The sequence below is a fragment of the Stegostoma tigrinum genome, chromosome 2, assembly GCF_030684315.1.
Source record: "Stegostoma tigrinum isolate sSteTig4 chromosome 2, sSteTig4.hap1, whole genome shotgun sequence".
Lineage (NCBI taxonomy): Eukaryota > Metazoa > Chordata > Chondrichthyes > Orectolobiformes > Stegostomatidae > Stegostoma > Stegostoma tigrinum.
In genome coordinates, this window is record NC_081355.1 from 54,817,058 (window position 1) to 54,935,511 (window position 118,454).

At 43.5% G+C, this 118,454-nt stretch overlaps 1 protein-coding gene and 1 long non-coding RNA gene across 7 annotated transcripts; one reads left to right on the forward strand and one right to left on the reverse strand.

Annotated features, from left to right (window-relative positions):
* Positions 1-1,741: 1,741 nt before the first annotated feature.
* LOC125463127 (antizyme inhibitor 2-like) lies at positions 1,742-94,091 on the reverse strand. Of its 6 annotated transcripts, XR_009447134.1 has the most exons (14): positions 86,611-86,728; positions 78,124-78,254; positions 74,640-74,761; positions 69,157-69,330; positions 53,620-53,792; positions 48,758-48,892; positions 46,856-46,937; positions 46,290-46,373; positions 39,143-39,305; positions 35,546-35,658; positions 32,567-32,781; positions 5,731-5,861; positions 1,946-2,064; positions 1,742-1,849 (listed from the first exon to the last, which is right to left on the reverse strand). XR_009447134.1 is itself a non-coding variant. In XM_048553903.2 (12 exons), the coding sequence occupies exons 3-12, from the start codon at positions 74,730-74,732 to the stop codon at positions 32,295-32,297; spliced, it is 1,320 nt and encodes a 439-aa protein (XP_048409860.1). In that variant the 5' UTR covers positions 74,733-74,761; positions 78,124-78,254; positions 93,975-94,091; the 3' UTR covers positions 29,415-32,294. The 6 variants fall into 6 exon arrangements, 5 of the variants coding, with proteins under 5 accessions (XP_048409860.1, XP_059509965.1, XP_059509974.1 ...); XM_048553903.2 differs by lacking the exons at positions 1,742-1,849; positions 1,946-2,064; positions 5,731-5,861; positions 86,611-86,728 and adding exons at positions 29,415-32,382; positions 93,975-94,091; XM_059653982.1 differs by lacking the exons at positions 1,742-1,849; positions 1,946-2,064; positions 5,731-5,861; positions 86,611-86,728 and adding exons at positions 29,415-32,382; positions 86,755-86,864.
* LOC132210903 (uncharacterized) lies at positions 77,903-80,339 on the forward strand. Its single transcript, XR_009447136.1, has 3 exons — positions 77,903-78,014; positions 78,185-78,330; positions 79,676-80,339. It is a non-coding gene; the product is annotated as an uncharacterized LOC132210903 (long non-coding RNA).
* Positions 94,092-118,454: the final 24,363 nt, after the last annotated feature.

The window sequence follows — 118,454 nt, forward strand, 5'->3', positions numbered from 1 at the left end:
CAAATGTAATATTGACTGCTATGGGTCTGTTATTGATGGTATAAGCATTATAGCAAAACAGACGGTCAAATAGCATTTATTAGAATATAGATAGAAAGAGTGTAGCGAAAATAAATGTTAGTCACCTAGGACTCAGGAGTTAACAGTAGGGAACAAAGAAAGGGCAGCGAATTATGAAAAATATTTTGTCTGATTTTACAAAGCAAGATACTGAAAGCATTCCAACAATTGTAGAAAATGATGAGGTAAAAGGAAGGAAGGACTGAAAATAATAATTATCACCAGAGAAAAAAATGTGAGATAAGCTGAGAGAGCAAAGGCAGGTATTTCTCCTGGACCTGATGGCTTGCTTCCTTGGATCTTCATGTGGTTAGAGCGAAAGTGGATGGTTTGGTTATAATTTTCCAAAATTCCCTTGATTCTGAAAAGGTACCTGTGGACTGGTAAGTTATAAATGTAACACATCCATTCAGGAAAGAAGGGAAATAGAGGCAGGAAACAACAAGCCAGTTTCCGTATTGAGTTATTATCCTACGAGAACAGTAACTGCTGCCATTCGCTGTTATACAGTATGCAGTGAGAGCAGGAGAAGAACAGGAGTCACGGTTGTACAGGGTGGGAGCCCCTACCCGGTCACCGTAACACTGCCCTTCATTTCTGTGCCAGGAGCCTGTTTTGGGAGTTGCAGGGGACCCCTATTGTGCTTGGCAGGTCCCAACTTTTCCAGAGCTCACTGATTCTCTCTTCACAAGAGCTGACGAATTAATTTATTTTAACCAAAACCAGAAATTGCTGGAGAGACTCAGCAGGTCTGGCAACATCTGTAGGAAGAAAGGTTCTGATGAAGAGTCACTGGGCTCAAAAAGTCAACTTTGCTTTCTTCCAGGATATTCAGGCCAGGATTTCATTTATAGCTTGGAATTATTAACATTGATTATTCTTAATAAATATCATCACGTTCAGGGTTTAGTTTGATTATAAAAAGTTAGTTCTTAATTTTTTTGATTAGTCCAGGCTCAGTCCTCTTTTCAAATGCTATATGGGCCATCACAATTCATGAATAGTCACTTCCATGTCAACCGTCATTTTTGGATTTAGAGGTTTGTTTTTAAGCTGGATGACCTTCTTGCTGCCACCCATCCCCATTTATATGTGGACCAGTACTGATACACAGTGGTTTGCCTGCACTTAAGTTGGGCTCTGTCTCAGCCAACCAGCCCTGGAATCAGACTTCAGTCTGAAGACTTGTGGCTCAGAGGCAGGGAAGTGACCCAGGTAACCACTACAGTTCTAGTTCCTTTAATTTAAATATAAAGCTCAATACTGTAATTTATTGAATGCAGTCGTTATACTGATATGTGTAGGCACTACATTTTTAACAGGAAAAGGGATGATATAAAAAGAGTCAGGAACTATGCTGTTATATAGATATAAAGATATAATCTCCAGAGTGCCAAATCAAGACCAGCAGTCAGTGTACCAAACTGCACTGTTCCAAATACATGGGGAGTTCTGGAGAAATACACTTGATATCAGCTTCAATATTTGTGTCCAGCAGTGTGACTATTTCAACCTTCTCCCATAAGACATAATACACGTTGTCAGGTTGATTGGACCACTGTTCAGAAAGGTCCAGAATTTTTTTGAACAGTTTTTTGGTTGTATTGAACTAATGAAATGAATTACTTTGAAAAAGTGCTGATACTGTGTGTAGAAAAACATTTACTTTCTCTATATTTACCTTCTCATCAACTTGGTGTCAATCTCTGTAATTTCAAACTTGAAGAATCTGATTCAATTTACAGATATTGTTAACACGAAGTCTATATCACCAGAATTTCAGATGTCTCTACACAGTTAAAAGAATACAATCAACTTTCTGATTATGTCCGACAATGAAATCCAGTACTTGACTACCGGGAATTACCATGGTATCAACACTCACCTCAAGCATTTGCTCTTTGATCTGATCAATGACATCCATTACAGTGACACCTTTCTCCAAAATGACAAATTTGTCATCGTTGCTTTCCATTTCTCAACTTGTGAAGGCTTGAGTTCAAACTGTAAAAGAAATATAAGTTTTGAAAAATGCAAAATCATCAGAAATACAAAAAAGGGGAACAGAAATAGATTTATACTAAGCATCCAGCTTTACATTCCCGATAAATCTCCTCACCTCCCACTGTTCAATGCTTTATATGGAATAGAATGCGCCTTTACTTTAAAATATTTTAAGAAACATGTTGCTGTCTTCTCTACCGGAATATACAATTTTACACGATAGTATTTCAGACATTAAATAGTTACATGGGGGCCTAATATCTCCTCTCTACATCCATGGAGTCTGTAGCAAACAATTTGTGCCGTCCTATTATGTGGATTAAAGGGACACTGGGAGTGTTGGACGCCAGAGGACGCAGATAAAAAGAGTGAGGCAGGGTATCCTGAGCACGAAAGGCATGTGAGAAATAAAGACCAATAAGAGGTTGAAAATCCTCTATGTTCTCTAATCTGTGAAAGCTGATAAACGAATTACAAAGGCAAACTTAACAGAGGAGCTGTTATTTTCCTTAAAGAGTAACATTTATTTTCTTGCAGGAGTGGGAGGAACGGATGATGTAATTACATGTAAGTTTATACCCCCCTCCCCCTTTTTGAATCCAGAGTAATCAATACTGATTAACCCATTCTGCTTCACAAGGAATGAATGGATACTTTCTCAGAAATTTTGAGTCAATGTATGATGTTATTTTACGCTATTGGGTGAAGTAACCTGTGGATAGAGAACTGAAGGATGAAAAAAATCAAACACAAATTAAGAAAATTCTAAATAGGGCTGTGAAGAAAAAATAACTAAGCAAATATTAAGAAATTAGCAGCAGTTGTTACAGGGAACACAAACAGACAGGGAGCCTGTCCAAAACAACTAAAGGAGAGAGTGTGTTTCATGTGCAGTAGGGAGGACATTTTTCCAAAAGTGTTGTCCCAAAAAGAGTGTTAAATATGGGAACTCTGGAAAAATGACTGCTGGTCCATGGGGAAAACAGTCACAGATAGGGGCGAAGACAGAATCAAGGAAATCCGAAGCTGGTTGCCAGTGGCAGCAGGTGGTAATGCAAGGCAGAGGGGAGGTGATAACTTCGTGGTATTATCGCTGGACTGTTAATCTGGGGATCTGGATAATGTTCTGGGAACCCATGTTTGAATTCCACCATGGCAGATGGTGGAATCTGAATTCAATAAAATTTCTAGAATTAAGAATCTACAGATGACCATGAATCCATGATCAATTGACGGAAAAACCCATCTGGTTCACTAATGTCCTTTAGGGAAGGAAATCTGCCATCCTTCCCTGATCTGGCCTACATGTGCGTCCTCACCCACAGCAAAGTGGTTGACTCTTACTGCCCTCTGGGCAATTAGGGATGGGCAATAAATGCTGCCTAGCAGCAACACCCTCATCCCATGAATGAATAAAGAAAAAATAAATTCAAAAAACAGTTACAGTTAAAGGGGCAAGACAGGTCTTTGGACTATTTAACTATTACAGGAGCTTTGTAGAAAGGTACAGTGAACAAGCCAGACGCCTGCAAGACCTTACCAAAATGGGGGTGGGCTGGCACAGAGAACATTGATTGGGGACCTGAGCAGGACACGGCCTTTGTCAGGATCAAACAGACACTGGCCTCTGCACCAACACAAGGGTTCCCTGACCTGAAAAAGCCCTTTCACCTCCTTTGCAGTGAAAGCAATGGCAATCAAGCTGTAACAGCGTTACAGAGACATGGAAACAAGCTCCAGTCTGTGGGATTCTACTCAGGAAAAATGTATCCAGTCATGATGGAAAAGTACACATGTGCTCAAGTCATCCTGTGTGCTACCTGGGCACTAAACCATCCTCCCCTTGGCACAACCTGGGAACATGATATCACACTCTGCACATGGTATAGTCCAGCTATTCGAAGCTTGCTAACTAAGACGTGTTACAGACAGTTGGCAGGTCAGATGGGAAGTCTCACTATTGCCAGGAGCCAATCATGTGGAAATGGTTAAAGATAACAGAGAGAGCCCAGCAAACTACGTGAATCAGGAAGGAGATATACATGATTCTATTCCCCCTCATGGAACAGGAAGAAAAGAGACAGGGGCAAGTTAAGGAAGAGCCATTAGAAGGGCTTTCTGTGAAATACATGTTTGGAGATGGGGCGTGTAAGTATTATGATGGTGAGTCTCGGAGAGGGTGGGCTGTGGTTAATTTGCAGGGGGAGTTTTTAGCAGAAAGAGAATAGAAGGATGTCACTCCGCCTAGGTAGCTGAACTGAAAGTGCCTACTGCAACCCTGAAGTTAGGGAAAGAACAAAGTGTTAGCATCCCACAGACAGGAAGTGCCTTTGATCTGATCCATGATGGCATAGGCAAAGCAAGGTCACGTTACTTCAAGTGTTAGTATAATTCAGCATGATACCTTAGTCAAGGCCCTCATGGCCACAGTGACTAAACCAAAGAAAGCGGCAGTGATTAAAGTAAAAGCACACAGAAATATTCAGATACGTGAGTAGAGAGGGAACGACTGCGCAGATAGCGCAGCAAAAAGCAGTGGTAGAACCGCAAGTGATAACATAGCAACTATGAGAGAACAAGAAGTCAAAGATGATGAACAGAACATGTTAAATTTGCAAGTAACAGCTAGTTCAGAGGAAGAAGCAGCACGGATTAAAGACAGGGCAGCATTAGGAGCAGATAAGTGCAGAAAGGAAGGCAAAGTGGTGGCTCCCACATTCTGCCAACCGACCGTACAGAATGTTTACCATAGATTAGCACACATAGACAGGGATAAAATGATACTAATTGCTGGTGGTGGAAAGGAATGTGGAGAGAGATAGCTAAATGTTGCCAGAGATGCACTGCAGGGAATTAAAATTAAAATGAGCCATCAGCTCCGCCCACGGGGACCGTGGGAACACATTACAGGATCACTCCCACAAAGTTAGAGTTAGAAGTTCCATCTGGCTGCGGTCCGACAGGTACAAAGGATTGGACTGCAACCTCAGTGGCAAAGAAATTGGCAGCTGAAATAATACCTGTATCAGGAGGGTTATCTTACAACTGTACTCAGACCAAGAAACCTACTCCACTAGCAAGTGCCTGAAGGAAGCATGTAAACTCTCGGGAATAACTCCAAGATATCATATCCCCTACCACCCATAGAGTTTGGGTATGGTAGAGAGAATTAACAGAATGCTGAAAAATGGTATGACCAAGGCAGTGATGGGAGAAGAGGTTAAATGGACCCTTTCCCTATCAGCCATAACACCTTCGAGGGCCACAGGACCAAGAACCTTTGAGCTCGTGACAGAACAAGCAATGATATTCCCCAAGACCTAATAATGGGGGAGGCAGAGCTGACAAACAGCAAGGGACAGGTCTGGGATTACATGAAATCCCCATCAGCATCTGCACATACTTTACCAACAGCACGAGACCAGCAGCTTGTCAAGGACTGGAAGTCAGAAGGGCACGCAGGACGAACAGAAATGCCAGCCCCAGGATCAAGGGTCCTGGTGAAAATAATCGCTAGCAAGGGACCATTGTCCCCTCGATGGGATGGACCTCATGAGGTAATATTAACAGGTAACAGATGCGCGCTTCTTAATGACAATGGAATCGGTAATTGGAAACATCCTGCACAGCTAAGGGTTTATAAGGGTTAATAGTTAACAGTCCAACCTGCTAGTCTGGTATTCGTTCTCTCATGCTCTGTCTCTCTTGATCTCTCTCCCACTTGCAGGTTTTAAAGGGCTGTCTTCTGTAATCACCAACAAACAGCAGGAACAGGATCCTTCACCCCCGGAAGGGAACTGGAATAGATTAAATTTGCATATATGTGACGTATGCATGGTGGAAACTGTAATTAAGAATATTGCTGAAATTATAGTGAGTATGAAAGCGCTAATCCTCTGTGGGCTTCGTTTAACTCTGATCCCATCATAGGCTGAGGGGCGAGTGGAAAAGAGAGAGTTGATTGTGAACACCTTTTTACACCTATCTGACGCATATGCAAGAAAGCATAACATGTCCAGTTGCAGGGTCTGTACACATATCCCCATACATTCTAAGGGGGGGATATATACCTGCGGGCCATTCGTGTTTAACACTTCGTACCTAGCTGAATGGGTAATGAGGAAGAATAGTTCCTTACAGGGTGTTAGAGATGGGCAACATACCAATGGTGGGAGGTACCTCGTAAATACTGATCGAGATACAGCACAATGGAAATCATTGCAGGACAGAACCAACTCAACTACAAAACTTCATGACCACCCCTGCCCCACTTCCTCACATTGACTTATATGTCAGGATTAGGGAGACCTGATAGCTTGAACTGCCTGACAAGTGTTGAAAATCAGAGAAAAGGAATGCCCAGGAGATTTAGCAACTGTACCCCGAAATATGACATCTTCACCTCTCCCAGGACCCATCAGTATGTCCTTCTTGATCAAGGGAACCCAAATGCGTCTTTCCTCATACAGGGTGGCCCTAGCATGTTGACCTTCAAGAACCACATGAGTAAAGAAATGTTCCAACAATGCTGGTACCCTGAGATGATCACCTGATTCACCTCGTCCAACGGAACCTACATCGTGTGTGAACACAGACCCTTTGCCCGGCTGCTAACATCCTGGACATGGTCATGTTACCTGGGCTATATGGTACCATTTATGCACCACACAGTATCCCTCTTGTAGGAGGTGCAAAGACAGAATGAATGTGTAATCTCAGAAACATTCTTCACCGTGTTGATACCTGGGTACAATATAGCCAAGTTCACCAGAGAATCTATCAATATGGCTACAGTCTGAGAACAAGTGGCCAATGATGCCTCACAAGCTGTGAGCAAGAGAAATGCATCAACGGTTACCATACGAACTATGGCATTGCAGAACTAAATTGCCCTTGACATGGCACTAGCCAAGAAAGGGGGTACATGTACACTCATTGGAAAGGAGTGCTGTACGTATATCCCCAATAATGTAAGGCAAAGCAGCAGGTTACCAGGTGATGAGGACCCAAAAAGAAGGTGCAAAAACTGGCATAAGGGCACTTTATCTGAATAATCTGAGCATTTGAAACAAGGTGGATGAATTGACACTGCAAATCATGGCAAATTACAGGGACATGGTTGCAGGATGGTCATGACTGGGAGTTAAATATCCAGGGCTGTCAAACTGTTCAGAAGGACAGATGGTAAGGTAAGGGAGGTGGTGTCGCTCTGATTTTTAAGTATGATGTCAGGGTGGTAGTGTGGGATGATATGGGTTCTTCTGAACCAAAGGTTGAATCCATTTGGGTGGAAATTAGGAATAGCAGGGAGAAGTCACTGATAGGTATCGTGGTAGGGCGGGAAATAAACATAGAACTAGCTAATGCCTGTAAAAATGGTACAGCAATTATCATGGGGGGTTTTAATCTACATATCAATTGGTCAAACCAGATCAGTCATGGCAGCCTTGAAGAGGGGTTCATAGAATGCATCCACGATAATTTCCTTGAACAATATATAATGGAACCTACGAGAGAGCAAGCTATCCTAGATCTAGTCCTCTGTAATGAGACAGGAATAATTAATGATCTCACATTTAGGGATCCTCTCAGAAGAGCAATCACAGTATGGTCAAATTTAAAATACAAATGGAGCGTGAGAAGGTTAAATCCAGTACCAATGTCCTGTGCTGAAACAAAGGAGACTATGATGGGATGAGGGAGGAGTTAGGTAAGGTAAAATGGGAGCAAACACTTTCATGGTGGGTCTATTGAGGAACAGTGGAGGACTTTCAAAACAATTTTTCACAGTGCTCATCAGAAGTATATTCCAGTGATAAGCAAGAACTGTAGGAAAAGAAATAGTCAGCCATGGATGTCTAAGGAAATAAGGGAAAGTATCAGATTTTTAAAAAAATACACACAAAAAAGCAAAGATTAGTGGGAAACCAGTGGACTGGGAAATCTTTAAAGGCCAACTGAAAGCCACAAAAAATTATAAAGAAATGTAAGATCAATTATGAGAGTAAACTAGCTCAAAATATAAAAACAGGCAGCAAAAGTTTCTATAAGTATGTAAATCGTAAAAGTTTGGTGAAGGTAAACATTGGTCCTCTCGAGGATGATTCGGCCAATTTAATAACTGGGAATAAGGAAATAGCCGAGGCATTAAGCAGTTATTTTGTGTCGGTCTTCTCAGCGGAAGACACAAATAACATGCCTAAAACTGATGGCAAGAAGGTTATAGCAGGTGAGGACCGAGGAACTATCATTCCCACTAACGAGGCAGTGCTGGGCAAGCCGCCTGGCCCTGATGAAATGCATCCCAAGGTACTAATAGAGGTAATGGGGGAAATACAAATGCACTAGTAATTACGTATCAAAATTCACTGGATTCTGGGGTCGTTCCCACAGATTGGAAAATAGCCAATGTGACACCACTGTTTAAAAATGGAAGAAGACAAAAAGCAGGTAACTATAGGCCAGTTAGCTTAACTTCAGTAGTGGGAAAATTCTTGAATCTATCATTTAAGGAAGAAATAGCAAGACATCTGGATATAAATTCTCCCGTTGGGAACACTCAGCATGGGTTTATGAAGGGTAGGTCATGTTTAACCAATTTGGTGGAATTCTTTGAGGACATTACTTGCATGGTGGATAATGGGGAACCTGTGGATGTAGTGCATCTCGATTTCCAGAAGATATTTGACAAGGTGCACACCAAAGGCTGCTACATAAGATAAAGATGCACGGTATTACAGGTAATGTATTGGCATGGATAGAGAAAGCAAGTAGTTGACTTGTAGAAAGCAAAGAGTAGGGGCAAATAGGATGCTTGTTCTGGTTGGCGGTCAGTGGCTAGTGGTGTGCCTCAGGGATCAGTGATGGGACCACAATTGTTTACAATTTACATAGATAATTTGGCGTTGGGGACTAAGTGTGGTGTGTCAAAATTTTCAGATGACACTAAGATCAGTGGTAGAGCAAAGCGTGCAGAAGACGATGAAAGTCTGCAGAGGGATACAGATGCTCGAAATGAGTTGGCCAAGGTCTGGCAGATGGAGTACAATGTTGATAAGTGTGAGGTCATCCATTTTGGTAGGAATAACAACAAAGTGAATTATGTTTTAAATGGAAAAACATTGCAGCATGCTGCTGTGCAGAGGAACTTGGGTGTCCTTGTGCATGAATCGCTAAAAGTAGGATTGCAGGTGCAGCAGGTAATTAAAAAGGCAAATGGAATTTTGTCTGTCATTCCTAGAGGGATGGAGTTGAAAAACAGGGAGGCTATGCTGCAGCTGTATAGGGTCCTGGTGAGGCCACATCTAGAGTACTATGTGCAGTTTTGGTCTCCTTCCTTGAGAAGGGATAGACTAGCACTGAACGGGGTGCAAAGGAGATTCACTCAGTTGATTCGAGAGTTGAGAGGGTTGGATTATGAGGAGAAACTAAGTAGGCTGGGATTATATTCATTGGAATTGGAAAGAATGAGGGAAGATCTTATAGAAACATATCAGATTATGAAGGGAATAGATAAGGTGAATCTGTGGAATTCCCTGCCCACTGAAGTGGTTGAAGCTACCTCGCTGAATGTGTTTAAGGCAAGGCTAGATACATTTTTGAACAGTAAAGGAATTAAGGGTTGTGGTGTGTGGGTGACTAAGTGGAGCTGAGTTTCAAAAAGATCAGCCATGATCTTATTGAATGGCGAGGCAGGCTCAAGGGGCCTGCTCCTGCTCCTAGTTCTTATGTTCTTATGTTCCTATAATGCAGAGAAAATTACTGATCTGGCCAACCATATCCAATAAGAAATGAACAAACTTGTGCTCCTGAGATGCTGCTAGGCCTGCTGTGTTCATCCAGCCTCACATTTTATTATCTTGGATTCTCCAGCATCTGCAGTTCCCATTATCACTCAAACTCAAACAACCCCCATTTTCGACCCTATGGAGTTGGGCAGCAGAGTGACTGGGAACCCTGGGGAATCTCCATTGCCCAGGGAGCAATCATGTTTGTTGTTATACTATGCCTGTGTTAAGTCATCTTTTATCTCATTAAATGTGTTGTGGCCTCAATAATGAAAAGATGACTAAGGAAGGGCCATGGACCAAGGCAGGTGGCTCTACTATGCACCACCAAGCCAACAGATTACTCGTGGAATAACGAGAAGAGGATCATGAATGTGGCGTCGCTGAAGGACGAATACTTTTGAACTTTGATTCAGACTTTTGTACCCTGGTTTGGACTCTTCATTCATTATGGCCGTATGTCCTTAATTTGGCACTGTGGAGATGACCCAAACCTGCCCATACAAAGTGAACTTACCTGCCAGTCACTATGTGGCCCATGCTTGCTTACAAAATCACAGACAGAAACTAAGCAAAACTAAAGAGCCTGCTCACACAGTGAAACATAATGGGACCTTTGAACAAGACTACTCCAAGTTAGTAAAGGGGCTGTGCAAGCTCTGATAAGAAGATGCCTAAGGATAGACAAACAATGGATTCCAGCTTCATTAGTGAAAGGATGATAGTTCCAGTAAATGAATGACACCAGCTGGGAGTCTCAACCCATGCACCAGCCAGATTAACTGTCTAATCAGCTGCAAAGACAATGGCTAAAGTTATTTTGGAGTAAATAGTTGTTTCTTTGAAGTTACTCACAATATTAAGAAACTTCAGATAATCATACAAATAGTCTTCAAGATAAAGGATAGATACACATAAAACCAAAGTATAAGGCAAGCATTAGGGGGAAAAAAACGCTTAAACCTCACTCAAACCCGGTACTTAACCCTGGATGTGAAAGTTAATTTGCTTTAAGAAACACCTTCTCTTATACCCTGAACAAAACAGATTGTTCACAACCCTGTAATTACGAAGTACTAGCAATTGAAGTAGATATATAATTTTACACTTCATAACCAACTTTATAACATAGTTTTAACTGTATGCTGTAAGGTTAATTTAACTGTCTTTTGCACTTTTACATATATAATGCGAACAGAGATAAATATTAAAGGAATAACTGAATTTGATGCAGACATGTACATGAAATGCAACTTAAGCTGTCCTTAGAAATAAGCAAGCCTGAGACAGATCAAAAGGAGTACAGCTAGTAACTTTGTAATGCAAATGATTAGGATGCATAGAAAGATCCCAAAGCCAAGGGACTACAGTGTCTGGTAAACGCCACAAATCGTGGGAACCTGGGGCTGTCAATAGAAATGCCCATTATTGATTGGCATCCCGTTGGGTTGGGTATGTGGATTAAGGGGGATTTTTGTAATAGAAAATATATAAAGTTGCTGCATTTCACTGTAAAGGCCAGAGAGTGCCATTGATCTCTCTTCTGATCTGAGTCAAAAATTAAGGGAAAAATTGTTTTCTCACATTGAGGTCAGATTTGGGGAAGGTCCTTTAGCCCTCTCCCTACATCAATCGGTTTTTGCTTAAAGTTTTCCGCTTGCCTGAATCCTGCTTGCCTCCTGAGTCTTTGTGTCGTGCCGGGGGATACGTGATATCAGGCTGGTAAATCTATAGCTCCCTGTTTACTCCCTACTTCCTTTCTTAAACAGGGAGGTGCATTGCCAGACTTTTAATCCATAAGCACCGTTGCAGAATGAATAGAATTTTGAGGGATGGTCACAGATGCATTCATTAGCTCTGTAGCCATCACTTTCAGCAGAGTAGGGTGAAGGTCATTTGGTCTCAGCAATTTTCAATTTTACTTTCCATTCAGTTCTCCAACGTGACTCTCTTAGAAATATTAATTATTGAGTTCTACACTTTCATTAGGCCCTCCAATGTTAACTTTTTCAGAGAGACTTTTTCAGCTGCATCCTTCATTTTGTTGGCTAAGTGGATGATTTCTCATGATGAGGCCTTGTGAGACTGCAGTACCTTATCAAACTCATTAAACGCTTACCCTACCCTTATGTTTCCAATTCGTATTGTCCAGGTTGCAGTTCAGAACTGTCATCAGGAAACAAATCGAACCAGTTTGACTTTACCAGATGGCACCAGTCACTGTGCTGATGTATTTGTGGTGCATGACAGAGAGATCCCACACAAGTTGCCTATCACTCCCTGGAAGGAGCCAACAGCACGGAGGTTCACAGCAGCTTCACTGAAACCTTGAAAAGAAGTCTCCCCACTCTTGCTGCCCTGAAGTCCCATTCCAGCATCTGACACAGTTCCGTCATAGTATTGCACATCCAGAACCTGCATCAATACAACACCTCACTTAAACCCAGAAATTGGCACCTGAGCCAAAAAGCTCTAGCTCTCTGAAGATCCTGTGAGGCAGTGACCTGTCCCTGAGTTGGTCTCGTGGCACCCTCCAGCTGCTCCTGAAATTGCCATTGACCCTGGTCCTCACCTTCCCATTAAGTCAGCGACAACGACCAACATCTCACCAGTGGTTGAGCACAGGCCCCTGGCTGGAAATGACTACTTTAGCGACAGACAAATCAAACAAGGTTCAGAAATCATTCTATCGGCTTCTCCCTCATTCACAACATCTTCCCCAACTTGGTCAAGGTGCCGCACTGATTGAGTGAGGAACACAGTACACGGAAATGGAAGTTCCTACTGTGCTCTGACTCCTTATCATTAATCCACTAACACACATCACTCATCCAACTCTTCATTGTATTCAGTACAGATCATCTTTAAGCTTGCATGACATGTAATGAAGCCAGGGTCTCCATCTCCCAAAGCACCGTTGAAAGTCACACAACAGCTTTAGCCTCATTTTTTGTCATTGCTGTTAATCTCAGCATCATTAAGATGCCATGGTACAATTTGCAAGGACCTGTGGCACAGTGCAAATTGCCTTTGATCAGCATTGTACCCTTAATTATGTTCCCTCCACATATATTGCAAATGACAGACAAAATTATTACAAATGAAGTGTAGCTATTGTTTGCAAACAGCTGCTTTGTATGTATTTGCTGTCATATGCTAGTATCCTGCAGGGATGAACCATGTGCTTTTGCATATCAAACTGATCCTGACTCTGTCTACCCTTCGCATTGTCCCAGCTAGTTTCCAGTTGTAATTCGTTTCTAGAGAATGACAGTTGAAAGTGTAACCACAACTCTGGGTGGACACTGTTAATGTTGACTATGTTGGGTCACCAGGTACTTTCCTCTCCCCTGCCCACCTTTAGAGTCACCATTGTCTCCAATCACCTTGGACTTGAACAGCCCATTTTGACCCATTCCCCTCCATATGGAGGTAAACCACATTGAGTTTTGCCCCCAACCCTGACATTACACCTTAAAGAGGTCCGCTTGAAGCCTCCATACTCCCTGTGTGGATGTGATGGTCACTGCCAATAAGTTGCGATCCTGTAGCCAACTGTGGCCCTAAGGCTGGTTTGCCCACCCCCATACATGTTGAGTATTCCCCATCGCTGCCCTTGAACCCCACCTCAAAACATGCCTCTGTTTCTTATTCCCCAGCTAGCCTTGACACCTTCATCCCTTTATCAGTGATTCCCCCTGCTTTTCCTACTGGAGCCTCCTTGCAGTCTGCTCAACAATTAACTCACCAAGTCCCAGGTTGCTTTTATCACAGAACTCTGACCAACTTTGACAAACAGCCTTTAGACTTGAAAACCAGACTCCTGATTACTTGGTTTACAACTGCCAGACTGACAATCGTGAATCCCCTGACAACTGCTGCTGGCCAGATACTGTTGCCAAGTCACTAAACTGTAGTCAAACAGATTCCCTGATAGTATGTGGCCCAAGTGGATAACTGACCGTTGAAGGCTGTTGTGTGTAGATGATACACCTGACTGACAGTACTGGGTTGCCCCTAATGAACAGCAGTCTCCATGTGACTGGAGTGAAGTGAACCCCGACCCAGTTTGTGACATGGCCATTGAGTGAATAAATGTGTAATTTCTTTGTCAAGTGGGCAGCTGGCACATGTTGTAGGTGTTTGATTGTGTTGCATAGCAAGACGGTCATGCTCTCAGAAAACATGTACTGTGTGCCTGCATAAAGGAACACATCAGTACAGCAGTAATGATAGATTTTGTTTTTTGTTGAAGTGCCACTGTACCAGAGGCGTGGCACATCATGGCAAATACATGCGGGTAGGCATTAAGTGAAGGAGGGCTAGGTGAACGAGCAAGCAACCCTGAGGTACAGCCTGAAAATCTGAGCTAGATTCCCATGGCCTGTGCACAGAGTCTTTGCGGCATGTTTTTAACGCTAGGCCCGAGTCTCCGCTTTAATGCAATACAATTCTTCTGAAGAGACTTGCAATGAGATGGGATGTGAATGTCATGATGGTTGTGAGGGTTCAGCAAATGTCAGAATCCAATAGCCCTTAGTTGAGGGATGGTGTGTGGTTGGTGCCCATGGATCATGTTCTGAGTTGTAGCTTGGTGCTGAGCATGAAGGCTTCCCACAGCCAGTAGTGAGCTGGTTAACAAAGTGTGAAGCTGGATGAACACAGCAGCATCTCAGGAGCACAAAAGCTGATGTTTCGGGCCTAGACCCTTCCTCCATGTGGAAAATTCTCACCGTTTAGTACGTTCAGTGTGTTGGTCAGTGAAGAAACTGAGTATTAATGAGACAAATTGTGGCATTACCAAGGCAATAAACGAGATAATTCCCATAATTGGCATTTTGCTGCTATCCAGCGACAAACTTGCCTTGCCGCTTGGCAAATGGATAAAAGATGCCACAGGTGTCTGTTGAGTGGAATATCATAAACAACAATGTTTACACTTTCTGATTCCCTATACTGCTTACATATTCATAATATACTGTAAAATTGATGAAACAAAGAACTGCAGATGCTGGAAATCAAAAATTTGCTCCCCATGTCAAGGCAGATCATACCTGATTCTCCATGGAATTCTGCCATAAATCTCACCACAGCCTACATCACTCAGGCCCTTACACAATTCTGATCCTCTTGTCTTCCTCTGTGAAGACTGACGCACAGAAAGTGTTTAGCTTCTCCACCACTTTAGTACTTCCTGTCTCTGCCTGTAATGGGCCCACGAATGTGTTTGGTCATCTTCCTTTTTTACATGCATGTAAAATGTTATATAATCCATGTTTGTGTCTTTCTATTTTACATTAATATCCTATCTTCTCTTCCTTTATCAACATCTTTAATGCTGAATTCTAATATTCTTCCAATCTTGAAACTTATAACTTTTTGGCAACTTTATAAGCTTCTTCCTTTAAGCTAAACGTATCTTTAACCTCCCTTGTTAGCCGCTGATGTCTTATTTATCCTGTCAGATATTTTTGTCTTATAACAATTTATTTAACGTTCTTTGCAGATATGGTGCTGTTCTTCCAGCTTACTTTGGGGTTCACCGCAACTGCAAATGCTGGCCAGCCTGCGACACCCACATCCTATTCATGAATAGGAGGAGAAAAAAACCTTGCTGCAGACCAAGGACAGAAAATGAGTAAGAGAGCAACATGATAAATTAGAATTGCAAGCAACAGGAAGCTTGGGAAGACTAAACCGAGGTGTTTCTCAGCATGGTCACCCAATCTGCTTCAGGTATCTCTAACGCCAAGGAGGTGCATTGTGAGCTGTCAGTGGATTGTATGAAATGAAGGACAGGCAGACCATTGCTTCCCTTGGAAGGTGTGCTCTGGGCCTTGTGAATAAGGAGACTGGAAGTAAAATGACAAATGTTATATTCCCAGCAATTACTGGTGCAAATTTCAAAGGAGGGGACAAGTTGTTATGGGGGTTAATTGGGGAAATGATATGTTGCAAAGGGAACAGTCCGTCTGGAATGTTGACGGTGAGGGGAGAGGAAGTTCTATTTGGTGGTGTTATTGTTGGAGTAGTAGAAATGACAGAGGATGACCCTTTGAATGTGGATGCGGGTGGGCTGGAAGATGAGCATTTTTGTAGTTCTAGCATGGAGCGGAATGAGTGAGAGAAGTACAGTAAATGGGTTAAGCTCATTTGAAAGCCATAATAAACACAATAGTAGAAGGGGTGTGAGGAACTGCAGCCATAGAGTCCTAGTCTTAGAGTTGTATAGCACAGAAATAGACCTTTCAGTCCAACTTGTCCAAGCCAACCAGATATCCTACATTAATCTAGTCCCATTTGTCAGTATTTGGTCCATATCCTTCTAAATCCTTTCTATTCATACACTAAATCAGACACCTTTTAAATGTTGTAATTGTAGCAGCCTCCAGCACCCCCTTTGGCAGCCCATTCCGTACATGCACCACCCTCTGCGTGAAAAAGCTGCCTGTTCAGGCCCTTGAATATCGTTTCCCTCTCACCTTAAACCTATGCCGTCTAGTTTTAGACTCCCCCTACCCTGGGGAAAAGACCTTGACTATTCATCCTATCCATGCCCATCATGATTTTATTGCCCTCTATAAGGTAAGCCCTCAGCCTCCAATGCTCCAGAGAAAATAGCCCCAGCCTATTCAGCCTCTCCCGAAAGCTCAAATCCTCCACCCCGGCAACATCCTTGTAAATCTTTTCCAAACCTTTTCAAGTTTCACAACAACTTTCCAATAGCAGGGAAACCAGAATTGAATACAGTATTCAAAAAGCAGCCTCACCAATGCCCTCTATAGCCACAACATGACCTCCCAACTCCTGTACACAATGCACTGACCAATAAAGGCAAGCATACCAAACAACTTCTTCACTATCCTGTCTACCTGTGATTCCACCTTCAAGGAACTATGTACCCGCACCTGAAGGTGTCATTTTTCATCAGCTCTCCCTAGGACCCTACCATTAATTGTTTAAGTTCTGCGTTGATTTGCCTTACCAATATGCAACACCTCACATTTATCACATTCCAAAGTTGCAAATACCTCCATGAATCAGTCAAGGCAGAAGTCTGTGAGCTTCTAGTCAATGTACGTGAACTGGCTATTCCTAGAAATGAAGGCATATGTTGTGGAATGAAGGAAGTATTGAAGCTGGGCCATGGGAAAGTGAGAGAAGAATCTGTAATAAAAACAAAATTGCTGAAAAAGATCATCAGGTCTGGTAGCATCTGTGAAGGAAAAAACAGAGTTAACATTTCGGGTCTGGTGATCCAAAACATTAACTCTGTTTTTTCCTTCACAGATGCTACCAGACCTGCTGAGCTTTTCCAGCAATTTTGCATTTGTTCCTGATTTACAGCATCCACAGTTCTTTTGAAAAATCTATAATGCCTGCCTGCTAAGTACATCATTCTACAATGCTAAAGGTTGATTTACAAAGCAGAAACTGAAACATAGATTGAATTGATTGAGGAAAATTCCTGGGATCCACTGGCAGTATAGACAGTGTAACTTTCTAAAGTTTTCTAAATCAGAACATATGATAACAGTGTTGAGTGACACTGACTATAATAGCTAGACCACATTTTTAGAATGGATGCAAAGGATGCACCATATGGGAAGCTTGTTGGTGCCTGTAAATCCATTGGACAGCCAAAACTAGGACTCATGCCATCAAAACTACTCCCAGATATTGAAAGCATTTCATTGTGAACAGTGTGCACATGACCAAAGCACTTGGTGTTGATATCTTCATAGTGGACCACTGATACATTTCTGTTATCCCAATACAAATGGAGCAGCAAAGTGCACAGTACATGTTATTAAGCATATTCTTGTTAAACAAATGCTGGATACAAACTGGAAGAAACGTCAGATCGTAGCGAATCACAAACTGTATTTATTTTATTTATTTATTGTGACGTACCTGAGACTACCATCAATAGAATGCCAGCTGAATAGTTTCTTAGAAGACAGCCTAGAATGAGGTTTTCAGCACTGAAGCCACATTTAGCACAATTGGTAGAAGAAAAACTAACCATACAGAGAAACAGTGAAGAAAGAAGTAAAATGACAGAAAAATGTCTGATGCAAGTTTAAAATGAATGAATATTATCAAGTAATTGTATTGGCTACCTGGAGGAGTAGTGAAAATATGTGGCTTTTCCATTTACTGAGTCAAGATATTTGGCAATGGAAAGATCAGATTTGTACATGTACATCATGTTTTGCCTTCAGAGGCCCAGCAAGAAGAGGAATTGCTGGAATGTTTTGTGCATGCTATGATTCCATGAGTATGACTGTGCCAGGCTGTTGGTTGACTAGTCTACAAGGCCACACTGCCAATTTAAAGATTCGCGTTCCTGTCACAGTTGTTAAGAGAATGGGTGGGGGGTTTATTTTAATGTTAAATATTGTTCGTTGGGATTTAGAAAGAAACACTTCAGGAAACTAGCTCCTGAACATCAGTAATGAGGGCTTTCAAGAGTTGATGGCCCATTGTCATTTCTGTGACATTTGATCATTCTGGTTTTATATTTTTCCCTTCCTCAGTGGTTGATACAACTGAGTGGCTTCCTCAGCCATTTCAGAGGGTAATGAAGAGAATAGATTATTGTGGGTCTGGAGTCATAATTAGACAGTTTATCAGGACGAGGTCATGAGTTTGTTTAAAGTCTACATAGTGTGGCCACGTAGGCCATTTTATATCAGCAGCTTGTGGGTCCTTGTACTCCCTGAAATATTACATTCCTGGGAGTCAGCTACATTTGAATTGCTGCTTCTTCAATTTTACTATTAAGTGTTACACAATTAAAAATGATCAGAGCTTCTTCCACAGTTGTGGCAATGTATTTTAGCTTTAAAATCACACTCTCCTTGCGATGCAATAACTTGAATTGTTAAATCTCGGGAATTTCCCTCAAGCCTGGATCTAAATTTCTGGGTTTTAGATTTATCATGTCTTTCCAACATTTCCAATGACTTGTTTTTTCTTTGGAATCCAGAATTTCCTGAAGTGTTTCTTTCTAAATCCCAATGAACAATATTTAACATTAAAATAAACCCCCCACCATTCTCTTAACAACTGTGACAGGAACGCGAATCTTTAAACCCTTAAACTTCACAACACATTTTTAACCCCAAGGTCGGTCCAACGCAGTGCAGAATTTGTTATAATTTGTCTAACAACTTGTTTAAAAAATCCATTTGTTTCACACAGAGATGGAAAGGCTGAGCACATGCTCTGAAAACAGATGAAAGCTGAGAAATGAACAGTGACAGCAAACTGCTTTAAAACCGCATCCACAATATCCCCGAGAGGATTGAAACACTTGGAAACAACAGACGGTGACGCTCAAACCGCAAAACTATGGGATCTGCTTCCCGTCTCACACTCCAAAACAGAGCAAAGAAATGGGTTTAGCCGTGTGTTACAGATTCAGCAGCAGCCTGTCACAGTCAGCCTGGTGAGTATTCATTGAAAGCAATTGATTTCTCTCTGCTGCTGTACCTTGTCTTCACAACTACCTGTGAGAATTCAGTCACATAGAACATTACAGCACAGTACAGGCCCTTCGGCCCTCGATGTTGTGCCGACCTGTCATACCGATCTCAAGCCCATCTAACCTACACTATTCCATGTACGTCCAAATGCTTATCCAATGACGACTTAAATGTACCTAAAGTTGGCAAATCTACTACCATTGCAGGCAAAGCGTTCCATTCCCTTACTACTCTCTGAGTAAAGAAACTACCTCTGACATCTGTCCTATATCTTTCACCTCTCAATTTAAAGCTATGCCCCCTCATGCTCGCCATCACCATCCTAGGAAAAAGGATCTCCCTATCCACCCTATCTAACCCTCTGATTATTTTATATGTTTCAATTAAGTCACCTCTCAACCTTCTTCTGTCTAATGAAAACAGCCTCAAGTCCCTCAGCCTTTCCTCGTAAGACCTTCCCTCCATACCAGGCAACATCCTAGTAAATCTCCTCTGCACCCTTTCCAAAGCTTCCACATCCTTCTTATAATGCAGTGACCAGAACTGTACACAATACTCCAAGTGCGGCCGCACCAGAGTTTTGTACAGCTTCACCATAACCTCTTGGTTCCGGAACTCGATCCCTCTATTAATAAAAGCTAAAACGCTGTATGCCTTCTTAACAGCCCTGTCAACCTGGGTGGCAACTTTCAAGGATCTGTGTACATGGACACCGAGATCGCTCTGCTCATCTACACTACTAAGAATCTTACCATTAGCCCTGTACTTTGCCTTCTGGTTACTCCTACCAAAGTGCATCACCTCACACTTGTCTGCATTAAACTCCATTTGCCACCTCTCAGCCCAGCTCTGCAGCTTATCTATGTCTCTCTGCAACCCACAGCATCCTTCGCCACTATCCACAACTCTACCAACCTTAGTGTCATCTGCAAATTTACTCACCCATCCTTCTACGCCCTCATCTACGTCATTTATAAAAACGACAAACAGCAGTGGACCCAACACTGACCCTTGTGGTACACCACTAGTAACTGGTCTCCAGGATGAATATTTCCCATCAACTACCACCCTCTGTCTTCTTTCAGCAAGCCAATTTCCGATCCAAACTGCTATATCTCCCACAATTCCATTCCTCCGCATTTTGTATAATAGCCTATTGTGGGGAACCTTATCGAAAGCCTTGCTGAAATCCATATACACCACATCAACCAGTTTACTCTCATCTACCTGTTTGGTCACCTTCTCAAAGAACTCAATAAGGTTTGTGAGGCACGACCTTCCCTTCACAAAACCGTGCTGACTATCCCTAATCAATTTATTCTTTTCTAGATGATTATAAATCCTATCCCTTATAACCTTTTCCAACACTTTACCAACAACTGAGGTAAGGCTCACTGGTCTATAATTACCAGGGTTGTCTCTACTCCCCTTCTTGAACAGGGGAACCACATTTGCTATCCTCCAGTCATCTGGACTATTCCTGTAGACAATGAAGAGTTAAAGATCAATGCCAAAGGCTCGGCAATCTCCTCCCTGGCTTCCCAGAGGATAAATCCCATCTGGCCCAGGGGACTTATCTATCTTCACCCTCTGAAGGATTTCTAATACCACTTCCTTGTGAACCTCAATTCCACCTAGTCTAGTAGGCTGTATCTCAGTATTCTCCTCGACAACATTGTCGTTTTCTAGAGTGAATACTGTTGAAAAATATTCATTTAGCGCTTCCCCTATCTCATCTGACTCCACACACAACTTACCACTACTATCCTTGATTGGGCCTAATCTTACTTTCGTCATTCTTTTATTCCTTAAATACCTATAGAAAGCCTTAGGGTTTACCCTGATCCTATCCGCCAACAAATTCTCATGTCTCCTCCTGGCTCTTCTGAGCTCTCTCTTTAGGTCTTTCCTGGCTACTTCGTAGCCCTCAAGTGCCCTAACTGAGCCTTCACATCTCATCCTAACACAAGCCTTCTTCTTCCACTTGACCAGAGATTCCACCTCCTTCGTAAACCACGGCTCCCGCACTCTACAGCTTCCTCACTGCCTGACAGGTACATACTTATCTAGGACACACAGGAGCTTTTCCTTGAATAAGCTCCACATTTCTCATGTGCCCATCCCCTGCAGTTTCCTTCCCCATCCTATGCTCCCTAAATCTTGCCTGATCTCATCATAATTGCCTTTCCCCCAGCTATAACTCTTGCCCAGTGGTCCCTTTCCATCACTAAAGTAAACGTAACAGAATTGTGATCGCTATCACCAAAGTGCTCACCTACTTCCAAATCTAACATCTGGCCAGGCTCATTACCCAGTACCAAATCTAACGTGGCTTCGCCCCTTGTTGGCCTATCTACATACTGTGTCAGGAAGCCCTCCTGCACACACTGGACAAAAACTGACCCATCTATAGTACTCAAACTATAGTGTTCCCAGTCAATATTTGGAAAGTTGAAGTCCCCCATGACAACTACCCTGTCTCTCTCACTCCTATCGAGAATCATCTTTGCTATCCTTTCCTCTACATCTCTGGAACTATTCGGAGGCCTATAGAAAACTACCAACAGGGTGACCTCTCCTTTCCTGTTTCTAACCTCAGCCCATACTACCTCAGTTGACGAGTCCCCAAACATCCTTTCTGCAACGTAATACTGTCCTTGACCAACAATGCCACACCTCCGCCCCTTTTACCATCTTCTCTGTTCTTATTGAAACATCTAAATCCCGGAACCTGCAACAACTATTCCTGTCCCTGCTCTATCCATGTCTCCGAAATGGCCACAACATCGAAGTCCCAGGTACTAACCCATGCTGCAAGTTCACCCACCTTATTCCGGACGCTCCTGGCATTGAAGTAGACACAATTCAAACCAACTTCTTGCTTGCTGGTGCCATCTTGCTTCCCTGAAACTTTATTTCGGACCACCCTACTCTCAACCTTTTCTATACTCAAACTACAATTTTGGTGCCCAACCCCCTGCTGAATTAGTTTAAACTCACCCGAATAGCCTTAGCAAATTTCCCCCCCAGGATATCGGTACTCCTTTGGTTCAGGTGAAGACCATCTTGCTTGTAGAGGTCCCACCTACCCAAGAAAGAGCCCCAATTATCCAAGAATCCAAAACCCTCCCTCTTACACCATCCCTGTAGCCACGTGTTCAACTCCTCTCTCTCCCTATTCCTCGCCTCACTAGCACGTGGCACGGGCAACAAACCAGAGACAACAACTCTGTTCGTCCTAGCTCTCAGCTTCCATCCCAGCTCCCTGAATTTCTGCCTTAAATCCTCATCTCTCTTCCTACCTAAGTCATCGGTGCTAATATGGACCACGACTTGGGGCTGCTCCCCCTTAAGGATCCCAAAGACACGATCAGAGACATCACGCACCCTGGCACCTGGGAGGCAACACACCAACCGTGAGTCTCTCTCGTCCCCATAGAACCTCCTATCTGTCCCCTAACTATGGAGTTCCCAATGACTACAGCTCTGCTCCTCTTCCCCCTTCCCTTCTGAGCAGCAGGGACAGACTCTGTGCCAGAGACCTGTGCTCCACTGCATTCCCCTGGTAAGTGCCCCCACCAACAGTATCCAAAACGATATACTTATTGTTGAGGGGAATGGCCACAGGGGATCCCTGCACTCCCTGCCAGTTCCCTCTCCGTCCCCTGACCGTAACCCATCTGCCTTTTTCGTGTACTTGAGGAGTGACTGTAACTCCTCTCAATAACCCCCTCTGCCTCCTGAATGATCCGAAGTTCATCCAGCTCCAGCTCCAGTTCCCTAATACGGTTTTCAAGGAGCTGGAGTTGGGTGCACTTCCCGCAGATGTAGTCAGCAGGGACACCAGTGGTGACCCTTACCTCCCACATTCTGCAGGAGGAACATTGAACTGCCCTGACCTCCGTTCCCATTATTCTAAATTCCCAAGTCTTAAAAAATAAAGAATAAAAAATAAACTTGTTACCTTACCAATCAGGTACACAGAACCTTTTTTTTTTGGTTAGAGGAGGAGGATGGGTGGGAGACACTACCCGGGTAGTGTTTCGGGTAACGCAACCACACAAATATATTACCTCACTCACTCACCAGTCCCGTGTCGGCTCCTGCTCAGTGTACCTCTGCCTATTTACGAGGTAAGCTTTTGAAAGATTCAAAAACAGTGACTCACTGGCTTCCTGACAGGCTCCCGCTCGCGCTGCTGCTGCAACCAGAAATGGAAGACACTGACACTCATGAATGTGTAGTCTCGATCTCATACTCTTGACTGCAAACCCTGTTGGTGGCCTATCTTTCTCTCCTGTTCAATTTGAGCCATGTCTCATCCACTTCAACCCTTTCCATGAAACTGCAGCAAGTAAAGAACTCCACTTTGCCCACTCACTGATATATTCATCATTTGTTTATCAGTCTGTCTTCATTCATTCCTTCCTTTCCGGAATAGATCTTCCACAAAAGTTGAAATATCAGCATAGACTGACACACAAACTAGTTGTCCTGTTTTGACTTTGTCAAAGTATCAAAACAACTGAGGTGCTTGAAGGTAATTTCTCCCAGCCTTTGCCTGAGTCCTGTCTGACTTTGTTTTGGTCTCCCCCCACTGCTCCGGCTCTGTTGTTTCTTAGGCAGGACCCTGAGATTCCAACTCATTTTCTTTGTTTTATTGATTAAAGTTGTTGTCTTATCCACCTAAAATATAGTTACTGAGACCTTGGTCCATAACTCAAGCTGTCATCTTAGCTGTGGCTGTCATTTTGTGCCATCTGAAAAATGTCTTTCACCTGTGCTCCTGCCCCGCGATGTTTCTCAATCCTATGCCACAAAGGTTTCTTGATCTAGCTGCTGCTGAATCTGGATCTGGGTTAAGTACCTGGGCTCATTGAGCTGGCAAATCTGGATACTATCAGTTTGTCTTCTTACATCCCGCTGCCTCTAGTTTCATTGCCTGTGGTTCTCTTATCCTGCTGCTAGACAAGTTTCAGCCTTCCTTGTTGTAGGAAATGAAGGTACTCACTTGCTTTACGTGTGCACTCACTTCAAAGTCCAGTTCCCTGCAACTTCTGCTGACTCTGACATTTGATGGATTCTAACGTGATATTGCAGCCAGAGGCAGTTTGTTGGAACAAACCGGTCAACAAGTTTATTGTCCAAGTACACAATGGGGTCAACAGTCCAACAGACTGCCTCTTGAACTTCATTTGTGTTGCATATTGCCACATCTCATAGTCTGATTAGTTAGATAGGTTTTTTTTAGTCCAGTCATGGGATGAGGGCACCACTGGCTAGGCCAGCGTTTATTTCCCATCTTATCCAGTTGAGTCAACCACATTGCTATGGGCCTGCAGTCACACATTGGCCAGATCACCTAAAGATGGCAGTTTCCTTCCCTAAACGGCATTAGTGAACCTCGAACAGCATAATGTGGCAGGAGAACGTGGGCTGAGTACAGAGTTTGAAAATTTCCGTACACGTCTGTGCACAATGTGTTGTACACTCCTATCCCGATGCATTTTCCTCACACCCAGCATCTGTCTCTGTCCTGTTAATGGAGTGTCACCGAAATGTTAACTTTTGTTTTTTTCCTTCACAAATGCTGCCAGACCTGCTCAGCATTTCCAGCAACTTCGTTTTTGTTCATGATCCCTGAGGAAATAGACATGCCAATTCCAGCACCAGATATTCCAGACTGCATCATCATTTCTATCCATGACCAGATTGTTTTGATTCTGCTGAGAATATGAAAAGGTGATTGACGTATTATTATATCTGAAAGGTGATACCCACCTCAGCATTGACCATCTCCACAATTCACAATCATATTCAGGATAAGAGCCAACTGGAAGTGGATTTCCTCAATTCACCAAAATAAAATTCAGCAAAAATATTTGTATGGAATATGTAGCCAGTGGCCAGCACAGCCTTTGTTTTCTGTCTGGGTGTGCCCTTTTAGACCTTTGAAGTGGTACAAACATTGTCAGGATATGGAATCACATGTAGACTATGCAGGTAAGGACAGCATATTTCCAACACTGCGTTGTGTTTTTAACAACAAAAAAATTAATAGTCACCATTATTGAGACCAGTTTTTAATTCCAGACTTCTTATTACTTGTTTTCTAAGCTGACCCGTGGCCATGTTGAATTTGTAGCAGTGCTCCACGATGATTAGCTCAGTGACACCCCCAATTTCTGTGCGTACATCATGTGATGTGCCAAAACAATAGTATGGAGATATTAGTAAATTGAAACGTTACCAGAAGGTTGAATGGCTTGACTTTTGAATATGGTTTGTTCTGCAAGGAGAGATAAACAATGTTAACAGGGCTTTATCCGAGATAATAAGGTGTAGAGCTGGATGAACACAGCAGGCCAAGCAGCATCTTAGGAGCAGGAAAGCCGACATTTCGGGCCTAGACCGTTCATCAGAAATGGGGGAGGGGAAGAGTGTTCTAAAATCAATAGGCACAGAGGGGGAGGCGGATCGAAGATGGATAGAGGAGAAGATAGGTGGAGAAGAGACAGACAAGACATGGGGATGGAGCCAGTAAAGGTGAGTGTAGGTGGGGAGGTAGGGAGGAGCTAGGTTAGTCGAGGATAGATAGACAGGTCAAGGGGGCAGGATGAGATTAGTAGGTAGGAAATGGGGTTGGGGCTTAAGGTGAGAGGAGGGGATAGGCGAGAAGAACAGGCTAGGGAAGCGGGGAGGAGCTGGGCTGGTTTTGGGATGCGTTAGGGGGAGGGGAGATTTTGAAGCTTGTGAAATCCTAATTGATACCATTGGGCTGCAGGGTTCCCAAGCCGAATATGTGTTGCTGTTCCTGCAACCTTCGGGTGGCATCGTTCCCCGTTTCCCAACACGTAATTTTTACTATGGATGTCCAATTCCTATACACCTGCATTCCCCATGCAGATGGTCTAAAGGCCCTCCGCCTCTTCCTGTCCCATAGGCCAGCCCAGGCCCCCTCCACTGATGCCCTCATCCACTCAGCCAAACTCATCCTCATGTTCAAAAACTTCTCTTTCAATTCCTCCCACTTCTTACAGACAAAGGGTGGGGCAATGGGTACCGGCATGGGGCCCAGCTATGCCTGCCTCTTTGTAGGTTATGTGGAACAGTCCCTCTTCCATACCTTACACTGGCCCTAAAGCCCACCTCTTCCTCCATTACACTGATGACTGTATCAGCACCACCTCGTGCTACCACAAGGAGCTCGAACAGTTCATCCACTTCACCAACACCTTCCACTCCAATCTTAAGTTCACCTGGACTATTTTCTTACACCTCCCTCACCTTCCTGGACCTCTCTGTCTCAATCTCAGGCAACCAGCTAGAAACCAGTATCCATTTCAAGTCCACCGACTCCCACAGCTACCTAGAATACACCTCCTCCCACCCACCTTCCTGCAAAAATGACATCCCCTATTCCCAATTCCTTCGCCTCTGCTGCATCTGCTCCCAGGATGAGGAATTCCACTCCCATACATCTCAGATGTCCTCGTTTTTCAAGGACGGCAACATACCCCCGGCAGTGGTCAAGAACACCCTTGACCGTGTCTCCCACATTTCCCACAACTCATCCCTCTCGCGCCGTCCCCGCAATAACCAAAAAAGAATCCCCCTCATCCTCACGTACCACCCCACCAACCTCCGGATCCAACATGTCATCCTCTGACACTTCCGCCATCTGCAATCCGACCCCACCACCTAAGACATTTTTCCATCTCAACCCTTGTCTGTCTTCCAGAGGGACCACTCTCTCTGTGACTCCCTTGTCTGCTCCACACCACACCCAGCACTTTTCCCTGCAACCGCAGGAAGTGCAACACCTGTCCCCACACCTCCTCCCTCACCTCCATCCCAGGCCCTGAGGAGACTTTCCACATCAAGCAGAGGTTCACTTGCACATCTGCTAATGTGGTATACTACATTCGCTGTACCCATTGTGGCCTCATCTACATCAGGGAAACCAAGCGGAGGCTTGGGGACCACTTTTCAGAACACCTCCACTCGGTTCGCAATAAACAACTGCACCTCCCAGTCACAAACCATTTCAACTCCCCCTCCCATTCCTTAGACGACATGTCCATCCTGGGCCTCCTGCAGTGGCACAACAATGCCACCCGAAGGTTGCAGGAACAGCAACTCATTCCGCTTGGGAACCTTGCAGCCCAACGGTATCAATGTGGATTTCACAAGCTTCAAAATCTCCCCTCCCTCTACCGTCTCCCAAAACTAGCTCAGCTCATCTCCGCCTCCCTAACCTGTTCTTCCTTTCACCTATCCCCTCCTCCCTCCTCAAGCCCCACCCCCATTTCCTACCTACTAACCTCATCCTGCCCCCTTGACCTGTCCGTCCTCCCTGGACTGACCTATCTCCTCCCTACTTGCCCACCTACACTCACCTTTACTGGGTCCATCCCCACGTCTTGTCTGTCTCCTCTCCACCTATCTTCTCCTCTATCCATCTTCGATCCGCCTCCCCCTCTGTCCCTATTGATTTCAGAACCCTCTTCCCCTCCCCCATTTCTGATGAATGGTTGAGGTCTGAAACATCAGCTTTCCTGCTCCTAAGATGCTGCTTGGCCTGCAGTGTTTATCCAGTTCTATGTCTTGTTATCTCAGATATATCTCCAGCATCTGCAGTTCCTATTATTCCTTAACAGGACTTTAGCCTGCAGTCTGATATGGCAAACTGTAAACATGATCAGCTTGATGGACATGATCCATTCTGCCTGTTGCTACCTGCTCCTGCCTGGAGCCCCCTTAACAGCTGCCAGCATTGTCAGAGGTGCTGTGATCGACACTTTGAGAGTTTTGCCTTCCTACACTGCACTGGAACTCCACAGAGCTGAGCTTTGCGGCCCTAACCTCCATAGTTTTGTGTATTGTTTATAAACGAAGTTACGAACTATTACAAAATAAGTGTGCAGAGAATAATAGTGGTGACTAAGTTGTGTCTGAATTCACCAATCTAATTACCTCGTCCCTCCTAAATTCCTTGGTCTTGATGTGAATAATATGTGCACTTTTACCCCATTGTGTATTTTACTCCATCGAGCCTGGGAATATTGTTCTATTAAATAAGATCATGGATGATATGATTGTGTTCTTAACTTCAGTTTTTTGCCAGCCACCTGTAACCTTTGACTCACTTGTCAATCACAGAAATCGTATTTATTGCAGCCTTGAAAATACATTCACTTTTCCAGCTTCCATTTCTCACTGGGAGAGTGAATTCTAAACATTACCAACTCTCTAAGGAATAAAATTCTTCCTAATTCCTAATGGACTAATTATTGCTGTATCTGCATACTGAATTTTTGTGATTAGCATAGAAGACATCCCATATCCCTCTATACTTCAGTATTCTGTAGTCTCTCTCAATCTGTCAAGTACAACTTCCTTTCATAAAGCCATATTGATTGTATTCTGATTTTCTAAATGTTCTGCAGCTACAACGTTAATTTTGAATTTTAGTATTTCTCAGTGACAGACATTGGACGAAAGGACCTATAATAGTCGTGGTACATTGCTATTTTCTAATCTTTGGAGGCTTTTCCGGAAGGTAGAGAATGTTGGAATATTATCGTTAATACATCCATCACATCAGCAGTCACTTCTTTTAAGAGCCTAGAATGCAGGTCATCAGATCCTAGGGTTAATAATATCCAATAGTTAACCAATTACTTTGGATCTGGTGATAATAATTGTTTCAATTCCCCCTCAAATTTCCACTATTGTTGAGAAACATTTTCTGTCTTTTATTCTGAAGATGGAACCAAAATACTTGTTAAACTCCTTCTATTTCCTTATTTCCCATTCATGCCCACAAGTGAAAGAACAAATGAGTATAACTACTAATACTGATAGGTACCTAATGAAAACTAACAACATTATTCTCCTGTCTGAGCGCAAAGCACAAGGTTTCTGTGTAGAACTGAGGCACATTGTCCTTTTCTGGAGCTAAAACATGTACTAGACTTTAGAATTCATCTCATAAAGCATTCTTAATTATAACAGGCAAAAAAGGAATATTTATTTTACCAAGTTAAACACTTTAATATGTATTAAACAGATGCAGAATGTTTTATTTAATGAAATAATATAAGATCTGGAGAATACAATAAGTCATTGGAATTTTCTGGTCAGTTGGTTGCCAACAACCTTGCAGTTTAGATTACGATTACTGTACCCTGCACTGCAGCAGGTAGAAGTTGGACAGCGCTATGCTGTTGAAATAAGTACAATCATTTTCAAAAGTATATTTTTTGTTGCTGTGAACATAATAGGAAAAATTCTTACTTTGAAGCATTTCTTTAAATTATGACAAGACAAATTCTAAACATTTAGTAAAATTTAGACATTGAGTGTTTTATGAATGGAACAATGACTTCCACTGAGCTATATAAGAAAGGAAAGCTAAGATGGGAAAGTACTGGAGAAAGCAGAATTCTTTCCATCGGTTTGAATATTTTCTAGATTTTGAGGGATAAGATACACATGCATTTAGAACGACAGGGTTTGATTAGGAGTAGTCAACATGGCTTTGTGCCTGGGAGATCATGCCTCATAAATTTGTTAGTGTGCTTTGATGACATGACCAGGAACGTTGATGAGGGCAGATCAGTAGACATAGCACATATAGATTTTAATATGACCTTTGATAAGGTTCCACATGGTAGGCTGCTCTGGAAGGTTAGATTGCATGGAATCCAGGGAGAGTTGGCAAATTGGATGCACAATTGGCTTGATGGTAGGAAGCAGTCAGTAATAGTGGAATGAGTCAATACAGTATGGAGCTGGAGGAACACAGCAGGTCAGGTAGCAGCACAGGAGCAGGAGAGTTGATATTTTGAGCCCAGACCCTTCATCAGGACTAGGAAGGGGGAATGGAGCTGGAAAATAAATCAGGGGGGAGGGGTGCGACTGGGGAAAGGTAGGTGGGATGGCAGTAGGTGGAAGGGTGCTCGTCGGACTGGAGATCTGTGAATAGTGGTGTGCCTCACGTCAGTGCTGAGCCCTTGCTGTTTGTTATCTGTATCAATGAGTTGGATGAGAATGTATAAGGAATGATTAGTAAGTTTGCGGATAACACTAAAAGAGGCGGTTTCATGGACATTGAGGCAAGTTATCAGAAATTGCAGCAGGATCTTTATCAGCTGGGTAACTGGGCTGAGAAATGGCAAATGAAGTTTAATGTAAATAATTGTGAGGTGTTGAACTTTGAAAAGTCAAATCAAGGTAGGAGTTTCGTGACGAAAGGCAGGGCCTTCAGCAGTGTAGTGGAACAGAGGGCCATTGGAGTTCAGAAGCACGGTTCTCTGAAAGTGGAGTCACAGGTAGACAGGGCAGTGAAGAAAGCTTTTGGCACACTGGCCTTCATCAGTCAGTGCACTGAGTATAGAAGTTGGTAAGTTATGTTGCAGTTTTACAGGGCGTTCGTGAGGTTGCATTTGGAGCACTGTGTTCAGTTTTGGTCACCTTACTGTCGGAAGGATGTTATTAAACTGTAAAGAGTACAGGAGCGTTTGGACAAGCTAGGACTTTATTTATTGGAGTGTAGGATCCTGAGGGGTGATCTTATAAAAGTGTATAAGATCATAAGAGGCATGGATAGAGTGAATGCACTCAGGTTTTTTTTCCCCCAAGGTTACAGAATTGAGGACTAGAGAGCAGCAGTTTAAAGTAAGAGGGGAAAGAATTTATGGGAACCTGAGGGGGCAACTTTTTTACACAGAGGTTGGTGCGCATATGGAATGAGCTGCCATTGGAAGTGGTTGAGGTAGGTACATGAACAATATTTAAAAGGTATTTGGACAAATATGTGGATAGGAAAGGTTTAGAAGAATATGGGCCAGGGGCAGGAAGTGGACATTTTGGTCGGCATGGACCAGTTTGGGCCAAAGGGCCTGTCTCCGTGCTGTAGGACTCTGTGATTCAGTTTGTTGATGATTAAGTTATCCCATTAAATTTCATTGACAGTCAAGTTACATATATTTAACATTAAAAAATAGTGTAGCAGAAGGAAGTTTACTTTTAGAACTGCTTTTGCCTATTCATCTGGACTGCAAAGCTCTGGGGAAGTGAAAAATTATCATCACAAAGAAGATAAATAGGTTTCATTACACTGAACATTGATTGTTGACAATTTAATCCATCACAGTACACCAGCAAGGAGTAAATTAAAGCCAAGCTGAACAAATATGTTTATATGTTTATCTAAGTATTGGAGGAATATGAATAATTTTCATCATTTGCATTGATGATGAAAGAGATATTCATCACTGTTTCAAAGGAGGGAATTCTTGCTAAAACAACACAAGGCACGTCTAGAATACTGTCTGATGAAGGGTCTAGGCCCGAAACGTCAGCTTTTGTGCTCCTGAGATGCTGCTGGGCCTGCTGTGTTCATCCAGCCTCACATTTTATTATCTTGGATTCTCCAGCATCTGCAGTTCCCATTATCACTCTAGAATACTGTGAACAGTTTTGTTCCCCTTATCTAGGGAAGGGTACCTGTCATTGGAGGGACTGCAGACATTCATTAAGTTTACTTCAGGTATGGAGGGGTTACAGATTGAGTACGGTGAACCTGTTCTTATTGAAGATTAGAAGAAGGAGTGGAGACGTGATTTGAAGAAAGTTCTGTAGCGGACTTGATAGGGTAAATGAGGAAAGGTTGGTTCCCCTTGTGGGAGAGCCTGGGAACTTATACATTTAGGACAGAGATGAAAAGGAATTTCTATTGTGAGAGGGCAATGAATCTGTGGACATCTTTACCACAGGCAATTGTTGAGGCTGGATTAGTAAGAAAGACAAACTTTTAATCATAAGGGAGACAAGTATTTTAGGGAAAAAAGCAGACAAGTGGACTTAAGGATTATCACATCAGTCATGATTGCAATAAATGATAAAGCACACTTGATGGACCAAATGGCTGCTTCTATCCTACATCTTAATGTCTGACCAGGTGTTGAGTGTCTACATCATCCTGTTCTTGCACTGGAGATTGCGTTTCTCTCTTTATCTTCTGGAGGGTTTTCCTGTATAGAAAGTTTCACAGACTAAATTCTACATATCACATATATGTATGCTGTGCATATTACATCTGTGTAAAAGTAACTGTGCAAAGGAACCTGTTTGCAACATATCACTACAATAAAATGTAACATAATATCCAGCATCACATTTTCTAAATGTGAGGGATAGATACTTTCTTTTCCTTACCAGGCCTCCTTGGATATTACGTAATGTGTCATGGCTGCATGAAAGCCATTGAACGTGGTTGAAGTGCTGACGGTGTATGCTCCATTGTTTTGAAAGAGCAGCCAGTCTCCAATCTCCAGTTCAGGCAGCTTCCAGGTGTCGGAAATATGATCCCATGCATCACAGGTGGGTCCCCAAATTCTAGTGTTATACAGCGTTTGGTCAAGGGAGTGTTTCTGTGCGAAATAAATACCAGGTAAATTTTCTTAACTTCAAAGTGTAACTCATGGGGAAGTCAATGGAAGTAAAAATGTGGAGAAATGTAAAACATAAGGAAGACTCACTACCAACTATTTTACATCATCATTCAAAGTCAAGATCCTGTATATGTTGGTCATTGCCATTTCCTTTTTCATTGCTACAAATATTTTCCATTCTTATTCCTTTGTTAATCAATTTATGAGCATGTTTATGTTACAAAGCTAAGTACAAAAGGCAAAAGCTGTTTCCCAGCTGAGCTCAATTTTCCATCAGGCCCCAAGACATTTGACGGCATTCTCCTACCTCCTGAATACTACAGACTTTTAAAAAAATGTCCCTACTACTTGATCATTGTTCAAATTATCATGAATCATTTTCGCATATAGATTGGGTTGTTAAGAAGGCATTTAACATGCTTGCCTTCATTGCGCAGACCTTTAAGTAAAGAAGTTGGGAAGTAATGTCGCAGTTGTACAGGACATTGGTGAGGCCTTTTCTGGAATACTGTGTTGTATCTGGTCTCCCTGTTATAAGAAGGATATTATTAAGCTGAAGAGGGTTCAGAAAGATTTACCAGGATGTTGCTGTGAATGGAGTGTTTGAATTACATGGAAAGGATGGAACTTTTTTCACTGAAGCATAGGAGGTTGAGGGTGAACTTATAAAGGTTTACAAAATAATGAGGGGTATAGATAAGGTGAATGGCAGGTGTCTTTTCCATAGGATGGGTCATTTTAAGACAAGGGGGCATATTTTTAAGGTGAAAGGAGAAAGATTCAAAAACATCATGAGGAGCAATGTCTTTTTCCAGAAAATGGATAATATATGGAATGAACTTCCAGAGGAAGTGGTGTAAGCAGGCTCAGTTGCATCATTTAAAAAGTAAGCACATGAATAAGAAATGTTTGGAGGGGTAATAGATCAAATGCTGGCAGGTGGGATTAGCTAGTTTGGGGTAACGATGACCACGGATGATTTGTACTGAAGGGTCTGTCCCGTGCTGTATGATTCTGTAACTCTACTATTGCATACTGAGTTCTGTCTAGTACTTGGCCTTAAGTATTTTGTGCACAGGTTCCTTTGTCTTTTGTTATTTTACACCATAAACTTGAAGAGCAGAAGTCGGCCATTCTGCCCATTGAGTGCGCTCCACCATTCAGTGTGTTCATGGCTAATCTGATGATCCTCAACTCTACTGCCCTGCCTTATGCCTATAACCCTTCATTCCCTTTCTCAGACTTGAATATATACTTAACGATTAAATCTCTGAGGTAGAAATTTCTATAGGTTCACCATCCTCTGACGGAAAAAAAATTCTTCCTCATTTTTTGTTTTCAGTGAATGATTCCTTACCCTGAGATTCCAGGCTCTGGTCCTAGACTCTCCCACAAGGGGAAAAAACCTCTTCATGTTAACTCTGCCAATCTGAATAATATGTCTCAATCAAGTCTCCCTTTATTCATCAAAATTGCAATGAATAGAAGTTCTACCTACTCAACCTCTCCTAAGAAGATCCTTCCAAACATCAAATCAATCTGGTGAACCTTGTCTGGACGGCCTCCAATTCCGCTATATTGATTTTCTTAGATTGCGTGGAATATGTTATTAACTTCCAAAATGTCTTTATTCGTACAGTCCCTTTCAAGGACAAGGAGACTTATTTTTCTATCCTTTTCTCAAAAAACATATCCCTCATACTGAGTATTCTCCACTGATCTTAAATGATAGAAGATGTTTGTGCTGTGAGCATCTGTTGGAAGAGCAATGAAGTTTTCCGAGTGGTCATTGAAAGGCACATTATCAACTCCTTCACTGACATATGTGTCAGCCGTTAAGAACTAAGGATGGCTTTAAGAAGGAATATTCCCTATCTCAAGTATTCCCTTACATCAAAGAGTGTGTTCTTTGGCGACCGATCAACTAAGCAAGTTTGTTTAATCAGTGATAGTTTTAGGGTTAGGGCTAACCTCCACCTTTACTCCCGTTGTCACAGCTTTTAAATTGACCTTTGAAAGATATTCCTAAACATTGGGGAAGCTTCTAAAATGCAAGATTTTGAATGCTATTTCTGTGGTCCTATATGTGATCCAGCAGAACCTCAGATGTCCATTTCTGCAGTGGACCAGCTCATCATCTACTGCAACCAGCATCCATTTTCATAACACACAGCCTCCCATATCCTGAATTACACCTTCACTACCAGGCCTACATTCATACCTAACCCAGTAGTGCTCTGATTTTAAAATCTTCATCATTCTTTCAAATTTGTCTATGGCCCCATTCTGCCTCATTTCTGTAACGATCCAGCTCTGCATCCCTCACTGATCTATGAGCTTGTCTAATTACAGCTTTTTATTTTATATTCTTTCTTTCTTATATAAACCTGATTTTAATTCTTGCAACATTCCAAACTGAAGCTTTAGCTGCTTAGGACAGAAGCTTTCAAAGTCCCACAAAAAAACCATTTAAACTCCCCAATCTCTCCATTTTAATCTCATTTAAGAAGTTTGTTATAACCTAGCTCTTTCAACATGTATTTGGTCACTTCTCCTAATATCTCCTCATGTGGCTTGGAGTCACAATTTGATTCCTAATATTCCTGATGGGTCACTTTGTATGACTTTAGATTGTTGGTGCTATATAAGGAAATGTCATTGTTCTTCAGTAGGCTGCAACAATTTACAACATAGCTATCAACAGAAGTAATACTTTTATAAAACTCTTTCCTAAAACTCTTACTTTATACACGATTGGCTTTAATAGTTCACGATATTGTGCAAAATTATTGAAAGACCCATACAGACCGTCATTTAAATAGTACATCATGGTCTTCTCATTCCCAGCTTCCTCATCTAAGGAAAAAAAAGTTGAAGACTTATTAAAAGATTCACAAATAGACTTTATAAACTGCCAATGTGATGGTCGAAAAGGATTATGAAGGTAAAGTAGAAAGTTCTTCCCCTTTTGTTGACATTTGTGCCACTTTATGTTGCACAATCAGGATAGGTGAGCAATGGAACATGTGCCTGATTTTAGTTTAGTTTCAAATAATTTCCATTTCCGGAATTAACTTTTTGCTTGAGTACTTCCAGGATGCAGCATCGCTGGTCATTTGTCATTGTTTATAGTGGTCTGAATGTGTCCAGTTTATTGGACTATGAACTGTACAGGTTTTAAAGCAGGAACACACAAGTGGAGATGTATTTTATTGATTCATTTTGATGTGGCACCTTACAATCAATGCACACTGTTACTCAATGTTGACATGTCTTTCTGTGTGAATTACAAAATGCTACTTTCACCTGGAACGTACAGTCTGAAAGGGTAATGGATACAAACTTTGTCATTTTGGCAACATAATTGGACACATGCTTGTAAAGAAAGGAACTGTAAGATTATGAAGATAAAGAACAGTATGAAATGAAAATAATTGAATAGTTTTAAATGCCAGCACAGCACAATGGACTGAATGATCTCTTTATTTGCTATATAACTCTACACCATTGTTGGGTACAACAGATTGAAGGCTGATCCCATCTGCTTCAGAAAACCATGCATAAACTGTCTTAATATAAGTTACTGAACAACAGTCAAGGAGTGAGACCCCAACCAATTTTAAAATCAGATTGCTACCCCTTGCTGCTGATTTCCACTGTGACTGAGCTCTGTGTTTCTGACCAAGACTTCTGAATTCAGTCCCTTCAGAAACGTAGAACAGACTGAATATCAGCATCCTCCTTCATCAAAGAAACCAAGCCTGCTGCCTTTTTATGGCACTAGATGCCATATTCAGGCATTGGATCAATCACTAGCATGTTCAAATACTTTGGGACATTTAAACAGCTATTCCAGTGTGTGAGTGAATGAATGTGAATGAGTTAATTAATGATGTGGCATGATGGTGGATGGTTGGTTCGCAGGGTGCTAGCTGGATGGGTTGGTGGAGGGCTTGGTGGAAGTAGGTACAGTGGCAGGAAGTGAGGTTGAATCAAGTAAGGTAAGGAAGATGGGATGAGTCAGATGGTCCAGCTGAGGGATTGGAGGAGGGCCCATAGGGTTGGAGGATCAAGACATTCAAGGTTTGAGGAAGCTGGAGGGTCAAAAGAAGCAGTTGGATGGTCAGGAGTCAGAGGGTCAATGTTCAAAGAACTTGTTTTGGGGCCAGGGTTACTGCTTACCATTGTGAATGTATTCATGTCATCCTATACTGTCCTTTTGGTTGACCAACCAATTCTTTATTCATGCTAATGTGACTCCGGCGGTGGTGGCATCAAGGTGGTTGATAAGGCCACAGCCAGACTCTGGCAGCAGTGTCAAGGTGGTGTCCGGCAGACGGGGAAGCACCGAGCCTGGTATTAGCTGCGTTGGTGGAGGTGCCATAGGCACAGCAGAAAATGATGGCGCCTAAGGAGTGGCAACTTGACATTGTTTGTGTCCGGCACTGGCAGCAGCAAAGTGGTGGCAGAAGGCTTATGGACTCCCTTCAAGCTATAATTTTGTTTTATTTGTAACCTATTCAAAATAGTGCTGGATTATTTTATTGTACTTTTCACTTAAATATATGTGACAATATAATTTGTCCATTCATTCCCTTTCAGTATGATCAAGCACAGGTAATCCATAGATTCTTTTGTTTTCACCTGATTCCTTCCATAAACAAAATCAGATTGTCTCTTTCACAAAGCCATTGATGCTTCATGTTGAGTATGTTATGAGTATCTGCGATAATATCTCTAATAATGGATTCAAACAATTCTCCAAGGGATGTTAGGCAATCTGGCCGATGGCTGCCTACTTTCTGTCACCCTCGTTTCTTGAACAGAGATGTTACATCAGATATGTTCTAATCTGATGGGATCCTTCCAGAATCTACAGAATGTTGCAAGATTAAAACCATTACCTCAGCTGCAATTTTTCAACGACAGGGAACCTAATCTTGGGAACTTTTCAGTCTTTTGCTCTTGTTGCTTTCCTTGCACCTTTTCCCTTTTCTTTTAGGCTGCTCCCTCCCATTCACGGTTGGCTTTCAAGTGCCTTTGTGAAATCTTCCACAGTGAAGGCAACCACATAATTACAGCTCCACCATTTCCCTATGTTTCATTATCTGTTGAAGTGCTGAATGCCAGATGTGAAACGAGACTAACAACCCTTGACACCAACTCTGCATTGGACTGAGTGTGGCATGACGGGGCCCTGGCAAAGCTGGAATCAATAGGAATCCAGGGTATTTATTGCTCTGGTTGCCTTTGGGAAAGTGATGGTGGGCTACCTTCTCGAACCATTGGAGTTCAAGTTCTCAAGAGAGACCTACAGTGTTATTAGGGAGGGAGTTGCTGGCTCAAAACCTTCGAACTATTGATATATTTCCAAGTCAGAATGGTGACTGACCTGGAGGAGAATTTGCAGAAGTTAGTGTTCCCATATATCTGGTACTTTGTCCTTCTAGATTGAAGTGTTTGTGGGTTAGGAAGATGTTGTCTAAGGAGCTTTTGTGCATCTTGTAAATGATACACACTGTGCTATTAAGTATCAGTGGTGGGAGAGTGGAGTTTGTGGATGTGATGCCAATTAAGCAGGATGCTTTGTCCTGACTAATGTCAAGCTTCTTGAGTGTTGTTTGAGCTGCACTCAAGCAAGAAAGTGAGGCAAACTCCACTATGCTCCTGTGGAAGGCGGACTGGCTTTGGGGAGTCAAGAGATGAGTTACTTAGTGATTGGAATCCTAACCCTCGACCTGTTCTTTTCGCCGTTGCATTTAGTTTACTTTCTGAAGACGGGGCAGTGGACCCATAATGTTAACTCTGCCTTCTCTCCACAGATGCTGCGAGACCTGCTGAGATTTTCCAGCAATTTCTGTTTTTGTTTCCAAATATTCAAAGAAGTAAGTTAAATCACCCCCAAAACTCTCTAAGAGATGGAGACATTTGCACAGATCCCAAGTATCTGGGGAACTGTCCATCAGAAGATTCAACTTGCTGTGCAGTTCTTGCAGAATACTTCAGATTTCTGAGGGGTCGTGATGTGTTTGTTTGAGGCTCAATACAGTTTCCAACTATCAGCTAGGTCAACACAGACTGAGAATATAACACCAGGCTATTACCACGTGTACTGCACGTTCAGAGTTTTCATTACTGTCATGTCTTGAAGCAAATCACAGCAATTACTTTTTTGCCCCTTTTGGTCTGTGTGAAGCAGCTAACTTTCACTTCCTATTTCCCGCAATTCTGTTAATTACTTGAATAAATCCATGTCTCGTCACTGTCACACACAATATATTTTCACATAAGAACAATATGCTATTTGTGTTTTCAATATTTTGATGATGAAGAAAATTACCATTGGAGCTGGGTTGAGAATATTTAACAATTTTTCTAGCAATGATATTCACAGCCAGTGTGAAGGATGACATCACATAATAACGGCCTGGTTCAGCGATTATCTGCACTTCAGTTTTGTCAGGAAAGTAAATGTCCAATGCAAGATTGATCTCTGCTGCTAACTAAAACAGAGAAAAGAATGAGAGATTAATATCAGATAATGAGCATTTTGGCTTCATTTAGTTTCATTTGATTTATCATTTCACATGTACCGAGATGCAGTGAAAAGTATTGTTTTGGATGCTAACAAGACAAATCATACAATACATAAATACATCAGGGTAATAGAACAGATTGCAGCATTAAGTGTTACAGCTACAGGGAAGGAACAGAGAAAGATCAACTCAAATAAGTGAGAGGTCTGCTCATACATCTGATAGCGGTAGAGAAGAATCCCAATACCAGCCCAGTTCTTCCCCTCCACCCACTGCATCACTAAACCAGCACAGCCTGTCTCTGCTTCTGTAACCTGTACTTCCTCGCACCCGTCCCTTCCTCCCACCTCAAGCCGCACCTCCATTTCCTACCTACCACCTCATCCCGCCTCCTTGACCTGTCCATCTTCCCTGGACTGACCTATCCCCTCCCTACCTCCCCACCTATACTCTCCTCTCTACCTATCTTGTTTTCTCTCCATCTTCGGTCCGCCTCCTCCTCTCTCCCTATTTATTCCAGTTCCCTCTCCCCATCCCCCTCTCTGATGAAGGGTCTAGGCCCGAAACGTCAGCCTTTGTGCTCCTGAGATGCTGCTTGGCCTGCTGTGTTCATCCAGCTTCACGCTTTGTTATCTTGGATTCTCCAGCATCTGCAGTTCCCATTATCTCTGTTCTAAATCTGTTGGCTTTAAGAAGTTAATTGGAATAGCATAAATGAAGTACTCATGGAATTTAATAAGGAATAATAGACTAATGTATTGCATCATCCAAAACTAGGTATTATTTGGAAGGGTGCATCACTGCCTTTCAGAATGATCTCTTTTGAGGAGAGAAAAGACTTTTATGACCCTATTTTGTGTCACAGCCAATAATGGATTTTGCTGCTGCACAAGAAAGGTGCCACGTGCAGTGCAAGAAAGATACTGCACTAATACTGTAGTGAATTCCTTCAATAAAACTGAGCTAAGACTGACAACAGTCAACTACCAACACAAAGTTTGTTTCAAACGCTGAGACTATGCCACATTATGTCTGCGAAAGTAAAACTCTGCAGGGCAGATCGAAAAAAGTAAAGGAGTGAGGCTTATGGAATTATTTCTTATGGTAAGTCAACAAATGTAACACAAGCTGAATGGCCTTCTTCTGTCCTGTTGTCATACTTTCTATAAGCTTTTCAAGGGTTGAAACTCACTGTCAAGGGATATACTGCAGAGACTGGAATGCACTGCACTTACATTAACAGACTGGACTACCTAGATAAGTGCAGTTGCTGCAAGATTAAATCTCTCCCTAGTAGTGCTGCCTCTGTAATTAACTCCTGACTCCGTAAACCCTGTCTTTCATGGACGATGTACAAGTCACAAGGGTGACAGAATACTCCCCACTTGCCTGGCTGAATACAGCTCCAACAACTCTGAAGATGCTCGACACAATCCAGGACAAAGTACCCTGCATGATAGACATCACTTCCACAGGCATCAGCAAACACTCTGTTGCAGAGTATGTACCATCTACAGATGCACTGCAGAAATTCACCAGGTCTCTTAGCATGTTCCAAACCTGTGGCCACTTCTGGAAAGACAAGGGCAGCAGATACATACCACCTACAAGCTGCTCGCCATCCTAATGTGGAAATATATCACTCTTCCTTCAATGTCATTGAGTCAAAATCCTGGACTTCCCTCCTTAACATCATTGTGGATCAATCTACAGTACAGGACAATAGTGGTTCAAGAAGGCCGCTCATCATCACCTTCCTAAGGACAGCTGGGAATCGGTAATAAATGCTGAACTAGCCAGTGATGCCCATGTCCCATGAGTGAAAAATGTAAGAAGTGTGGAGGTGAGCTTCTGACTGTAAGGAGAATCAGTGATATTGGGGATTGTGGTTAAGCTGAAGGCCAAACGTAAGTAAAAGTATAGATGCTGGATTTGTGGAGTCTTTATGGGTAGGTCATTTTCACTTGGAATCCTGAGGCTCACCAGTTCAAAATACTCAATCTCACCATCGTCTTTACTGGAAGTTGTCCTGTACATGGTGAAAGTAGAAACAGACTGTTTCCTCTGGATCTGCTCTAATTCGTAATGTCTGTTTTTGAAATGAAATTAGAAATGTCTCTCCAGTCAGTACAACAGTGGCAGGGTTACGGACACCTGCAGACATTGTTCGTTAGAGTTAAACATCTTTGTTGCTGAAGTTTGTCATTAGGATGGGTACCCAACCTATTCTCCCACAGTGATGAGGGTGGCTGCCAGAGCTTCACCAAGTGGGAGTTCCACCACGTGTGATAAGGCCTGATGTCAACCAGGTGGAGACGGCTGGTACGAGGCTTCAAAAACAGGGGTTATGCAGGGGAGAAAAGAACGTACAGATTTACTGATCCTTGAATAATCTTCGGCACCCGGACAGGCTGATGCACCTAGAGTGCATGGACTAAGGCCAAAGACTCCTGAGTCCTATCTGTCAACTTTATAATGTGCTGCTCACAGCATCATATACATGCTTTCTAAGGACAAACAGATATCGTTTAATACAGCATGGGTATTGTCTGCTTCCTTACTTCCACTGGAGTATCAATCAGTCCTGAACTATCAGGGAACCTCAGGCTGTGAAAAGTGTGATGGAAGACAGAGACAGTGTGAGCTTGATATAGCCATGATAAGGAACATCTGACCCTGTGAAGCAGAGATGCAGATGTCCTCAAAGCTTCCCTGATGAGATGAAACCTACCCATTGACTCATCAAATACTCTGGCTTGTAGCTGACCAAAATGGAGAAGGTTTTTTTCAGAATGGCTGTGACCACATTGAGAAATTGAAAACTTTGTTGATATTGTGCACAGGTGAGGATGGGGTATCAGAGAGGAGATATAAATCTTCAAAAATCTGCCTCCCCCACACTTCATGCCCTTCCTGACCTGCATGTGGCTAAATCTGCACATCACACATCTAACTTATTGCTCATTCTAGAAGGTACTAAACTGGAATGGAATTGAGTTATCCACAATTCTGAGGAACTGTCTATAAAAGAATGGTTTTATCTGAGACAGGTTGAAAGGGCAGGTGACCAATTCACTCCCAGGAGGCATGACAGAAATATATGTGCCTTCAGATTAACCCTATTTATATTGTTTCATCTGCTGAGGAAATACACAGCAGTCATGGGAGTAAAAAGAGGTGCAAAGGGCTCGAGCTATGACCTAAGTCCCTTCAAAGTATTGTTACTCGACCTACTCAGAGATCATAGAATCGCTACAGTATGGAAGCAGGCCATTCAGCCCATGAAGCCACACCAACCCTCTGAAGAGCATGCTCCCTACCCTATGCCTTAACACTGCATTTCCCATGGAAAAGTCTGCCCTTTCCTGGAAACTATGGGCAATTTAGTACAGCCAATCCACCTAACCTTCCCATCCTTGATCTGTGGGAGGAAACCCATGAAGATGTGAGTTGAATGTGGAAACTCCAAACAGACAGGTGCCCAAGGCTGGAATGAAACCTAGGTCCCTGACACAGTGACGCAGCAAAACTAACCACTGAGCTGTCCCATTACTGCATCACACTAATCCATCTGGAAAACCTTGTTGCACTCACATCCATATCTACAACATCCTTTTTCAGATAAGGAGACCAAAACTGCACACAATACTCCACGTACAGTCTTACCAACATCCTGAACAGATGTAGTAAGACATTGCTGCCTGTGGACTCAAATCCTCTCACTAAGGCCAACATACCGTTTGCCTTCTTTACCCAGCTGTGCCTGCAAGCTTACTGATGTACAAGAACACTCAAGTCTCATGCCACCTTCCCCCTTTCTCATTCGATCATCATTCAAGGAATGATTTGCCTTCCTGTTTTTGGTCTTGATGTGAATAACCTTACATTTATCCACATTCTAATTCATCTGTCATACATTGACCCACTCACTCAACTTGTCCAAATCACACTGAAGCAATTCTGTAACCACGCACTCAACTTTGTGTCATCTACAAGCTTGGAGTTCTTACATTGAGTTTCATTATCTAAATCATTGATACGTTGTGAAAAGCTGGTGGTCCTAGCACCGATCCCTGGATTACCCCAGTGGTCATGTGCTACTAAGAAGAAAGGACCAACTTACTCCTCCTGCTTGACAACCAGTTCACTATCTATGTCACTTAGACTACCCCGCTAAGCAATGCATTTTAAATTTACTCACTAATGTCTTACGTGATACCCTATCGAAGGTCTACGGAAAGTCCAATTAAACCACATAAACTTGACTCCCCCTCATCAACCCGACAAGTTGCATCCTCGAAAAATTCCAATAGATTTCTAAAGCATGTTCTTCCTTTCCGATCCAGTCACTGTTTACCAAGTGGTCTGCTGCTAGCATCTTTTATAACAGAATCTTGCATTGACCCCACTACTGATGTCAGGCTAAACAATCTGTAACTCCTGATTTTTCTCTACCTCCTTTATTAAATAGTGAGGTTACATTAGTTATCTTAGTGTAAACCCTTAGTGGCAAAACTCTAATTTTTTAAGATTATGTCCTCTCGTTTTGGATAGTTGTGTAATTACATCTCTGATTAGATTGATTAGAAAATATCTACCAGTGAAATGTCAACCAGTTGGGCCCAATGGCTCTAATTCTTGCCTGAAATGTAGAGATAGATTTGTTCTCCAAAACATTCTGTGGTACACAAAAGAGAGCGTACAGTATACAAAGTCTCGTGTGATAACATTCTGCTGCCTTTATTGCTGCATAATAAGTAATTATCTGCTTCAGGCAGTTCTAAATGTCATGTTTTACTCTATTTTGTATTGAACTTCATGTGCTTGAACAGGTATAGCTAAAAAGTGTCTAAACAAAATGAATTAGAAATATTTTGTTAAATGCATTTGCACACACCCATTCCCAAAGATCATCTGCAGTGATTGCTTTTGAACAAATAAGGGCAAGAAAAATAATTTAAGAGATAGTAGAATTTATGGATCTGTCAGGTATAACATTTCATGATTGAAAGTCTATTTTCTCAGCCGGCTTTAAAGTCAAAAAATTTGAACGCATCAAAAAAAGGTTAATTTTACTTCCAATAAACTTTTCAAGTTCAGTTTCGAACAAAGTGCCATAAATTCCACACCACCTTCAATTTAGAATAGCGCATTATTCTTTACTTTAGATGCATACATTATGATACATATCCTGTGAAATGGAATATGCAAATTGACACATTGAAATAGCTGTTTTGAAAGGAATGCCAAAATATTAGGTTGGGCCAATTCATGACAAATTTCTGGAATCCAATGCACAAAATAAAAAGAATTAGACTGTAGTGCCAGGGATGGGAGGTAGGTGAAAGAAAAAGACTCCTACTAACTGAAGTATAATCCCAAAAGTTCCAATTCCAATCAATCCAAATTTTCTTTTTGGTAAAAAACATGAAACTGCCCACGAGGCTTCAGTTATAATTACGTTTCAATTGAATTTTTGTTACACTAAGTCATGTGTAAGCAATTACATTATTTATTACAGCTAATGTTTGTTTTTTCAATTGAATTTCCAATTCAATGTCATGCAATCAAAACATAAAATTTACAATAAAAAATTCCATCTTATTGGCTGGTAACTTCAGCAGCACAAATGCATGAATACTCTGGCAGGACTTATATTGTTACATGCCGCCAGAGAAAGTGGGTTTTGAAGCCAGGCCTCCCGGTTCAGGGGTAAGGGCTCAACCATTGCAGCAAAGGATACGTAAAATGGTATAACTGTGACCTCAAAATAATTTAACCAATAACACATCTGCTTTTTTTTATCCAAGCTTTTTAAATAGATTAGGCACTAGAACGCCCCGAGCCTGGTTTTTATGATGATAGCCTTGGCCACTGACTAGGAATAACTTGCACAGACAATTTATTAATGTATTACAAATAACTAGCACATTTCAGTAATGCAAACTTGTGATTGCTGTGTAAGGAAAGTCTTGTTTCTGAATCAATCATAAGAGGTTCAGTTTTCCACTGTCTAACCCACAGGACTAACAGAGTCTCAGAAATTGTTCAAGATTGCAAGTACTTTGCCATATTTACTTCACTGTTTCAGGTCTTGGACCTCCAGCTCATTCAAATCTTCTGAGACTCCGACACTTCCCAGTGAATAGTATAGCCATGCTGCTGGCATATTTGCAGTTGGGAAGCACATGTAAAATGGGACAATAGCAACACCACTGAGCTTTTCCCCTGCCCCTTCAATGTAATACCATGGGAAGGTGGAGCATCAAGTAGCTGTTTTCCAATCATTAGCCAAATTGAAGGTCTGTATACAGACCTGCTGTAATATCAGATATGGCTGACAAAAGTGGAACGAAGGATGCCAACCCACCACTTTACCATCCCAGCCATAAAAATGGGAAGTAAGGAAGGATGTTACCTCCACCCAGTAGCTGCTGTATTCCAGTTGGGAAACCCCACTCCCAGGATATTTCTTCCCTTTTCACATTCACCTCCTAAACCCAGCCAGTCCGTCCTATTCCTTGACTCAATCTCCGTAATGTATGCAATCCCTCCCTGTCACTAAAACATAGACTCACCTTAGACTGGTGTCCATGCTGTCTTCCTTCTTAGGATGTCTTTTAGTCTGAGCAAGTAGCTGGTGCTAATCCTGACACTGCCAGAACTACCCAAAATGAGACTATGAAGATTTGTTCAAGAGTAAAAAGGGATGGTGTAATGTGAATTTTAAAAGAGCAATGTGTGTGTTTCTGTGCTTGTGTACACAGATTCTATTTCAAATGTTAATAAAAGAATATTTATCCATCTTCCATATGATTTTAAAGCATTGTATTCTGTGATGAAATGCATTTTTTTGTAGTGTTTTGATTTTAAGTTAGTCATATATTCGTGTACGGTTTATAAATTAATTTTGTCCACAAGCAACATCAGCTGATATCTTAAGAGTTCTACCTGTTCCAACGTGACTTTTCCTTTTGCAGTTCCTGGAAATCCACCTCCAATATCAAGTAAATACATCTGAAATCCAAGATTAATCTGTAAAATAGGGGGAAAAGGTATCCAACTTTGGCGCAATGCACAATGGTCAAGCATCAGATTTTCTCATACAGTTTTACATCATGGTTTATGAGGTTATCACAATGCTGATTCTTCACTTCCATATCAATCCGCATGTTTTATGGATTTAGTGGATGGTTATTGCAAGTGGATGTCCTTCTTGTTGCTAATACACTTTCATTTACCCTGGCTGCATTTAGCAACTGTAATGTAATCACCTGTGTTTACCTTTAATGTAAAATTTACTGTTTTTATCTCAACCACCAAGTGCAGTAGTCTCAAAGTTGAAAAAAAATCATGAAGTTTGATCATTTTTATGATTATAATAAAAGGATAATCTTTCTGAAATAAATGCACTGATTGCTAAAATGTCAAACAAGTTTTTTTGGTCTTATTGTAAATGTATTTTTGAAAATTTCTACTTGTTTACCTTTCAAGCGAAATTCCAAATAAAAACATACCCCAATATCAAAGACAACACGTGCATCAGCTATGGCCTGAGCAAAAATCTTTGGATCAGTACAACCACTTCCAACATGGAAACTGGAAAAAGAAGAGGTACCATTAGGGCCAATTGAAATCCAGGACTTTTAAAATTTGTTTTATGAGATTTAGGGATTGCTGGCTTGGCCAATGTTTATTGGCCACCACCAGCTGTCCAAATGTTGACATGGACCTGGAGACACATGTCGGCAAGACTGGGTAAGGATGGCAAAGTTCCTTGCCTAAAGTCATTCTGTGAAACAGAAAGGTTTTTGCAACAATGGATAGTGTTCAATAGTCAGCATTATACCAGCTGTTTTCATTCCAGATTTTTATTGATGATAAACAACAATCCCTGCCATAATGAGATTCAAACCCATGTACTCAGACAATTAACAAGAAGCTCGAGATTACTTGTTCAGTGACTATGTTGCCACCTAAGGAATATTACAGCCATTCATTTTCTATGAATGTGTTCAGCATAGCCACACATATCATTTCAAAACTGAAATGCAGCTTGAAAATGCCAGCAGAGCAACTTTTCAAAGGTGCCCACATTTCTACATTGTAAAATTTAGCACGATTTATTGAGCACAACCTTCTCTGTCAATTATAGAATCCCTTTTCCATCTAATTGTAATGGCCACTTGTCAGAAACAGATGGCTGCATTTTCCAAAGAAAGTCTGGAACCCTGACCTCGAGTCTTTTTCTAGGTTGAAATTTGCTTGATGTCATTGTGCAGTTGGCAACCAATTACTGTCTCATCTCTTCAGTCAGCACTCAGCTCAGGATGACAAACACATCCAAGAGGCAGGAGCTTTTTGTTGCTGACCTTATGTAATGGACCTCCATCAGCTGTCAATGTAGTTGCAGGCAGACCGATTTATAACTGAGTTTACAAGAGCCTAGTGCACGGTAGACAGTCACAGAAGTGCAGATCAAAGAATCAGCATAAACCCCCTTGAGTTTATGTTAGGAGAAGTGAAAACAAAGATAATTATTGGTTATTTCTGGAGATCAGCAGGAGAAGGCACCCATGATACAATATGGCAGACATCTGAGCAGTTATAATGTGTGATCAGGATCTGTGTCGGGTGCAGGAAGTCCCTCCATTTCTGTCTGACATATGAAAGGCTTTTTAGCCTGCTGGGTGCAGATGACAGCCATGAAGTAAGTGCATGATCTGGATTTCACTTCACCAGACGAAGGAGCATTGCTCCAAAAGCTTGTGATTTCAAATAAACCTGTTGGTCTGTAACCTGATGTCATGTGACTTCTGACTTGCACCTCACTGAGAATTGAACCTCAAAGCAACCACTGCTCAGGAAAGCTGCGGACATGTTTGACCATGTCAACCTTACCCAAGGGAAGGTCTCACTGTGCTACAAATTTTGGACAATGTTAAACTCTTGTATGAATTAATACATGCAAATTCGACTTGTGGTGTTCAGCTCGACAGTATTACAGCCTTAAACGCTCTTGATCTTCACCTTACATGAACAAAGAGCAAACAGTACCTGCCAGAGGAGTGAGGACAGGCAACCAAACCTCACAATTGTAACATTAATGGAGAAAGAGGGTTTAATGGCCTTTTTGTATTATTACCTCTTGTATAACAAGGCAACAAAATAGATAATTTTGGATCATTAGCAGAATGTCATCAATGTAAGCTGTGCAAATCTTCCAACTGAAACAGGGGTTTCCTATAAATAGGGAATAGTAACACTGATAAATTCTTACGATGTGCATAAAATCATAAAAGCAAGCTGGTCAGTTCAAAAGTAAACAAAGATGGACAACTAATGCTGGCCTTGTCCGCAATCCTCAATTCCTATGAAAAAGAGTTAAGAATAAGAAGAAGCAAAAATGTATGTCCTACCTAACACCGATGGTGTCCAAATTCAAGGCCTTTGCATATTCCAGTAGCTGTCTGCACTCAGACATAGATGCTCCAAACTTGCCACTCAAGGGCGATTGGGATGTAAAATCATTTACAGCAATGCGCAGAACCATTCTGAGACAGCAGTAGGAAAATGACTTTAGCATTGCAGAATAAAACAGGATTGCAAGAATCATCTCAAACAAGGAGAACAAACCAAATTAAATGCACCACATTCATTACCTGCCATGTCTCTGTAATGTCTCTCATGCTTGATTTCTGCCCAACTTACCATGCACATCCCTGGAGTATCTTGTCTGTCTGTGCTTTTCTGACAAAAACCTGGCACCTGTTACAATTATGCCAAATTAGTGAGGCACTGTGTACCTGGATGAGCAATCCAAAGCTGCCCAGCTCAAGCAAAAACGCAGTGGGAACATTGCGGAGAAGGGAACGATATTATTAAACTGAAGAGGATTCAGAAAAGATTCACCAGCATGTTGCCAGGAAGAAAGGGGTTGAGTTATAAAAATAGGGTGGACATGTTGAGACATTTTTCCACTGGGGTGCAGGAGATTGAGGGGTGACTGTTCAGAAGTTTATAAAATCATAGAGAGGATAAATAAGGTGACTATCAAAGATCTTTGCCCTCGGGAATGGGAATTCTAAACTAGGGAGCACTTTTAAAATGAGAGAAGAAAAATTTAAGGACATGAGGAGCAACCTTTTTACACAGAGAGTGGTTGGTATGTGGAATGAACTGCCAGTGGATGTGGTAAATGCAGGTACACTCACAGCCTTTAAACAACGTACAAAAAATAAATGAATTGGAAGGGTTTGGAGGGATATGGGCCATACACAGACAAGTGGGATTAGATCAGTTTGGGAACATGGCTTGCATGGAGTGGATGTTCTGAGAGGTCTGTTTCTCAGCTGTATGACTCTGGGTTTTCATTTTACAGAATGTGCTCATGGTAAATGTTAACAGCTTTTGTGCTCCTGAGATGCTGCTTGGCCTGCTGTGTTCATCCAGCTCCACATTTTGTTATTTTGGATTCTGCAGCATCTGCAGTTCCCATCATCTCTGATCACTGTAAAGTTTTACAGCTTTGAGTTTAGTTTCATTTTAATGGTGCAAATGGTAACGTTTATGGAGACTGGTGCAATGTCAGTGGCAAAGTAGGGTTTGTCAGCATGTAGCATGCTACGCCAACCCAAATTTATAGCATTTCATTTTATTCATGTTATGACATGAGGGCAGAGTAACAATTCTTGTGCTAAAGTCAAAATGTGTTCTCTCTCACTTTATCAGGTGCAAACATCAAGAATGAAAATTTGACAAGTTTTGTAATTGCAATTATTTTGAACCTTTCAAAGCAACAAATGTCTCAAAGTAATGGAAGATTTTGCTGAAATGATAGGAAGCATTTTGAGAAGGGTTTAAGGATGTGGTGGATGTTGTGAGACACAGAGATTTCCAAGTTGTCATTCTAGAAAAGGCAGCAAGACAACTGATGTTTTCTGCCACCAGTGATAGAGGGAATACAGGGTACAGCATTCATGAGATCGGAGTTGGAGATGCAGAGGCTGGTGCAGCCTGGATTTTCTCCTTTACAGTTAAAGGTCATAAGGTACAGGAGCAGAATTAGGACATTCAACCCAACATGTCATGGCTCATAGGTTTCTCAACCCCATCACCCTGCCTTCTCCCCATAACATTTGATCCCCTCACCAATCAATATCCAGTCTATCTCTGTCTTAAGTCCATTCAATGACTTGGCATCCACATTCTTCTGCAGCAATGAGTTGTACAGATTCACCACCTTCTGGCTGAAGCATTTCCTCCTCATGTTGTTCTAAGAGTAGTCCTTTCACTCTGAGGCCGTGCCCTTGGCTCCTAATCTCTCCCTCCAGTGGAAACACCTCCACATCCACTGTATCCAGGCCTTTCTGTAAGTTTAAATGAGATCCCCCTTCATCCTTATAAACGCCATCAAGTATAGACACAGAGTCCTCAACTGGTCCTCAAATGACAAGCCCTTCAAGGTCAGGATCATTCTCGTAAACCTCCTCTAGATCCCCTCCATCGCCAGCACACCCTTCCTTAAATACAGTCCCCAAAATGGCTCAAAATATTTCTGAACAGTACCTCAGCAATACATTTCTTCTCTTGTATTCTAGCCTTCCTGAAGTGAATGCTAACATTGTATTTGTCTTCTGACTGCCAACTGAATGTCGGAGTTAAGCTTAAAAGAATCCTGAACTAGGACACCCAAGTCCCATTGTGCTACAGGTTTCTCAAATTATTCCCTATTTAGAAAATATACTCCTCTGCTACCCTGGTGGATCTTCATCTGCTGTTTCTTCCTCTGCAGCCGCTGCTAGTTGCTATGCTTGCTGGGTTCCTGGCTCTCATTCATGTGTATAATAAAATGTGAGGCTGGATGAACACAGCAGGCCCAGCAGCATCTCAGGAGCACAAAAGCTGATGTTTCGGGCCTAGACGAGCTCTTAGCACAGACCTCTGTGGCACACCAGTCCTGACATCCTGCCAGACTGAAAAACACACATGAATGAGAGTGATAATGGGAACTGCAGATGCTGGAGAATCCAAGATAATGAAATGTGAGGCTGGATGAACACAGCAGGCCCAGCAGCATCTCAGGAGCACAAAAGCTGACGTTTCGGGCCTAGACATCTCTGATGAAGGGTCTAGGCCCGAAACGTCAGCTTTTGTGCTCCTGAGATGCTGCTGGGCCTGCTGTGTTCATCCAGCCTCACATTTCATTATCTTGGATTCTCCAGCATCTGCAGTTCCCATTATCACTCTCATTCATGTGTGTTTTTCAGGTTGGCAGGATGTCAGGACCGGTGTGCCTCAGAGGTCTGTGCTAAGAGCTCAACTTTTTACAATTTATAACAATGATTTTGATAAGTGGCCAAAGGTATGAGAACTAAATTTGTTGATGACACAAAGATAGGTAGGAAATTGAGTTGTGAACAAGACATCAGGAGCCTAGATAGGGATATAGCTAGATTAAGTGAATGGGCAAAGATCTGGCCAATGAATGACAATGTAGGAAAATGTGAAATTGCCCATTTTTTTCTTAGAAAAAGTACAAGAAGAAGCACAGTATATAAATGGTGAGAACTTGTCGAATTCTGAAATACAGAGAGGTACGGGGTCCCTGGTGCATGAATCACATAAGGTTATTATGCAGTTCAAGCAAATAATCCAGAAAGCTAATCCTGCTATGTTTTGTTGCAAGGGGAAGGAACAGTGGTGAGGTTACGCTTCAATTGTACAGGTCATTGGTGAGACTATGTCTAGTGTATTGTACAAAGTACTAGCCTCTCTACATTTATGAAGGATATGAAAGCATTGGAAGCCGTTCAGAGAAGGTTTCTGAGACTTGCCCCTTGAATGAATGAAACGGGAATGGGAATTGCTGGAGAAACTTAGCAGGCCCAGCAGCATCTGTGTAGAGAGAGCAAGTTAATGTTTTGAGTCCAGTGACCCTTCCGTAGAACTGAGGATGAGTGGTTTGGCTTTCGAGGAAAGGGTACACAGACTAGGTCTCCATCTTCTGGGGTTGAGAAGAGTCAAAAGGTGGTTTAAGTGAAATGTGTATCCTGAGGGGACTTGACTGGTAGATGGGATGTTTTCTCTTTGTGGGAGAATCTAGGATATTGCATTTGTTTGAAGCATGTGCAGTGTGTTAGCACAATCTACCAGCACATGCTGCAGGTCTGACAGTGAGCAATCCCTGTGTCCCACTCTCACAAGCTGCTTGCTTCTCTGTCTGTGTCAAAACACTCCAATCCACAGAGGCTGGCTGCCTGTAACTAAGTTCTGAAGACCTTGTACACCAAAGAGTAATGTGACCCATACAGACACTGTCAGCCCGTAGGTTTGTGCTGTGGTCAGCGCGCACTAAGCAAATAATGTGAAGTGGACAGAGTCTGGCAGCTTCCAAATAAGCGTTAAAGTTGTGAGTGCAAAGAAAGCATGTTCGGAGCCATGAGATACCTGTCCATTTCAGCATGAAAGTATCCTGTGGAGATGGATCACTGTCCCTGACTGCGAGGCCACCTGTCAGACATTCAAGTCATTGAAATAATTGAACTCCAAAGTGTAGGTGGGCTCATGTTTTGTGTGAGTTGATCCCAGAGCAGGCATGATGAGGTGGTGATGTTGATTGCTGATCTGACTTGCATGGATGAAGATTCGAGGAAGATGGTGGCCATAGATATGCAGCAATGTTGTTCAGTACAAGTTCATGATGGCCAAGGCAAGCATTCAGCAAGCTGCAGTCACTAGGTACCCCTCCCAATTTACCTATCGGCAATTTCCACCAACTGATTCCTTAGCGATAGAGAGGAGAATTGGAAGTGATGTGTAAATATGGTCAAATTTTAATGAGATGCAAGTGTATGGAAATGAGATAGTCACCACTCTAGATAGATTAGGAGTGCATAGATTAGGAAAAGCTGAATGAGTTAGTAGTATCCAGATTCACTACCTGTGTCATTGATACAGCTAAGGGTACTGGAAGCTTGCGAACAACACTGCCTCCAAGTTCCGCACCAAACAGTAAGACACTCCATTGCTCTAACATTCTCACATTCCAATCACTTAATCTGAACTATCAAAGTCCGTTCTCTCCCAGCACTCTGTACTCCATGCCGCCTCCAGCAACTATTGCATAAACTATTGCTGCCCTGTCCATACTTCATGTCAGCTCTGATGAAGAGTCATCTAGACAAATAACGTTAGCTTGTTGCCTCTCCATGGATGCTGCCTGACCCACTGTGATCTCCAGAATTTGTTGTTTTCAAACAGAGACATGCTGTCTACTTACTTGGCAGTTGGATGGTTCATTGCAACTTTATTTAGTTCGTCTTCATTATCGAATGTCATCATTTGCACTCCATGAATGACAGCATATTTAATATGAGAGACCTCCTTGCAGGGATTTGCATAAATGATTCTCTGTGCTGGGACACCAATATCTCGTATTGTTGCAATTTCATTCTGGTTGGGAAACAAAAGCAAGTTAGGATATAAAGCAAGTATAGTTGTCCCTCGGTTTGAATATGTTTTTTTCCATATATTACAGACACAGAGCATAATTTGAGAGGGATGTGGAAACCATGTACTCAGCACTCACAATATTGAGGTCTAAATGAGTCACTGAGTCCTGGGGTCTCTGAGTCCTGCACCATAAAATACCTCTGTTTCTGTTTCAATGTGGTAATCCCTTTTTGACAATAAGTAATGGGTGGGGACTGATGTGAAGCAAATATCTGGAGGTGATTTTTTTCTATTCATTTGTTGATGTGGGCGTTGCTAGCTGCCAGCATTTATTGCCCATCCCTAGTTGACCTTGAGAAGGTGGTGTTAAGTTGCTTCCTTGAACCACTGTAGTCCATCTGCTGGGTTGACCCATAATGCAATTAGGGAGAGAATTCCAGGATTTGATGCAGCAACACTGAAGGAATGCTGATACATTTCCAAGTCAGGATGGTGAGTGGGGTTTTGGAGGAGAACTTGAAGGTGGTGGTGTTCTCATATATCTGCTGCCCTTGTACTTCTAGATGGAAGTGATTGTGAACTTGGAAGGTGGTGCCTGAGGATCTTTAGTGAATTTCCGCAGTGCAACTTGTAGCTAGTACACATTGCTGAAACTGAGCATTATTGGTGGAGGGAATGGATTCTTGTGAATGTAGTGCCAATCAAGCGGTGTGCTTTGTCCTGGATGGTGTCGATCTTCTTGAGTGTTGTTGTGGCTGCACTCATCCAGGCTAGTGGGGAGTATTCCATCACACTCCTTACTTGTACCTTGTAGATGGTGGACAGGCTTTGAGGAGTCAGGAGGTGAGTTATTTGGTGCAGTATTCCTAGGTTTTGACCTGTTCTTGTAGCTACTGTGTTTATATGGTGAGCCCAATTGACTTGCTGGTCAATGATAACCCCTAGGATGTTGATAGTGGGATTCAGTGATAATAACACCATTGAAAGCCAAGGGGCAGTTGTTTGATCGTCTCTTATTTATGATTGTCATAGCCTGGCATTTGTGTGGACGGATGTTACTTGCCACATGTCAGCCAATCCTGGATAGTGTTCAGATCTTGTTGCATATGGACATGGACTGCTTTAGTATCTGAAGAGTCACAAATGGCGCTGACCATTGTGCAATCATTGGTGAACATCACCAATCTGATCTTATGATGAAGGGAAGGCCATTGATGAAGCAGTGAAGATTGTTGGGCCAAGGACACTACCCTGAGGAACTCCTGCAGAGATGTTCCGGAGCTGAGATGACTGACCTCCAACAACCACGACTATCTTCCTATATGACTCCAACCATCGGAGAGATTTTCCCCAATGACGATTGATTCCAGTTTTCCTTGGGATCCTTGATGTCACGCTGAGTTGAATTCAGCCTTGATGTCAAGAGCTATCATTCTAAACTCACCTCCGGAATTCAGCTCTTTTGTCAATGTTTGGACCAAGGCTATAATGAGGTCAGCAGTTGGTTGGCCCTGGTGGAACCCAAACTGGGTGACACTCAGCAAGTCATTGCTGGGCAGATGCTGCTTCTCATGATGTAAGAGTTATGGGACAGCTTGCTTAGATTTACAGCAAGTTCTGGAGAACAAGTCTTGTTGAAAAGCAGTCACGCTTGGTACAAGATTCTTAGTAAGAAAACAAACAGCAAATTAAAAATAAAGACATGGCATCTTTAAGAAACAATTTAAAAATCAGGGAGCCAGTCATGCACTACAATCTTTTTTGATTTGTAAGTTTATCCAGGGTTAAAGAAAATCTTTTGCCACTATGGTAACTGTCGTGATTGTAACAAGGTCAGCCAGGTGAACCTCATAGCATATGAGTTCCCTGATTGGGGCTGTTTATCTCATCTAATCAGGGAGCCCTGACTGACAAGTAAGAACAGGGGTGGTGAACTCTCTTCTTAAACTGCTGCATTTGTTGTGGTGTCGGTGCACATATTTTGATAGAAGGAAGGGCACTGCAGGATTTTGATCTAGCCACAGAGAAATAACACCTAACACTCGACAACGCTGAGAAAAGTATTTCGAGTCCAAGCAAAGACCTAGACCTGACTAACTTAAGAGCATTTGCCATCAACAATGTGATATCATTGCCAAAAATAAGAAAAAACTGTGGGAAAGCCACTTCATCGCATCCTTGTGATTTAAACTTTCCATCCTCAGAATTTGGTATTTTTTAATATACTTTATACCCATACATCTGCAGAACTGTCTCTCTTATTTGTCCTATTTGCAAGTGAGTTTATGCATGATGGATTTGAAGAGAATATAGTTGAGGTCTGCATATTAGTAATTAACAATGTTTTTTTGACTTGTTTAGGAGTATGTTTATCTGCAATAAATATATTTTGTTTTCTTGTTTATTGATGAAGCCTGTTGTGAATCTCCTTGTCTCAGTCAGCAGATAAAGTGAGGCAAACCAATCATCTCAGTAATTCAACTGGTCATGTAAATATTTGTGATAGGTCCTGGAAAAGTAGGGCTCAATTACCAGCATGCTGTTCCCACCCGCACCTTGCCAATCCACTACTTACACTCAAGGTGAACATGGCATACAGAGGGTAATAGCTTGAGAAGGTCAGAAGATACAGGCAGAAGGTCAGATTCCTCAGATATTCAAGCAGCCCTTGTCTATATACAGCAAGACATGGACAACATCAGGCCTATGGTGATAATAGCAAGTAATATTCATGTCAGGTAAGTGCCAGGTAATGACCATCACAAATAAGGAGCTTAAATTGTCACCCCTTCATGTTCAATGACATAACAATCACTGAATCCCATTATCAACACCCTAGAATTTCTCCACTGACCAGAAGCTTACTTATATTGACCAACTATATTCATACTGTGGCTACAAAGAACAAGCCAAAGGCTGGGAATTCTGCAGTGAGAAACTCACCTCCTGATTCCACAGTGACAGGACTCAGGAATGTGATGGATTACTTTTCACTTACCTGCGCCAGTGCTACTCCAAATCATCTCAAGAAGCTCTGCAACAACCGGGATAAAGCAGACAACATTTGTTGACCCTATTCCACCTCATTCAACATTCGGTCCCTTCACTGCCAACACAGAATGGCAGCTATATGTACCATCTATAAGATGCACAGCAGTAATACAACAAGGCTGTTCTGGCAACATCTTCTAAATGCCCTATCCGCTACCCCTGGAAGGACACACACATCTGCAAGTTGCCCTCCCAGGCACCCACCACCCCAATGTAAAACTATATTTTCATTCCTCAGTATCACTGGGTCAGCACCCTGAGATTCTCCCTTGATAGCACTGTGTGTTTCAACACCATTAGAACTACAGCAGCTCAAGAAGGCAGCTCATCACAACTTTTTCCTGGATAATTAGAGGACAATAAACACATCTCATGTGTGAATAAAAGAAAATTCATGATTTTAAAGTCCTCTATTTTAAGTATTTGTGTGAAAATCTTGACATATTTTAGCTAAGTCTGAGTTGTGTTGATTTTTGGGGAGATTTTTCAGCATGAGACCCAGCGAACGTACTTGTGTACTAAACTCACCATGTTAATTACCTATTATGCCTGTGTATTGTCTCACACAGTTTTTGCTCGTTTTATCATGCACATTCCTTGAACAACATGCCAGTCTGTTTTTTTTTGCCAAAAGACTGGCACCTCTTACATATGTGTGAAGTTTAAAAAGCCACTGTGCACCTGGATGAGCACTGGCAATCCAATGCTGGCCAGCTCAGTCAAAGACAGAATCGGAACAAGGCAAAGAAGAGGAATATATTATTAAACTGGAGAGTATTCAGAGAAGATTTACAAGGATGTTGGCAGGAATAGAGGCTTTGAATTATAAAAACAGAATGGACATCCTAGGACTTTTGTCACTGGAGTTTAGCTGCTTCAGTTATGTTAAACAGATGTTTGGATAAGTATATTAAAAAGAAAGGTTTGGAGGGATATAGGCCAAATGCAGGAAGGTGGGTCTCCTTTAATACAGGAATATGCTTAGTGTGGACTACCATAGAATTCCAACAGTTAGGAAACAGGCAATTCGGCCTGCTACGTCCATACTGACCCTCCGAAGAGCATTCCATTCTGTCCCACCTCTCTACCCAGCCCTGTAACCCTGCATTTTCCATGGCTAATCCACCTCACTAATATATCCCTGGGCACAATGGACAATTTAGTATGGCCAATCCATCTAATCTGCAAAACTTTGAACCGTGGGAAGAAACTGGAGCAGCCGGATGAAACCCTGGTGTACGGGGGAAGAACATGCAAACTCCATACAGACATTCGCCTGAGGATGGAAATGAACCTGGGTCCCTGGTGTGGTGAGGCAGCAGTGCTAACCACTGAGTCACTGCACCGCCCTATTTGACTGAAGGATCTGTTTCTATGTCATTTGACTTTACAACAGCGACCTGGAGGTTTTGGTGATCTAGAGGAAAAGTGTCAACTTTCCAGCGAACTGGCATAGGAGTCTGTCCAGCCAGCCCATTCTGAGGTTGCCACCTCACACTTGCATGCCACATTATCTCTCATTTGTTCTCACCTCTCAACCTCCCACAATACCAAACTGGTCTGCCCTCTTTGCTGCCTCCTCATGCACTTGCAAGACCTCATCACCATTGTCCCACATACACCAGGACTGACAACCATGCTACCTGCTGTCATCTCACTCATTCCCCCTCTTTCTACTGTTACAGAAGACCACAGCCAACAGTACAAGCCTATGTGGGTGCCTGCATCCAGATCCGCATCTCATATGAGGCAAGAATCCCTCTCCTTTCAAGAAATGATCGGGCATTCCTATGGGGATGCTAAGTCATCCATGTCATGCTAAATGAGCGAATGTCTCTCTTTATTCCAATGCCATTCTCCCAGTAACTAAGCTGTCGGTCTTATTCACTATGCATCACTTCTGGCCACTGCCCACAACGCCATCTTTCTCTTGTTCTGCAGGCACAGCCTCTGCTAGTATCCCCATGACCTCTGCAGAGAAACAGCCAGATCCTCTGGAAGTGCCTTCCTGGACCTCTGAGAACAAGATTATTGAGGCACTTAGAGGAAGCATGCCTCTGAGGGAATGCTCAGGAGCAAACTGTAGACAGAGAGAGTGAGGGAGCACAATGTGGTGAACACCGCACAGCAGTAACTCCAGAGAAAGTGAAGCTCTATGTGGAGGTCTGTGCTGAGAGTCCACTGCATCAGTTGGAAGTAGGGAGTATACAAAGTGTAGACATAGCATTGGGTCACAATGAGACCTTTGACCCGTCTCACACAACATCCCAAAGCTTTATAATAAAGTGTGAAGCTGGATGAACACAGCAGGACAAGCAGCATCTCAGGAGCACAAAAGCTGACGTTTCGGGCCTAGATCCTTCATCAGAGAGGGGGATGGGGTGAGGGTTCTGGAATAAATAGGGAGAGAGGGGGAGGTGGACCGAAGATGGAGAGAAAAGAAGATAGGTGGAGAGGAGAGTATAGGTGGGGAGGTAGGGAGGGGATAGGTCAGTCCAGGGAAGACGGACAGGTCAAGGAGGTGGGATGAGGTTAGTAGGGAGGAAATGGAGGTGCGGTTTGGGGTGGGAGGAAGGGATGGGTGAGAGGAAGAACAGGTTAGGGAGGCAGAGGCAGGCTGGGCTGGTTTTGGGATACAGTGGGTGGAGGGGAAGAGCTGGGCTGGTTGTGTGGTGCAGTGGGGGGAGGGGACGAACTGGGCTGGTTTAGGGATGTGGTGGGGGAAGGGGAGATTTTGAAGCTGGTGAAGCCCACATTGATACCATTGGGCTGCAGGGTTCCCAAGCGGAATATGAGTTGCTGTTCCTGCAACCTTTGGGTGGCATCATTGTGGCACCGCAGGAGGCCCATGATGGACATGTCATCTAAAGAATGGGAGGGGGAGTTGAAATGGTTCGCGACTGGGAAGTGCAATTGTTTATTGCGAACCGAGCGGAGGTGTTCTGCAAAGCGGTCCCCAAGCCTCCGCTTGGTTTCCCCAATGGAGAGGAAGCCACACCAGGTGCAATGGATGCAGTATACCACATTGGCAGATGTGCAGGTGAACCTCTGCTTGATATGGAAAGTCATCTTGGGGCCTGCGCTAGGGGTGAGGGAGTAGGTGTGGGGGCAAGTGTAGCATTTCCTGCGGTTGCGGGGGAAGGTGCCGGGTGTGGTGGGGTCGGAGGGCAGTGTGGAGCGAACAAGGGAGTCACGGAGAGAGTGGTCTCTCCGGAAAGCAGACAAGGGTGGGGATGGAAAAATGTCTTGGGTGGTGGGGTCGGATTGTAGATGGCAGAAGTGTCGGAGGATGATGCGTTGTATCCGGAGGTTGGTAGGGTGGTGTGTGAGAACGAGGGGGATCCGCTTTGGGCGGTTGTGGCGGGGGCGGGGTGTGAGGGATGTGTTGCGGGAAATGCGGGAGACGCGGTCAAGGGCGTTCTCGACCACTGTCGGGGGAAAGTTGCAGTCCTTGAAGAACTTGGACATCTGGGATGTGCGGGAGTGGAATGCCTCATCGTGGGAGCAGATGTGGCGGAGGCGGAGGAATTGGGAATAGGGGATGGAATTTTTACAGGAGGGTGGGTGGGAGGAGGTGTATTCTAGGTAGCTGTGGGAGTCGGTGGGCTTGAAACGGACATCAGTTACAAGCTGGTTGCCTGAGATGGAGACTGAGAGGTCCAGGAAGGTGAGTGATGTGCTGGAGATGGCCCAGGTGAACTGAAGGTTGGGGTGGAAGGTGTTGGTGAAGTGGATGAACTGTTCGAGCTCCTCTGGAGAGCAAGAGGCGGCGCCGATACAGTCATCAATGTAATGGAGGAAGAGGTGGGGTTTGGGGCCTGTGTAGGTGCGGAAGAGGGACTGTTCCACGTAACCTACAAAGAGGCAGGCATAGCTGGGGCCCATGCGGGTGCCCATGGCCACCCCCTTAGTCTGTAGGAAGTGGGAGGAATCGAAAGAGAATTTGTTCAGGGTGAGGACGAGTTCAGCTAGGCGGATGAGGGTGTCAGTGGAGGGGGACTGGTCGGGCCTGTGGGACAGGAAGAAGCGGAGGGCCTTGAGGCCATCTGCATGTGGAATACAGGTGTATAGGGACTGGACGTCCATGGTGAAAATGAGGTGTTGGGGGCCAGGGAATTGGAAGTTCTGGAGGAGGTGGAGGGCTTGAGTGGTGTCACGGACGTAGGTAAGGAGTTCCTGAACCAAAGGGGAGAAAATGGAGTCCAAATAGGTGGAGATGAGTTTGGTGGGGCAGGATCATGCTGAGACAATGGGTCGACCAGGGCAGGCAGGTTTGTGGATTTTGGGAAGGAGATAGAATCGGGCTGTGCGGGGTTGGGGAATAATAAGGTTGGAGGCTGTGGGTGGGAGGTCTCCTGAGGTGATGAGGTCATGAATGGTGTTGGAGATGATGGTTTGGTGCTCGGGGGTGGGGTCATGATCGAGGGGGCGGTAGGAGGAGGTGACGGAGAGTTGGCGTTTGGTTTCGGCGGTGTAGAGGTCGGTGCACCATACTACCACTGCGCCACCCTTGTCTGCGGGTTTGGTGGTGAGGTTGGGCTTGGAGCAGAGGGAGCGGAGGGCAGGCTGTTCTGCAGGGGAGAGGTTGGAGTGGGTGAGAGGGGTGGAGAGGTTGAGGCGGTTAATGTCTCGACGGCAGTTGGAGATGAAGAGGTCGAGGGAGGGTAGGAGACCTGGGGGTGGTGTCCAGGAGGAGGGCTTGTGTTGGAAGCAGGTGAAGGGGTCAGTGGAGGGAGGGTTAGGTTCCCAGTTGAAGGAGTAAGCGTGGAGGCGAAGGCGGCAGAAAAACTGCTCTATGTCCAACCGTGACTGGTATTCGTTGATGTGTGGTTGTAGGGGGACAAAGGTGAGCCCCTTGCTTAGGACTGACAGTTCGTCCTCAGTCAGTGGGAGGTCTGGGGGGGTGGTGAAGATTTGGCAGGGCTCAGTGTGGCTGTCTGCTCTGGGGTTGCTGGCTGTGGAGGTTGTGGGTGGAGCGATGAGGTTGTCGGCCGTGGGCGGGGCTCCGTTGGCGTCAGCCATGGGCGGGGTTCCGTCAGCGTCGGCCGTGGACGGGGTTCCGATGGTGTTGGCGGGATTCCATCGGCGGTGGGAGGAGCGGCGTGGGTGGCAGCAGCAACGGTGAGGGTGGTGTGTGTGGTGTTGTAACTGGAAGTGGAGGCGGTGACGGCAGCAGCGGTCCCGGAAGTGGTGTGCCCGGCGGTGGCGGATGTGACGTCATCGGTGGGGTCTCCGGCCAATGGCAGCGGGTGCATGGTGGGGGAGAGGCAGGGACAGGCTGGGGATGTGGGAGGCGCAGGAATCCTCTTGTGGGTGGCAGGGGCCAGTGAGTTTGTTGTCCTTACGATTTTTGGTGTCCAGTAAAGCGGAGTAGAACTGGGTGTTCAGTCTGTGGATCCTGTGGAGGATGAAAAACAGCAGAGGTCCTTTGCAGGTCTGGGAGAGGGAGGCTCTGAGCTGGGGCAGGCTGGATTGCAGTGTCTGGAGGTGCTGGTGCATGGCCACGAGTGTCTGTTTCAGGACTCGCAGGGAGAAACGCTTCTGAAGGGTCTGAATTTTCTGGGTGTAGAGGTGGTCACGGTTGGGGCCAAATTGGAAAGGCTGAAATGTAGACTGTAGTCCATTGGGGATGATCCGGTTCCGTAGGCAGGTGATGTGACTGTGGTACCTGGTTTGCTTCAGGACATGGTCGAGCAGTTTCAAGGCTGAAGAGATTGCAAGAGAGTTGCAGTGGGAGTGAGATTCCCTGAGGTTGGTCTGGAGGGAGGAGGGTAACTTCCCACCGCATCCCAAAACCAGCCCAGTTCGTCCCCTCCCCCCACTGCACCACCTATCTGGACTCCATTTTCTCTCCTTTGGTTCAGGAACTCCCTACCCACGTCCGTGACACCACCCACGCCCTCTACCTCCTCCAGAACTTCCAATTCCCTGGCCCCCAACACCTCATTTTCACCATGGACGTCCAGTCCCTATACACCTGAATTCCACACGCAGATGACCTCAAGGCCCTCCGCTTCTTCCTGTCGCGCAGGCCCGACCAGTCCCCCTCCACCGACACCCTCATCCGCCTAGCCGAACTCGTCCTCTTCTCTTTCGATTCCTCCCACTTCCTACAGACTAAGGGGGTGGCCATGGGGACCCGCATGGGCCCCAGCTATGCCTGCCTCTTTGTAGGTTACGTGGAACAGTCGCTCTTCCGCACCTACATAGGCCCCAAACCTCACCTCTTCCGCCGTTACATTGATGACTGTATCGGCGCCGCATCTTGCTCCCCAGAGGAGCTCGAACAGTTCATCCACTTCACCAACACCTTCCACCCCAACCTTCAGTTCACCTGGGCCATCTCCAGCACATCACTCACCTTCCTGGACCTCTCAGTCTCCAACTCAGGCAACCAGCTTGTAACTGATGTCCATTTCAAGCCCACCGACTCCCACAGCTACCTAGAATACACCTCCTCCCACCCACCCTCCTGCAAAAATTCCATCCTCTATTCCCAATTCCTCTGCCTCCTCCGCATCTGCTCCCACGATGAGGCATTCCACTCCTGCACATCCCAGATGTCCAAGTTCTTCAAGGACCGCAACTTTCCCCCGACAGTGGTCGAGAACGCCCTTGACCGCGTCTCCCGCATTTCCCGCAACACATCCCTCACACCCCGACCCCGCCACAACTGCCCAAAGAGGATCCCCCTTGATCTCACACACCACCCCACCAACCTCCAGATACAACGCATCATCCGCCGATACTTCCGCCATCTACCATCCGACCCCACCACCCAAGACATTTTTCCATCCCCACCCTTGTCTGCTTTCCGGAGAGACCACTCTCTCCGTGACTCCCTTGTTCGCTCCACACTGCCCTCCGACCCCACCACACCCGGCACCTTCCCCTGCAACCGCAGGAATTGCTACACTTGCCCCCACACCTCCTCCCTCACCCCTAGCGCAGGCCCCAAGATGACTTTCCATATCAAGCAGAGGTTCACCTGCACATCTGCCAATGTGGTATACTGTATCCATTGCACCTGGTGTGGCTTCCTCTACATTGGGGAAACCAAGCGGAGGCTTGGGGACCGCTTTGCAGAACACCTCCGCTCGGTTCGCAATAAACAATTGCACTTCCCAGTCGCGAACCATTTCAACTCCCCCTCCCATTCTTTAGATGACATGTCCATCATGGGCCTCCTGCAGTGCCACAATGATGCCACCCAAAGGTTGCAGGAACAGCAACTCATATTCCGCTTGGGAACCCTGCAGCCCAATGGCATCAATGCGGACTTCACAAGCTTCAAAATCTCCCCTTCCCCCACCGCATCCCAAAACCAGCCCAGTTCGTCCCCTCCCCCCACTGCATCCCAAAACCAGCCCAGCCTGTCTCTGCCACCCTAACCTGTTCTTCCTCTCACCCATCCCTTCCTCCCACCCCAAACCGCACCTCCATTTCCTACCTACCACCTCCTCCCACCTCCTTGACCTGTCCATCTTCCCGGGACTGACCTATCCCCTCCCTACCTCCCCACCTATACTCTCCTCTCCACCTATTTTCTTTTCTCTCCATCTTCGGTCCGCCTCCCCCTGTCTCCCTATTTATCCCAAATTCCTCACCCCATCCCCCTCTCTGATGAAGGGTCTAGGCCCGAAACGTCAGCTTTTGTGCTCCTGAGATGCTGCTTGGCCTGCTGTGTTCATCCAGCGTCACACTTTATTATCTTGGATTCTCCAGCATCTGCAGTTCCCATGATCACATCCCAAACCTTTAGCTCCCTCTGTGTATAAAGGTGAATCTATCAATGATTTGTGCAGCAATGGCTGTGCTAGGGATGTGCAACCGGCAGAGTGGGTCAATGGTGAGGGATATCCAGGCAGTAGACTGCCTGCTATGCATTGTGTGGATCTGTGAGCAAAGTTGCCTACTTTTAAAAGCCCTATGATTGGTGTTTGCAGCAGACTTTCCCTCACAGACCAAGTCACTTATGTCACTTATACTGCCAGCTCTGGGTGTGTTCACAGGCATTTTCTTCCCCTTTGAGCACTTTCAGTTTCCAGCACATGTAAGGTGACAATGAGTGCTCCTTTGCCTGAGCCTCAATGTGTCAGCGAGCCCCAAAACATCCACATTCCCTACCTAGTAGCTCATTGTGTAATTCCACAAACTTCACACTTGTCTAAATCCCCATTCCACCTACCTACTCTTCCTACCAAGTCACAAGCGTATGAGGTAACCATGCTAGGTGTGGTAATACACTGCACCCCACCCCAATGAAACCAGGGTGTTGATGACACACCAATTCCCACATTACGTTCTTTCCAACCATGTCGTAGTCTATTCTGCTGTCCCACCCATTTGCTGTCACACTACACAATTGTATTTGAAATAACTCCATGAATGCGTGTATCCCGTCACCAAGTCAGAGTGTATTTGCACATACATAGTATCTGACACTGACACAGGTAGCACAGAGCCGGCTCCTAGAGTGAGCAGAACCCCTGACCTTCCTGTTTCTATCTGTCAGCCAGGAGTTCCTGATTGAACCAGGTAAACAGCCCCAATCAGGGAACTTGTATTATATTAGGTCCACCTGGCTGACCTTGTTCCAATCACAAATCCCTACCCCTCTACATCCTGGGATGTGGGGCCTATTTTTCCTGTAGCTTCTTCCGAGGCTTATGCACACTAGATCTGGTTCCTCTAACTCTGCCGCAGATACTTGTGGCGTGTACCAGACCATAGTCTACCTGTTGCCCCCACAGCATATTAGCTGAAATTCATTTTCTTCTTCAGGAAATAACAGTGTCAATGCTGCAACATCTGACAGGTCCCTCTGGTCCTCAGATTTCTTCAGTGCTAGGCAGATGGGAAGAACTCCCTGGTTCTGACAGCTTTGCCAGATGTTTGGAGTGGCTGGGTATGTTTTGCTCTTGTCCTGTTTGCAAATTTGCTGCTTTCATGTGGTCCATGTGTTTGTTCAGGGCTGCCTCTCCTGCCAGATCTTTGTACCTCACAGATCATGATCTCACATTGACCATGTCTCTTACCCGTTCAGGGCCATTCCCATGGTTTCTACAGCAAATTTCCTCCTCTGAAGTAAACTGCTTCTCTCACTTCGAGAGATACTGCGTCCAGCATTGGTATTCCTGATGCCATTTCACCCTCCCCCCAGGGTCCGGGAACATCAGGTTTAATCTAGTGCAGAGTCTTCTCCCCATTAGCAATTCTGCTGGAGCTATCTCCTTAGTTACGTAATGGGTGGTTCAATAATCAGATAGGAACTGGAACAGTTTGCTATCTAGTGAAGCTGAAGGCTGCCTTTCTAATCCTGCCTTTGAAGTTTCGACTGTTCTTTCTGCCAGACAGTTGGAAGATGGGTGGTATGGATCTGTCCTTTTATGATGAAGACCATTCGACTTTTGGAAATACTCAAACTCCCTGATGGGAAATGATAGTCCCTTGTCTGGCTGACACTACGGGGAGTCTGTGTGTTACAAATGATGCTTGCAACTTTTCAACCATTGTCCCCATATTTGACAAATTAATTCTGTGCAGGTCCAACCACCTTGAATGTGTGCCCACAATGATTAAGAACAAAGATACCATGAAAGGCCCGGCATAGGCAACGTGTAACAGAATCCAAAGTTTACCTAGCTGTTCCCACAAATGTGGGGGAGTTGGTGTTAATTTTTGTCCTTATTTGCACGAGTAACTGCCTGACCAATGCAGCAATGTCGGCATCCAATCCTGGCCACCAGACAAAACTTGCGGACAGCATCTTCATTTTGGAAACCTCTAGACGACCCTGGTGGAGTTCAGCCAGTATGTGATGCTGACCTTTGCTCAGGGCAATTATTCTTGCTCCCCTTACCAATATACAATCCTCTATGGTGATCTGGTCTCACCAAGTCCGGAAAGGTTTCATTGCTGGTTGTGATGTTTTTCTTTCCTCCATCACCACTAGCTGTTTTAGTTTGGCCAAGATGGGATCTTTTTGTGTCCACAGTTGGATATTGTTATGGGTGACCCAAAGGGTGTCCAGAAAGTTTGAAACCAGCATGAACACCTCTCACGGTGCCACCAGCAGAGGTGTATCCGCCCATGGGAAGCATCTGACGGCATCTGCCTTTGCTACTTGGCTTCCAGGACAGTATTCCAATTTGTAATTATATGCACCCGGAATAAGAGCTCACCAATGAATCTGGCCTGAAGCTATGGGCAGCGTGACCCTGCCCTCTTTAAGTAGTCCGAGCAGAGGTTTGTGGTCTGTTACCAATACAAATTTACATCCATAAAGGTATTGATGGAACATTCTCATGCCAAAGGTGACAGCCAAACCTTCCTTGTCAATCAGGTCATATTTTCATTCAGCATCAGCTGATGTCTGGGAAGGGTGATCCTCTCCGCTGGGCCACCGGTGAGCCACCACTATCCCATTACTGTATGGGGAGGCATTGCATCATCGGCACCACATCTCAGTTTGGATCATTGTGTGCCAACACCTGAGATGATGATAGCTGCTTCTTCACTTCCCTGAAGGCTTCATCTTGGCTATGAGACCATTTCCTAAGCTGAACTTTTTTTAGTAGCAGATGTCAGAGTGCCAGTATGAAGGCCAGGTTATGTGTGAATTTTCTGTAATAATGCACTAATTAATGGAAGGACCTAAGCTCTGGTACAGATATGGGAGCTGGGGCTCCTTTGGTTTTGCTAACTTTATCTTCCAACGGGTGTAACCTAGTTCTGTCAACTCTGGAACCCAACTAGGTGACTTGGGCTGCCTGGAACACACATTTTTTCCCTTCTAAGGTGTACACCCTGTTGGGAGAAACATTTCAGCATTGTGGCCAAGTTCTCCAAGTGCTCTTTATTGGTCTTCCTGGTCATTACCACATTATCCAGATGAATACAGCCCTGCGGCTGACCTTGCAAATGTTCTCCATCGTGCCCTGGATAATAGCACAAAAGGCAAACTCTTGTATTATTGGTACAAACTGTTATGCATATGAATTGTAGCCTTCTGCTAGGAACCCTCATCCAACAACAATTGCATGTACATAAGTCTCATGTCTGGCTTCGTGAATGACAGGCACACCCACCAGTTTCGCGTACAAATTCTCTCTGCGAGGAATTGGGTATTTATCCAACTACAAAAGGCAGTTTACTGCTTGTTTGAAATCCCCATAAAGGTGAAACGACCTTCACTATCGGTGTGACCAGTGCTGCCCATTCTGCAAACTGCATTAGTTTATTGATTCCTTCTCTTTTCAGCCTTCTGATTTCTGCCTGTACTTTTGCACACGAGGCAAATGGCATTGTGTGGGCCTTGCAGAATCATGGAATTGCTTCTTGGTCAACACGTTAAGGTGGCCTTGATAGTTTTGACAGTCTCTCAGCCTTCTTGAGAAAATTTATTGAATTAGGATTTCACTCAGACAGCCATTTTCTAATCGAAAAGTGTTGAGCCAACCAAGTTGAATCTTTCTTAAACAATTTCACCCCCCCCCCCTACCATTGCAGTAAAAGACTACGGCCAGACTCAATCAGTAACAACAGAACCAGCTGCTTCCCACTAGAGACTGGAACCAAAGTTGTATTCATAATCTGTTAGAGTTCCCTGATATAGGTTCTGCCTATATAGCCTGTTGAGCTCTTATACAAAGTTAAGGGTTGGATTCCAGACCAAATTTTGTTAAAACAGTGTACCGTCACAGATATGTGAAAGAAGGATTGAGGCCATTGGTCATTAGTTCAAAAGGGAAGGTGTTTACAGGTAGGTAAGGTGCTCCTAAGGCTCGTGAATTAGCGAAGAAATCTAGCAGTAAGGGATACCCACCAGGAGTGGAGCAAAAAATGGATGGAACCAGTGAATGGATGGAACTTAAACCTAACCCTAACTCTATCAGAGAATTGTAATGAACCACATGCTTCTGGGGCTGTACTGTTAGAAATCATTGAGATGAGAATACAGCAAGGCCATAAGAGGGATTTGACAATGAGGAGGATGACAAAAGCTCCATTCACTCAGGACAGCTAGCCAGTTTTTCTGCAGAAGACATGAACTGATCAAACTCTGAATATGTGATTGAATTTGTGAAGTATAATCTCTCACAAGAAGATCATGAAGGAAATAAATTCTTCAGATGAAACTGGGTTTGACAAGGTGGAGGTGTGAAAGTGATAACATTTTCTTAATAAATGCACAGATATAATTCTGTCAATGTCACTTAAATAGTATCAGAAAGTTTATGATATGTTAAAATAATGCAGTTAACAGACACACACTTCCAGACGCTCCTGATAGTTTTGTACCCAATCCTACCTTACTGGCACAGTCAAAGCCGAGTCCCATTTGAGCAAGAATCTGAACCACTGGTTTGCTAGTGTTACATTTCACAGCGTAGAACGGTTTCACTCGGGGCAGTGTCCTCTGCCATAGGAGATGCTGATGTACAAGATCCCCCAGGTCAGCAACAGAAAAAGCATCTGTGTTCTCCTGTAATAACGGATACTGCAATCAGCTCGATAATATACACGTACCTAATTTGTGATCTTGTGTTGTCTAATAGTCGCTCAACATAATTTCAATGCAAAGTATTGAGCATTTGTTAGAAAGTGATTCAATTCAACATTTCTACGGTATTATTAAAATAATTCCAGACATTCTTTCCAGGGCTTACCTTGTATATTTGCTGCTCACTAAGGAACTCGACCAAAGGTTGGAAAGGTACTAAGCTTAATCTGGGCTGTTCTGGGTTGTACTTTATCATTACTCACTTTCTAATGTTCTTAAATTGGCAGATTTGAATTGCCATGTTGACTATGACAGGTTTGCAAAGTTGTCATTTGGAACGCTAAATGAAGGACAGTCTGTGATCAAATCTGCATAGTAGAACGACTGAGGGCGCAATCCTTCAAAGTGGCAGTTATAGTCAGAATACACTCCTCTCCATTTTACTCACCCTGTTTGTCCTGGAAATTCTCTGGTTTCTTCAGTATTGTTGGAGCTACACTAACACAGGCAAATGAAGAGTATTCTACAGAATTTTCATCTTTGTAACTGCTGTTGTCAACATAGTATTTATACAACCATCCAGTTCATTTCCTGGTGAATGTAACTGCCAGGACATTGATCATGGCATGTCATTTGCTGAATCCCTCATAAAATGTCAAAGAATATCCAGGTCCTGTTGCATATGGACATGGATTGCCTATATCTGAGGAGTTTTGTTTGCTGATGAACATTGCGCCATCATTGGGCAAGCATCTCCATTTTTGACCTTATGAAAGACATCAGTGAAGCACCTGAAGATTGTTTGACAATGGGCACTCCCCTGAAGAACGTGTGCAGAGATGTCCTGGAGCTGAGATGACTGACCTCCAACAACCACAACTATCTTTCCACCCGATTTTCATTTCCTTCATTTTTGCAAAGATTCCTTGTTGACACACTCTCAAAACTGGTGTAAATGGGAATCAAAGGGAAAGTTCTCCACTGTTTTTTGGATGAGATACAGGTGAAATGTGAAGAACATCTTACATATAGCAGTAATAATCTTGAACCTACTGCACACAGGGCTGGTACCTGCAGAAGAAAATCAAAGATTTGAAGAGGAAATTTGATGGGCACTTTAAAGAAGTAAATGTGCAGGCCAATGGGGATTGAACAGCAGAGTGGGACTGTCTGGATTTCTTCATGTAGAGTTGCCAAGGATTCAATATGATGATTGGCCTCCCTGTTTGCCATGAATTACTCTAAATCTGAGAGCCTTACTTTTTTAAATTTACTTGTGGGACAATGGCATCACTGGCTGGCCAGCACTTATTGTCCTAGTTGCCCTTGAGAAGGTTATGTTGAGCTGCCTTCTCAAACAGCTGCAGTCTATGAGCTGTATGTTGACCAATAATGCCCTTAGGGAGGGAATTCCATGATTTTCACACAGTGACAGTGAAAGAACAGCAATATCTTTCTAGTTCAGGATGGTGATTGGCTTGGAGGGGATCCTGCATGCAGTAGTGTTACTACATATCTGCTCCCTCATCCACTAAGTGGACATGGATTTGGAAGATACTGTCTCAGAATCTTTGGTGCATGCCATGGTGCATCCGGTAGATAATACACCCTGCTGCTACTCAGCACTGGTGGTGGAGGAAGAGAATGCTTGTGGATGTGCTCTCAATCATGAAGACTGCTTTGCCTGATGGTGTCAAGCTTCTTCAGTATTGTCAGAAAGTGGGGACAATTCCATCACACTCCTGACTTGTGTCTTGCAGCTGGTGCACAGGCTTTGGTGAGTCAGAACATGAGTTACTCAACGACAGTATTCTTAGATTCTGACCTGCTCCTGTACCCAGTGTGTTTAGTCCAGTTATTTTCTGGTCAATGGCAACTCTCAGGGTATTGATCATTGGGTATCCAGTGATGGTAACACCACTGAAAGCCAAGGAGTGGTGGTTAGATTGTCTGTTATTGAAGATAGCCATTGTCTGGCATTTGTGTGGTGCGAATGTAACTTGCTATTTGTCAGCCAAAGCCAGGATCATGTCCAGATCTTGTTGCATTTGACTACCAACTGCTTCAGTATCTGAGGAGTTGCAAAAGGTGCTGAACATTGTGGAACAAACGGCAAACATTCCCAGTTCTGACATTATGATGGAGGGAAGGTAATTGATGATACAACCGAAGATGGCTGGGCTTCGGACACAATCCTGAGGCACCCCTACAGAGACGTCCTTGTGTTGAAGAGACTGACCTTCAACACGGCAATCATCTCTGTGTGTGCCATCAGAGAGTTTTCCCCTGATATCCATTGATTCCAGTTTTGCTAGGGCTCCTTGATGTCATGCTCAGTAAAATGTAGTCACAATATCAACGGCTGTCACTGTCACCTCACCTCTGGAATCCAGCTCTTTTGCCCATGTTTGAACCAAGCCTATGATGAAGTCAGGAGCTGACTGGCCCTGAAAAAACTTAAACTAAGTACCGCTGAGCAGGTTACCACTGAGCAAGTGCTGCTGATAGCACTATGGATAACACTTCCATCATTTTGGTGATGATCAGCAGTAAACCGATGGTGCAATAACTCGTTGGGTTTGACTTGTCCTGCTTTTTGGGTACGGGACATACCTGAGGAATTTTGAACATTGTCATGTAGATGCCAGTGTTGTAGCTATATTGGACAGCTTGACAAAGGGAATAGCGAGTGCTGGAGCGCATGTTTACGGGACAGTTACTGGAATGCTGTCCAGACCCACTGCCTTTGTAGTATCCAGTGCCGCCAACCATTTCTTGACAACATAAGGCGTGAATTGAATTTCCTGAATATGAGTATCTGTGATGCTGGGGACCATGGAGGAAGTTGAGATGATCAGCCCCATGGCACTTCTGGTTGAAGACTGTTTCTAGGCATGGTTATGGAGCGGTTAGGGCACTATTTGGTTTCTACATGCCCTGATATCCTCTTTAATAGTGGCATTCCTAGTGTGCATACTGTCAAGGTATGAGAATGTTTCTACAACCTGAGATAAATGCCATTAATGGTTATTTCTGGTGTTTCATAACCCATGTTTGGTGCTGTCTGAAATATAGCATCAGCCTTGGAGACAGTGACTTAGAACCTGATGCTGTTGAAAGCCTTTGTGAATCCGTTTGACATAGTCTGGGAGTCTTCTTTCTTATAAATAGCTCGGGGACAGTAATCTGCAATGAGAATCTCTTTCTTTACTGCCACTGCTACCTTGGGGAGACTGCAAAGATTGAACCGCTGCCCTGAACCAAAAGTAATGTTGACTGCTGTGGCTGTATTATTGATGGTATAAGCGTTATAGCAAAAGTGAGGGTCAAACAACGTTTCATTAGAATATAGATAAAAAGAGTGTAACTAAAGTAATTATTAGACACTTAGGAGTGGGGAGTTAACAATAGAAAACAAAGAAAGGGTAGCGAATTATGAAAAATATTTTGTCTGATTTTACAAAGCAAGATACTGAAAGCATTCCAACAATTGTAGAAAATGATGAGGGAGAAGGAAGGAAGAAACTGAAAATAATAATTATCACCAGAGAAAAAAATGTGAGATAAGCTAAGATACTGAAGGCAGATATTTCTCCTGGACCTGATGGCTTGCTTCTTTGGGTCATAATGTGGCTAGAAAGATAGTGGATGGTTTGGTTATAAGTTTCCAAAATTCCCTTGATGCTGGAAAGGTACCTGTGGGCTGGTAAGTTATAGATGTAACACATCCATTCAGGAAAGAAGGGAAATAGAAGGCAGGAAACAATAAGCCAGTTTCCGTATTGAGTTATTATCCTATGAGAACAGTAACTGCTGCCACTTGCCGCTGTACAGTGTACAGTAAACAGTAAGAGCAGAGCAGAACAAGAGTCACCAAGTCAAAGGATACCTTCAAAGCAGATACCACCAGGTGAGTGACAGCTCATGGATGATCCACGTCTCTGACAAATATTGGACAAGGTGGCAACCCCTATCCAGTCACCCTAAGCCCTTTGTTTGTATCCCAGCAGGCTGTTTCAGGAACTGCAGGGGCCGCCATGGCACTTGGCAGGTCCCAGCTTTTCCAAACCTCACTGATTCTATTTTCACAAGAACTAACAAATTAATTTATTTTGAACAAGAACCGAAATTTCTGGACAGACTCAGTAGATCTGGCAACATCTGTAGGAAGAAAGGTTCTGATGAAGAGTCACCGGACTCAAAAAAATCAACTTTGCTTTCTTCCAGGATATTCAGGCCAGGATTTCATTTATAGCTCGGAATTTTTGGCATTAATTATTCTCAATAAATATCATCATGTTCAGGGTTTAGTTTGATTATAAAAAGTTAGTTCTTAATTTTTTTAGTTAGTCCAGGCTCACTCCTCTTTTCAAATGCCATATGGGCCATCAAAATTCGTGAATAGTCACTTCCATGTCAACCATCATTTTTGGATTTAGAGGTTTGTTTTTAAGCTGGATGACCTTCTTGCTGCCACCCATCCCCATTTATATGTGGACCAGTACTGATACACAGTGGTTTGCCTGCACTTAAGTTGGGCTCTGTCTCAGCCAACCAGCCCTGGAATCAGACTTCAGTCTGAAGACTTGTGGCTCAGAGGCAGGGAAGTGACCCAGGTAACCACTACAGTTCTAGTTCCTTTAATTTAAATATAAAGCTCAATACTGTAATTTATTGAATGCAGTCGTTATACTGATATGTGTAGGCACTACATTTTTAACAGGAAAAGGGATGATATAAAAAGAGTCAGGAACTATGCTGTTATATGGATATAAAGATATAATCTCCAGAGTGCCAAATCAAGACCAGCAGTCAGTGTACCAAACTGCACTGTTCCAAATACATGGAGAGTTCTGGAGAAATACACTTGATATCAGCTTCAATATTTGTGTCCAGCAGTGTGACTATTTCAACCTTCTCCCATAAGACATAACACAAATTGTCAGGTTGATTGGACCACTGTTCAGAAAGGTCCAGAATTTTTTGAACAGCTTTTTGGTTGTATTGAACTAATGAAATGAATTACTTTGAAAAAGTGCTGATACTGTGTGTAGAAAAACATTTACTTTCTCTATATTTACCTTCTCATCAACTTGGTGTCAATCTCTGAAATATCAAACATTGAAGAATCTGATTCAATTTACATATATTGTCAGGTTAACACCAAGTCTCTATCACCAGAATTTCAGATGTCTCTATACAGTTAAAAGAATACAATCAACTTTCTGATTATGTCCGACAATGAAATCCAGTACTTGACTACCGGGAATTACCATGGTATCAACACTCACCGTAAGCATTTGCTCTTTGATCTTCTGATCAATGACATCCATTACAGTGGCACCTTTCTCCAAAATGACAAATTTGTCATCATTGCTTTCCATTTCTCAGCTTGTGAAGGCTTGAGTTCAAACTGTAAAAGAAACACATGTTTTGAAAAATGCAAAAACATTAGAAATACAAAAAAGGGGAACAGAAGTAGATTTATACTAAGCATCCAGCTTCACATTCCAGATAAATCTCCTCACCTCCCACTGTTCAATGCTTTATACAGATTGCAATGCATCTTTGCTCTCGAATAGTTTAAGAAACATGTTGCTGTCTTCTCTACCAGAATATATAATGTTACACAGAAGTATTTCAGACATTAAATAGTTACATGAGGGCTTAATATCTCCTCTCTACATCCATGGAGTCTGTACCAAACAATTTGTGTCGTCCTATTACGTGGATTAAAGGGACACTGGGAGTGTTGGATGCCAGAGGACACAGATAAAAAGAGTGAGGCAGGGTATCCTGAGCACGAAAGGCATGTGAGAAATAAAGACTAAAAAGAGGTTGAAAATTCTCGGGCAAAAACTGGTAATAATAAATAGAAGCAGCAGACATAGTCAGGAGGGAATCTGGAAGAATGGCAGAGAAGGACTGTGGAAATGCCCATTGTATCCAGCCTAGTCCATTCTGCAGATTGTGTTTTAGCAAAAAGACAGAGGCAATTGGTAGTGTTCATAAGTGAAAAAGAGAGATAGTGAGACCGACTCTCTGTTACTTCACTGAGCCTTGTAGAAACTTAAGTCTTTGGAGTTTGGTTTGAATGCACCCTCGTTTGTCAGTTGCTAAATGTCATCTTGTGCAATTTGTGTGTTTTTGTCCCCCGGGGATCGATATTTGGGAATGCTTTGAAGTTGGTTTGCATTTTGGGCACGTATGATGATTTAAAAGTGTGTTGCGCCTGTGGATGTATGGGATATGAACGGTTCATGTAATGCCTGTTTAAGAAACTGTCAGTGATTGTACAAAGCAGAAGTCTGCAACAAAATGTTGCTTAAATAAGTTGGTTTGTCAAGCTTGGTAAAAATTAACATTTTTAGAATTGGTTCTGTGTTGTGTTTGGACTTGGGTAAATTTTAATTTCAGAAAGTACAATGTTTGGAATTTCATTCACTAGCCAGAAATGAACTTCAAAAAAACTGTTTTAGCACGAGTGAATCTTTAATTCCGCAGGGTAAGATTTGTTCATTGAAAAGGTACTGTGATGTGAAAGCGTGCAAATAATAGGAAATTAAGAATCTTGGAAGTACAATTCTGTTTGAGCAAAATTCTAATGTTACGTTCTATAAACTGAGAAAGCTGATAAACGAGTTAGAAGCCAGAGGGGAAGTGATGACCTAGTGGTATTATTGCTGGACTGTTAATCCAGAGACCTGGATAATGTTTTGGGGACCCGGGTTTGAATTCCACCATGGCAGCTGGTGGAATTTGAATTCAATAAAATATCTGGAATTAAGAATCTAATGGTGACCATGAATCCATGATCAATTGATGGAAGAACCCATCTGGTTCACTAATGTCCTTTAGGGAAGGAAATCCGCCATCCTTACCTGATCTGGCCTACATGTGCGTCCTCACCCACAGCAAAGTGGTTGACTCTTACTGCCCTCGAGGCAATTAGGAACGGGCAATAAATGCTGCCTAGCAGAGACACCCTCATCCCATGAATGAATAAAGAAAAAATAAATTCAAAAAACAGTTACTGTTAAAGGGGCAAGACAGATCTTTGGACTATTTAACTATTGCAGAAGCTTTGTAGAAAGGTACAGTGAACAAGCCAGCCCCCTCCAAGACCTTACCAAAATGGGGGTGGGCTGGCACAGAGAAGATTGACTGGGGACCTGAGCAGGAGACGGCTGCTGTCAGGATCAAACAAACACTGGCCTCTGCACCAACATTAGAAGGGCTTTCTATGAAATGCATGTTTGGAGACGGGGTGTGGAAGTATTATGATGGTGAGTCTCGGAGAGGGTGGGCTGTGGTTAATTTGCAGGGGGAGTTTTTAGCAGAAAGAGAATAGAAGGATGTCACTCCGCCTAGGTAGCTGAACTGAAAGTGCCTACTGCAACCCTGAAGTTAGGGAAAGAACAAAGTGTTAGCATCCCACAGACAGGAAGTGCCTTTGATCTGATCCATGATGGCATAGGCAAAGCAAGGTCACGTTACTTCAAGTGTTAGTATAATTCAGCATGATACCTTAGTCAAGGCCCTCGTGGCCACAGTGACTAAACCAAAGAAAGCGGCAGTGATTAAAGTAAAAGCACACAGAAATATTCAGATACGTGAGTAGAGAGGGAACGACTGCGCAGATAGCGCAGCAAAAAGCAGTGGTAGAACCGCAAGTGATAACATAGCAACTATGAGAGAACAAGAAGTCAAAGATGATGAACAGAACATGTTAAATTTGCAAGTAACAGCTAGTTCAGAGGAAGAAGCAGCACGGATTAAAGACAGGGCAGCATTAGGAGCAGATAAGTGCAGAAAGGAAGGCAAAGTGGTGGCTCCCACATTCTGCCAACCGACCGTACAGAATGTTTACCATAGATTAGCGCACATAGACAGGGATAAAATGATACTAATTGCTGGTGGTGGAAAGGGATGTGGAGAGAGATAGCTAAATGTTGCCAGAGATGCACTGCAGGGAATTAAAATTAAAATGAGCCATCAGCTCCGCCCACGGGGACCATGGGAACATATTACAGGATCACTCCCACAAAGTTAGAGTTAGAAGTTCCGTCTGGCTGCGGTCCAACAGGTACAAAGGATTGGACTGCAACCTCAGTGGCAAATAAATTGGCAGCTGAAATAATACCTGTATCAGGAGGGTTACCTTACAACTGTACTCAGACCAAGGAACCTACTCCACTAGCAAGTGCCTGAAGGAAGCATGTAAACTCTCGGGAATAACTCCAAGGTATCATATCCCCTACCACCCATGCAGTTTGGGTACAGTAGAGAGAATTAACAGAATGCTGAAAAATGGTATGACCAAGGCAGTGATGGGAGAAGAGGTTAAATGGACCCTTTCCCTATCAGCCATAACACCTTCGAGGGCCACAGGACTAAGAACCTTTGAGCTCGTGACAGAACAAGCAATGATCTTCCCCAAGACCTAATAATGGGGGAGGCAGAGCTGACAAACAGCAAGGGACAGGTCTGGGATTACATGAAATCCCCGTCAGCATCTGCACATACTTCACCAACAGCACGAGACCAGCAGCTTGTCAAGGACTGGAAGTCAGAAAGGCACGCAGGACGAACAGAAATGCCAGCCATTGGTGAAAATAATCGCTAGCAAGGGAGCATTGTCCCCTCGATGGGATGGACCTCATGAGGTAATATTAACAGGTAACAGAAGCGCGCTTCTTAATGACAATGGAATCGGTAAATGGAGACATCCTGCACAGCTAAGGGTTTATAAGGGTTAATAGTTAACAGTCCAACCTGCTAGTCTGGTATTCGTTCTCTCATGCTCTGTCTCTCTTGATCTCTCTCCCACTTGCAGGTTTTAAAGGGCTGTCTTCTGTAATCACCAACAAACAGCAGGAACAGGATCCTTCACCCCCGGAAGGGAACTGGAATAGATTAAATTTGCATATATGTGACGTATGCATGGTGGAAACTGTAATTAAGAATATTGCTGAAATTATAGTGAGTATGAAAGCGCTAATCCTCTGTGGGCTTCGTTTAACTCTGATCCCATCATAGGCTGAGGGGCGAGTGGAAAAGAGAGAGTTGATTGCGAACACCTTTTTACACCTATCTAACGCATATGCAAGAAAGCATAACATGTCCAGTTGCAGGGTCTGTACACATATCCCCATACATTCTAAGGGGGGGATATATACCTGCGGGCCATTCGTGTTTAACACCTCGTACCTAGCTGAATGGGTAATGAGGAAGAATAGTTCCTTACAGGGTGTTAGAGATGGGCAACATACCAATGGTGGGAGGTACCTCGTAAATACTGATCGAGATACAGCACAATGGAAATCAAAATCATCAGATTTTAACCTAACTACTTTTGCAGGACAGAACCAACTCAACTACAAGACTTCATGACCACCCCTCCCCCACTTCCTCACATTGACTTATATGTCAGGATTAGGGAGACCTGATAGCTTGAACTGCGTGACAAGTGTTGAAAATCAGAGAAAAGGAATGCCCAGGGGATTTCGTAACTCTACCCAGAATTACGACATCTCCACCTCTCCCTGGACCCATCAGTATGCCCTTCTTGATCAAGGGAACCCAAATGCATCTCTCCTCACACAGGGTGGCCCTAGCCTTTTGACCTTCAAGAACCACACGAGTAAAGAAATGTTCCAACAACGCTGGTACCCTGAGATGATCACCTGATTCACCCTATTCAACAGCACTTACATTGTGTGTGAACACAGACCCTTTGCCTGGCCATTACCATCCTGGACATAGTCATGTTACCTGAGCTATATGGTACCATTTATGTACCACACAGCATCCCTCTTATAGGAGGTGCAAAGTCAGAACAAATGCGTGCTCTCAGAAACAGAAAGGTTCTTCACCGTGTTGATACCTGGGTACAATATAGCCAAGTTCACCACAGAATCTATCAGTATGGCTGCAGCCTTAGAACAAGTGGCCAATGATACCTCACAAGCTGTGAGCAAGAGAAATGCAGAAATGGTCACCATATGAACTATGGCATTGCAGAACTAAATTGCCCTTGACATGGCACTAGCTGCGAAAGAGTGTACATGTGCCCTCATTGGAATGGAGTGCTGTATGTATATCCCCCATAACTCAGAAAAAATTAATGATTTGGCTGACCATATCCAAAAAGAAATGAACAAACTCAAACAATCCCTATCTTTGACCCTATGGAGTTGAGCAACAGAGTGGCTGGGAACCCAGGGGATCTCCATAGCCCAGGGATTAATAATTTTTGTTGTCATACTATGCCTGTGTTAAGTCATCTTTTATCTTGTTAAATGTGTTGTGGCCACATTATTGAAAGTACGACTGGGAAAGGGCCATGGACCAAGGCAGGTATCCTGAATATGCACCACCAAGTCAACAGACAACTACTGGAATGATAAAAGGAAATGACCAGTGTATCGAATGATGAGAAGACGATCATGAATGTGGCTTCACTGAAGGAGGAATACTTTTTGCTTGCTTACAAAATCGCAGACTAAGCAAAACTAAAGAGCCTGCTCGCACAGGGAAACATAATAGGACCTTCGAACAAGATGACTCCGAGGATCAAATTGAAGCAACTGAAGTAGCTGTATAATTTTACATGTTATAACCAACTTTACAACATAAATTAACCTTACAGCAATTAGTTAAAACTAACTGTCATTTGTACATTTACATATATAATTCAGACAGTGATAATTATTAAAGGAATAACTGAATTTGATGAAGATAAGTACATGAAATGCAATTTAAGCTGCCCTTAGAAATAAACAAGCCTGAGACAGATCCAAAGGAGTACAGCTGGTAACTTTGGAATGCAAATGAACAGGATGCATAGAAAGATCCCAAAGCCTAGGGACTACAATGTCTGGTAAACGCCACAAACCGTGGGAACCTAGGGCTGTCAATCAGAATGCCCATCATTGATTGGCATCACGTTGGGTGGGGTATGTGGATTAAGGGGGATCTTTGTAATAGAAAATATATAAAACTGCTGCATTTCATTGTAAAGGTCAGAGAATGCCATTGATCTCTCTTCTGATCTGAGTCAAAAATTAAGGGAAAGATTTCTTTCTCACATTGAGGTCAGATTTGGGGAAGGTCCTTTAGCCCTCTCCCTACATCAATCGGTTATTGCTTAAAGTTTTCCGCTTGCCTGAATCCTGCTTGCCTCCTGAGTCTTTGTGTCGTGCCGGGGGATACGTGATATCAGGCTGGTAAATCTATAGCTCCCCATTTATTCCCTACTTCCTTTCTTAAACAGTGAGGTGCATTGCCAGACTTTTAACCCATAAGCACCGTTGCAGAATAAATAGAATTTTGAGGGATGGTCACAGATGCATTCATTAGCTCTGTAGCCATCACTTTCAGCAGAGTAGGGTGAAGGTCATTTGGTCTCAGCAATTTTTAATTTTACTTTCCATTCATTTCTCCAATGTGACTCTCTTAGAAATATTAATTATTGAGTTCTACACTTTCATTAGGCCCTCCAATGTTAACTTTTTCAGAGAGACTTTTTCAGCTGCGTCCTCCATTTTGTTAGCTAAGTGGATGGTTTCTCATGATGAGGCCTCAGAAGATTGCTGTACCTTATCAAACTCATTAAACCCCTACCATACCCTTATGTTTCCAATTCATATTGTCCAGGCTGCAGTTCAGAACTGTCATCAGGAAACAAATCGAACTAGTTTGACTTTACCAGATGGCACCAGTCACTGTGCTGATGTATTTGTGGTGCATGGCAGAGAGATCCCACACAAGTTGCCTATCACTCCCTGGAAGGAGCCAACAGCACGGAGGTTCACAGCAGCTTCACTGAAACCTTGCAAGGAGGTCTACCCACTTCCGCTGCCCTCAAGTTCCAATCCAGCATCTGACACAGTTCCATCATAGTGTCCTTGCACATCCAGAACCTGCATCAATACAACACCTCACTTAAACCCAGAAAATGGAGCCTGAGCCAAAAAGCTCTCGTTTTCTTGCAGACCCTGTGAGGCTGTGACCTGTCCCTAAGTTGGTCTCGTGGCAGCCTCCAGCTGCTCCAGGAATTGCCATTAGCTCTGGTCCTCCAGCATCTATCCTCACCTTCCCATTAGGTCAGCCACAACGACCAACATCCCACCAGTGGCTGGGCACAGGTCTCTGGCTAGAAATGACTACTTTAGCGACAGACAAATCAAATGAGGTTCAGAGATGATTCATTTGGCTGCACCCTCATCCTCAGCATTTCATCCAGAATGTACCAGAAGTGTGGCACATCATGGCAAATGCATGCGGGTAGGCATTAAGTGAAGGAGGGCTAGATGAGTCAGCAAGCAACCCTGAGGAACAGCCTGAAAATCTGAGCTAGATTCCCATGGCCTGTGCACAGAGTCTTTGCGGCATGTTTTTAACGCTAGGCCCAAGTCTCCACTTTATTGCAACACAATTCTTCTGAAGAGACTTGCAAAGAGATGGGATGTGGATGTCATGATGGTTGAGAGGGTTCAGCAAATGTCAGAATCCAATAGCATCTTAGGAGCTTTGTTACCTCGGATTTTCCAGCATCTGCACTTCCCATTATCTCTGATCAGAATCTAATAGCCTTTGGATGAGGGATGTATGTGGTTGGTGCCCATGGATCATGTTCTGACATGCAGCTTGGTGCTGAGCATGAAGGCATCTCACAGCCAGTAGTGAGCTGGTACCTGCTTCGACCTAAATTCTCACCATTTAGTACGTTCACGGTGTTTGGTAAGACAGGAAACTGAATATTAATGAGACAAATTGTGGCATTAACAAGGCAATAAACAAGAGATAATACCCATAATTGGCACCTTATTACTATCCAGCGAGAAACTTGCCTTGTCTCTTGGCAAATGTATAAAAGATGCTGCAAGTGTCTGGTGAGCAGAATATCACAGATAAGAATGTTTACACTTTCTCAAATTCTATACTGCTTACGTATTCATAATATACTGTAAAATTGATGAAACAAAGAACTGCAGATGACAGAAATCTAGAAAGTTGCTCCGCACATCAAGACAAGTAGTTCCTGATTCCTCACGGAATTCTGCCATAAATCTCACCACAGCCTACATCACTTAGGCCCTTGCACAATTCCGATCCTCTTGTCTTCCTCTGTGAAGACTGATGCACAGAATGTATTTACCTTCTCGACCACATCAGCACTTCCTGTCTCTGCCTGTAATGGATCTACAAATATGTTTGCTTATCTTCCTTTTTTACATGCATGTAGAAGGTTATGTAATCCAAGTTTGTATTTTTCAATTTTATATTAATATCCTATCCTCTCTTCCTTTATCAATATCTTCAATGCTAAATTCTAATATGCTTCCGATCTTGAAACTTATAGCTTTTTTGGCAACTTTATACATTTCCTTATAACTAGACTTATCTTTAACTTCCCTCGTTAGCTCTTTTAATTTTCCTGTTGGATATTTTTGTCTTATAACAATTTATGTAATGTTCTTTGCAGATTTGTTGCTGTTCCACCAGCTTACTTTGGGGTTCACCACATCTGCAAATGCCAGCCTGCAACACCCACATCCTACAAATGAATAGGGGAAAAAAAAACATTGCTGCAGATTAAGGAGAGAAATATGAGTAAGAGAGCAACATGGCAAATTAGAATTGCAAGCAACTGGAAGCTCGGGCAGGGCCAAGATGAGGTGTTTCTCAAAGTGGTCACCCAATCTGCTTCAGTTATTTCTAATCCCAGGAGATACATTATGAGCTGCCAGTGGATTATATGAAATGAAGGACAAGTAGACCATTGCTTCCCTTGGAACGTGTGCTCAGAACCTTGTGAATAAGGAGACTGCAAGTAAAATGAAAAGTGTTATAGTTCCTACAGTTACTGGGGCAAATTTCATAGGAGGGGAGAAGTTGTTAGGGACTGATTGGGGAATGGACATGTTGCAAAGAGAACAGTCCCTTTGGAATGTTGACAGTGAAGGGAGAGGAAGATCTATTTGGTGGTGGCATCATTCTGGGAGTAGTAAAAATGACAGAGGATGACCTTTGAATGTGGTCGCGGGTGGGGTGGAAGATGAGCATCCCCCCAGACATCCCCCTTACTTGACGCCGATGCAACTCCACCCACCGCAGGCGCAACTCCGCCCACCGCTGACACCAAAACAACCCCGCCTACCACTGATGACACAACTCTGCCGACAATGCAACTGCACCCACCACCGCAACTCCGCCCACTGCCAAAGCAAATCCGTCCACGGCCTCCACAGCCAGCAGCTCCAGAGGAGACAGCAGCATCGAGCCCTGCCGAGTTTTCACCATCCCCCCAGACGTCCCCCTTACTGAGGACGAAAGTTCAGTCCTCAGTAAAGAGCTCAGCTTTGCCTCCGTCCACCCACACATCAATGAATACCGGTCACGCTTGGATGTTGAGCAGTTTTTCCGCCGCCTCCGCCTCTGCGTTTACTTCTTTAACCGTGAGCTTAACCCTCCCTCTAATGACCCCTTCACCCGGCTCCAATGCACCCCCTCCTCCTGGACACCTAGGCCAGGGCCTCCTATCCTCCCTCGACCTTTTCATCTCCAACTGCTGTCGTGACATCAATCGCCTCAACCTCTCCACCAGCCTCTCACCCACTCCAACCTCTCCCCTGCAGAGCGTGCAGACCTCCGTTCCCTCTGCTCCAATCCCAGCCTCCCTATAAAACCCACAGACAAGGGACGCACAGTTGTAGTATGGCACGCTGACCTCTACCTCGCCGAGGCCAGACGCCAGCTCTCCAACACCTCCTCCTACAGCCCTCTGGATCATGACCCCACCCCCGAGCACCAAACCACCATCTTCCAAACAATCCACAACCTTATCACCTCAGGTGACCTCCCACCCACAGCCTCCAACCTCATTGTTCCCCAACCCCACACCACCCGCTTCTATCTCCTTCCCAAAATCCACAAACCTGCCTGCCCTGGTAGACCCATTGTCTCTGCTTGCTCCTGCCCCACCAAACTCATCCCCACCTATCTGAACTCCATTTTCTCCCCCTTCATCAAGGAACTCCCTACCTATGCTCTCCTTTTTACCATGGACATCCAATCCCTGCACACCTGCATTCTCCCTAAAGGCCCTCCGCTTCTTCCTGTCCTTCAGGCCTGACCAGTCCCTCTCCACTGACACCCTCATCCGCTCAGCCAAACTTGCCCTCCCCCTTAAGAATTTCTCTTTCAATTCCTCCCACTTCCTACAAACAAAGGGGATGGCCATGAATACCTGCATGGGCCCCAGCTATGCCTGCCTCTTTGTAGTTTACATGGAAGAATCCCTCTTTCGTACCTACACTGGCCCTAAACCCCACCTCATCCTCCGTTACATTGATGACTGTATCGGCGCCGCCTCGTGTTCCCATGAGGAGCTTGAACAGTTCATCCACTTTACCAACACCTTCCACTCCAACCTTAGGTTCACATGGACCATCTCTAATACGTCTGTCTCCTTCCTGGACCTCTCTGTCTCCATCTCCGACAACCACCTAGAACCAATATCCATTTCAAGCCTACTGACTCCCACAGCTATCTAGAATATACCTCCTCCCACACACCTTCCTGCAAAAATGCCATCCCCTATTCCCAATTCCTTTGCCTTCACCTCATCTACTCCCAGGATGAAGCATTCCACTGCTGTACACCTCAAATGTCCTTGTTTTTCAATGACCGCAACTTCTCGTCCTCAGTAGTTGAGAATGCCCTCGACCATGTCTCCCACATTTCCCACAACTCATCCCTCACACCCCCTCCCTGCAATAGAAAAAGCCAAAACAGAATCCCCCTTTTCCTCACGTACCACCCCACCAACTTCCATATCCAATGCATCATCCTCTGACACTTCCACCATCTGCAATCTGACCCCACCACCAAAGACAGTTTTCCCTCCCCACCTTCTGGAGGGACCACTCTCTCCGTGACTCAATGTGGGTTTCACAAGCTTCAAAAACTCCCCTCTCCCTACCACATTCCAAAACCAGCCCAGCTCGTCCCTGGCTCCCTAACCTGTTCTTCCTCTCAGCTATCCCCTCCTCCCAACTCAAGCCCCACCCCCATCTCCTACCTACTAACCTCATCCTGCCCCCTTGACCTGTCTGTCCTCCCTGGACTGACCTTTCTTCTCCCTACCTTCCCACCTAGACTCACCTTTACTGGCTCCATCCCTGCCTCACTGACCAGTCTGTCTGCTCTCCACCCATCTTCTCCTCTATCCATCCTCTATCTGCCTGCCCTTCTCTCCCTATTTATTTCAGAACCTCCTCCTGCTCCCCCATTTCTGAAGAAGGGTCTTGGCCCGAAATGTCAGCCTTCCTGCTCCTATAATGCTGCTTGGCCTGCTGTGTTCATCCAGCTCTACACCTTGTTATCCACAATATCCCCGAGAAGATTGAAACACTTGGAAATGACAGACGGTGGTGCTCAAGCCGCAAAACTATGGGAGCTGGTTCCCATCTCACACTCCAAAGCAGAGCAAAGAAATGGTTTTAGCCGTGTGTTACAGATTCAGCAGCAGCCCGTACCAGTCAGCCTGGTGAGTATTCACTGAAAGCAATTGATTTCTCTCTGCTGCTGTACCTTGTCTTCACAACTACCTGTGAGAATTCAGTCACGTCATGAATGTGTAGTCTCGATCTCATACTCTTGACTGCAAACCCTGTTGGTGGCCTATCTTTCTCTCCTGTTCAATTTGAGCCATGTCTCATCCACTTCAACCCTTTCCATGAAACTGCAGCAAGTAAAGAACTCCACTTTGCCCACTCACTGATATATTCATCATTTGTTTATCAGTCTGTCTTCATTCATTCCTTCCTTTCCGGAATTCAGAGTTGAAATATCAGCATAGACTGACACACAAACTAGTTGTCCTGTTTTGACTTTGTCAAAGTATCAAAACAACTGAGGTGCTTGAAGGTAATTTCTCCCAGCCTTTGCCTGAGTCCTGTCTGACTTTGTTTTGGTCTCCCCCCACTGCTCCGGCTCTGTTGTTTCTTTGGCAGGACCCTGAGATTCCAACTCATTTTCTTTGTTTTATTGATTAAAGTTGTTGTCTTATCCACCTAAAATATAGTTACTGAGACCTTGGTCCATAACTCAAGCTGTCATCTTAGCTGTGGCTGTCATTTTGTGCCATCTGAAAAATGTCTTTCACCTGTGCTCCTGCCCCGCGATGTTTCTCAATCCTATGCCACAAAGGTTTCTTGATCTAGCTGCTGCTGAATCTGGATCTGGGTTAATTACCTGGGCTCATTGAGCTGGCAAATCTGGATACTATCAGTTTGTCTTCTTACATCCCGCTGCCTCCAGTTTCATTGCCAGTGGTTCTCTTATCCTGCTGCTAGACAGGTTTCAGCCTTCCTTGTTGTAGGAAATGAAGGTACTCACTTGCTTTATGTGTGCACTCACTTCAACGTGCCAGCTCCTGTAGCCTTATCCTGCTGACTCTGACATTTGATGGATTCTAATGTGATATTGCAGCCAGAGGCAGTTTGTTGGAACAAACAGGTCAACAAGTTTATTGTCCAAGTACGCAATGGGGTCAACAGTCCAACAAGACTGCCTCTTGAACTTCATTTGTGTTACATATTGCCACATCTTATAGTCTGATTGGCTACATAGTTTTTTTTCTGTCCTGTCGTGGGATGCGGGCATCGCTGGCTAGACTAGTATTTATTTCGCATCTTATCCAGTTGAGTCAGCCACATTGCTATGGGTCTGCATTCATACATAGGCCAGATCAACTAAAGATGGCAGTTTCCTTCCCTAAACGGCATTACTGAACCTCGAGCATCGTAATGTGGCAGGAGAACGTGGGCTGAGTACAGAGTTTGAAAATACCCGTACATGTCTGTACATAATGTGTTGTATCGATATGCAGCACCTCACATTTATCATGTTCCAAAGTTGTAAATACCTCCTTGCATCAATGCAGAAGTCTGTGAGCTTCAAATGAATGTTATTGAACTGGCTATCCCTAGGAATGAAGGCATATGTTGTGGAATGAAGGAAGTATTGAAGATGGGCCATGGGAAAGTGAGAGAAGAATCTATAATAAAAACAAAATTTCTGGAAAAGCTCAGCAGGTCTGGGAGCATCTGTGAAGGGAAAAACAGAGTTAATGTTTCGGGTCCTTTGATCCAAAGCATTAACTCCATTTTTCCCTTCACAGATACTACCAGACCTGCTGAGCTTTTCCAGCAATTTTGCATTTGTTCCTGATTTACAGCATCTATAATGCCTGCCTACTAAGTACATCATTCTACCATGCTAAAGATTGGATTACATAGCAGAAACTGAAACATTGATTGAGGAACATTCCTGGGACCCACTATTTATTTAGTCATTTATTGTTACACACCTGATACTACCACCAATTAAATGCCAGCTGAATTGTTTCTTAGAAGACAGCCTAGAATGAGGTTTTCATCGCTGAAGCCACATTTAGCACAATTAGAGGAAATACAAGCCATACAGAAAAACTGTCAAGATAGAAGTAGAATGACAGAAAGAAGTCCAAAGATGAACCAAAAGTTTAAAATGAATGAATATTATCAAGCAATTGTATTGGCTACCTGGAGGAGTAGTGGAAATATGTAGCTTTTGCATTTATTTAGTCAGGATAGTTGGCAATGGAAAGGTCAGGTTTGTACTTGTATGCCATGGTTTGCCTTCAGAGGTCCAGGAAGAAGAAAGGAGTTGCGAAGAATCAAATGATTGTGCTCAATTCAGATTTCAATCAGTCAGACAGGCATATTTGATGAAGTGGTATGTTCAACTTAAAGATTAAAGGCAAAATCAGCTATTTTCCAAGAAACCTTCCCCTCAGTTTCAGACTCAAATAAATGAAGATCCATCCCTAAGTTCTGAAAGTTTGAGTCAAGCAGGGTGGTATCCTCTTAGAAATAGGCTCAGGGAGTTTCTTTTAAAGTTAGGTTTGCAAATAATTGGAAAACAAGAGACGTATTTAAGTTGCTTGAAATTTTCAACATTATGTAACACATTCATTAAGGGGAGAGGAGTGTAGTAGCAGCCTTTTGTATGTATGTTTATACCAGAATAAATGGTTTTGTTCATTTTTGACTTTTCATGCACTGTTGTGGTCTGCTGTGTGAAGACATTTGTCCCTCTAACATATCATAGTGACAATGGCTGCACAGTATGGTGAAAGGAGCTTAAAGCTTAGCTTTTATACATTGGGGGAAACTTTCTTTGCCCCATTCTACAAGCCATTCTAAAATGAATGAATTACTGGAAAATCTTGTGAGAATTGCTCATAATTATTGCAAACAATAATATGACTGGATCAAAATTAATGAACAAAATATCTTTGCTTTCTCTACATGGTAAATATCAAGCTCCCCCTTCAATCTTAAGCTTGGCAAGTATCTTCTTCTGGATTGTAATTAGTTCACACTTGACCTGTCAATATTTATCAAGTTTAGCACTTTGTTTAATGATTCCAAGATGCAGAATTCAGTTTTGGAACGCTGTTGGATACTTGTTATTAACTTCTCCTAATCAAACAAATCAAGCACTTTGGTATTAATAAAATATAAAATTAAAAATCCTGAAACTAAAGGGTAAATACAGGACAAGAGCGTAACATTGCACTGTGTGAAGTTCACGGCTTATACTTCAACAATCTCATGGGTATCATCCGCAGAGCAATGGTTCTCAAAGGATTTAGATATTTTCAAATGAATCAGCAATCACAATACCTTATTTAAATTATACCATAAACTTATTGAACATTATTATTTGTTAATCTGCTGTTAAATGGCTGTGTGAAATATTACAAGGGCTCCCCAGTGTACTGAGTATTAATAGGCAACGTTTAATCCTTGCTTGTGAAAGGTAAACTGAAAAAGCTTAGCAAAAGTTTCTTCTGACCTATTCACTCCAGCACACCTTGCTTCTTGCTGGCATGGGATTGAGTTTGCACATTTCTCTTGAGGACATGAGCTGTGTTTCAGGTGCAATCCTCTTTTGTCTGCCTCCCCATTGCAAGATTCTGAGAGTTTCAGAGGTATTTCCTCTATCTCTGCTGTTTACTGAACTGTCTGAAATAGCACTTAAAAGCTGTCTATCACATGTGGCATTTCATCCAATAGAACACTATTTGTAACAGCAATCTCAGCCTTTGTCTGGATTCAGGAAACCAACATACCCTGAATGTTCCAAATGGGAAATGGTGAATGTTTCAAATTAAGTCATGCACTTCTGGACCCCCAGGAAATCCTGACAAATGCACATGGACACCTCAGTCCCAACAATTTTATCCTGCCTCTCCGACCCTGACCATGTTCACACTCTCTCTCTCACCGTCCATCATCCTGCAGCATTTCTCACCTCCCGCCTGTGCACCCTAACAAGTTCTCACATCCTTCTTCGCCCTCCCAAAAAAGCTCATCTATAACCTGCTGTCTGAACAGTGTTGTTACTTGCCACTTATCAGCCAAAACATGGACATTTAGGCATTGACTCCGCCAGTATCTGAAGAGTCACGAATGGTGCTGAACATTGCACACCAAAGATTGCTCAATCATTGACAAATATCCCCACTTATGACCCTATAACAGAGGGAAGATCGTTGATGAATCATTTGAAGATGGTTGGACCTAGGCAGGAACTCCCACAGACATGTCCTGAAGCTGAGGTGACTGAATTCCAAAAACTACACAAGCTTTTGTGCTGGGTATGGCTCCAACCAACAGAGAATTTGCCCACTGTTCCCTATTTATTCCAGTTTTGCTAAGGTTCCTTGATACCACATTCAGTTGAATGCAACATTGATGTCAAGAGCTGCCACTCTCTTCTCACCTCTGGAATTGTTTGAACCAAGGCTGTAATGAGGTCAGGACCTGAGTGACCCTGGTGGAACCCAAACTGGGCATCACTGAGCAGGTTGTTGCTGAGCAGGTGCTGCTTGATAGCAGTGTTACAAACACCTTCCATCACTACTGATAATTGAGAGTAAACTGATGGGGTGATAGTTGACCAGGGTCTAGGCCTAAAACATCAGCTTTTGTGCTCCTAAGATGCTGCGTGGCCTGCTGTGTTCATCCAGCTCCACACTTTGTTATCTCGGATTCTCCAGCATCTGTGGTATCAATTATCTCTGATAGTTGACCAGGTTGGATTTGTCCTGCTTCTTGTGTTCAAGACATCGTTGGGAATTTTCCACATTGTCAGGTGGATGCTAGTGTTGTAGCTGAACTGGAGTAGATTGCCTAGGGATGCAGTAAGTTCTGGAGCACAGGTTTTCAGTACTGTTGATGGAATGTTGTCAGGGCCCAAAGCCTTTGCAGTATCCAGTGCCTGCATCTGTTTCTTGATATCACATGGAGTGAATCAAATTGGATGAACACTGGGATCTGTGATGCTGAGGATCTTTGGGGGAGGCCAAGATGGATCACCCACCTGTCACTTTTGGCTGAAGATTGTGGCAAATTCCTTGGCCTTATCTTTTGCACAGACATTCTGCGTTCCCCTATTATTGAGGACTGGACTGATGTGGAACCTACCCTCCAGTGAGTTATTGAACTGGTAATCAGCCGCAAGTTTCCTTGCCCATGTTTAACATGATGGCATAAGACTTCATGGAGTCTGGGGTCAATGTTGAGGACCCCTATGGCAGCACCATCCTGACTTAGGATCATTAGCTGCCATTTCCACCAGCTGTAGCGGGATGCCAGCACCAGACACATATTCTCCTCCCCCACCTTGTTGTCTTTCCACAAAGACAGATTCTTCTGGGACACCCTGGTCCACAACCTCGTCATTCCCAACAATCCCCAACAGCCCCATGGGAATTACACTGCAACTACAGAAGGTGTAACACCTGCCCATTTACTTCCTCCCTCCTCAGTATCCAAGGGCCCAAACGCCCCTGCCAAGTGAAACAGTGCTTTACCTGCTCTTCACTCAGTCAAGTCTACTGCATTCACTGCTCACAATGTGGTCTTCTCTACATCAGGGTAATGAGGTGTAAAGTAGGTGACCGCTTCACCGAACATCTCCATTCTGTCTGTAATAAAGACCCTGATTGCCTGCCACTTCAACACACCAGCTTGTTCCCTGGCCAACAGACTTGCTGCAGTGTTCCAGTGAAGGTCAGCACAAGCTAGAAAAACGACATCTAATTATCCAATTAGGAACTCTACGGTCTTCTGGACTCAATATCATGTTCAGCAATTTTACAGCTACAGGCACATTCTACCGTGTTCTTTCCCTGACCCCCAAATGCCAAGCCTCATTATCACGTGGTCTGCTATTCCACACAACCCATTGTTAGCTACTAACTCTTCCCAGTATTAGCTATTCATTCTCCTAGGCTGATTGTTATCCACTCCCATGCCTATCCAACTGTTCTTCTCTCTCTTTGGGCTCATTCTCTACCTATTCTAACCTCTCCCCCAACCGTATCTTCTGCATAAACAACATATTTTTCCTAGCTACCATACGTTCTGAGGAAGAGCCACTGGATCAAAACGTTAACTCTGGTTTCTCTCCACCGATGCTGGAAGGTCTGTTGAGTTTTTCCAGTAATTTTGTTTTTGCTCCCTCCTGACTGTTTACCTTAGTGCCACTAGGTCTGCAGGGATGGTGATGGTATTGTGTGGAATGTTTTGTGCAAGCTATGATTCCATGTGTATGACGATACCAGGCTATTGGTTGACTAATCTACAAGGCAGCACTCCCAATTTTGGCACTAGCTCCTGGGCGTCAGTCAGGGCATCAATAATGATGGCGTGCAGAATTGACAGAGCTGTGTCCCATTGTCATCTCTGACAGGTGATCATTCTGGTTTTATATTTTTCCCTCCCTAGCTGTTGAGACAACTGAGTGGCTTCCTCAGCCATTTCAGAGGGTAATTGAGAGATAAGATTACTGTGGGTGTGGAGTCACATGAGAAGAGTTTAACACGGACCAGGTGATAAGTTTGCTTAAAGTCCACATAGTTGGGCCACGTAGGCCATTTTATATCAGCAGCTTGTGGGTCTTTTACTCCCTGAAATATTACATTCCTGGGAGTCAGCTACATTTGAATTGCTGCTTCTTCAATTTTACTGTTAAGTGTTACACATTTAAACATGACCAGAGCTTATTCCACAGTTGTGGCAATGTATTTTAGCTTTAAAGCCACACTGTACTTGCTATGCAGTAACTTGAATTGTTAAATCTTGGTAATTTCCCTCAAGCCTGGATCTAAATTTCTGGGTTTTAGATTTATCATGTCTCTCCAAACACCTCCGATTACTTGTTATTCTATAGAATTCAAATTTCCTGAAATGTTTGTTTCAAAATCCGAACGAACAACATTTAAAATTAAAATAAATCCCCCACCCATTCTCTTAACAACTGTGACAGGAACCCGAATCTTTAAACCCTTAAACTTTACAACACATTTTTAACCCCAAGGTCGGTCCAACGCAGTGCAGAATTTGTTATAATTTGTCTAACAACTTGTTTAAAAAATCCATTTGTTTCACACAGAGATGAAAAGGCTGAGCACATGCTGCTGAAAAGAGATGAAAGCTGAGAAATGAACAGTGACAGCAAACTGCTTTAAAACCGCATCCACAATATCCCCGAGAGGATTGAAACACTTGGAAACAACAGACGGTGACGCTCAAACCGCAAAACTATGGGAGCTGGTTCCCATCTCACACTCCAAAGCAGAGCAAAGAAATGGTTTTAGCCGTGTGTTACAGATTCAGCAGCAGCCCGTACCAGTCAGCCTGGTGAGTATTCACTGAAAGCAATTGATTTCTCTCTGCTGCTGTACCTTGTCTTCACAACTACCTGTGAGAATTCAGTCACGTCATGAATGTGTAGTCTCGATCTCATACTCTTGACTGCAAACCCTGTTGGTGGCCTATCTTTCTCTCCTGTTCAATTTGAGCCATGTCTCATCCACTTCAACCCTTTCCATGAAACTGCAGCAAGTAAAGAACTCCACTTTGCCCACTCACTGATATATTCATCATTTGTTTATCAGTCTGTCTTCATTCATTCCTTCCTTTCCGGAATAGATCTTCCACAAGAGTTGAAATATCAGCATAGACTGACACACAAACTAGTTGTCCTGTTTTGACTTTGTCAAAGTATCAAAACAACTGAGGTGCTTGAAGGTAATTTCTCCCAGCCTTTGCCTGAGTCCTGTCTGACTTTGTTTTGGTCTCCCCCCACTGCTCCGGCTCTGTTGTTTCTTAGGCAGGACCCTGAGATTCCAACTCATTTTCTTTGTTTTATTGATTAAAGTTGTTGTCTTATCCACCTAAAATATAGTTACTGAGACCTTGGTCCATAACTCAAGCTGTCATCTTAGCTGTGGCTGTCATTTTGTGCCATCTGAAAAATGTCTTTCACCTGTGCTCCTGCCCCGCGATGTTTCTCAATCCTATGCCACAAAGGTTTCTTGATCTAGCTGCTGCTGAATCTGGATCTGGGTTAAGTACCTGGGCTCATTGAGCTGGCAAATCTGGATACTATCAGTTTGTCTTCTTACATCCCGCTGCCTCTAGTTTCATTGCCTGTGGTTCTCTTATCCTGCTGCTAGACAGGTTTCAGCCTTCCTTGTTGTAGGAAATGAAGGTACTTACGTGCTTTATGTGTGCACTCACTTCAACGTGCCAGCTCCTGTAGCCTTATCCAGCTGACTCTGACATTTGATGGATTCTAACGTGATATTGTAGCCAGAGGCAGTTTGTTGGAATAAACAGGTCAACAAGTTTATTCTGCAACTACATAATGGGGTCACAGTCCAACAGACTATTGACAAACATGTTCTGTTGAACTCTAATCTTATGGAACACCAATTTGCCTAAAAATGCAACAGGTGTATTTTCTAATGTTTGTGGTTCTGCCACATTAACGATTTGCATGAGCCAGCATTTGACATTTTGTTATCTCTGTGATACTGCTAAACATCATCTGAAAGTCCTGCAGCTTTGTAAGCTTAGCATTCTGTAGTCATACTGGACACTGCTTGTGCTTGTGAGGTTTTTGCTGTTGCATAGCTTTGACACTGACATTTTGTTTACATTGTATGGTCTACTCTTTGTGTTGTGTTGTCTCGTCACATACCTTTTTAAAGTATTTAAATGTTATACAGTGAACAGGTTCTGATGCTGTCCTCTGATAAGGCTATCACCTTTTCAACAGTTGATTGTAATTTTCCTGGTTTCAGTTACCAGCACAATCTAAATAGTTTTCTCCAGAGTGAAGAGAGATAACAAGGTGTAGAACTGGATGAACATAGCAGGCCAAGCAACATCAGAGGAGCAGGAAGGCTGATGATTCAGGTTTAGATCCTTCTTCAGAAATGGGGGAGGGAAAGAGGGCTCTGAAGCAAATAGGGAGGGAAGGGGGGGGGGCGCGAGGCAGATTGAAGGTGGATAAAGGAGAATATAGGTGGAGAGGAGACAGACAGGTCAAAGAGGCGGAGATGGAGACAGTAAAAGTGAGTGCAGGTGGGGCGTTAGGGTGGGGATAAATCAGTCCAGGAAGGATGGACAGGTCAAGGAAGTGGGATTTGGCAGGTAGGTAGGAGGTGGGGGAGGGACTTGAGGTGGGAGGAGGCGATAGGTGGGAGGAAGGACAGGTTAGGGAGGCAGGGATGAGCTGGGATGGTTTTGGGTTGCGGTCGGGCAGGGGAAATTTTGAAGCTTGTGAAGACCACATTGCTACCATTGGGCCCATGGGTTCCCAAGCGAAATATGAGTGCTGCTCCTGCAACCTTTGGGTGGCATCGTTGTGGCACTGCAGTAGGCCTAGGGTGGACATGTCATCCAAGGAGTGGGAGGGGGAGTTGAAATGATTCGCATCTGGGAGGTACAGTCATTTGTTGCAAACTGAGCATAGGTGTTCCACGAAGCGGTCTCCAAGCTTCCGCTTTGTTTCCCCGATGTAGAGGAGGTCATATTGGGAGCAGCGGATACAGTATACTACATTAACAGACGTGCAGATGAATATCTGTTTGATGTGGAAAGTCTTCTTGTGGCCTGGGATGGGGGTGAGGGGGGAGGTGTAGCACCTCCTGCCAGACCTGCCCCTGCACCTCCCTCCTCACCTCCATCCCAGCCCCCAAGAAGACTTCCACATCAAACTATGTTCACTTGTACATCTGCTAATGTAGTATACTGTATCCGCTGTACCCGATGATACTATCTCTTCTCCAGAGTGAAATCTTCTTTGGACTATAATAATTCCGACAAAAACTCATTGATAAGTTCAACATTAATTCTATCCCTTATGAATTCTGATTTCAAACCTCCATAATCATAATTTTCCACGAAACACTAAACAAATTCTGTATGATTCCCCAGGGTGCTGACCTCTTCTGGTATATCTTGCTTTTCCTTCAAGGCTTTAACTTATTCTCAGATTGGGGGTAGGCAGTGGTCTAGTGGCATTATCTCTGGATTATTAATCCAAAAACCCAGCTGATGTTTTGGAGACCCAGGTTCAAATCCCACCACAGCAGATGGTGGAATTTGATTTCAATAAAAAATATCTGAATCTACTGATCACCATGAAATCATTGTTGATTGTTGGAAAAACCCATCTGCTTCTCTAATGCTCTTCAGATGAGGAAATCTGCCACCCTCACCTGATCTGGCCTGCATGTGACTCCAGACCCACAGCAAAGTGGTTGACACTCAACGACCCTCTGAAATACCCTAGCAAGCCATTCAGTTATATCAATCGCTACAAAGTCACAAAGAAATGAAACTGGATGGATCAGCTGGCATTGACCTAGGCACCGGAAAAGACAATGGCAGAAACAGCCCTGTCGATTATGCAAAGTCCTCCTTACTAACATCTGGGGGCTAGTGCCAAAATTGGGAGAGCTGTGTCACAGACTAGTCAAACAACAGCCTGGCCTAGTCATACTCATGGAATCATATCCTACAAACAATGTCCCAGACACCAACATAACCATCCTTGGATATGTCCTGTCCCACCAGCAGGACAGAGCCAGCAGAGGAGGCAGCACAGTAGTATATAGTCAGGAGTCCTCAACATTGACTCCGGAACCCAAGAAGTCTCATGGCTTCAGGTTAAACATGGGCAAAGAAGCCTCCTGCTGATTACCACATACCGCCCTCCCTCAGCTGATGAATCCGCACTTCTCAATGTTGAACAGCACTTAGAGGAAGCGCTGAGGGTGGCAAGGGCACAAAATGTACTCTGGGTGGGGGGATTTCAATGTCCACAACCAAGAGTGACTCAGCAGCGGTACTACTGATCGATCTGTTCAGATCCTAAAAGACCTAGCTGCTGGACTGGGTCTGTGGCAGGTGGTGAGGGAACCAACAAGAGGGAAAAACATTGCTGACCTCATCCTCACCAATCTGCCAGCTGCAGTTCCATCTGGCCACGACAGTATCGGTAGAGTGACCACCGCATAGTCCTTGTGGAGATGAAGTCCCGCCTTCACATTGAGAACAACTTCCATCGTGTTGTGTGGCACTATCATTATGCTAAATGGGACAGGCTTCACACAGATCTAGCACCTGAAGACTGGACATCCATGAGGTGCTGTGGACCATCAACAGCAGTAACCTCATGGCCTGTCATATTCCCCACTCAGCCATCACTATCAAGCCAGGGGATCAACCCTGGTTCATTGAAGAGTGCAGGAGGACATGCCAGGAGCTGCACCAGGCATACCTGAAAATGAGGTATCAACCTGGTGAACCGACCGAACAGGACTACTTTCATGCCAAACAACGAAAGCAGCAAATGATAGACAGAACTAAGCGATCCCACAGCCAACGGATCAGATCTAAGCTCTGCAGTTCTGCCACATCCAGTCGTGAATAGTGGTGAAAAATTAAACAACTCACTGGAGGACAAGGCTCCACAAATATCCCCATCCTCAATGATGGAAGAACCTGGCACATCAGTTCAAAAGATAAGGCTGAAGCATTCGCAGCAATCTTCAACAAGAAGTGCTGAGTGGATGATCCATTTTAGCCACTTCCAGTGGTCCCCAGCATTACAGATACCAGTTTTCAGCCAATTCGATTCACTCCACGTGATATCAAGAAACGGTTGGAAACACTGGATACTGCAAAAGCTACAGGCCCTGACAACTTTCCGGAAATAGTACTGAAGACTTGTGCTCCAGAACTTGCTGCTCAGCAATAGCCGGTTCAGTGATGCCCTGTTTGCGGTCTGCCAGTGCCACTCAGCTCATGAGCTCATTACAGCCTCGGTTCAAAATGGACAAAAGAGCTGAATTCCAGAGGTGAGGTGAGAGTGATAACCCTTGCTTTCAAGGCTGCATTTGACTGAGTTTGGCATCAAGGAGCCCTAGCAAAACTGGAATCAGAGGGCATCAGGTGGCAAACTGTCTGGTGGTTGGAGTCATATTTGACAAATAGGAAGATGACTGTGGTTGTTGGATGTCAATCATCTCAGCTCCAGGACATCTCTGCAGGCGTTCCTCAGGGTGATGCCCTAGGCCCAACCATCTTCATCAATGATCTTCCATCTATCATAAGGTCAGAAGTGGGGATGTTTGCCAATGATTGCACAATGTTCAGCACCATTTGTGACTCCTCAGATACTAAAGCAGTCCATGTTCACATCCAACAAGGTCTGGACAATATCAAGGATTGGGCTGACAAGTGGCAAGTTACATTCGCGCCACACAAATGCCAGGTTATCACCATCATGAATAAGAGACGAACTAATCACCATCCCTTGATATTCACTGGTGTTACCATCACTGAATCTCCCACTATCAACCTCCTGAGGGTTATCATTGACCAGAAACTTAACTGATCTTGCCACATTAACACATGGCTACAAGAGAAGGCCAGAAGCTAGGAATACTGTGGCAAGTAACTCACCTCCTGACTCCTCAAAGCCTGTCCATCATCTACAAGGCGAAGTAAGGAGTGTGATGGAATACTCTCCAATTGCCTGGATGTGCGCAGCCCCAATAGCACTCAAGAAGCTTGACACTATCCAGGACAAAGCAGCCTGCCTGATTGGCACTACATCCACAACCATCCACTCCCTCCACCACTGACGCTCAGTAGCAGCAGTGTGTACTATCTACAAGATGCACTGCAGAAATTTACTAAAGATCAGGCAGCACCTTCCAAACCCACGACCACTTCCATTTAGAAGGACAAGGGCATCAGACATATCGGAACACCACCACCTCCAAGTTCCCCTCCAAGCCACTCACCATCCCAGCTTGGAAATATATAGCTGTTCCTTCACTGTTGCTGGGTCAAAACCCCAGAAGTCCCTCCCTAATAGCATTGTGGGTCAACCTAGAGCAGGAGGACTGAAGCAGTTCAAGAAGGCAGCTCACCATCACCTTTTCAAGGGCAACTAGGGACAGGCAAGAAATGCTGGTTAGCTAGCAACACCCACATCCCACAAAACTGAACAGGGAAGAAAAATTAAAGTAATTGTCATAACCTTTTAGAATCTCTTTAAAGGTATTTGTGAATTCTTTTAGTTTTGGTAATTTATAATGAAGTCCTGTTGAATGCAAGAGGAATATATTTGTCTTTTCCTGGTACATTTACCTTTTCCACTTTTCATGTAGTATTTGCATTTGAAGCAGTTTTAAATATTTGTTATTCAGATATCTCCAAGAAGCCCAATAGTGTGTTCTATTTGGCTCTTCTGTAACATAACTCCTGCAGGTCATTTCTCCTGCTATGTCTTCTTAATATGATGACTTATTCTAACTTCAAAGTTTTTAAATTCTGCAGTACCTCAATGATGTTGTAGTGATTTTTTCATGGAAAACTTTTATTTCTGTAAATAATAATGCTGCTCTATTTTTGTTGTCTTAAATCTGTTAATCTTCTAATCTTGCCATACCCTATTGTTTCTTTTATTTAAAGCTTTTAATTCTGTTAAAATATGATGCTGTTTAACTCTCATGCTCAGTGGTGAGTGTTGTGGACAAAATAGAGATTTCCTATCTTCTGCAAGTGAAATGGAGGTTTCCTACTTTTACACAGGCAAATTGGATGATTTTCCAATTTTCATGGCCTAATAAATAATGCCATCCTCTCCCACAACTTCTTCAAATAAATGCTCACACCTGCAACCTAAATAAATTATTCCTACCAGAATTGCAGTTTAAATTGTGAATCTTACAACTGTGCTCTTCGGTTAGACTTTTTGCTTTTGATTTTACTTTATCTTTTATTTGTCTTATTTCTGCTTTCTGGCATTCCCAGAGCTACAGTCTTGGTATAAAGTACTTCTTTAGCCTTTGATTTCTCTGGGGTAAGTTGTGGCTTGTGGTGTGTTTCCAACATGGCAGCAATGTCAATTATGAGTTGTAAATTGCCCTCTTTACCTCTAGCCTTCTCAGTCCATTTTTGCACCATTTCTATGAAGGTGTTCCTTTTGTCAGGTAAGAATTTTTGACTTAACTCATAGAGCTCTGATACATTTTCTGAGCCAAATCCCTAATCAAAAATGCGCCAGCAGATTCTCGCTTCCCAATGGAATCTGTAACTGCCAAATGTGAATAAGCTTTAAACTTCTGCAAGCTTACTGTTAGATAAGACTGAAGAAAATAGGAATTACTAGAGGCTCTAAAATGGGCTGTTATATGAGGGGAATTACAGAGTCACTCAGGTATGCGAAGAACTAAGATTGCAGGAATTCAGTAACAGCTGTTTGTATCAAATAAGACATACTTTTGGACGAAACATTCAGGATTGGTCACGTTCTCAATTCAGGAGGCCCCACTTGCAGACAAGGCTATATTTGCAGTTCCCATGGCCTTTGAGATAGGTCACTCATTCTCTAGAATATGCAGCAGATCTTCACAGAGTTCATGCTGAACTTCCATCATCCGTTACCTCATGGATAACTCTGGAATCATGTCATCAACCAAGGGCTCAGCAGGAGACTGGCCTCCTGCACTCTTCAGCCCAGCCCCATCCAGTTGTGAGTGGTGGTGGACAATTAAACAACTCACTGGAGGAGGAGTTTCCACAAATATTCCCATCCTCAAACATAGAGAAGACTAACAGACTGGTACAAAGGATAAGTCTGAAGAATTGAAAACAATCTTTGGCCATCTGTGCCAAGTTGTTGATCCATGTTAGTCTGTACTGGCAGGGTGTCAGTCCTCAGCCAATTTGATTCACGCCACCTGATATCAAGAAAGGACTCAATGCACTGGACAATGCAAAGGTTATGGGCTCTGACAACACTCTGACAATAATACTGAGGATCTGTGCACCAGAACAGTTTAGTCATAATCGAGATGTTCTTGTTATATTCATAGAGTTTGGCTCGGATACAAATTGTAAAGGTGAGAAATCTTAACTAGAAACAGGGATCAGAGCTTGGATTAACCAAAACAAAACAGGAGATCTCACAGTGGATTTAATGTTTGCAGCATTTGTCACAGGACCACAACCTAAACTCAGTTTAGCATCAACATTTCTAAAACACCCGATGAGCTAGATCAACAAAGAAGAGGAGAGTTTTCATTCACATTATTTATAATCCAATACTGATGATCAGTGGAAGATTGAGAGAACATAAAACTTCAAAAGCATCAAAAGTCCTAGCCAAGTCACTGGCTTTATATTTATAAAGTACTTGTAAATTTGAACAAAATGTTAAAACATATAAATATCTGAATCAGAAGCAGGAGTAGGGAATTTATCCCATCAAGCCTGCTTCACCATTCAATAAGATCATGGCTGATTGGATTGTAACCTGATTGTAATTCTAGAGAAGAAATTTCACCTCACCTCTATTAAGAAGGGTTAACTCCTTCTTTTTAAAAGTGAACATTTATTCTAGATTCTCCCATAAATGTACATATCCTCTCCACAACTACCCTGTCAAGTCCCTTCAGAATTTTATGTTTCAATCTAATCACATATTATACTGCTAAGCTCCAGGACACACAGGCCCAACTTGTTCAACTCCTCCTCCTCAAAAAACAGCACACTGATGTTAGTTCCAAAAACCTTCTCTGACTTGTGAAATAACTCAACAAATGCCGGTATCCCCAGTCACCAAGTCACCCTTTATTTGCACATGGAGAGTCCTTGACATTGATGTAGCTCCCTTGCAGCCAGCTCTCAGATTGAGCAGGATGCCTGACACTCCTGTTCTTATCTGTCAGCCAAACCTCCCTGACTGGACCATATTAACAACCCCAATCAGGGATATCGCATACTAGAAGTCCACCTGGCTGAGCACATTACAATCACTACACACTGCCTCTCAGAAAGTTAATAAAAACCAAAAGAACTGCAGATGCTGTAAAGCAGGAACAAAGGCAAAGTTGCTGTAAAAGTTCAGCAGGTCTGGCAGCATCTATGAAGGAGAAAACAGAGTTAAAGTTTTGGGTCTGATGACCCTTCCTCAGAACTGATGGTGGCTGGGAAAACATCAGTTTATATACAGGAAGTAGGTAGGTGGGTGGGGTAGGGAGTAAACAATAGGAGAAAGCTCATAGAGAGAGAAAGACAGACAACTGCAGACAGCATCTGCAGTTCCTATTATCTCCCACTTCACCTGTACTTCCCAGAATCTAGTCTACTGCATTCTATGTTCTGCTTACAAAAAAGACCTGCAACTACCCGTTGCCTGCTGCTTCAATGTACTACGCTGCTCCCTGGCCAACATCTCTGTGTCTGGCTTGCTGCAGCGTTCCAGAGAAGCCCAACACAAGCTGGAGGAACAACACCTCATCTTCTACTTGGGAACCCCACAGCCCTCCGGACTGAATATTGAGTTCAATACTTTTAGGGCCTAAACTCTCCCATGTCCCAGCCCCCCACCCCACACACCAGACCATGTTACCACCTAGCCTACCATTATGCACCCCCCACTGTGAGTCACTAACAGTCCCCATTAACAACTATTCACACTCCCAGCCTGATCATTAGCAACTAATTCGTAACAGAATCTAGAGTCCAGAACACAAACTTTGGGCTGCAGCCAAATTGCAAAATTGTACTCATTCTTGGCAATTGTTCTGCCCACCCTCATGCCAAACTGCTTGTCAAAGTTAATGTTAGGAGTGTATTTGCCCTTGAATGGCCCCTCTGATTCAGCCTTGCAATCAAGGGGTAACTTACAACATCTTAAGTCTGAAGACAGGGCCAAAGTTATGTACTGATTACTTCTGGCAGTTGCTGAGAGTCTGTGCTAGCATATTTGAAAATATTTGGACGGGTTAAACAGTTTCAGTTTGAATTTTGTTTTAGTAACATAATGTGTAAGCAGAAAAGAGCAAAATAGAAATTTATCAGAGGTAGACCAGATAGAATAAGGAACGAGGTGAAGGCAAAGAACAAGCAGTGGGTTTGTGACAGAAACAAAGCGTAGACGACACAATCAGTGAGATTGGCTGGGGGAAGGGGAACATTAGTTTAATATGTGACTACATTGACATGATTACATTGAGATAGGGCATGAAATAAGGTATGTTTTAAGAAATAAGTATTTGTGACTTTGCAGAGTACTGTTTCAGACCGCTTAGAACTGATTCTCCCTGTAACTGAGTCTCCTAGTAGTTTGTGATGTTACACCGCAATGAATTTAACCACATGGATATGATTTGAACTTTGACTGATGATTGCAGAAAAGTCTCTGTAGCTACACTGAAGTATGGATGGCACAATCTGTGGCCAGCCTTATTGTTTGGCAATAGCTATGATGTGGCTCTCGGGACTGCCTTCACTGAATTCAGACTGTCTCAAGACAAACAAATTATTCTTCAGTTGCTAGGAGGAAAGTTTAAGGGAGATTTGCATGGAAAGTTCTTTACACAGAGGGTGGTGGGCGCCTGGAACGCGTTGCCAGCGGAGGTGGTAGACGCAGACATGTTAGCGTCTTTTAAGATATATTTGGACAGGTACATGGATGGGCAGGGAGCAAATGGACACAGACCGTTAGAAAATAGATGACAGGTTAGACAGAGGATCTTGATCGGCGCAGGCTTGGAGGGCTGAAGGGCCTGTTCCTGTGCGGTAGGTTTCTTTGTTTCTTTTCTAGAGTATGGAGTGTATGGGACATGTTAAATTGCTACCTGCAGTGCATGAGATGAGTAAAAATTTGAGAAAGGAAGATTTACATGACTGGTTAGATGTTAACAAATATTTACCAGTTGTGAAGGAACTGACTGATGAAGAAATTGTGAAAATAGTACTGCAAGGAATTAGTAAAAATGAAGAAGCCAGTGATATGACAGTGGTAAGAATGAAGATGCAGAAAGAATTACTGTCAAAAAATGCATTCAATTGCTCACAGATTTGATAGCTTAATTGGTGAAAAGAAGTTTCATTTCAGATCAAGTATGTGGTGAGAGAAATTCAAAGAAAGACTAAAATACCTTGACAAACCAAGCTAAAAGATTGGTTCAAGAAGATAAACAAGGAGAGTTGTTGCCAGGTCTTTATAAATATATTTACAAGTGCGATAACTGCACAGTTGAATAGCCCATTGGAGATGGTTGTCAGAATTTCACACAAGGGAAATGATCTCATAAAATAGGCAGTTTCAGAAAAGAAGATGAATGGGAGTAGAAAATAATTAATTTAAAAACTCTTAACTTTGTCGGGTGGCCTGCTATGCTGTGATAAATTCTCTGGTCTAGCAAAAGACCAATCCAGGAGCTGCTGTAATAGGGAAGGTAGACCTGAGTTCACCAGCTTTACACAAAGACAGGCCCTAAGTAAAAATGAAGACGTTAGTGATGATGACAATGGTGAGACTGAAGAATGCAGAAAGAATCTCTATCTATAAATGAAGACAGCGGAGGTGAAAGTACCTGTATTTTTGCTTTCGGCTCTTTCTTGGGAACCAATTCTAATAGCAGTAACCTGAGACTGCAGACCTGCATAAAGCCAATGACAGTATTACTTACCATCCCTTCCTCCCACCCCAAGCCGCACCCCCAGCTACCTACTAACCTCATCCCACCTCCTTGACCTGTCCGTCTTCCCTGGACTGACCTATCCCCTCCCTACCTCCCCACCTATACTCTCTCCACCTATCTTCTTTACTCTCCATCTTCGGTCCGCCTCCCCCTCTCTCCCTATTTATTCAAGTTCCCTCTCCCCATCCCCCTCTCTGATGAAGGGTCTAGGCCCAAAACGTCAGCTTTTGTGCTCCTGAGATGCTGCTTGGCCTGCTGTGTTCATCCAGCCTCACATTTTATTATCTTGGAATTCTCCAGCATCTGCAGTTCCCATTATCTCTGACAGTATTACTTACCACAAGTTAATAAGTGTATTAATTTTTTGCAAAGATACTGTCCAGCTCCCTGGGCTTTTTTTTATCAAATGATAGGATTCTCAAAAAAGTACAATGAAATAACAGCACAAAAGTCAGTATTCTGTCACCAAGTCACACTTTATTTACACATGCAAAGTACTTGACACTCGCCCAACTTCCCCAGATCCAGCTCTCAGAGTGAACAGAAGCTCTGATACTCCTGTTTATATCTGTCAGCCAGGGTTCCCTGATTGGTTCAGGTTAACAGCCCCAGTCAGGGAACTCATATTCTATGAGGTCTACCTGGTTGCCCTCATTCCAATCACTGTATCCCTCTCCCTCTAAGTCTGGGGACGTAGCCTTGTTCTTTTTCTTGTAGCCTGTCCTGGGGCGTTTTTGCACTGGGTCCGATTCCTCTGACTCAGTCTCTCATACAGCGGTGTGACCCAGACTGTAGCCCACCTCTTGTGCCAGGAGAAGAAATTCATTCTCTTTTTCAAGCAGGAATGCTATCGATGCTGCAACATCTGCTGTGTCCTTCTCAGATTTCGAGATTTCTTTGCCGTTAGATGGAGGGGGAGAACCCATGGTTTCCGACAGTATCTCCAGCTGTTCTGAGGGGCCGGGTATTTTTTGCTCCTCCCCATTTGTGAGTTTGCAGCTATTAAGTGGTTCATGTGTATGTTCAGGACAGCTTCACCTACCCAAACTTTGTACGTTATGGCGCTTGACTTGCTTTGGCCATGCCTCTTACTCATGCAGGACCACTTCCATGGGTTCCGCATCAGACTTCATCCCTGAAGTAAATGTCTCTCTTGCTTCAAAGTGCCTTGTATACAGCATTGACGTTCCTAATGCCATTTCATTCTCCCGCCAGGTCCAAAAGATCAAATTTAACCTGGTGCAGAGTCTTCTCCCCATTTACGCCTCCACTGGGCCCCCTCTGTTAGCACCCATGGTAATTAACACCTGATCTTTTAAAGCCTGAGTTGCACCCCCTACCAACTTTCTGCTCTTTGGTAAGATAGTGTGTATACATGGGCGAAGGCACATTATTATTAATTTTCTTTCCTCAGCATTATCTAAACCATGAATTCCCTCTGGTGACTGATGACTCAGAACAGTTCCCTAGGATCGTTCCTGGGCACATGTGTCACGATATTTTTTGCAATGTCCCTCAACTGCTGTACCTCCAATGGGGTATGATATACTACCCTCCCATCTTCTGTCATCTGACTATCTGCCCCTAATCCTCCTCTAGTGGTTACCAGGGGGGCTATTAAGACTAAAGCTGATGGGGTCTCCGACTCTGCGTCATAAACTAGTGGCAGATCCTCTGGTGGAAGCTCCCTGTCATCATGACCATACTAGCAGCTTTGTCTGCTAAATCATCCCAATCCACATCCTCTTCACTACCTTCCTCACTTCTTTCAGATGCAAAGACACACATTATGCCTCTGTGTGCAGCTAGCTGACTGTAGCTTCTCTATCTGTCTCTGACACTTTGTGTGATCTGCAGCACTACTCTTTTCCTAAACTGCACTCTGGATCACATCCATTGTAGCTTTTGAGTCATTATATTTTTTCTTTGATTTTTCCATTTCAGCTGTAACTGTTTGGTCTTCTCTCTCTTGCTTATTCTAATCCCTAACCAGCTTCTCACACTGCACCTGGCACTGATTCATATGTAACAAGCAGATCAGTTACCCTGTCACTAATGTGGGCTACCTCCTTACAAAATCTCTTGTTCTCTTAATCTTGTCTTTCCCTCTTTACTTTATTCCGGGTTTTGGCACCAAAATCAGTTGAGGCCCGGCAAATACTGGCTCCAGTTATTGGCTTGTACGGGGTAATAGTCACTTTTACTGTGACTCACTAATCTCTTTTATTTACGTATTATGAAAACGTGAATGAATGGCTTATGCATTAGACAATACACAAGTAACTCTCACAGTTTCCTAAAAGAACTAGAAGTGATTTGTACACCCACAAAAGGTTACTAACATAATAAAATGTGAGGCTGGATGAACACAGCAGGCCAAGCAGCATCTCAGGAGCTTTTGTGCTCCTGAGATGCTGCTTGGCCTGCTGTGTTCATCCAGCCTCACATTTTATTATCTTGGAATCTCCAGCATCTGCAGTTCCCATTATCTCAAAGGTTACTAACATGTCCAGAATAATCACAGAATGTGAAAGTTAATACCCAGTGCAGAATAGCTACTATGGCTGCTGAGGACTATCATTGGCCAGATCTCACACCCGATACCATCATCATATCCTTGACGAGGGGTGTGTTTCTGCGAAAGTTGATCTCCGGAGTTTTGGCAAGGTCCTTCTTTCTATGTCCAGTATCCCCTGTTAGCGATATCAGCGACTGGTACACCCTATCTCCACATTTCTCTCTGCAGCCTTTGATCAGCATTTTCTAGGCAGCGACATCAGCAACTTGTCTGGCTTCCTGCTCCCTGTGCCCTCCCCCTTCCTCTCTCTCTCTCTCTCTCTCTCTCTCTCTCCCTCTCCCTCTCTGTAGCCCCTGACTAACAATGTCCACTTCCATTGGCATACCCTGTAATACATATGCTCCACCTACCGCAGTTTCTAATGATAAATTAAGTTGTCATGCCTGTTTGAAGTCCAGTTGGGCTTCAGTTAGTTGGCACTTTTGCATGGTAACATTCATTAATTCCACATACTAAACAGTCTCTTAGCATCTCATAAAGAGGTAAACCAAAGTCATACATCTTTGTCAGTCATCTTAACCTTGTTAAAAATATTGACAATGATACCCCTGGTTCTCAGATTGCTGAGTGAAACTGATAGCATCTCAGAATTGGAGGAGGCTTGGGGTCATAATGCTTGTTAAATAAATCCATCAACTCTTGAGAGGTTTTAGAATCTGGTGTCTCAGGAAACATTAGGCTCGTAATAACTGAAAAAGCTGCGGGTCCATAAGCTGTCAGGAATATTACTCATTGATTTTCATCTGTCCCAATGTCATTTGTCTGGGAAAAGTTACACATTCCTTCCACATACTAGGCCCAGTCTTTGATGGCAGGATCTAATAAAATTATGACACGATGCCAGAAATGCTCACCCCAACCCAAAGACAACTATTGCGAGTGAATTTCTTCAGGAGTGCATTTTTTTCTCTTGCTCCCTTCTGAAATAACTCCATAGAGACTGGTATTCCATCAACAAACCACTCTTTATTTATATATGCATAGTATTTGATGCTGGTCCAGCCTCCTCAGAGCCCATTCTCAGTGTGAACAGAACCTCTGACATCCCTGCTTACATCTGTCAGCCAGGCCTCCCAGATTGAACCCAGTTAACAGCACCAGTCAAGGGAACTCATATTCTGTTAGGTCCACCTGGCTACCCTCATTATAATCATTACATAGACATTATTGAAAGCTTCTACGCTGCCTTCCTATATCTGAATAACACATTGTTCCACATACAACGTGCAGGTGTTTTTGCCACTGCTAATTTTGGCTCTGAAATCCTCTGAACTAAATATATGAAAATTAGATATTTCCCTACACTATAGCAGTGGCTACACTTCAAAATAACTCATTGCGCATTGCATGCTTTCAGACATTCCAGACAGCCAAGGGAGTAATTCATGCTCTGATTTCAAATGTTTTTTGAGTATGAAAGGCTTGTTGGGTGGATTTTCCTGCACCTCTTCTCTATCAATAATGTACTGAGGTCAGGAATGTGCTATTCTGTCCGAACTCTGAATTGCAAATATGAGCAGAAATATTCAAATCATGCCCTAATGTCAAAAACACATTGTCCAGCATCTTTTCCTCTCATGAAATGTATATTTTCCAAAAAGTTGCTATTGATTCAAAATTCCCAACTACACAAGAATCTTAACCTTGCTTGAAACTTAAAACACATGCCATCAGCAATTTTCAAAGAAAAAAAGAAATGCAATGAAAAATATATCCTATATAAGCAGGACAAAAGTAGCATCCTTGACATCCAGCATTGCTCAGGCACTGGGAGGGGACGTTAATCAAATTTTACAGGCTGGCACTCTGTGTGATTGATCACAGAGTGATCGTTTCTACAATGGGGGTAGCAGATACAGAGAAATACCCATTTCTACTGGGGGGGATACTTGTCATATTATAGTGAATGTTAACAATCACTCCCCTTCCCTGATCCTTTTGTTCCCAAGATAGGCAACCCAACTGCAATTGGAAAATCAGCTAGGATCCAGTAAAATCATCATAATAAAGCAGACCCAGCAAGGTCTGATACAAATACAGCCACTTTGAACCCATTCAATTAGATTTCAACCTGAACGGGGCATATAATGAAAACTGTCGCTGTACATTTCTTCAGTCTTTTACAGTGATCAAACCCTTTTTGGATAGATGTAGGCTTGGACTGAGTCAATCCACTAATCACTGCTCAGAATAGCTTTGAGGGCATAATGGTGGCTTTTTTGTTTGTACAGCCTTTCCTTGCAGTTTTTAAATAGTTACCTGACAGACTAATTATATGATACACTTATGCTGTAATGCACACAGGAAAAAACTACAAGTGACATAAATTATGGCATACTGACAATTATATTAAAAAAGCAAATTTTACAGTGATATTGAAACAAAATTAAAACATGTCCTAGAGTTGCCCAATTTTACAAAGTGTAGATTTGGAAGCATGTACAAAATCAAATCTTGAAAGGGAAATGGTTGAGAAAAACCTTATTGGAAAACCTCTAGTGCTACAGTCAACACAATAATAAAACTAAACTTCTTCAGCACTATCACATTCAGACCTGTTTGCAAAATCGCTATAAAGGCTCATTCTGCTGGAATTTGACTCAAAGTCTGGAGCAGGTCCCAAGCTTGGATGTCCAGGTAGGTGTCACTTGCCCTATACATTGGACTTGTACGTAGACAACAGCCGTTCCAATGTCGAAACAGTGTGGAACCAGAGGAACACAGCAAGTCAGGCAGCAACAGAGGAGCAGGAAAGTCAACATTTCGGGTCAGGGCCCTTCATCTATTTCCAAGACATTCTGATGTTCTCAGCGGTACAAAATTCTTCGACCAAAGTTGTATAATCAGAGATAATAAAATGTGAGGCTGGATGAACACAGCAGGCCAAGCAGCATCTCAGGAGCACAAAAGCCGACGTTTCGGGCCTAGACCCTGCATCAGAGAGGGGGATGGGGGGAGGGAACTGGAATAAATAGGGAGAGAGGGGGAGGCGGACTGAAGATGGAGAGTAAAGAAGATAGGTGGAGAGAGTGTAGGTGGGGAGGTAGGGAGGGGATAGGTCAGTCCAGGGAAGACGGACAGGTCAAGGAGGTGGGATGAGGTTAGTAGGTAGCGGGGGTGCGGCTTGGGGTGGGAGGAAGGGATGGGTGAGAGGAAGAACCGGTTAGGGAGGCAGAGACAGGTTGGACTGGTTTTGGGATGTAGTGGGTGGGGGGGAAGAGCTGGGCTGGTTGTGTGGTGCAGTGGGGGGAGGGGATGAACTGGGCTGGTTTAGGGATGCAGTAGGGGAAGGGGAGATTTTGAAACTGGTGAAGTCCACATTGATACCATATGGCTGCAGGGTTCCCAGGCGGAATATGAGTTGCTGTTCCTGCAACCTTCGGGTGGCATCATTGTGGCCGTGCAGGAGGCCCATGATGGACATGTCATCAAGAGAATGGGAGGGGGTGTGGAAATGGTTTGCGACTGGGAGGTGCAGTTGTTTGTTGCGAACTGAGCGGAGGTGTTCTGCAAAGCGGTCCCCAAGCCTCCGCTTGGTTTCCCCAATGTAGAGGAAGCCGCACCGGGTACAGTGGATGCAGTATACCACATTGGCAGATGTGCAGGTGAACCTCTGCTTGATGTGGAATGTCATCTTGGGGCCTGGGATGGGGGTGAGGGAGGAGGTGTGGGGACAAGTGTAGCATTTCCTGCGGTTGCAGGGGAAGGTGCCGGGTGTGGTGGGGTTGGAGGGCAGTGTGGAGCGAACAAGGGAGTCACGGAGAGAGTGGTCTCTCCGGAAAGCAGACAGGGGAGGGGATGGAAAAATGTCTTGGGTGGTGGGGTCGGATTGTAAATGGCGGAAGTGTCGGAGGATAATACGTTCCCCTGCAACCGCAGGAAATGCTACACTTGTCCCCACACCTCCTCCCTCACCCCCATCCCAGGCCCCAAGATGACATTCCACATCAAGCAGAGGTTCACCTGCACATCTGCCAATGTGGTATACTGCATCCACTGTACCCGGTGCGGCTTCCTCTACATTGGGGAAACCAAGCGGAGGCTTGGGGACCGCTTTGCAGAACACCTCCGCTCAGTTCGCAACAAACAACTGCACCTCCCAGTCACAAACCATTTCCACTCCCCCTCCCATTCTCTTGATGACATGTCCATCATGGGCCTCCTGCACTGCCACAATGATGCCACCCGAAGGTTGCAGGAACAGCAACTCATATTCCGCCTGGGAACCCTGCAGCCATATGGTATCAATGTGGACTTCACCAGTTTCAAAATCTCCCCTTCCCCTACTGCATCCCTAAACCAGCCCAGTTCATCCCCTCCCCCCACTGCACCACACAACCAGCCCAGCTCTTCCGCCCCACCCACTACATCCCAAAACCAGTCCAACCTGTCTCTGCCTCCCTAACCGGTTCTTCCTCTCATCCATCCCTTCCTCCCACCCCAAGCCGCACCCCCAGCTACCTACTAACCTCATCCCACCTCCTTGACCTGTCCGTCTTCCCTGGACTGACCTATCCCCTCCCTACCTCCCCACCTACACTCTCTCCACCTATCTTCTTTACTCTCCATCTTCAGTCCGCCTCCCCCTCTCTCCCTATTTATTCCAGTTCCCTCCCCCGATCCCCCTCTCTGATGAAGGGTCTAGGCCCGAAACGTCGGCTTTTGTGCTCCTGAGATGCTGCTTGGCCTGCTGTGTTCATCCAGCCTCACATTTTATTATCTTGGAATCTCCAGCATCTGCAGTTCCCATTATCTCTTGTATAATCAGACTTTGCTTTGTTCAGAAATAGTTGCGCTTTCAGTTTGCAGAGTTTGAGATTCAAGCTATATCAATGTATATCCTTTACATTTATTGTGCTGTTGAACCAGAATTCTGCCAACATATATTCCTGACCTTACTGAGATATTGATCACTAGTAACGGAATGGCTGAAGTGAGCACAGATGATGCACATTCTTAACTCTTTGCCAACTTATGCAAAGGACTGCAGCTATTAGAACAGCGTTAGGACGAGCAATGCAAATCAAAATGTTAAAAAAAAACTGACCAAATCATCTTAGGGAGAGGTATCTGACCAAGGAACAGACTTCATCAAAAATGCCTGGAAATGGAAAAATGTTTAATCACTGCTCCAATGTGGAAAATTATAGTGAACGTTCAATATAATATGCATCAATACACTGCAAATGCACTTAGAGTGCAGACTACCCATGGCTTATTCCAAATGGAATGGGAATGGCACTTGAAATTACATTTGTGTATTTTTCTTTGGAATCAGAACGATCCCAGCATTGCCGGTCAAATATCAACCAATGAGCCACACAATCATAGTATCATACAGCATGGAAACAGAGCATTCAGTCCAACTCATCAATGCCAGCCAGATATCCTAAATTAATCCAGTCCCATTGGCCAGTATTTGGCACATATCCTTCTAAATCCTTCCTATTCATGTACCCATCAAGATACCTTTTACATATTGAAATTGTAACAGACTTCACCACTTCCTGTGGCAGATCGTTCCACACATGTATTACCCTCTGCATGACAATTTTGCCCCTTTGGCCTCAAATATATCCTACTCCTCTCACGTTAATCCTGTAATTTTGGACTATACCCTGGGAAAAAGACCTTGGCTATTCATCCCTATCTATGCCCCTCATGATTTTATAAACTTCTGTAAGGTCACCCCTAACCGTCCAGGGAAAATAGCTCCAACCTATTCAGTCTCTCCCTATTACTCAAACCCTCCAATCCTGGCAACTCCCTTGGAAACCTTTTCTGCACCCTTTCAAGTTTAACATCATCTTTCTAAAGCTGGGAGACCATAACGGAATGCAATCACATTTGCCTGCAAATCTCTCTCAACCTTTCCTATTCATGTTCCTGTTCAAATGTCTTTTAAATGTTGTACAGGTGGACGTAAAAGGTTTATACTTTTGAGGGGATTATCGCCACTGTCCTGGTCAACTGATGCTGCTGTCCTTCTTATTTTTTGAGTAAGCTGGCTGTGACAATATGGATGCCATTAGGTCGCTTATCTCACTGCTGACTATAGGGAGTTTGCTGTGTTTCCTACAAGCAACCAGACTTACCAAGACATTTCATTCATGTATGGCACTTTGTAATGCACTGTGGTGGTGAAAGACGCAATATAAACACAAGCTATTGTGGACCACTGCTATACAGTGCAACCTGTGCTGTATGTTTCAGACTCTGAGCTAATGATGATGGCAATGAAAGTCACCAGGCCTTCCAATTTTGAACTTCTCAGACCTTCCCTTTACTGTCCTGATCCCTTCCAGGATATCCTTCAAGACCTTTCCCAATTACTCTGACACATCCTACTTTCCCTGAGATGTCTCAATGGTTACTGCACTGAGGCTACTTTGGACAGTCAGGTTCTGCCAAAAAGTAGAACATGTACACAGCCAAATGTGATTGCCATCCAGAAACTAAATGAAAGTGATTAACTGCTCGGTGTAGGGGTCATAGATTTGAAATATTCCATATGGCAGATGGTGTAATTTAAATTAAATGGAAATCTGGAAATAGAAAGCTAGCCTAATTTTTCTAAAAATCCATCTGGGGTTTATAAAAGTCCTTTAGGGAAGGAAATCTGCTGTCTATCCGCAGTCTGGCGTATGTGTGATTCTAGATCCACAGCAGTGTGGTTGGCTCTTCACTGCCCTCTGAAATGGCTGAGCAAGCCACAACTTATAGTCATATTGGGATGGGCAACAAATGGTGGCCTGGCCAGTGGTGAGCACATGGAAGAAATAATAAAGAGAAATTAATAGCAATTAAGAACATTCCATTGCTTCATGGCCACCCCATTTCCAAACTTCACTACTGACCTGCAGATTTTTCCTTTAAATATTTATCTATTTCCTGTTTTGAATCTGCTCCTTCCAAGGCAACATGACCACAATGCACTCAATAAAACCAATTTTCCACACCCTGGTTCATTTAATGCCATTCACTTAAAGACCTTTACTTTAAAAAGGAGTAAAATGATCAATCTCCAGTTGGACACTTTCAGTGACTCACCACTTGACCTCAACAGTTTTTCCCCTGAAAGGCTTGCTTCTGATTTTAAAAAAAATTTCCCCCCTTTGCTCTAGGATATTTCTTTGGACTCCAACCACCAGAGGCAATTGCTGCCCTGTAAACTCTTCAATCATCCTTAATATCTCACATCTCCTATTCCCAGAGAAAAAATGCTCAAATTATCACAGCATTCAGAATTTATACAGTGCAGATGTCGGCCATTCGGTCCATTGTTTCAGCAGTCTGTTTTTACAGCAAATAATGTGATGCTTTCAGTGCCAGTTTATTCTGGCAAAGCCATGCTCCAAGGTCTGTACGCCCTGAGGTGCAGCGCAGCAAAGCTTATAAGTCGCAGATAGAAAAGCAATAGCGAGGTTGCGGCTCACGATTGGGCTGCTGTGGAGCTGGGGAGAGTCAGTAGCACCTGAGGCAGGGGTGTCTGTGTGGAGTGTGAGACTCACAGCACGTGTATGCGACACATGGAGTAAGTCTGCTGCTGCTGGAACCTGGAACGGAGACAACTGGTATTGAAGATGTGCCCTTGGACAGTATTTATGTATAACGGTTCATTCTTAGAATATGCCTGGATTTTCTTAAAGTGATAGAAGCAACAATACATTGGATAAAATTGACCTTCAAATCTCCCCAGCTTGACATGTCCCTCAGGCCCGGCCGGTTTGAGTGCCTCTTTGGCCCACGTCTCTTAGGATTTTCTGCTGTTGTGTTGAGTCATACATCAAGGGTTCAGTGATAGTGTGGTCTGGCTGATTTGGACTCCAGCCTCTAACCTATAATGTCTGATAATGTGTCACCTTCAATGAAATCATTTTTATTTGTTCTATTGTGGGATGTGGACATTAGCTGCAAGGGCAGCGTTCGTTGCCTGCTCCCTTGAACTGAACATTCTCCTAAGGTCATTTCAGAGGGCAGGTAAGATTCAACCGTATTGCTATGGATCTGGAGTTACATGTAGGCCAGATCAGATAAGGATGAATCTTCCATAAGTAATGTTTATGAACTAGATAGAATTGTACAACAATGACAGTTTCATGCTCACCCTGAGACTAGTCTTCAATTTCAGATTTCATGAGTTGAATTGAAATTCCATCAGCAGCTTTGTGGGATTTGAGCTCATTCCCCAGAGATTTGGCCAGGTATCTGGATTTCCTGTCTCATTACATTATCATGATACTATTGTCTCCCCTTACATAAAAAATGGTTATCCCCATTTTATACCCCACAGGAAACATGAGGCTGGATGTTATTTGTTGGTGTGTTCTCTTTCTAGCTGCTCAGACATTTGGCAACTGATTGACTGCGAAATAGGGACAGGATTCCCATGCCTGAGGGACAAGAAGATTAAGATTAGAGAGCTGCCAATCAATCAGAGTGTGACATTGTGCTGGACAGAAACATCAGAGCACACGCATGAGAGTGTGTAATCCAGGTTTGGTTTACATGCATGTGCAAAAGAGGGTATTCCTCCTCCCTTCAGATTAAAATGTTGCACATAAATTCAAATTCAGCCATATTGAATGGCAGAATATGCTATTTGTGTTTCTATTTTCTGTTTCTTCATAAACATCTGAAGATAAATCATGAACTACATGTACAATCCTGACCTTTCCACTGCCAAACAGCTTGACCAAATATGTGCAAGGGCCATGTATTCTCACAATTCTCCTTGGTAGCCACTACAATCACTTATAATGATGTTCTTTCGTTTTAATCTTTAGGTTTTGCTTCAGACTATCTCTACTTTTTCCATTACTCTCTTTCTGTGATGGCTGTTTCTTGTACTGACAGTGCTAAATAGGGCCTCAGTAATGAAGATCATACCCTTGACTTTTACTCCTTTCACATCCATGAATTTTATAAACTTTCTGAGGTCAGTTGTCAGACATAATTTCCTTTGGGGTGCCATAAACAGTGAAGAAACTAAGCAAAATACCTTTGGTTTTGCTAGTTGTTTGATTCCTGAGAAATCTCTGAACACATTTTGAAAGGCTGTGTATGACAATGAAAACTGTTGCCCTTTATATGTTACAAAATCTATGTGTAGCCTGTGCCACATTCAAGCTGGCTATTTGCAACTTTGAAGGGGACCAATGGTGAATTGTTCCCTACTGTCTGGCAAAGTCTATGCTTTTTCACTGTTTCTTCTATGTCTTTATTTTAGTTGACTACCAAAACTAGTTTCTTGCTCAACTATTTGTCAAGCTTAATTCTAAGTGTTCATCATGCAAGTCATATAGTGATAAGAATCTATTTCTTTTAGGAATTTGGACTTCGGCTCCCATTAAGATGGCTCATTCTTTGACATAAAATATGGATAGATTTCTAAATCCATTATATGTGTTGACATATCTCATTGGTGAGATAATTGTACATCTTCCAGATTGGGCTCTGTCTCTTATGGGCTTGGTAATTTAAACCTAACATTTGTATTACAGTAATTCTTCTCATTTTGATCATGTTTGTAATGTTGTACTGATAAGTAGACAAACAATGAAAGCAGAATTAATGGTTCAGAGTTGCAGAACAGAATTCTATCATCTAATATTGGTCTAAGTACTAGTACAGGACTTAATTAGTTATGCTGCTAACTACAGCTTATTTACTTCCAGTTTATTCATCTGATGACTGGTGGCTGTCATGACATCTTTTAAGTCATGTTCTGCTCTCCTCTTGGAAAGTTAAATTTGATAAGCTATATCAAAAGTTAACCTTAGCAAGGTTAGTAAGTAGTTTACTGTGAATTATTTCACATTTTCAATCACGCACAAATCTGTCCTGAAATTCTCTCTCTTCAAACTACAAGGTCACAAATCACATGACACCAGATAACAGTCCAACAGGTTTATTTGAAAACACAAGCTTTCGGAAGCATGGACCCTTCGTCGGGTGAATTGAGAAAGAAGTACACAGAACATAGGATTTAAAGTAAAAGATCAAAGGGCCACACAACTAATGGGAATGTATTAAACAAACCAAAAATGCTGTTACATCTTTAATCAGTTAGGCTTTAATTGATTAATATGTATATATAAATCCCTGAATTTCTTTCAAGTCCCTGTCCTGTGAGAACTAAATGTTTTATCAGTGTAAAGAAGACACAACATTTTAGGTCATACAATGCAAGTTATGAATGAGACCTTGTTTAGAATCTGTTTCTATTTTAGGTTGGAGTCAGCCTGGTTTTATATACACAATCGTCCCATAGATTTTTGTGTGTGTGTGTGTGTGTGTGTGTGTGTGTGTGTGTGTGTGTGTGTGTGTGTGTGTGTGTGTGTGTGTGAGAGAGAGAGAAAGAATTTGTGTTTGGGTGTGTGTGAGGGAGAGAGAGAGACTGTCTGTTGTGGGGGTGATAGAGACAGAGTGTGTGTGTGAGGGGGAGATAGTATGTGTGTGTGTGGAGGGGAGTGTGTACATGTGAGGGAGATAGAGATTGTCTGTGTGTGAGGGAGAGAGAATGTGTGTGAAGGAAAGAGAAAGAGTGTGTGCACACTCGTGTATGTGTGTTGGTGCAAGTGAAGGAGAGAGAGTGTGTATGCATGTGCCTGTGTGTGTGGAAGTGAGAGAGGTGTGTATGTCTGTGTGTGTGTGTGTGTGTGTGTGTGTGTGTGAGAGAGAGAGAAAGTAAGGGAGAGTGAGTGTGTGTGTGTATGAGTGAGAGAGGTGTGTGTGTGTGTGTGTGTGTGTGTGTGTGTGTGTGTGTGTGTGTGTGTGTGTGTAAGAGTCTATAGAGTGGTGGGGTCACCTGTAATGTGACATGAATCTAAGATCCTAGTTGAAGCCGACTTCATGGATACTGAGCTTAGCTATCAACCTCTGCTCAGTGACTGTGCGTTGGTTGTGTATCTCAAAGTTACCTTGGAGGACATTTACCCGGAGAGCTGAGGCTAAATGACCTCGACTGCTGAAGTGTTCCCCCATTGGGAGGGATCATCACTGTCTGGTGATTGTTGCATGGTGTCCATTCATCTGTTGTCGTAACATCTGCATGGTTTCGCCAATATACCATGCCTGGGGCATCCTTGCCTACAGCGAAAGAGATGGACAACATTGCCGAGTCATATGAGTATCTGCCGTGTACGCGGTGGGTGGTATACTCACGTGCCCAGGGCATCTTGAAACCCTTTGTACAGGGGGACCCAAGCTTCTGTTGCGACACTACAGATTTCTTACAGAAACTCAGCACCCACGGTCCATCCAAGCCAGGAACATTCCTCGTCACAATGGACATTTCAGCGCTCTACACCGGCATCCCCCACGAGGACAGCATTGCTGCCACAGCCACACTACTCACTACCACCAACTGCTGGTTTCCAAATACCATCTTACAACTTATCTGCTTCATTCTCAACCACATTGTCTTCACCTTCGACAACCAGTTCTTCATCCTGACACATGGAACACCCACCGGGACCAGACTTGCTCCTGAATATGCCAACATTTACATGCACAGAATGGATCAAAATTTTGTTGCAACACAGACCCTCCGACCAATGCTGTACACCAGATACATTGGTGATATTTTCTTCCTTTGGA

Excerpts from the sequence above, each read along its gene's own strand:
- LOC125463127 (XM_048553903.2), bottom strand. The coding sequence starts at position 74,732 with ATGGAAAGCAATGATGACAAATTTGTCATTTTGGAGAAAGGTGCCACT. Across the intron at positions 39,306-46,289 it reads GAAAAGTCACGTTGGAACAG|TTAGCAGCAGAGATCAATCT; the intron begins GTAGAACTCTTA and ends TCTCTGTTTTAG. Across the intron at positions 35,659-39,142 it reads TTCTCAACCCAGCTCCAATG|ATGAGGAAGCTGGGAATGAG; the intron begins GTAATTTTCTTC and ends TTTTTTCCTTAG.